Source organism: Thalia democratica, chromosome 8, assembly GCF_965202585.1.
Source record: "Thalia democratica chromosome 8, ktThaDemo2.hap1.1, whole genome shotgun sequence".
Taxonomy (NCBI): domain Eukaryota; kingdom Metazoa; phylum Chordata; class Thaliacea; order Salpida; family Salpidae; genus Thalia; species Thalia democratica.
The window spans coordinates 45,782,623-45,926,801 of NC_139172.1; the positions used below are offsets into that span (position 1 = coordinate 45,782,623).

The window sequence follows — 144,179 nt, forward strand, 5'->3', positions numbered from 1 at the left end:
GGCTGATAAATTAAAGTTCATCTCAAACTAGCTAAAGCTTAACCTCAAAACAATAGCTAAAGTTTAAAAGGTTATATAGGTTACTTATTTTTTTTATTTGTAGCATAACTTTGAGATCAAAGCAAAGTATTTGTATGTTCAAAAAGACTATATTCCGTAAGATATTTGAACTAAAATGGTAGAACTGTTTCTGGTTATAAGCCTCTAAAAATTTGAACTGTAAACATTTAAGTTTTTTTATAAAAGGTTAGATAACTTAAATTTTCATCGTACTGTTATCAGAACATGTAAAATAAAAGTTTTTCATGTGATTTAGTTTTTACAGCCTACACTAAAGAAAACTTACAAACTCAAAACACAGTAAAGTGAAAGTATGTGTTTTAAAATTAAAGGTTAAATTAAATAATAAAATTTTAAATACACATCTAAGCTTAAACTTCAATTAACTATTTTTTATAAAATTGTTTTGTTCGTTTATAGTTTTCTAAAACTTTATGATACAAGATCAAGTTCAGAATGCCTTTATCACTCACTTTGAACAAAAATTACACTTGCATAACTTAAATAAAAAAGATAACAAAGCATAAGACTGTCAAAAAATATCAATGTAGTAAAAGAGAGTAGATGCACCTGAAGCAACAGATATAATTTTTATCGGCTTGTCAGCACAATATAAAAAAGGTTGACAACTCAAGCGTTTGAAACTTTTTATTATCTTTAATTCAGGTTAACTAGGTTATTTTACAAGCTTATTGATAACAGATTTAAGATTATTTAAATTGCACAACAGGTAAACTATAAACTTAAATACTGTGTTGTATTTTTTTAATTACACTTTTGATTGTTTTAAAGATATTGATAAACAAGATATTGAGGATTTTGATCAGCTTAAGTTAAAAGTCTTAAATGAAATGTTTGGGCTAAATGTTATATTAAATACTACTAGTGTCTAGATGTAAACAGTATAACCAGTAATTTAATTTTAATTAAACCACTCCTAGAAAATACTTTCACAACCAGGTAAAAAAATCGTTAGGAAAGTTTTGTTTGTTATATAACATATTGTTGGTAGTTACAGTGAAATATTAGGCTTAAAAATTTCTAAAAAGGTTATATATTAGTTCGTAAAATTAGTGCTAATTATTAATCATCAATAAGCAAATCAAAATCATTATTAGCCTTCTAAAACTTACGAATGAATTTGAAGAAAATAAATTCCATTTAAACTTCACACCAGCCTATATTTAGAAACAAAATCACGAGAAATAAAAAGGAATTAGTTCAATTTCACCTAAATAGCGTCACGCTTGCAAGAGTATGCAAAACTTTTATGAATACGTGAGAGATTATTTAGAATAAATAAGACGTCCTTTTCTCACACCTTTGTGACGTAACAATGCCATAAAAATTTCGCGCTGAGCTTTGAGGGATTACTGAATAAAGTTTAAGCATTTTTTGTCAAATTCTATTTAATGGGCGTAGCTTTTTTGTTGTAGTAATTGGAATTACTATGAGGTAGTAAGGAGTGACTTTTGTGCCGTAAATTTGAACTTTAAAGTTCTGCTTGCAAGTGTTTTAAAGAAGTTTCACTCAAGATTTGTTGTTTGCACACACTAAAATATTATTTCGCACTTACTCTGTTTGTTTGTTAACATCTATAGATAGCTTACTTCATAATCTTAAAAGACTAGGGTAAAATGTTTTGGTCTTTTAAATATCTGTTAATTGGTGTATGAATACAATACACATTTTTGTGGTTTTACTATCTAAAGAGCACAATTTCTCAAGTAACAGCTTGAGTATTTGCTTCATTGCAGCAGTGGATTAGCAAAAAATGTTTTAATTGAAGCAATTGTTGCACTACTCACAAAATTATGAATGAACATAGCACTAAATACATTAACCACATTTACAAGGTTAGAACTAAATCTTGAAAATCAGTTAAATAAAAAACTGAATTGGTTAGAAAATGTTTATGACACTTTATTAAACGACCGTAAAATTAAATCAATTGTTGCTGTTATATAGAAAAAAAATTGAACTAAACATTTCTCGCTTGTTTTAGTTTACTTATTTTACAACAAATCAATTCCAACATATCACTGTATATTGTGTTCTTCAATCTTATAATAGTTCTTTATCTTACTTTACAACAAACTAACTGAGAGATTCGGAATCTGCCGTAGAAAGTATGAAGGAAGATATTAGACTTCCGATGATTGAGTTCAGTTGGAAGAAGAAGAAAAATATGCCAAAGAACTGGTTGATTATCTGATCTGTGTCCTTGTTCTGCAGTTTTGCTAATCTGTGTGATTTTTTATTAAATAAAATATTCTTACTATGTGTTTTCACAAAACTTTAGTCTTATTGTGAAGAATAAATGTACTATATATATACTCGATAAACGTTGCCAGTCTTTATTGTCATAGCTAAAATTGTAACTTAAATCTAAAACCATTAAAAGCATGAGGTCAAATACAATTAAACAAGGATCTAAATCAAGGAGAGATATTATTAAACAAATTTGAAAATCAAGAGTTGTATACTTTAGTTTGACTAAAATTCACTCTGTCTGATTTGAAACATTAAAATTTAAACGCTCGAATTTAAATGCAACAAAAATCTCGAAGCGAATGTAGTTTGTAAAATTTAATAATAATAATTTAATATATTGTAAAAAAAAATACTCTATTCTTACCTTGAAGCGATAGTGGTGAGATAGGTGCACTTAGAGGCCCACAAGGGGGCGGCAGAGACACCCACGATTACGCAAGCAGGGACCATTGTGTACCAGCTGGGAGCGAAGTTGGCCAGGGAGTAGGTGACGTAACCGATTATGCTCCACGTGATCGTCCATTTGCAACCGAAACGTTTGATACCTGAAATTTAAATTAATAATAAATGTTCAAAAATTCAAGTTAATCTGTTGCTAAAAAAGGTCCCAGCAAAGAAAGTTCACTGGAATATTTATAAGAAGTTATCTTTACTCTTTCTTTATTAAACTCTCTCTGAGTTCGTATACGTAATCAATTATACCCTAGGTGATCGTCCATTTACATCCGAATCTTTTGATGCCTGGATATTTTAAAAGTTATTTTTTAATTAATTTTAGTTGCAAACAAATTGCTTCATGCCTGAAAAATTATTTCATAACTCGTCAGTATGTAACCAAACACTAGACTCTTTGTAATCATTATATATTATTTTATTTTACTTTAACTGCCTTTTTGTAACTTGTTAGTAAAAAAAACGTTTAAACCAAGTATTTAGTTGAATTTTCCTATAACTTTCTAAAACATAGTATTTGCGTATATTTTATCACTTTTTACGGTACAAAACATATTAAGTTGTACTTATAAAGCTTAATTTTAATTCTGCTGCTATAAAAGTAAATACAATTTTGAGAAAAGAGTTTGTTTTGTAAATAAATTTCTAGATTTCATTAAAATAAAAGCACTAACTTATACAAGGTTTACTTTTAATGTTAAGTTCCTACTAAAACGTATTACTTTTTAGTCAGAAAATAAAGTTTGAGTTCGAAAAAAAATGTTTTGTTGTTTTTATAACAAACTTAAAGTAAGCCAAGCTTAACTGAATAGCCTTAATTAAAGCAAGAATGAGCTCTTCACACATATTTGAGACTTATGAATTGTTGATGATGCATTAACTTCAGTAGTGAAGGTATTAAGTGGGAAAACTAAAGTTTTGACAGGTAGATACCCAACTAAGATAACTATATAGACATCATAGTAATATAAGATAAAACAACACAACAATTTACACATATTTTGAACTTGTGATTAAAACTAACTTAACGAAGTTCACTGAGTGTTACGTAGTTTTTTTTCTAATAAAAGAACTTCTCTATAACAAAAAGGTAAAGCTCAAGAAGTTTAAGATATGCTATAGTATTTTCATAGTATCATAGTGAGTAGCTCACAAGTTATTTTGGTTTATAGAAGACAATCTATGTTAAGTATTCTATGGTAACTATCTAACATACTGATAAATCGCTCTAAAATAGACTGTTTATATTAAAAAATTAAAACTAACGATAACTAGGGGCAGACGATATCAATCTTCTGAATATGATAGTAATGGTATAACAAAGTAAAGTTGAAGATAAAGAATAAATAACTTTATTTTTGCTATTAATAGTTGTTTAACTAACAATAAGTAGGGGCGAAACAGGCAGATAGTATCAGCGTCCCGTATATGATGGCCACGCATCCGGTACCAAGACCTTCCTGTGGATTTAAAGAAGATTGCAAGTTGGATGCTCCCCCGAACGCAGTGAAGTTCAATGTGAACGCGAAGCAGATCAGAATCAGGTTCCTGTATATCCTGAACGTTTCAGCCCTGTTGAAATAGTTTTTTTTTTAACGTAAAACAAAAATGAGAATATTTCTAACTATTCGAAATGTTTCATTTTTATAAAAATGCATTGACAGTTATATATTTTATTTAACTACTTTATTTTAACTGTTATCATACAAAACTATTTACAGTATAGTGTCTTAACAAAATAAACTTGTACATATGCAACTGTTTAAACTGTGTAAAAGTACATAGATTAATTTTTAGACGATTTATTTTTTACTACCTTAAATAAAGCAATTAAAATTAAAAACACAATTTGTAAATATTACTTTTTTAGCTCTGATAAAACAAGTTTTGAACTTTAACTTCATATAGTGCAATTGTTTCTATAAATAAGTAATATACTACTTTAAACTTATATTTGAAATTAGAAAGAAAGATTAATTGATGTGACTTTAAATAATTAATCATCTTATTTTTTTGTTTAGTTGTACTGAAAAAAGTAAATTTACATGACTTATTTACGTGAATAAAATTTGTTTGATATCTAGTACTCATCTATATATTTAATATATCAGAAAAATTAAATTCGTGATAATATTTAAAGGCAAGTTATTTTGTATGTGCGCTATTTTTTTTGTTCTTTTATTTACCTAAACTTATCTTACAGTGGATATGGCTTTCACAGTCAGATTTATTCTTAAAGCACACACTTATTAGTTCTAAATACTTATGTACAAAGATAAATATTGTGCATGCCTTTGAATAACTACTACGTTTTTTTTTGCGTTTTTAAAGTTCAATTAATATCAAAACTACTCTTATAGACCTCTTTATTCAAACTAAACTTGCTTCTAAATTTATCTTTTATACATTTTCCTTTTAACTTGCAAACAAGCAATTTTATTACCGATTTAGATTAAACACAGATTTTCTAACCTTTCAGAAAGGATCTTCTTATACATTTTCAATTGCAGTTCTTGTTAGTAAATGTCATTTAAACTCAAACTCAAAGTAAACAATGATAGTTAAACTGACAAAATAGCGGGGAAATTTGTCAAATAAAACTACAAATCTTTTATTACGTCATAATAAATTTGAGCTCGTATGATGGAAATAAAAATTGTGAATTAAGCCACTTTCCAGCCAGCTTCTTAAACTTCGAATGTTTTATAACTTTACAGTCTAATAACAGGAAAAGGAACTCTTAAAATACTACTTATAGATTTGAATGGTTATAAAGTTGAGAGAAAAGCTAACTTAGATGCAAATGTATAAAGTTATTAAGCAATGGTAGATGAACTATAGTGCACTAATTCTAAGTTAGAGTTAGTAGTTTTATATATTTAAAACGAAAGCTAATTACTAATTAGTCTTAACTTTTTCAAATCTGACATCTCGTATGTATAACAGAACTTGCAGTAGAACTTGACACATATCAGTATTTTACCATAAATAAACCGACTAATAAATTAATTTTAAACTCTTACAATTCTAACATCTCTTGATGGAATACCAGAAGTTTCAGTTGACGGTGACACATATCCTACTTTTAATTAAAAAATAAACAATAATATTAAATAAAAGTTAATTAACCTGACATCCCTAGGTGGAATACCGGAAGCTTCAGTGGAACTTAATACGTATCCGTCTCTTATTGTAAAATATTAACTAATTAAAACATTTACACAAACCTGACATCCCTGGGTGGAATACCGGAAGCTTCAGTGGAACTTGATACGTATCCGTCTTTCCTGACGATACCAGCCTCCTCGTCTTTTCTCATGGTGAATTATTTAAATACTTGCTGAAAAAATACATGTGTAAATTGTGTAGCAGTAATAAAACAAATATTGGTTTCACTATTTGCTAGTCGCAAACAACGTTTATAGTTTATAAAGCATTTTACATTAAGATTTAAATCACATATGCTTCTTAACTAAGTTTTCAGTTTTTAAAGGATTAATGTTTTTAAACGATAGTTACAACGAAAGGAAAACTGAAAGCAACACGGTTGTTTGAAATCTGATACCTATAAAACAATTAACATAAACGTAACATTGGCTGTCATCGAACTTTGTAAGGACTTACATATCAAGTAACTTGTTTTTAAAGTGACCTATGTTACTTAATTTACATAAGGTGGAAAAACTTAAAAGTTTTATTTTTTGTTGTCTATATATACCGAATTTAAGATAGAAAACAGGATAATGTAGTCATGCATAAGAAGTAAGAACTTTTCATATTTATCACAAAGTTGTAATTCACGCATAAAGCCTTAGAAGGTTTTAAAATAAGAAAAAAACGAACAGCTTTTTCTTTACTGGTCAATAGAATTTTATAAAACTGCTTCTAAATTGTTAATTTTTTATCGAAAAAACAAATTCGTATATACTAAAATAAGCTTTCATTATTAGTTTTAGCTTTACTTAAACAGAAAACAACTTTATTACGTTACTTTTTAAAGCTTTTATGTTTTATTGATATAAGCTAAACTATTCTAAAAGTACTGATAAATATAAAAAAAATTGTTACAATTGTGTTGTACAAAAGTTTAAAGTTTCAATCTATCACAAATTTGCTTATTTTTTACAAGGTATTATATTTTGTAACAAAAAATGTTGCACTCTAATTCTTTTTAATGTCGATAATTTAAAAATATCATACATACCTTAGGTAAATTTTGTCAGATAAGTAATTATGCGTGTCAAAATCTAAAATTATTATTTGTATAAATTAAACAAAAGTGTAAACCTTTTTTTTGGTCTAAAACCTATGTTCGAAAAAATATATTCTTAAACGAAACTAAATTGAAAACAAAACATAAAAAATTAATGTGAAAAATTAAGTCTTATCAAAAAAATAAAGTGTCTACCCATTTAACTGCATTTGCAACTCTTAAAACCTAACAAGAACATAACTGTAGACTAATAAACTAGCAAAAAAACATTATACGTGGCAATCTAAGCTTTTATATTGCTGCTTTTTTTTTTCTTATTGTAAAGTTTGTTTGTACAACGAACAAAAAGAAACCTTGTGACTTTTTTCAAGTGCAAAAAAAAGGTGTTTGCATTAAAAAATGTGAGAACTAAAATACAAAAAAAAAATGTATGTTACAAAAAACTGTTTAAAAATAGTAAAAGTTGTGTTTAAATTTAAGCCTAATTAAGAAATACTCTAGTTTAATTATCAAATAAGTGTAAATTAAAAGAAATAGGTTTTACTCTTCAAAAGCTAATTTTGCTAAACTTTATACAAAATTAAAGACAATTAACGCAAATTTAAGGCAAAAACTAACAAAAAGTTACAAAATTATCGCTTATAACTTAAATGAGAAAGAAATATTTTCTTAAAACAGTTTATTACATTTAAGAAACAAAACATTTTTAATTAATATCAAAAACTTCTAATTAAATGCAAAAACTAAAAAAAAAAGTTTCTAATTCATTGCTTGCAGTTAGTTTATAAACAACTAAAACACAAAATAAACTGAACAATAAAGCATTGTTATTTAAGCTAAAACCTTAAAAAGCAACTTCACAAAGTGTTAATAGTATAGAAAAGTGTCTGTAACTATAATCAATGTAATAAAATTCCATGAGATTAAACAACAACAAAAAGTTACTCAAACTTAAGATTAGTACAAAAGCCAAGCCTTTTTTAAGCTAAACATTTAAACTGAATGAACAGTAGCACAAAAACCAAGCTAATAGTAAACAAAGTATAAACTAATAGTAAACAGAAATGACTAAACTACTGTTCATTAATAAACTTTTAAACAGTGAACAAAATTGTCTACTAAGCTTTGCACAAGTGAGTTTGATAAGTAAATCGGAAATACCATGAATAAGCTTGAAAAAAATTCTTTAAAAATGTCTGTTTTTTAAAATAAATACTCTCTTTTGCTTTGTTTTTTAATTCAAAACTGTTTATAAACATGCTTGATTTTCAAAGTTTGAACACACCAAAATTTTCCATAAGTATAAAAGTATCGAAACTAAAAGACAAACAGTGAACTAGTCACTAACAACTACAAACAAGTATAGTATTTTGCAAGAATAAGCTAAAAACTACTTTTTAAATTAAAATTTACATAGAATACTACAAAACTAATGAAGCTTGATTTCTTTTTACTACACAACTTTTAAATTAGATTTTATGAATGCACTAGAATGCTACTACTTTGTGTGGGCTTAAACTTCCCCTATAAGTGGAAAAATTTACAACTGGAAAACTGAGTGGTTTGTTACTGGAATTTTTAATTCAAAAAGTTCTTTACAAGTATTACAATCGTAAAAAGTAATAATAAAAACTATTTATAAAACAAACATGAAACAAGGCTTTAAGTTAAAAAACTAAAAAGATTTCGAAATAAGAAAGATTAACTTACGAATAAAAAAACTGATAGTTTTGCCAATTAAACAGAGTAGCTTCTGTATGCTTAAATAAGGAATTAGAAATAAAAATACTATACAAAAAATTATACAACATTTTAAATAGTTGCATCAAAAATTGTATGATTTTAAAGTTCAACTAAAAAGGACATAATTTTTGATATAACCGGAAAAAATCGTTCTAAGTTTTTAAAATAAACTTTTTAATACTTATAAAAGTTATAAAATGTTTAATTTATAGTAGCTACTACTATCTAGTTGTAATTTTACTTGCTTTGTGTGGTGAGTCACTTCCTAACTAAACGGAGAAATAATCAAACTTAAGATAAACTTGTTTAATTTGCGGTTTTAGTTTACAAACTTAAAGTTATATTTTTAGTAACTCTTTTTCTCTCTCAATTAAACTAAATTTTTGTAAGTAGTGTATGGTATAAAAAAGCTATTATTTTATGAAGTTAATTTGATTTTTATTGGTGTTTAAATATCTTTGTTAAGATCATAATAAACAAAGTCGCTATACTTTTATTGGTAATAAAAGCTGTCAAACACCTAAATACAACTTAAAATCTTTTCTAAATTAACTTAACTATTTTACTTTGTACACGATAAACTCAAGACAGTTTAAATAAAAATCAAAAAGTCACTTGTGGTCAGAGAAATTTGAGTTACGCAAGTTAAATGCAGCATTAGACAACTGCAGATTAAAACGCTTCAAATTGTTCATAAATACGCTAAATTACCTGACCTTTTTATCATCCCTAAAATATATCTTCACTACATCAGTGGTTTATAAACCATTTAATTTGTGGACAAAATTTCGAATAATAAGTTAAAGTTTTTGCTTCTAATTAATCATGTTTTTAAACGCTTAACTAAAATAGTTGTAGAATAAACTTAAAAAGTGATGATGGTTATGATAAGATAATTTATTTTGAATAAATCTGAACTTGTTTTATGTGATCACAATTTTTAATTTCAATTAAGTATAAATATTTTTTTTTTTTTTTCAACATTTTAATTTTATGGAAATCTTTGTTTAACAGTTTTGTTTATTGTGACTTATTACTTTAAGTAAAGGAAAGTATGTACAGTTACGGAAATGTTTTTTTGTAGTTTAATAACTAGCTTTATTGTTTTTTGTGATTAATAATTTTTAGTTTTTTTTTAATGGTTAAGAAATATAGTGTAGTTATAAATTTTTATATTTTTTCTACAACATTTATTAAAACTGCTTTTTTTTTATTTAAAAGTTTTGGTACGACTTGAGTTTAAAAATAGTTTAAAAATCCTAAAGTTAACAAAGATAAGTATTAGAAAATATTTAATAAAATTGTAGATTATAACGCTTAGAGATAAGTTCAAGATAAAATAAATTTCTAAGAAAAGCTAGCTGGTTGATAAATTAGAGTTATGCAAGTTTAAGATTTTCAAGAACGCTTATAAAACATAAAACTAACATGTTCTATAAATATTTTGACGGTCCTAACTTTTTTAGTCAAATTGTTGATATTTTATCTCTTTCTTACATTTTTATCTCTTTTCTGTTATATACCTACATTACATCAGCAATTCACAAACAAAAATTAGAAAAAGTTCTAAGGATCAAGTTAAAGTCTGAGCAATATCATTTTCGAGGCTTTAAAATGTTTTCAAAAAGAAGTTTATTTAGCAACTAGAAATTAAATAATACACTTTTAACTTGAAATTTACCAACTACCATGTTTTGCCCTAGGCACTAATGTGACGACTGAAATTTGTAATTTTCTAGTGAAAGCGATTAAGAATAATTATTGTATTGTGTTTGATATGTCGTAACTTGATACGTTTTTTTACATTTTAATTGTTTTCAGGGTAGTTAAAAGTCTTATACTTACTTATATATGTATGTACTATGCATATTAAACAATTCGTTTCAATACTAAAACATATCTTTTCAGCCGTTTTAGTTTTGAGTTTAAGATTATAACTAAGTAATAGATAAAAGCTCAAAGTTTAATTTTTGTACAAAACAAGGCTAAAACAAGTATAACTTATATACCTCGCGAATATTTTTAAACAACAATTAACAAAAGTTATATAACGTTTATCTTGAAATTTACTTAACTTTAAATAAATAATAAGTTTTGATTATGTTAATCTCGAAAGCATCTTTACATGCATCATTAAAATTAACTTTTTTTTAATTTTCTTCCTTCTTTTTCAATATAGTTTACTAAAACAAAGTTAAAAAGTTAAAATTTCTCTGGATCAAATATTTTTGAGTTCATTTAAACGTTTTATATCTGTCAACATACAGTCTGTAACTAATCTTTCCATAAGCTTGGAAAGCTATACTTGTACTGTTTGGAAAAAAATAATGTTAGAACAAAACTTTGATAATATTATGAAATTATTAAATTTAAGTTTTTATTGAAAACTATTTAAATGTATACTGAAAAAGTGGAAAAACAGTAATAATATTGAGTTTCATGTAGCTAAATAAACGTTAAGTGTTTGATTAAAGTTTTTTATAAACAATAAATCTATTACATAGAAATACACAACTTTGACCAAAATTTACATTTCAACAAAAGTTTCTACTCAGTTTACACCTTTTAAACCAATGAACTAACATTTTCAGCTAAGAGTAAATTAATTACTAGTTAATTGCTTTTTTCAAATCATTAGCTTTAAAATGTTCTTTTAAATAAACTAAGCTTTTAAATAGCTGATATATAACAACAAAACTATCAAGTAAAAACTATCAAAAAGTAATAGTTAAAAAATGAATTTTAAAACACTGACACTTGAAAATAACAACAAAACTGAAAAAAAAAACTGGCAGCCATGAAATTTACAAATAAACTTCAACTTTAACTTACACGCTCAGATAGAACAAAAAACTTTTTCTTTCGAGGTTATCACCTTTCTTTATCTGCTACGCTCGAGTAACTTCGTCGAAGATAATTTGTTGAGCTCGGAATAGAAAAAGGTTTTTTGAGTATGAAAAAGTAAAAGAGTATAGGAAGATATATAACAAAAGAAGAGTTCAGCTGCTTAACTTATATCTAATGATATTTTTTCAGTTTTTAATGTATTTATTGGTTATTAAAACAGATAATAAAATTGTGAAAAATAAAAATCTAATCTGAAAAAAAAAATAATGCTATTCCATATGTACAACATTTTAATATGATATATATGACAAGTAAAAGTTTCAAATAAAGCATTTATATTTTTTTCCTACTTAAAGCAAATGATACAATGCATTGCAGATAAATTACTAATCGCAACCGTTGAACCATGATAAAGCGTTACTATGGTGATTTATACATTGTATTAGTATCTTAGTTACGGATCTTATATTATCTTGTAAGTCGAAATATTACTGATAATAAAGAACAATCAAGATTATGGTTGTTTGTTTTAAAATAAGATTGTTTTTTATGATACTGTTACTATATTTTCTAAATTGCCTAAGTTTAATAGCACTTAATTTAAATTTATTGATAAAAGTTAAAATAACGTTTTTAGTGCAAATTAAAATAATAGCATTTGTTGAAGTTCTACATTAAAACAGTTACCATAACAAAACTTATTATTTTGTAATAAATCGTTAATGTAGTATAAAAAAAATAACTTTTGAATGAAACAATGTACAAGTTCTTAAAAATATATCTAAAGTGATTTTTTTTCATTTATTCAATATTATCAAAAAATGTTTGACCTACATAACACACTAAAATGGGTTTAGTGTTTTTATAATACCTTAACTTTCAAAAATAATTCAACTTTAAGTTAATATTGTTTTACTTGCTTAACCTAGAGCAAACTGTCTGTTTCGTACAAATCTTGACACAAACATGTATAATTTTTTTTTCAGTTGTAGTAAATTTAAAAACAAAACTCAAAATATAAACCAAATAAGCTAAAACACTATTACCAGATGTTTTTTAACAACAAAAACAGCATTTTGAACTACTTTTGACTGTTTACATAAAACAACTTGAAAAATGAAAGTACTTTTATTCGAATTATACTCGAAATATCTGAACTGATTGTTCAGCAGTGAAAATAGTAATAAATAAGTGTTTTTTATAGTCGATAGAATTCTAGTTAAACATGATTTTTTCATTTAGTTTACTCATAAACTTTTTAAAGTGTAATACCTTTTTTTTTTAATTTTACGCTTTTTTAAGCTTTTTTTTTTAAGGAAGTTCGTTTTAAATGCTTTCTAGTCAAATTTGTTAGGAAGGTAAGATGCTTTAGTATTATAGTTAAAATAATTTTTAAATAAAAGTTATTCGAAAAGTTGTTTTAATCATTTCTTATTTTCTTTACAAAAAACTGTCTACAATACCACTTACTTTGTATCAAATTAATAACTTTAGCTAGTATAATTTTAAGATTACAATTGATTTAAAAATAATATAGTTGATAACTGAGTAAACATACTTACACAAAAATTAATTATTATATAGTTATTAATTACTAAATAGACCATTTAAATTTTATTTTATTAAATGACGAACTTCACCACACGACCAACATCAATAGCATCTGAGACAATCTGCGACCGGTTTTGTCTTTATTAGGATTCATTAGGCAGGCTTAGTCGCGAGAAATCGCTGTTAGTATAAGTAGCGTAAAATACTTACTAGATATTGAAGCAATCTAAACTGAGCTTAATTAACTTATTCAATAACGACCATACAAAATGAAAGTTATTATAAATAGTTTATTTAAACAATGTAAAACATCCCATTAGGACTTTTTTAAATTTTATTAGTTGAATTTTCTTTAAAGAAAACATATTACACTTTTACATAAAATCTTTAAGAAAGCTCTGGTCCTTCAAGTCATAATGTTTATTAGTGTACAGTTTATAACTAATAATAAGCTGGATATTTAAGTTTTATACTAAGTGTTTGTGGGAAAAATAGTTTTTAGAATATCTTATTAAGTAGTTTTACGTTTTTTTAACAGCAATCACAAATAACAGCATAAAAATCAAAATTAAACTTATATATAGAAATACATAAGTCATAAAATTATTTTTTTTCTATTAATTATTATTTTCTTGACTTTTCCAAGTCAAAACTATGCAAGTAAGTTAAATTGAAATTTAAGCATAAAAGGTGACTATACAAAATTAAATTACGATGATAGTCTTTGCTAAATTAATAAAACAGATAAAGAATTTGCTGAACTAAAGTTTGCCGTGTTTTAAGTTTAAAACTCTTTTTTTTTTTTTTTTGCAAAGTTTAAGCATATATCAACATCTTGTATTTAAAATTTTAATAAAAACTGGATTTTGAATTAATTAATAAACGGTTTTTATTCTTTTTTCGGTTGAATTTAATTCTTATATATAATACTTTTTAGCTAAAAGTTTAGTGAGTAAACATGTTTGATTTAAAAGAAACCTTTAGAGAATGTATTTAAGTTCTTACTCTATCTTTTATACATAAACCATTTATGTATATGGTATTTTAATTTGTCATCTTTGTGAAAAGAAGACAAAAAACAATATTTTGACATTGTCATAAGATTTTAAGTGAAATTAGTTTTCGAGTAATACAAAAATTGCAACAGAGCTTTCTTAGCATACTTTAAGCTTGCGTTGTGACGTAACAAATGAACTGAACACACAAGGAAAATATACTTTTATATAACAAAAATATTTGGTTGCCCGTCAAGTTATTAGTAGTTTCTGAAAATTTAGTTTTATTTGAAAAACCTGCATTAACTTGAATAAATAAAATTATGAAGCAAATAGGTATAAATAGTATTAATATGAAAAAAGAAATTTTTGATAAAAAAACAAATGAAAAATGTAAAAGTTGTTTGCTCTATTGATTAAAAGTTTACTAATTTATTTTTATATATGAAACGCAAAATAAAACTACAAAACTGTATAAGCAACAGTAACAACTGTTAAGTTATAAATGCGAACAGTTATTATAGTTTAAAAATTAAATTAGATAAGATTAAGCCCAGTAATCCTTTTACAGAAAAAAAAAATTGTTAAAGCTCTTTTTTATGGTAATAACGAGTTAATGAAACGTTTATAACTCTATACATGTTATTTCACTAAAAATAAAATAGGTATACTATGTTTTGTGAAAATATAAACTAATACGTTATCTATGTGTGCACTTTTTACCCAAATTAAAATTATCGTTCCACGTAGTTTACGTCTTTGAACCAGTAAGCTTTATACTTGAAAACAAATTTTTTTTTGCAGGGCTAGCAATAACTTTAAAACATCTTCGCTATGTTCTTTTTATTCAAAAGTCAACTTAAACTTTGTTTTATAGTAATGCACTTAAACTTTGCTACAAATAAAAGAAAAGGAAGAAACTGCAATTAACACAAACAAACGTTGTAAAAATAAAACTTAGGCTAACTAATTTATATGAAACAAATGAAAACTTTGACGCATTAACTTTGACAACATTGTATCAAAAATGCATCAACTAATATTGACTTTAGCTTTTTTGCAGCTGAAGATTTTTAATAACACTAACTTGTAACATTATAAACAAATAACATGTTGCAACAAGCAGTTGTTTAATGTTTTAAAATAACAAACGAATAATTGTTAACGAACATATAAGTTAATTTAAAGTTATATATTTTCTGATGTTACGGATGTAAGACAACACGTTTTTTATCACGTAAGAAAAAAAAAACATAAAGATTTGTTTATATCAGCCAATAGAATATGTTTACTATAGTACCATTAAGATTTTTTAAATGTAAACAGTTTGTAATATCCAAACTATAAACAAAAATTAGCATTTACTCTGTAATTACTCTAATTTCGTAGAGTATTGAACTTACATTTACTTAAAATAACAAGTATATTAAAAATTGTTTGAAAATCCTTTTTTAACAACAACTTTCATATTTAAATTAAATACAAAAACTAAAAAAAATAGTTATCAAAGTATTTAAAACTACGTAAAAGTAAGTTTGATGATTATTACACGAGTAAACGACATAAAAGCAAAAACAGAATTGAACTCATTAAATTCACTACACGAAGTTTTTATTGTGACGTAACTATTGTAATTTGAAGCAAACCATTTTATTCAAACTTGTTTAAATTTTTCTTTTTTAAGTTATCAAATAACGTAGCATCCATTTCATTTTCTTAAGTGCTTATTTTAAAAACCAAATATAATATGGTTAAAAAATCTCATCAATAAACTGAATTAAACTGTTTTAGATTTCATTATTTCCATTTATATTTTTGAAAACTAAAATTTTAAGTTTTCTTATAAAAATTAAGTAGCTTAAGATATTATAACTAATTAAAGTTTGAAAAATAAAATTAATTAATCAAACGACTTTGAAACAAAAAAATGCTTATTATTTTTTAACTTTTTCTTTAGAATAAAGTTTCCGACTTTAAAAATGTTTTTACAAATAGCTAAAAAAGACTAGAAGTTTGTTGTTTTATTCAAGTAAAAAAAGTTGAATGAATTCTGAAAAAAAAACTGTAATTTTTATTTACTGAGTTTAGCTTAAAAATAAATGCGTAAAACAATCTTATATTAACCAGGTATAGTCTACTTACCCTAATACTTAACATAGATTAAAATTAAGGTGAATAGAATAAATCAACGAATGAAAATAAAAATTTATAGTTTTTAATTTAATTAGTTTATTTTTATACGTAAAAATCGAATTAGCTAGAAAAATTTTAACTAATTAAGTAACAGATTTTTCTCTATTGTTTGATGTAAGCTTGATATTTTTATTCTATGCCAACCTAAACGTGGTTTGACATATATTGATAAGCAAAAGCTTCTTGTTATTCCTACTTAAATAATACTTTTTTTATTTTCAACAGTTTCTTCTGTAAAATGTAAACTCATTTAATTGTTCGGTTTTATAGTTTATCGTTGTTTATAGAAATTAAAAACATATATCTGAATAAAAAATTAGACAGATTACTTAATTATTAACTATATAAATAACGCAAAGTTACACAGTGCTTTGTAAAGTATTGATAGTAAATAACAAAATGAATAGTTATACACTTGATAATCCATTAAGAATAATTAATTTGTTTTTTTGAGTCGCTATAAGCAGCTGATAATGTTGCGTGAAATTCAAGTTGTGACGTCAACGACTGGAAAGCAGTATAGAAAAATGCTACTCTCAATTTAAAAATAGGCTTCACTTTAGTTTTGAAATAGCTTCCGAACGATTGACTGTATATTTTAACTTAGTTAAAATAATATGTAACTTTAAACATTAAAAGCTGTTGTTTAAGTAGTTTTAATTATTAACAATTATTCGTCACTCCACAACTGTTTTAACTTTACTGATTTTGAAAGTAATTAAGGAGCGTGTTGATAAAAAAAAAATTCGACTAAAATAGTTTCTTATTTCAAAGGTAAGCTTTTAATTAGTTTTAGTAGTATAGATTATTTTTGGGTTGTAATTACCTTAAAAACCGAAACAAACTTAGCTTAATGAAAACTATATTTAGAAGAATTATAAGCTGCTATTTTTCTAGTGAGTAGTTTTAAATGTTACAGAAAAAAGAATTACTCTCAAGCATTTTTCAAAAAAAAAGTAAAGAACTCTATGATACTATAAATAAAAGTATTATATACTAATTTTACTAAAACTATCATGTTACTTTATACAAATGTGAAAAAGCCTTTTTTATAGTTTTTAAAACGCTTATGGCAACTTAAAAAAGATTAGTTGTTTTAAAAATTGTTTGACTTTATTTATTTTTAGATGATTAAAAAAACGAAACATTGTTTAGCACTAACTTCATCTATTCCCTGTGAACTATTTTTTTAATCTTAAAACAACAACTACATGTGAATTTGTAAAAAATATTTTATTATAATTTTTGACAAAACTACTTAATAAATAAAGTTCAGTTCAGTATACGGTTTTACTTTAGCAATCTTAAGATACTAAGTAAACTTTTTGATAGTGATAAGTCACTAAGTAACTATATAAAAAATAGTTAAGGTAATTTAAAACTTTTTAAAAGAAAATTTTGGACGAAAAAATACATGCTTTGAAATTAAAAAAAAAAGAAATTTGCTTTGTAACGAAATCGTTTTGTTTCAATAAAAAAATACTTTCATTTTTTAAATAAAATAGTCTTAACTTGGTTAAAAAAAAATAAAACTTTAATTAGCTAGTATTGTAGTTTTGTAAAACTAGTTTTGACTTTGATTTAAAAAAACATTGAAGAAACTTTTATAGCAATAAAATATTTAAAGTTGAGCTAAAACTAAAATTACTGAACGAAGTTTGTAATGTAACAATATAAATTTGTAGCAAAGAATTTGTTGAAGATATTTGTTCAAATTACTAAATAAACCCTTCTCTGCGTGTAAGAACTTAAGAACATGTGACTCCAACCAACAGTGCGGTATATAAACATATTGAAAATTGTGTATTTTATACTAATTGTAAAAACATTTACAATTTTTTTGAAGTTAATAATACGTGCAGTTCGTATAATGAATTGTTATCTTTAGAAGCTCTACTAATTAAAAAACTCTAGCCAAATTTAAATAATCAGCTTGGTCCTGATAAAGGATCAAGAGTAACTATTAATATATTTAAAAAATCAATTTTGTCTTAATTGTTTATAAAACCCCATTTTTGTTAATTACTTCTCGTTTTAATTAGTTGTGTTTATTACAAACAATATAATTTCACTCTATTTATATTGTGTTTGTTTAACTAGGGAGTGTATAGCATTTTGATAAGGGAATTTGGATATTCCGAAAGCGCTTAAGTTTTTAATAAAGTTTATAATGAAAAAATTTGTTTGTCTTGTAGTAAAATGGTACTTGATTACATTAAAAGGTCTAAATGTATCTGAATTATACAAGAAAACTTGTTTATATAAAATTGTTATAAGTATGAGCTATGGTTTAGTTGAAGTAGTTATTGAATTAAAATAGAAATAGCTTTACAAACTTTATTTAAGCAAATAAATAGTAAAAAATATTTAAAAGAATTAGAAAATCAAAAAAAAAGTTTGTCAACTCGTATAAAAACAAAGTAACTTGAACCAATTTTATAAGATTACTAAATTAATAAAAATCTCGGTTTTTAACAAATAAAGATAAAAGATTAACAAATTTTTCTTTTACAAGCAGATGTTATCTAACCATGCAAACTATAAAACTTTTTTAAAGATAACATATTATTAAAAATCTAGTATAAAATATGATAATAAATGAATAAAGATTTAAAACTTCAGTAACTAATTAATTCATTTAGGCTAAATATATCATATATACTACAATAAATTTTATGACCACAAACACTGCAAAGGAAAAATCGATGGCTCATAAACTTGCGGTAGACTTACATTGTGACGTAACATTTGAAAACTGAATGGAGATAAAAAATCAATTCGTTCGAAATTTAAACTATTTATTATGTTCTCGTTTCCGTTACAAATGTTTTTTCTTCTTAATTTTAAAAACTATCCGTATGTTTTATTTTTAGTAACAAAACTCGTTCATGATTTATAATTAATATTGTTAAAATTTTTTAGTTAACTTTAGTTGCTTTCGTCAAAAGCTTCTTAATTTGTGAAACTTTGACGAAAAAAATGATGATTATAAAAAAACTAATATTCTATTGATTACAACAGATACTTTTGGTTTAGATCGTGTGTTTTTATTTAGTTTTTGCGTAAATTGTTTAAAATTAGATAAACTAGCGGGCCAGTATTTTTGTGTAATACTTGTGAACTTTTTTAAAATATAACTTATTTAAACATGTAAACTTTTAAGCTTTGTACTGTTAAGTTTGTTAAAATATTCTTAACGTTTTTATTAGTTAGATAAATTATTACGCTACAAAAAAGCTGATTATGGTCTTTATTCTAAATAATATAATAGTTTGAATGTTTCTTATAACGGTTAAAATTGGAATAGTTTTAAAAAGCAAGACTAAAACTATTAGACTAAACCTAGGCAAGCAGTAAGTCTATAAGTAGTGCAAGTTACGTTAAATTAACAAGTTTTGCATTAAAGTAGCATTGTGGCATAGTTGATATTCGAATGCAGTAAAAACTTTATATAATTACAAATACACTTTAACTTAGATTGATTTTCACTCCAAATTCAATTTTCTCAATGTAAAATTTGAATTATTTAAAATAAGCTAAATAGGTCAAAAACAAAAACAAAATTATTTTGTCAACAATTTTAAACTATCGAAGACTAACTATTTTTCGCAAGTGTATTTGTAGATTTAAAAATAAGCAATGTAACATTACTGTAAGCTTTCACTTTAATTAGTTCGAAATTTATTTCAAATATTTATGTCTTTTAGTGGTTGTAGTTTTGATTTTTAAAAACAGGTTTTAAATTGGTTTGAAAATGCAAAGAAATAGTATAAAACTTATAATACAATATTATAATTTGTTAGGTATTTTGATTATAAAGCTAAAAATCAAAAGTTAATCTTATTTGTTATTTCAACACCATTGCTTATCTTACTTTCAGAATAATAGTTATTTAAGTTAAAATAGAAATTATAAAAAGTATATTTTTAATATTTAATTACTTATTAAATTTTGTTTAGCATGTAATTTATTTGATAATAATTGTCTATACCTCAGTACAACTTAAAAGATAAATAAGTTAATAATGCTTATTATATATATAACTAAACAATTTACACTTGTCTAGTTATAAAGTTATAAGATAGCAAACTTTAAAAAACAGAAATATTAAGCCACATTATATCAACTCATTAAATTTTCTTGAAACTCGAATTGTGACGTATCATGTGAGGCTCGTACGCAGTTGACAAATTAATTTTATTTAATTATAAATTATTGACTTTTTCATAACCGTCTGTCTACGTTTTTCCTATTCAACTTCTTCAATTTAAAAACCAATCTCACCTTGGTCTAATTTTTATCAAAATACTTCTTAACGTAATAGTAATCATGAAAAATTTATAAACAAAATTTTGAAATGAATTGAAGTCTTTAAGTTAACCATACCAATATCTTAAAGTTTTTAGAAGCAGCTCATAATAGTTGAGGGTAGCTTGTCGTGTGACGTAATAATCAAGTACAGTATAATATGTATTCGATTCAACTATAAAGTCTTTTGTTTTGTTAAATAAAAGTATATTGTATTTAAAAATTAGTATATGTTCATTGTTTATTATTCACAAAATACTTCAAAATTTGATATTTTAAACTTTACGTTTCAAAAAATTTATCATACTTTTTAATTAGTTAATTTTTTTTAAGTAGAAGGTATAATTTAAATTCAAAACAGTTTTATCGCAGGTTGTTTTCAAAATAAAATATGTATTATTTACTATTTACAATCGCAGTTTACTAATTTATTATACTTTAAAAGTTCGTATCTTTTGCCACCTGGTAATAAATAAAATATTCAAATTGCACAATTTTTTTTATTTTTGAAATATAAAAACTAATGAAAATCGGTTTCTTAACAAGCAAGCAAATTACACCTCGTTCAAAATGTGTTCTGTACATTTTTTTTGAAGTATTTGAAAAGTTAGTGATTTCGTACTTTAAATTATATTTATGCTACAAAATTGTGGAATATTCTGTAAAAGTTAGTTGTACTAAAAACACTTTTTTTTTATAATTTATAAAAAAACAGATAGTTGAACACAATAAACTGAAAACTGAAAGTACTAATAAAGAAATATTTAAAACTCGCAAAAACTATTTACAATTTAAAAGCATGATTAAAGTTTATTATTTAAGTTGCAGCTTTTAAAAGTTGAATAAGAAAATATAAGCTCAATACTTAAGTATACAATGTTAAAGTATTTAAAATACTTTATGATTAAAGTAAATTTTAATGGTATGAAAAAGAATAGAGGATTGGTTTTTAGCATTGTTCTATTTTGTAAACAAAGTAAGTTTATTAAGTTCAATTCTTTAATTTGTTTCATTAAATATCAAAAAGTTTATTAACAGTGCCACAAGTTCTAAAAATTTATCCAAAAGTTAAATTGAGTCGCATAATATATTCATGTATAAAACCAATAAAATATTTAAATTTTAGCCTTATTAACCAAAGTAAAGTAGCTGATATTACTACGGAAAGTGGTTTAAGTTTTGATCTTAAAAACGTAAAAAAATTATAATCAAAATTTAATCTAATTTGATTAATTTCTCCTTAAAATTATAAATTTCGTACTAAATCAAAAGCTCTAAGCTGTGTTCAGTCTTGTTTAGTTTTTGTCTTTTACATAATTCATATACTTAGATTGTGTCTCATACTTATTAGTTACACAATTATTTGAAACTGAACAAAAAAAAAACCTTTTCGACTGAAAACTTTAATTTTTACTTCTAAAGATTTTTTTTCTAAATTATTAAATTAGTTTAGTAAAAGCCACTAAACACTGCCTACAATAATGTTTATTAAAAACTTTTTAATTTTTATAATACGAGGTTTGTACTTAACAGCAAATAGAAAATTGGTTAAAAATTTCAAACAAGTTTAAGCATAAAATTGCATTAAATTTCTATTTGACTTTCAGTTGAAACTTACTCTTAGTGACAAAATTATCTTTTAGAGTTAACGTAACTATTCCATTGTTCTAACTTTACATTTACAAAATTAACTTTTAATTAAAACTTAATAATCAAAATAGTGAAGTTGCCTTTTTTTTTTATTGATTGTTTAATTTTTTTTACATGTGCTCTTTTTATTTAAATGACTAAATAACCAATAATAAATATGAAAAAAAATGTAAGTCTATCTCTAACAAGTTTTATTAATTTTTTAACTGTATACTTCCTGATGAAACCTAAAACTGCTTACTCAAAATTTAATACAAATTTTAGTTGCTAACAGAAGTAATTAATAAGGGTAAGGTAAAATATATCTTACATGTGTTTGTTCAATAAAACGACTTTGATAGAACTGTGTCAAAAGTTTTTCAAGTAAATTTTGATATACGTAAAAGTTATTCTTTGAAATTTGTTTACCTTAAAATATTTGAGCACATAGACAATCTTTCTAGAAATGATCCAAAAAAGAAACATTTTATAAAAATTAAGTTGCTCATTTTTGCTACCCATTTAGTAGCACACAAACACTTTTTTGTAGAAAACTATAAAACATGTTTTAAATATACTAATGAACAATTTTTTGATAGTCTTTCAAATCTTTTTTGATAGTCGCTTGATTTTTGGGTTAATATTTAATATTTTTACTTTATAGCTTTTAGTTAACAACTGTCCTATAGATTGAAATATACATTTACTAAAAATACAAACTTTACTGTTTGGTATCATTAACTAAAGTAGTTTTATTTAAGATTTGTTTAACTAAGCATCGCTATCATATATTTTTTATATTAAAATTTTTCTTAACGAAAATCTTTGCAGTCCATTATACTGAAAACTCAAATTAGTTAGTTTATGAAAAAATTTAAGTGACAAAACATTTTTAAAGACATTTATATATACAAAGTAAAATATTGTAACCAAATGCAACAGTAGTTTTTACAAAATAGTTAATGAAATATAGTTTTTCAAATGTACAGTTTTAAGTATCATGGTTTAGTAATACCATATAAAAATATAAAATCGAGTCACATCTGCGATAATTTTACGTGAGACTTGCTTTGTGACGTCAAAAATTTAGTTTAAACGTGGAGAAAAAGTTTATCGATTCAAATGTAAGTTGTTTTGTATTTGAATATTATCACTCTACTCGAAATTTTCATAGTTAATTTTTAAATCCAATCTAACTTGGTTGAAAAAATCAATTTGTTGTGGTTTTTTTTAATTATATTTATATATTAAACCTTAATGTTTAATTTTTTATTGAACTAAAATAGTTTGGTTATTTTTTAAAGCCTATTACAAATTTATTACAAACTTTATCATACTTTTAGCAATAAAGTTTAAAAATTATTATTAATCTTACTTTTTTTAAGTAGAAAAATAATTTGGTTTTTGAACTGTATTACCTTTATTCTCAGGTATACGAACAAGTAGATAAATTTCACTACAAAGCTTACTGTTGAATAAGTTTTATACTTCAAATAAAACTAATTTATGTAAGCATATAAAGCAGTATAAAGTATGTCTTATGTTAGTTTTTCAATAAGTATTTAAACTTTGTTTTAAGGAAGTGCTTAAGGTTTCTTAACATGAAAGTTAAAACTTATGGTTAAATTTTTTTTTAGAAAAGACTTCAGCTTAAAAAGCACAAATTAAACTCAAGTTTGACATATAAAGGATACATAAAAACTAAAGTTTTCAAGTTTTTGATTACATTTAGTAGCTAACATTTTTTATCGTAGGCTAACATATTTTAATAGCTTTTATTTTTATTTTAATATTCAAAAATGTCTTTCATCAATAATGCTTGTTTTTTGTACATGAATATTATAAGCTCACTTTACTGTACTGTTTTTAATAATCTTTTATTTAGTAGGTAATTTTCTTATTTTTAAAATTTTAGTATTTGTTCAACTCCTTTTCAAATGAAAATAATTTATTCTTATTAAAAAAATTATCCGTATAAACAAAACTATGAGTAAAAACATTTAAACTCATATCAAATATTTATAAATGAAACATAAGTCAATATATATGTTGTTGTACAATATTTGCTTAAACTTAAGTATTCTTAAGTTAATGAACACAACTTATTTTAGTAGTTAGTGAATGATAAATGAGGTATAATAAATGAAGTTTGCTTACTATATCATTGACAAGAAGTAAAAAGTTCTTGTCATGTATCTGATCAAATTACAGGAAAACCCTATTGTGACGTAACAACTTAAAATCGAGTGAAGTGTATTTTTATTTCTAATTCAACAGTAAATGTATATGTTTGTTTTTTAGTTTGAAGCAAACAACCACTTTTTTTTTAACCAAACCTAGCTTGGTTTATGGTCAGTATATCATTTTAATCAATCATACTTTTTGTTCTAAATCGTATAAATCTTGTATGTTTTATAATACTATCATTTCAAAGCGTAAAAAGATTTCAAACTATTTTAAGTATGTTTTAATAAATAAATATATATTGTTATTACATGAACATTTCTATTTTTTTATTACTCATTTAGTTTATAATTAAGTTTTGCAAAATTTTCAGTTTCATTTTTTTCATGGACTTAAAAACTGACATAATTATTTTGAAAGAATTAAACAAGGGTATTATCTTCATAAAAATTCAAGTAAGTATACAACGTGACCAAATGCCAGCGTACTGGGCTAGCATTTTTGTGGGATACTGGTAAGGGTTTTTCATAAAACGTTTTAAACGTTTGGTCTCATAAAACATGCAATTTTTGAGCTTTTTAAAGTATTTAAAGTATAATTTGATAAATAACTGTACTCTACAAACTTGTTTACGGTATCTTTTAGTAAATCAATATGAAAACTTAGCTGTTCTTAAATTGATAAAGTTGATAAATGTAACTTGGATTGAATTATCATATGTTTTAAAATTAATTACAGTCAATTTTAAAAAATCTAAAAAATATATTTAGCCTGTAAAGTTATTTTATTAAGATCTATTCAAATATTGATAAATTAGATTTTGCTTAAAATGCATTTGTAACTTTCACTACAACAGCAAGTTTATTTAATTTAAAATATTGTCAAAAATAGTTCGAAATTTAAAAGCATTACATTGAAAACAATGTGTACTTTTGGATGTTACGTTTTAGCAATTTACAAAAATGTTACGTAATAGAATTAGCAAAACCACAAAAACCTTATTCAAGTTTTAAATCACACAACTTGCACGAAGCCTACAGCCTTAACAACTAAAACTTGATTGTAAAACTTTATCTTCTTTTTTGTAAAAGCGTATGACGTTTTTGATTAATGCATTTCTAGGGTTTTGTAAACCAACAATTTCTTGTTTTCTACAAACAAAAGCTTGAAACTTCCTTGCTGTTCGTTAATAATAAATGATTTTTTAAAGAATGTGTTTTTTTTAATTTAGTAATTAAAGTTTAGTATATAATTTATAGTAGAAGGTTTTTGAATAAATTATTACTTCTCTATTTGTGATAAAACAGCTATTTAGGGCGATTATATTTAAGAAATTGAAAATTTTAATTTTTGTAAATGTTTTCGATATTTGTAGATTTTTGTTACAAAAGTTAAAATCGTAATAAATTTAGTATTTTTATTTTTCATCGCTAAAAAAGTTTAAACGACTTACAAAAAAATAGATATTTTTTTTTTCTTTAAATCAAATATATGAGAATCAAAACTTGTTATACTTTAAATAAGATTTAATGTATAGCTTAAACTACAGTTAAATTGTTTTAAGAAGTTACACAAGTTTTGATTTTATTTTGCAACTATTTTTTACTTTAGTTAAAAATTCAAGTATTTATAAAGAATTAATAATATAACTGTAAACCTTCTTAATAAGTACTATTTGTTAAAAGAATAAGTTTTAATTTAAATTTATGTTAAAACTCTAGTCTTTTAGAAACCATAAATAAAAAGTTTAATAAAAACTTAAATCTTAATATATTTAAGATATGCATTCAGATTTCAAAAAATTTAAATACTACACTTAAAATAATAAAACCACAAGTTAAACACTGAAAACTTATAAAGTGGCGCGAAAGTTGTTTAGTGACGTAACAATTGAAAAGTGAATACGATTGAAAAAATATTTAGTTTAAGAATTAACTATTTTGGCAAATCTCCTTTTAAGTAAATCCATACCTATAATTCCAAAGAAACTGCTAAAACCGATTTTTAATCGGTTCAAATAAAACTATTAACAAAGTGCAGTTTAAAACTTTTGTTAGCTTTGATTAAGTTTATATCAAAAACTTTTTTCTTTTTTTCCTTATATTATTAAAGTTTTAATCATAAAATAAATGAAAATCTAAATTTGACTAAGACAAAAAATTACATTTATATATTTTACACTTTTGTTGAAAACAGACTTAAGAACTTATACACTTACATAACAAAAGTCTTACAGCATTAATTCACTATAAACCCTCACGAGCTTGAGTCATAATATTTCGTCAGAGATTAAATAAGCTTACGACTGTAATTAAAGAGTGTGTTGTATCCATTAGTTGTTTTGGTAAAAGCAAATTTTTAGAGTACATTATAAAATAACAAGATACTATAAGTACTTTTATATTTATATAAAACAACAATGTACTATTCGTGTTGTTGGTAGTCGATATGAATTAAATAAAATGAGCTTTTGACTAAAAAATTAACTTTGTGCAGAATGTAAGATATTTTCTTTGTTTTATTCATTTCAGTATGTGTATCAGATACTATATAATTTGAAAATTACCCTAAAACTTAGGGATAGGTAGACGTTCAAAAAGTAAGTTAGATATTAAAATTCTTTTAATAACAAAAAACAGTTTGGTGCTAAATTTCAACATCAATTGCATCAAACTTGTAATGTGAAGTAACAAATCAAAATAGCATTTATAATATAATACGATGAAAGAAAATAGAAATATTCATTAAAACTTAAACTTTTGTTTTACTTTTAATGTCCAGTTTAGTTTTACAAAAACCATTTTAAACTTTTTATACGTTTAATATTTTGCTTTATACCAAACAAATTAATTTAGTTAGAAAAATTGTTTCACATTAACAAGAAGCTATTATTTAATAATAGAATACAAAGTCACATTTAAGCAACTCACAAAGTTGCTTTTAACTCGCATTCTGACGTGACTATTAAAAATTGAATGCAGCAGGGACGTAGCTAGCTCGAAAAAGTTACGAATCTGCAAAAAAAAATCAAGTGTAACGTGTGATGACGTCATAACGGGAATAGAGTAGTTTTAACTACCTTTAATTTTATATGAAATGAAAGTGTGCAGTTTTCTTAAAAATTAAAAAATAAATTGAATGTTGAAGTATAATGAGTAACTGAATACAAAGCAATTTGTACTGCTCTTGACCCCCTATAATTCTTTATTTGTTGAGACTTTTATGAACCTATAAAACCTTTAACTTAAAATAAAAATAATTATTAAGAATGTAACTTTAATAGTAGCTAATAGTTCTCAGATATGTAAACTTGAAAATAGTTTCTCCTATTTAGAAATCATTTGCAAAAATTGTAGTTTTTATTAGATAAAAATCATAAATTTTAGGAGTTGTATGAAAAACAAAATAATATAAAATTAAAAAGTTCAAAACATTAAATAAAAGTCAGATACACAATTGTTTAATTTCGTCAAAAATTATTCATAAAGTAAGGAAGAGTACACGTCTATATAAATGTTATTACTAGCTTTGGTAGCAAAAAGATTTAAGCTGTAAAAAATAATAAAACATTTTCATACTATATAAAAAAATTGTTAAACAAAAGCTGTAAAAAAGAGTCAAACTTTTTTTTTACGAAACAAACTTGTTAAATAAATCAACTTAGTAAAGTAACCACAAACTTTGAATATTAAACATCAATAGTTTTCAGATACAATGTAAAACATAAATAAATGCAAACATAAAGATTTTTAAACATAAAATATATTAATTTTTTTTTTGTTGTTACGAATTAATAAAACAACTATACACTTTTAAAAATAAATATTATTAACTTATTCTTTTTAATGTTAGATTGAAAAAGTTACATTAAACTTTTTTTAAAACAACAGATACAATTCATATTCTTGATACATTTAAAGAAAATATAAAATACAAAAGTCTATATATTGTAAACAACAATGCTTGTAAAAAAAAAATTATAGTAATATTTAAAAACAAGTTGAAACAAACTTTATATTTTACATAGTTGTCTGAAAACATCATTCAAAGAGCTTTTTCTTGAAGTACTTATCTGGAACTTTTTGTAACAAACTGAACTTCAGATTCATTCACTTTGTTAATAGCTCTGAGTTTCAATGGTACCAAGTAGGTGGTTTTACTTTTAAATTATACTTGCATAATTTTAACCTTGGAAAACTTAACTTTTAAACTTAGTTTTAAAAATCTGTAAAACAACTAAATTTGTTAAAATCGACACATAGTGTACCAAGTTTACAGTAGTACTACAAGTAAAACTTAAAAACTTTTTTTTTAAATGTAAAGCTAAGTAGAAAATACAAATGTACTAATTTATTTTTTTGTTATTTTGTACACTACTTAAAACTTGTTTTTATAAAGATGAAAAAAACAGAGGTAATGAAACCCTTTGAAAGTTAGGAATAAAACCAAAAACTCTGAAAAAATCTTCATATAATAAAACACTCTGCATAGAAAACAAACTCATTGTAAACAAATTATATAAAAATACAAGTAAAATAAGTATTTACAACAGCTCTACCCTATGACTAACACCAATTCCAGGATTTTTTGCTGAATTTTTCTTAAATAAAAACTAGCACTTAGCTCACTAAAACAAAAAAAGGAATAAAAAAAAATTACAAGACAGTATTTTTTCCACCAAAATAAGTTAAAATTAAAAAATAAAGTTCTAAAATACAATGATAAAACTATAATTTGTTTATATTAATCTTGAAAAAATAAAAATTTTAACTAACCTAAGCATCAAAAAAATCTTTAAAACAAGTTTCAATTAAAAAACATGGTTGTAAAATACAATGATAAAACTATAATTTGGTTATATTAATCTTGAAAAAATAAATCTTTAACTAACCTAAGCATTAATAAAATCTTTAAAACAAGTTTTAATTAAAAAATACGGTTCTAAAAAACAAAAATAAACTATAATTTGTTTAAATTATTCTTTAAAAAATATTATACTATTGAGTTTTTTAGTTTGTCTTTTTTTTTGCAAGCTATTTGTATTACTGTGTTATTTTTTCTGATTTAATAGATTCTTTCTAATTTTCATGATAAAACTTCAGGAAATGATATTGTCATCACTTATTCAAAAGTTTTTCATTTTTGTATATTTGTCAACCACAGAGATTTTATCTTAAAATATTCAACTCAAAGAGTCAATTTGATTTAAAACAAAAGTTAATTTTTCATGTTAGTTTATTTTGAGAATCATCTACTTTAAAATTCATCATGTTATATATCTTCTACCTGTATTTGCTCTTTTGAAACACAAAAAAATGTAAATTTCAAAAAATGTTAAGTTCTCTTCGACTCACCACAAACATTTCAATAGTACAATATCCTCTCTCACACTTACTTTTTTTATTTTCCCAAATCATTTAAAACAAATCTACAGCTTCCAAATTGATTCATTTACAATAGTTTGCTATTTAATAACAGGAATCTACACGATCCTATTTGTATAAAATTTAGATGTATTCAATTTGTTAGATATTTATGACACTAAAAGTGCTAGTAAGTACGTAAATTTTTAAAAATTATCTCTAAGGAGTGCAAAACTAAGTATAAACGAATACTTCAAGCTATTAAAACAAGGACTAAAAAGCTGAATAATCGGAAAAAAGCAAGTTTTTTCGCACAATTGTTTACGTTTCTGTAGATTCGCAATAACCTACCAAGCTATGTGCCTGGAATGCAGTAAAAATAAACTTGTTTAACCTAAAAACTTTTTATTTAAATCTTGTTACTACGTAAATTTTTTAAGTCTTAGTTTAAAAAAACAACATTAACTTGGTTTCAAATATAAAAGAAATATTAATAACAATAAATTTAGAGATTTACTATTCTGTAAGTTTTTTTGGGCAACTTAAAATTATTTCCTTGCTTTTTCTTAAAAGCTTACCAAAATTAAAAAATAGTATTTACTATAAACAATTAATATTTTACTGTTTTTAGATTTTTATAAAGATAATAGGTTTTGTTTTAGTATGTAATTAGCTTTTTTTTAAAATCAGTTAAGAATTAATTTTCGAAACTTTTCTTGTGGAGTAAGTATTAAAATTTGAGAGCTTTAGAATTTTTTTTTATTTGTGTTTAAAAGTTTCAATGTACTATACACAAAATACATTACACTACTGTCATTATTTATATTGTGTTAAAACTAATTTAAACTTGGTTTGCAATTTCATGGTAATTTTATTGATTATCAGATTATATATTAGATGATTTAAATACTCAATTCACTTTCACAATTAATATAAGGCTTAACAGTGCTAAATTTTAATACTTTTTTTTAGTTTACTATTGCTTCGTAGTTCAGCTAACAAAATAAGTTATTTTTGCAACTTATTCAACTTTTCTAAGAAATCATTTTATAATTATTCACACTACAAACCATATTAAAGAAGCTCAAAAAACTGCGCAAAATTCGAATTCTGACGTAACTATTGGAACCCGAACGCAGTAATCAAGACGTTTGGTTTAAATTTCGACTATTCCTTTCGTTTCGTTTAAAAAAATAAAGTATAAAATCATTATTATTACTGATTTTTTGAAACCAACTACAACTTGGTTTCAATATTTCGAACAGTTTCTAGAATTTTATAGTATGTAAGATTTTTTTTTAAGTTACTATTTAATACTAAAGTTTTTGAGTTTATCGTACCATAAGCTGAAAGAATAAAAATAAGTCTTGTTATTATGTTGTTGATTCAAATTTTATTAACTCTTACACACTTAAATTTTTTTTTTCTAAGAAACTTAATTTAATTCGGTAACGGTTTTCTAGAAGTTTTTTTTATGAAAATTAAAGATTTAACTTTTTTTAGAAAGTTTAAAGACATATTTAATTAGTTTTATGGTTTGAAGGTCAACCATGAAAACAGACATAAATAAAAACAAATAAAAAAAGTAACAAACAATGCTGAACTTGGGCAATAAAATTTGAGAAAAAATTATGAACTAAATACACTAAAACGTTTGAACTATTTAAATATCAAACTAAACATTTTTATTGTTAGTAATCTACATGTATTAAACTATAATGTTAAATGAAAAGTAGTGATGATTTATTAAAAAAACAATAACATTAAAGTTCTGGAACATAACATGAGTAATTTAGCTCCTAAGTTGTTGAAAAAAAACTTAAAAAACCATTTTTGTTAAAAAAGTGAGATTTTTTCTAAAGTTTATTAGAACGTTATAAAGCTTATTAATAAGTTAAAATTAGGACAATTACTTTTATGAAATAGATCTAAAAATTATATAAATCTAAAAACTTTAATAGCAGGTTTAAAATAATAAAAGTGTTAAAAAAAATTTAAACGCTCACAAATTTAAAACTAAACATTTAATAAACAAGTCAAATACGTAGTTATGAGTTCACTGTGAAAAATGAAACATTCTATTATCGAATTCAAATTATTTAGCAGCTGATGAAATTGCGCGAAACTTGAGATGTTACGTAACAATTAAATTTTGAGAGTAACTAATAGTTTTTTTTGTTGAAATTTAGATAGTTTACTTTGTCGATCATCCTGCGTTCAAGTTAATCAATTCCTTTTTTAAAAACCAACCTAAACTTGGTTTAAATATGTGTATCTATAAAATTAAGCAAAATTATTTTTTTTCATGTTTGTTTTTTTATTTTTTAAGCCAATCTTTAAGTTAAATATTAATTACAAACTTTAACTATTTTTTAGCAGAATATTAGATTTATCCCGTTTTCACTAAGTTTATTATCATCTTTCTCTTTAATAGTTGAAAATTAAAACAATTTACAGTTTGTTTGTTTTGAATTAAATGAAATAAAGTAATTAAGAAGTAAAAAAATAGGTTAACAAGATTAGTTATAATTGACAAAACAAAAAATATAATCTTAACTCAGAATTATTTTTACTTCGATATGAAGCTTTTTATAGTTAAGAACTTCTCTCCTATTCAGACGTTGATTAGTAAAACAATTATTAAAATTTTAAAAATTAATCAAAATATTTTTTTAAGCCATAGTTTCTTTAATGCTTGAAAAGTTAGTACAAACGGTAAAGTAAAAGCAATAATGTTTAAAGTTGTATCAAAACTTTACTCGTATAATAAAGTGCAGTATGTAAGTCATCAACACTTATTTTGTAAATTGTGGTAAAAAAATTAGTAAAATTTTAGTAGTATTTTAAAATAAAAAAACGTTCTTTAACTTTTTCAAGGTTTTATAAGTAATTAACTAACCAAAAATAAAATATGCAGCAAATTTAACTGCGCGAACGTAGCAATTGAAATTTAAATGCAGTAAAACTTATCTAGATTTAAATCAAAACCTTTTATTTATACTGTAGCTATTTTTAAAGTGAAATTAGAATATAATTAACGAAAAAATCAATGTCAACTAGGTTTTATGAAAATAAAACAAAAACTTAAATTTTGTTTTTTTGTCATATTTTTATAAAATAATGTAACAAAATTTTATAAAAGTTTAATTTTTTTTTCACAATTATAAGTTTATACGTAAGGGGTAAAAGCGGTTTTGATTGTTATTTATCTTAAACGTTTAAAAGTTAGTACAAAATTAAAGTAAAAACAGCAGTTTTTAAAGTTATATGAAAATGGTTGTAAATAGAAAACAAACACTTGTTATTGAAATTGTGGTAAAGCTTCAAATACAATTTTATTCAAACTTCTTTAACTTTATTGAAAGACCTTGTTTATTAAATTCAAAGTTCAAAAGCATATTCTAATTTTGTAATAATTAAATTTAATTAACTTTTAATGATAGTTCTAAAACTAAAATATATTTTATTCTCTAAAATTTACTAAACCAACAACTTTCTAGTGTTAAAACATTAAAAGCAAAAATTAACTTTATTATTATTTAAAAGTAAATCATATAATTATTAAAGTATTTAATCTTTTTATTGATTTTATTATTTGTACAGCATATTCTAGTTGTTGAAATTGCATAATAAATTAAACTTATTTATGTAATTAATCATATAGCTAGGTAGTTTGTATCAAACTTACAGTAAATCAATCTAAGCTTAATAGGAAATTAATAAAAATGCGCACGATTCGCATGGTGACGTAACTATTGAGGTTTGAATGTTAAGGAAATAATCAGTCTAATTTAAACTGAAAAACTACGTTTGTTCTTATAAGGACTTATATATTTTCTTTTTGAAAAACCAATCTAAACTTGGCTAAAATATCTTAAAATATTCAAAAATTTAATAAACGTCTAACACTTACTTACCACTTTTAAGATTTTAAAACATTTACTTTAAAGTTTTTATTTATCAGTATTTGTTTCAAAACTTTATTACAAATCAGTGTTCGATTTGTTTTATTTTGATATAAAATATATAATAAATGTTGTAAAGTATCAATATTTTTTTATTCTAACTAACGCTTAGTTTTAAACCAGTAAAAGCTTTTCAAAAGTTGCCCGTTTTTAAAAGTAAGACACTTAATTTTTTCTAAATCAAGTTTATTAATTTATAGTTTAGCTATTTTGTCGAAAATAACAATAAAAATCATATAAAGTTACTATGAAACTTATAAAAAAGTATTGTTTATGAAAGCATAAATTGCTAAAGTTTTATAAAAAAAAGTTACTATAAACAAAAAGAAAGCTAAATAAAACTTATTAAAATTTAAAAACATTTACAATTGTCTAACCTTTTAAATACCTTTCAAGTTATTAAATGATGTTTTTTAACTTCTGTACATCTGAAGAATAACCTATTCTAAAAAATCAAACATAAAAATTACTAAATAAAAAAACAAAGCAAAAAATAAAATTTTAATAAAATTACTAATTTTAAACTCATAGAGTATGTAAATAACTAGATTTTAGGTATTAAAATCAAATATTAAGATTATATTTAAAAAACGTTTTATATCATCAAATACTATTACAGTATATCTATACAGTAGGATAGTTTAATACTTGCTAAAACATATACAAGTTTAAACTATTACAAAACAAACTAGCAGCTTATAAAATCACAGGAAAACCGCATTGTCACGTAACAATTCAATATTGAAAGTAATATAAAATGTTTTAGTTTAGTTCATATCTCTTTGGATGTTGAACATGGAAACCATCAATAAGTTGACTCTCATTTAAACCCAATCTAAAGTTGTTTTTATATTTAGATATTTCATAAGTCTACAGTTATGTAGGTTTAAAATTTTCTAATGCACATTTACAAGGAATAAATATAAAGAATCATTTTTTTTTGTACAAAGTATAACGATATAAAAACTAAAAACTATAATTTTGGATAAAAAATATTTATTTTAATATTTGTCAATATATTTGCTACAAGTATTCAAATACTTTATCTTATAGTTGTTGGTAGTTGTTGTTGGTAGTTAAAAAATATTTAAATAATTTCAAGAAACTAATAACACTAAATACGTAATTATATTTAACCAGTTTCTCGAAAAATCGACATGCAACTAATCGAGCTTATAATTAAAATTAAGATTGATTAACGTTTAGTCATTACTTTGTAAAAGTATAAATCTGATAACTTTGATTGAAGTAAAAAAGTATTATAAATGTATAGCTCATTTGTGGGTTAAAATTTAATACATTTTAGCGTTACCGAATATCTGCAAAACTTGTTTTTCTGCGTTACAATAAAAATTAAAAACAATAAAAGATAAATAATATTAAGTTATATTATATTTCCTTATGATTTTTAACTAATACAATTTAAAAATTCAGTGATTGTTTAAAAACCTGTAGTTTGCTTTAAATTTTTAAACAGTTATAAAACAAATAGTTTTTAAGAAACAATTGTTTCTATAATTTTAAAAACATTTAGGCTATTTAAACTATCAGCCAAGTTTTACGAAGTCCTGTAACAATTTTGATCGGATCTTAACTAAACTAATCATATATTTTTTATCTAAATGTTTGTCTTTTTCAGTTAAACTTTGTTTCGTATTAGTTGTTACTTTGTAATAAAATCAACTTGTAAGTTTCAATTTTGGTTAAACAGTAGAACAGAATTTAAGTTGTTTATATATCTAGCTTTGATAAAATAATTTAATTTAATAATTAGAAAAACTAAGTTTTTATTTCGCAAAATGTAAATGTACCAAACAAATTAGTTTTGTTAGGAAAATTGTTTCACATTGACAATAAGCTTGTATTTTTTAAATAGTAGACTACAGAGTCACATTTAAACAACTTATAAAGTTGCTTGTGACTCGCACTATGACGTAACTCTTGAAAGTTGAATGCAGTAAAAATAAATTTATCTATGTGTGGACTATTAAATTATGCATTGTAAACGACATAAAATGTTTAAGTCTTAATTTGAAAAACCAATATCAACTTGGTTTTAAATAATAAAAATAGTATTTTTTAAAATAAACCTAAAGATTTATGTATTTTTTGGGTTAAGTTTTTTGGGTTAAAGTTTTTCTTTATTTTTATCAAAAGCCTGTTATGTCATATAAGCTTAACAAAACTAAAATATAGTATTTACCAGGGGCGTCGCGTGGGGTGTTACACTGCCGCAACTGCACCACCTTGAAATTTTGTAAGAAAGAAATAAGTATCTATAACGTTTTCGTTATTTTTTTGAACGAAATCTCTTTTAAAACTTCAGTTTTGAAAACGACCATTTTGCCCATTTCACTGTCGCAAACTTTTAGCTGACTGCCGCAAATGAACTCAAAAAAGCGAAATTTCTTCAAGAATTACCGCAAAATCAATATCTTGCGGTAAGTAAGCTAAGTTGAAAATTCCCTAAAACAGGACTGCTTAAGTATCATCTACAAGCTATTGTAAACATAAAATAAAAACAAAGCTAAGCTACTGCGAAGGATTAAACTTGAGTTTATGAACCCACATGATTTTTTAAATTTAACAGATCACTTCTATTAAAAGATTTGTCATAAATTGCATATTTTGAAAAAAAGATAAAAACCCTAAATCACCAAAGTCTTAAAAATTTGATTTTTTATTTTAATCTGCATACATAAACTTAACTATAACTGATTATTGTTATCATAAAGTTAATAAAATAAATAATAAAATTTAAGTTCTGAAAAAAAGAATTAAGAAGTTTTTTTTAAACTTCTAGTTCACTCTTACAGAAAAATATTTTAGGTTTATATTAAATAACAAATAGTAGTATTTAAACAATCACATATTTAAATAAAGTAAATAGCCTTAACTTAGAAACTTTGATTACTTAGAGTAGTTTAACATTTTAGGAAAATTTAGTCTACCTCTACTTTATATGACTTTTGGTTTAATTTTTTCATAAACAAAGCAAAAAATTTAGATAAAATTGTTGAAACATGGTTGCCTTGCCTCATAATCAGGATAACTTAGAAATGTTAAAAACTCAAGATGACCCAAGATAAATTAAAACAGACCAAATTAGAAAAATTTTCAGGCTGACTAAAGCAGTTTTAATTTTTACTCAGAAAATAACAAGCTTATTTAAAATTAAAAAATAAGTGTTTTACTCCTATGGCCACATGAAAACTAACTAACCAAATTTTTACTTCTATAATGGTTACATATTTATAAGTTATCTTTAAAATTCATAAAAAGTTCAACAGCCTCACAACTAAACTTAAAAAAGTTGAGCTCCTGACAAAAATACTGTCATCAAAATGAAAAACAAATTAAAGTTATGTAAAGAAAAGATACCCTTAAAAAACTATTGAAATTTAAATCTCCAACAAAAAACATTAAAATTAGAAAAAAAATTTATAAAAACTTTAATGTTTGTAAAAAAATGTGCAAATTAGTGCAGGGTAAGGGGGGAGGGTGTATAGGCACTTTTTTACATGTTGTTCTTATTTTAACTTTTTCAGAAAGCTAATAGTTACTCTTTAATAAACTTGAAATTTCCAATTAAACTTTTAGTTACAACCAGTCAAAGCCAGAGAGTACAATGATTTATTATACAAGGAGCAAACCAAAACAGCAAAAAATACAATTTTACTGTAAACCTATATTCTCCATCATTTTTAAAACAATTTTTAATTAAACTTTTTCATCCTAATTTTTATAAAATTTTATACTTTTGTTGAAGAGAAGTTTTAAATTTTTAAGTATCAATATATATTTTTATATATACAATACAAAAAAAAAACTTTTGTTATAACTTTTTTTTTTGGTGTTTTAAATATCTAATTTAGCAATTTTTTTTTGTTTTATAAAAGAAACATCTAAAGATTTTGAGGCCAACTTATAAAAAAAAAGATATAATTTTAGTAATTTGATTTATTTGTTGTTTGAGTTTATATTATAAAAATAAGGATTCATTTGTACCTCTGACTGTGAATTACCATATCTCAAAAATTTTTATGAGTTTTTAATATTGATAAAAGATGACTTGTAGTTAAATTAAAACTGTATAAAGTAATTTCAATAAAATAATTCTAAAGTGGAGGAGGGGGGGTTAAAACATTTTTTTAAACACTGTTTTAGTTTGTGCCTCCCATTATGAACCTTTTGTTGCCTTTGACTTTGACCGGCTATATCTTAAAACATGTACTGAATTTTTAAAATCTGTAAAAAGCATCTTGTAGCTTAGTAAAAACTACATAAAATAAGATCAAATTGTGAAAAAAGTGTTTTATCTCCCCTATGCCCTTAAAAGCAAAGCTTATCTTCAGGTGTAGCAAAAGTTCAGTTGTTTTCAAACTTGACAGTAAAAATATATTTTTATTAAAATAATTGATTCTCTTTTTAATTCTGCACCACCTAAAAAAAATACCACGCGACGCCACTGGTATTTACTATAAACAATCAATATTTTACTGATTTTAGTTTTTTATACAGATAATAGGTTTTATTTTAGTACGTAATTAACACTTTTAATTTTTTTTCACCCGATAAGCTAGTTTTAGTTTCTTTAAGAACTTTAGGTTTTTTAAAAGTTGGCTTCGTTTTTTTTATAGTTGAACCCCTATTACAACTTATTATAAACTTTTAATAATTAATAATAATGTTAAATTTATATGAAGTTAGTTTAAACTTTTTTTAACGTAGATAAATTAAATTCATGATTAAATCTATCCATTAAACACATCTAAAGTTTAATAAGCATTCTCTGACCTAAATGAATATTAAAACCGATTTGAAAAAAAAAACATTACTAACTTTTTTTATAATGCATTGTAGTTAATTTAAACTAAAAAACATAAGTATTTGAAATGAGTATGATAATTCTTTTAAGCAACTCAAAAACAATTACTTAGTTTCAATAACTTAACCAGATATAAATAAAGCAATTGTTTAAGTTTTTGTCAAAAACTTTTTGTTTAAAAACTGTTTCTAGTAGTTTTGATGGTTGGTGAAGTTTGTAATATTTTTACTTAATTAAAATATAACTTTTTATTTTATTTAGTTTTAAATAAATTGAGTTTAAATAAAGTTGTATTTTGCTTCAAGGTGAACATATATATAATGACTTACATAAATTTTTTTATTAAATTTAGTTTTTTTTAGTAAAAATAACTTTAAATAAAAACTACAACCTAAAAAAAATGGTTGAGAAATTCAGTTTTACAAAGTATATATAACAAAATAAAATTACTTTAATCGATTTACCATTTCCTTGTTTATAATAAGTAAATTAACTTTGCACAGACTAAAAGAAACGTAAACACGATTTTTTAGTTTGGTCAATAATAGACAAACTTGTTTAAATGCTTACTATTAGACCACAGTAAAATTTGTAATCACACTTGGTTTTAAACTAGTTTAAAAGTTTACTTAAATTTCTAAGTGTGACGTAATAGTTGAAACTAGATTGAAGTAATATATTTCACCAGCTCAAATGAATTTTTTACTCGAGACTTTACTACAACTCCAGCTTTAATCAAACTTTACTTCAACCAATTTAATTTATAACAAATTTTGATTTGGTTAAAAAATAGAATTCATGCTTATACAACTTATTTTTGAAACTTTAATCTCAAACAATGAAATTTTTTGTATAGACTAAGAAAAACCTATACAACTAAATATAAACAACTTAGTTTAATGTAATTAGTTCATCTAGTTATCAACTTTATTGCATATTTGCTGTAGAAGAAAACACTTTTGAATGTAGTCAAAATTAAGCAACTCATTTAGTTGCACGAAATAAAAGGCGTCAACTTGTCGTGTGACGTAACAACTAAAACTGGATTCGCTAAAAGCATATATAAATTAAAATATTTTTTATATGCTTTGCTAGTTTTGGGTTCTATAATATACTATTTTGTTTTTGAGCAACACTCTAATTAAAAAAAAATTTTGATTCTTTAAAAACTTTAACTTATAATTTGTAGCATCAAAACATTTATAATTTAACAAGTCTTTATTTATGTTGTTTATTGTGACTTTAGAAAACTAATGAAATGTTTAAAGATCTAATTACACTTTGGGTTTTAATGGAACTGTTTATTAATTTAGTAATCTTAATTTTACTTATCTTAATTTTAAATTGTTATTGAACAATATTATTTCAGACAAAGTATTTATTTATATAATTTAAATAATCGAATTTATTAGAAATAGCATAATAATAAGAACATTTCAATTAATTCTCTTTTTTGAGATTTTTGGATATGACTAAAGACCTCTAAACAGTATAATTCGTTAATTTAAGTTTAGTATTAAATTATTTTACGTTTAATTGCTTTTAGTTTTTAAACTATTATTATTCGAACTTATGCATAGCTAAGAGTTACTTAGAGTAAATAATTAATGATCTAGTTAACTATCAATTCGCAAAATTGTAACGTATGTATTAGTGTTTGTATGAATAGTTATAAAAAATTACAAACTGAAACTGAGGTGTTAGTTGTTATACATTTATCAAGTTTAAGTTTAAAGAGGATGACTTAACTTTATAGTACTTAAATTAAAATGTTAGTGAAGGTAGTATAAACCGTTTTCACTTCTAAAGATATTCAAAAAATCATTTTTTAAAGATTTAATAAATATAGACAAGGTTATATTAATTATTTATTTGGTAAAGTTTTTTGTTAGTATAGCATTTACCATTAAACATATCTATTTTTTTATTGTCTGCTATCAAATAATCAAACATAATTTATACTACATGTAAGCTATTGAATTTAAAATAATTTTTTATTTGAAAATGAGAACAAATTAGAATATAAATATAGAACAAGTAAACTTATTTAAATTCGTCAAATTGCTTAAATTTTTTTAATCATAACCGTTCATAACAAGTAAATACCTCGTTACAATTTAGCGACTTATAAAAGTGCCCGAAATGCGCTTAGTGACCAAACTATTGAAATTTGTATGCAATAAAAAATGTTTTTAAATTAATTTCAGTTAACTCAAAGTTGTTTAGAGAGATTAGGTTTCATCATCTTTGAATTTAATGTATAAATATCATCTTGTTCAAAGTGTTATAAATATTTTTAAAACTAATGAAAAAATATATAATTAACATTCAACAAATTACTTTTAAAGATTATAAAGGTGAGTTTATATAAACTTTTCTATTTTTGACAATATAGGCAAAACCTTTGTAAATAAATTCATAACCCAAGTAAAATGTTCTACACTAGTATGAGTCAAATAATAATTAGCACGTTACAATTAAGAACCTTTCAAAAATGCGTTAAACTCTCAATGTGACGTACATTGTCACAAAAAAATATTTTAGTTCAACTTACACTATAAAACATTATGTCGTGATTTCTATGATTAAATCTATGAATTTTTAAAATTTAACTCGATGAATTTAAATGTTTCAAAGATTTTTAAAGTTTAATAGTTTTATGTAATGTTTTATATTACTTAATTTAACACTCTTTAAACAACTGCTCTGAAATTCTAAAGTTTTGAATTCTATAGTGCAAAAAGCACAAGAATAAAATTAATTTCATTATTAGATTATGAATTGAAAAACTTAACAGATAATATTAGAAAACATATTTATCTGAAGATTAATTTTAAAATGTAAATGTATTTTTAAAGCTTCCTTTTTTGAAAGTGAAATGTCTAATTTTTTTAAATTAATCTTTTTTAAATAAAATTCAGCTAAAATTTCTAATAAAAAATACACTTTTAAATCAAAAATACTTAATTGATATTTTTTATCTAGTTTAATTCAATGATTTGAAACTTAATATACATCCTTTAAATAAATAAAATTGAATTGAGACAAATATGAGAAATAAAAAAAAAGGTAAACAATGTTTACTAATACTAAAAAATAAATTAATTTCTACAGAATTTTAACTTTTTGAAGCAACAGGCATGTTAGTAACAAATTTTAGCAGTTTAAGAACTTTGATTAATTATTTTTGAAATAATTCAAAGCAGTTGACATAAATGAGCATAAAAATGCAATAGTAGAAAAAGTGTTCTAGAATTAAAAAGTTTTTGTACGAGTACCTTAAACTTATTTTTTAATTCAGCTAAATAACATATCTTTAAGTTACTTTTATATAATATTCTCACATTAAATGCTTTTGTGTTATACTACTTTATGTAACTTAGAAGTCTTTTATATAATAATCAACAACATATATTAAAAACTGATGGTCAATCATCAGTTAAGAATGTAGATAATCTTTAAAGTCAACAAAAACCCCGGTTACCTGTTAAACATTACAGAACATATACTTCAAACTTGTTCCAAAGATTTATTAGTTCAAAAGAGAATTTCTAAATATTAAATCAACACAATTTTTTTTAGTTAAATCAAACACTTCATATAAAAAATAAAATTTTTATTAATTGCTGTGGTATAATCACGTAAAAGTAAGTTATGTAGTTCAAAATGATGTTGTGCCAGATAAGGTTTAGCTACAATTAAAATTCTTTAAGTAAGTTTGTATTGTGACGTAAGAAAAGCAAAAATTTTATTTTGTTTGTTTAAACTTCTTTGTTAAATTTAAAAATAAATGCATCTTAAAATAAAACTCAATAAAAACTTAAGGTTTGTTATTTCAGTATTTCATATTGTCGTAACTTTAAAAGTAATAAAAATAAAAATCAAATTAAAAAAATAATAATAAATTTAAATATGTTTTGAAATGTTTAAGTTAAAATAAAACAATCTTTATTGAATCTTTTACCGTCGTTTTGTCCATAATATAGAAAAAAACTGTAATTGGATAAAAATCCTTTTATGCCCTTTAAACTTTTATGTAAAAAAAAGGTTCTCCAACTTCATTCAAATTTGTTACAAAAGTAAAATATAATTTATTTATTATATAACTACAGCTAGAAATAATCGAAATAGCGTGTAAGGTTTAAATGTTAAATGTTGATTAAAAGTTCAATATACTGTGACTTCTTAAAACTTTATAATATTTTTAGTATTTCGTTGTTTGTTTAAATTTTGTTTTATAAAACCAATCTTAATTTGGCTCGACAAAATATAAAAAATAAGTTTAACTTAAGTACTTATTTAATTTCACTTTTAAGTTGTTATTGTTTAAACAAGTGAGTAGAATTTATAAACACACGTTTAATTTCTTTTTTTCTTAGTTTACTGCAAGTAAAACAAAAATGTTACAAGTTATTGAATAAAAATCTAAAAATGGTTAATATAATGTACAAAAAAGTTTAATAAAACAAATTTTTAGAGCTTGTTAAGAATGTAGTATCGATCTCAATGTTTAATTTACGAAAAAGGTAAATAGGATGAACAACATCGTTGAGCGAAATTTAAATTGTGACGTAACAAAAAAAATGATAATTTATTAAAATATTTTTTTAATTAAATGTAGACTTTTTTGTATAATTTTAATCTTGTACATGTAATTTATCCAACGATTTAAAATACCAAAGCAAACTTGGTTAAATTAAATGAATAACTTTTAAACTCTAAGTTGTTGGTGATTTTGTCCGTAGTTTTATGTTTTAGTAATAATTAAAATGTAAACAAAATATTTACAATGCATTATCTTATATGTTGCTAATTAAATATAAAACAGCTTCTTAATAAATAGCTTTAAAACATTATACTCTTCGAAATAGAAGTAAATTACACTTTCTTAATGAAACTAAACTTTCATTTATTTATTAAAGATTTAAGTTACTATTAACTAACTAGGAATATTATTAATATTTAAAAAGCATTTAAATTTTTACGTAATTCGTATTTCGACGTAACAGTTTAAATTATAAAGCAGTAAAATAATAGTTAATTATTTATTTATTTTAGGAATGATAATTATAGCTTGAAGTAAACTTTAATTTCTCAGTATCACTTCAACTAAATATTACAAAAATTACTATATATAATTTTATGTATTGTTAGCTGTTGACTTTTTTGATAATATTTTCAAAACATTTATTATATTTACATCAAAGAATTTTTTTAGAGAAATAAAAGAAATAAAAATGTTTTGTTACTTTAAACTAACGTTTTTAGATAACTATTTAAATACTGTATGGTCTTTTTTACTTTTATAAAAGTTATTAAAATGTTATAAAAGGGTTCCCTACTTTTCTTTTATATATGAATAATATTCTAAAAAATCGGATGAAATGGTTGTTATATGATTTTTTTAATTAGTTTTGTAAATAATAATGCTTTAAAAGATTAAAATTATATTACTTAATAAATTTTATCAAGTAGGTCATAAATAACCTTTTTTTACGTAACAATTGAAAAAAAAAGTCAAATAATAAAACTTTTCAATTCAAATGTAGGCTTAATAGTTTTATTAGGCAGAGGAAAGTGTTTAATTTAAAAAACAAAAGTAAACCACTTTTCAAATAGGTTAATAATTGTCATACTTCTAACACTTAGTTTTTTGTACACAGCAGTTTACAAAATAAAAATTTAAAGACAGACTTCTTTATTAGTTTTTCTAGCTTAATTGATGATATTAAAATAAGTTCACAAAAGATGTTAATCTTAACTAATTAAAAAAAAAAGTTTACAACACTTCAATTTATGAAATAGTTTATCAAATAATTATTTTAATAAAATAATCATGTTAATATAAATTACTTATTCAAAAACATTTTTTCCATACATTTGAAAGTCTTTAACAATAAAAATAAAAATTTTTCTTTAAAAAATAATGTAAGCTACTTCAAAGAGTTATCTTATAGTTTTAAAGTATTTACTGTTAATAAATTGTAAACGAGATACTTTTATAGTTGTTTTCAGGAGTTAATATTAAATATAATTTTGTACATAAGTTGCTTGTATTACTTAAAATTACTTAACTCTTATAGTGATTATAGCAAGGTAGCTTCATGTATGAATGATTAAGTAGTCTAAGATGTTTATCGAATTTCAAGAAAAAAAAAAACATATGTTTAAACAAATAAAAAATAATAAAACTTGCATCGGGATCAGCAAATTATTTTATTTTCATATTTATATAACTTTCATTTTATAAATTAAAAAGTCTAAGCCAGATTTTTAAAAACTGCAATAGTTTGGGCACTTATAAACTGCTAGTGTAGTTAAAAACTAAAATAAAAATAATTTTTCAAGCGTTTAAGATGCAATTTCTAACTCACTTGATAGCACACTCTGTAAAAATTAAAATTAGTAAGTTGTACTGAAATTTAATTTTTCTACCTTAAAAAAACAGAAAGTTAAACAGACTAAACTAGTTAAAATAAATAAAAGTTTAATTATTTAAGTTAAGTCTCAGTTTAATTCAATGATATAAAACTTTAAGTACAATCTTTTCAAAATTAAACTTGATTTAAGACCAACATGTGAAATTAACACAGTAACTGAAGAAAAAACGACATAAATGTAAAATCTAGCTAAAAAATGTTTACTTAAACTATATAAAAAAAAAATTATTCTTACAGAACTTTAATTATGTAAGCAAAAGGCATGTTAGTAACAAATTTTTGCAGTTTAAGAACTTTCATTAATTATTTTTGTATTAACGCAAAGCAGTTGATATAAATAGCATAAAAAAGCAATAGTAGAAATATTGCTTAAGAAGTAAAAAGTTATTGTAAGAGTACCTTAAACGTAATTTTTATTTTGCTACATAACATATTTTTAAGTCACTTCTATACATCATTTCGTCATTAAAAATTATTTTTTTATACTACTTTATGTAACTTAGAAGTTTTTTATACAATAACCAACAACATATATTAAATATTATGTTTAATTATCTGTTGATAATCTTAAAAGAAATTTCGGTTACCTGTTAAACATTACAATTTAAGTATTCATTTAAGAAGGTAAGACAGTTAATTTTTTCTTGACCAAGTTTATATATTTATAGTTTAGCTTATTTGTCTAAAATAACAATAAAAAAACAAATAAAGATACTATGAAACTCATTAAAAAGTATTGTAATCAAAGCATTAGTTAATTAAGTCTTATAACAAAGTTACTAAAACAAAAATAAAGCAGAATCAAAATTATTAAAATTTAAAACTAATTCACAGTTTTCTAACCTTTTAAATACCTTTGAAGTTATTAATTGATCTTTTTTATCTTCTGTACATCTGACAAATAACCTTATTTAAGAAAACAAGCATAAAGTAAATTAAAATACAAACCAATGAAAAAAATTAAAAATTTGACAAAACTATTAAAAAATTAAAATTAATTAAACTTGTAGAGTATGTAAACAACTATATTTTAGGTTTTGAAATTAAACATTGACTTTATACTTAAGTAAACGTTTTATATTATTAAATATTAATACAGTATACTCTTACAGTAAATTAGTTTAATATTTGCTACAAGATTTAATTATTAAAAAAATAACTAGCAGCTCATAAAATCACAGGAAAACCGCATTGTCAAGTAACAATTCAATATTGAAAGTAATATAAAATGTTTCAAGTTTTATACTTATCTCTTTAGATGTTGAACATGAGACCATCAATGAGTTGACTCGTATTTAAAATCTAACCAAAGGTAGTTTTTATATTTAAAACTTTTTTAAAAATTACATTTAGGCAGATTTAAAGTTTTTAACAGCACATTTACGAGGAATATTGTAAAGAAACAGTTGTTTTTGGTAGATAACTAAAAGATATAAAAAATAAAAATTATAATCGTTGAATAAACAAAAAAAAAGTTATATTTATTAATATACTTGTTACATTTATTCAAATACTTTATCTTATTATTGTCAGTGGTTGTTGTTAGTAGTTAAACAAAAATACTTAAATCAAAATCCAACAATAACTTGATTTAACATCCGTATGTATTTTATAAGATAACAAAAGTCGTTGGCGATATTTTAATACTTAAAAAATTGTATTTTCTTAGTTAACTTTAGTTCCTTATGTCAAAAGCTTTCTTTTTTGTGGAACTTTGTCAAAACAAATAAATATTATAAACAATTTAATGTTTTATTGATTTCAATAGATATTTTTTGTATGAATCGTATATTTTTGTGTAGTTTTGCGTAAATTGTTTTAAATTGGATAAACAAGCAGGCCAGTATTTCTGTGTAATACTTGTGATTGTTTGTAGTTTTTTTTTCCATATAAATTATTTAAACATGCAAACTTTTAAGCTTTGTACTGTTAAGTTTGTTATAATATTGTTAACGTTTTTATTAGTTAGTAAAATTGGTATGCTACAAAAAAGTTGACTACGGTCTTTATTCTAAATAATTTGATATTTGAATGTTTTTTATAAGGATAAATTTAAGGACAGTTTTAAAATCAAGACTAAAACTATTAGACTCAACCTAGGCAATCAGTAAAACTGTAAGTAGATCAAGTTACCTAAAATTAACAAATTTTGTATTTAAGTAGCATTGTGACATAGTTGATATTCGAATGCAGTAAAAACTTTGTATAACTACAAATACACTTTAACTTAGATTGATTTTTACTCTAAATTCAATTTTTTGAATGTAAAATTTGAATTATTTGAAATAAGTTAAATAGGTCAAAAACAAAAACAAAATTATATTGTCAAAATTTTAAACTATCGAAGACTTATTATTTATTCGCAAGTGTATTGTTTATAGATTTAAAAAAAAGCAATGTAACATCACTGTAAGCTTTCACTTTAAGTAGTTAGAAATTTATTTCAAATATTTAATTTTTTAGTAGGTGTAGTTTTGGTTTTTAAAAACAGGTTTAAAATTTGTTTGAAATGTTGCAAAGAAATAGTATAAGAGCTATGACAAAATATTATAATTTGTTAGGTATTTTGATTATAAAGCAAAAAAAATCAAAAGTTAAACTTGTTTGTTATTTGAACAGCATTGCTTATCTTACTTTGAATAATAGTTATTTAAGTTAAAACAAAATAGATAAAAAACAAACACTAAACATTTAATTACTTATTAAAGTTTGTTAAGTATGTATTTTATTTGATAATGATTGTTTATTCAGTACAACTTAGAAAGTTAATAATAAAATACTAATAACATATATATTAATTAAACAATTTACACTTATGGAGTTATTTAGGTTTAAATGGCAAACTTTAAAAATAGAAAATCAAACAAGATTACATTTACATAAATTTTCCCGAAACTCGAATTGTGACGTAACAAGTAAGTCTCGTATGCAGTTGACAAATTAATTTAATTTAATTTTGAAATTATTGTCTTATTCATAACCGTCTGTCTACGTTTTTCCTATTCAGTTCTCTTAAATTTAAAAACCAATCTCAACTTGGTCTAAATTTTCTTCAAAAATCTATAAAATAAAACTATAATTAGTTCGCTTATGAAATAGTTAAAGTGACAAAACATTTTAAAAGAATTTTATATATAAAAAGTAAAAGATACTAACAAAATCTAACAGTAGGTTTTAACATAACAGTTTATGAAATATAGTTTTTAATTGTATAATTTTCAGAATCATGGTTTAGTAAAGCCATATATAAGTTAATAAAAATCGAGTCACACATGCGATTCTTTTGCGTGAGACTTGCTTTGTTACGTAACTATTTTAGTTTAAACGTGGAGATAAAGTTTATCGAATTAAATGTAAGTTTGTTTTTAACTTAATATTGTTATTCTAGTCGAAATTTTCATAGCTAATTTTTAAAAACAATCTAACTTGTTTGAAAAAATCTGTATGTTTTTATTTTGTTTTGAAAAATTTAACTTTATTTATATATCAAACCTTAAAGATTAAATTTTTTATTGAACTAAAAATTGTTTGGATATTTTTTAAAGACTATAACAAATTTCTTAAAACCTTTATCATACATTTAGCAATAAAGTTTAAAAATTATTATTAATCTTACTTTTTTTTAAATATAAAAATAATTTTGATGTTCAAACTGTATTATCTTTATGATCAGGTATACGAACAAGTAAATAAATTTTACTACTAAGATTACTGCTGAAAAATTTTCAAATTTTAAATATAATTGATCTATTTAAGCATATAAAGCAATTAAAAGTATGTCTTCTGTAAGTTTTTGAACAAGTTTTTAAACTTTGTTTTAAGAAAGTACTTAAAGTTTATAAACATAAAAATTAAAACTTCTGGTTTAATTATTTTTGAGAAAATACTTTAGCTTAAAAAGGCAAATTAAACTCAAGTTTTAGATATAGAGGATACATAAAAATTGAAATTTTCAAATAATTGATTTAGTAGCTAACATTTATTTATTATAAACTAGCATATTTTTTATGCTTTAATGTTTTTTAATATTCAACAAATGTCTTATACCAATAATGCACATTTTTTGTACAGTAATATTAAAAGAACACTTTACTCTACTGTTTTAAATAATCTTTTATTTCGAAAGTAGTTTTCTTATTTTTAAAATTTGAGTGTTTGTTCAACTCTTTTTCAAATGAACAATTAATTTTGTTCAAGAAAGGTACTATAGGTTTCCCTATAAACAAAACTATAAATAGAAACATTTAAACTTATATTAAATATTTGTCAATGAAATATAGGTCAGTATATATGTTATTGTACAACATTTGCTTAAAGTTCAATATTTTTAAGTTAATGAACACACCTCCTTGTAGTAGTTAGTGAATGATAAATGAGGTTTAATAAATGAAGTTTGCCTATTACATCATTGACAAGTAGTAAAAAGTTTTAGGAGGTTTTTGCATCTGATCAAACTGCAGGAAGTTCCTATTGTGACGTAACAACTTAAAAGCGAGTGAAGTGTAGACTTTTTTCTAATTTAGCAGTGAGTTTATACGTTTGTATATTTAGTTTGAAGCAAACAACCACTTTCTTGTTTTAAAACCAACCCTAGCTTGGTTTATGCTTAAAATGTTTTTTTAATGCACTCGTATATTCTGTTCTTAGTTCAATTAAAGATACATTCTATACTTAAAAAATTCACTAATACAATTCTATAAAAAAACGTTATACTAAGCTCAGCTAAATATATTTTTTTTACTACCAACTCAGAATTAAGTCTAACTATATTTTTGAACATAAAGTGAAAAGTATCACATAGTCATATTTTGATTATGTCAACAATCTTTAACACTTTTAAACAAACTTAACACTTATTATAAATTGTTTAGATAATATTTTACCGTAATTATTATTAACAGGTGTTTTGATAAATCAAATTTGTAGTTTTTGATGTATGTAGTTGGTATTTTTTTCACTGTTAAAAAACTTTAAAAGCTATAAAGAGTTATGTTACTTTTAGTATTGCAATGAGTTTCGAAAAACGCTTTTAAGTTGATCGATATTATACGTGCAAAACCTTAAAATGTATTATATATGAATTTGTGAAATAATAATTTTTACAAAGATTGAGTTTTCGATGTAACTTAGCTTAAACAAAATTAAGTTTCAAAAAGACCAAATTAAGATTACAGAGAGGTAATATTATTTCATATGCAGCATACTTATTCTGACTTTTAACCCAAAAACGTCAATATATTTTAATAAGGATAAACACAAAAAGTAACATTTTTTCTCAGAACTATTTGTAGTTAACTAATATACCCGCTTTGAATCAGTAATAATTTGGTTTTAAATATACATAAGTTAAAACAAAAATCGAAGTATCCAAAACTAATTTAGTTTTCATCGAAAGTTACACCATATTACTAGTTGACATCTAAAAATTAACTATATAAAAATAAAACGAGTGTTCTTATATATTTGACTATAAAGTAAACTTTTAAGTATAGTTGTAAACTCGAAAAAAGAATTTTCAAAAGTTTACTAGTCTTTGAAATTTTTAAAACTTTGTTATTTTGTCAATAGTAAAACAAACTTCAAATATACAACAATAAGTTATGTAGGAAATCTTAATACTTTCCTAACTTAATTTTTTTTTAAGTTTAACAAATAAAATAATTATTTTTTAGTTAAGTGAAGTGTTTTTGAGATAAATATGTTCCCATAGTTTCTTTTTAATTTTTTTCGGAGGAACTATAAAAGCGATATTTTTAAATTTATTTCATTATTATAACATATTTCAAGCTATTAAAGCCTTCTTTATAAAAGTGTTTTAAAATGTTCGGGCCTCCATTAAAAACCAATTTAGTAACAGTTATAAATTATAACATATACTAGTTTAAAAAAAGAGGTTTAGAAAGCAAAATGATTCAAATTCAAAATAGAAAATATTTGCTGAAGTTAAACTAGAGTTAGTTTGAAATATGTACAAACATTGTTAGGCGATAACTTTATACTTAGTTTCAAACTGATATTTATTTGCAAGTATTTGATGCCGTTAAAACTTATTTTAAAACTATGCATATACTATTATCAGTTATCCCATAAAAAATTTTTTGAGTTAGGTTGACTTAATTCTAAATTTTCTTAAGAATTTAGTTTAACTATGCAGTGGTATTTTATAACTTATTATTTAAAACTGTAGACCTAGTTTAAAAACTTCAATACGACCCTAGAATTTTGTTTTGGATGCTTTTTAGAAATTTCGGAAATTATTCTTTTTTAAATTGAGTTCCATTTTTAAAATTCTGAATTCGTTATACAACTAGAATTGTTGGTAAAAATGTGATGATGTAAAACTGTGAAAAATGTTTGCTTTTTTGATTAAAAGTTTACTGATTTGTTTTTTATACGGGAAACGCAAAATAAAACTATAAAAGTGTATGAGCAACAGTAACAATTACTAAGTTATAAATGTAAAGATTAAGCTAAATTTGATTGATCCGAGCAATCCTTTTACAGAGAAACAGGTGTTAAAACTTTTTCTAATGGTAATTAAGAGCTAATAAAACGTTTATAATTCTAGACATGTTCTTTCTTAGCATAAATAAGGTATACTAAGTTTTGTGAAAATGTGAACTAATAAATTACATAGGTGTATCTTTTTACTCTTATAACTTAATTTCTAACTATCGTTTCAATAAGATGTTTAAGAATTATTGATAAATAACCTTAAATCAACGTTTATAAAATAAAACTGAAAGTTTTCAAGTCAAATAAAAAGTAAATTCATCATTAAAGAAATTATGTTCAAACGCAAAACAAGACTAACTACACTTTAAAGCTTGCACAAGAATAATTTTATGACGTAACGACTTAGTTTTTGCTGGTAATAAATATCATCTCGAAAATAATAAAATGTTAGATTCAAATACATAAGGCTATGTTTTCTACTTTCGAGCTTCAGTATGTTTAAAGATGTACAAAAGCTCCTTACCAATGTTTATTAGTTGTATTTTTAGGTTTTGAAATTCAAAAGTAAATAGTAAGAGTAAATAAAAGTACTTAGAATTGATGCTTTTTCTTAAACTAAATATTATTATACATAAAGTCTGTCCACATTTAAAAAAAGTTAACATTGTTCAAGTAGTTACATGTTCTTAAATGTAACAGTAGTCAATAAAATTTCTCAACATAATACTAAATAAAACAACATAAAAAACGATCTATACTAAAAAAACGAAATTTACACCAAAAAATCAACGGAATTAACATTTTTAAGATATCTTTACAAAATGCATCTTGACGTACAATATAAAAAAACCTTATAAAGTTTTTTTTGATAAAACTTAAAAAAAATGTGACGATGTATTCTAAGTACATTGTCGTGAACTAGTGGTTTAAAGAGCTTTGAGCTATTCCTTTTAACCAAATGATTACTTATTACTTTTAAACAAGAATAAAAAAAAACTATTTGACAAAAGATAAGTAAGAGAAACATAAAATATACTAACAAAAATTGCATTATTAAAGTTTAAATTTGCAATAACAACTTAATAAACTGAAAAAAAATCTTAAAAACTCACATTATTAACGAGTATAAAATAAAAATTGTATGCTCTTAGTATTTTTCACGTGAAACAAAACTTTATTTATGTAATTTTTGTTAGTATATTTTATGTTATCACTTCTAAACAAAAATAAAAAAATAAAAACTATTTTACAAAAAATTAGTAAAAGAAACATAAAATATACTAACAAAAATTACATAATTAAAGTTTTGTTTCACGTGAAAAAAACTAAGAGCATACAATTTTTATTTTATACTCGATAATAATGTGAGTTTTTAAGATTTTTTTCAGTTTATTAGGTTGTTATTGCAAATTTAAACAAACGAGAACTTCGTTTTATATATTACATCTCTAGTGTTTTGTGACATACAAATATAAAATAAAAAATTCCGAAACTTCACCGTGTAATAAATAAAATTTGTGATAGTGTTGCTATTTTGCTTTGGCTTCCATGCACCAAACATAATTTTACGAGTTTGAAATGCTAGTATATATTTAAATTTTAATGTGATGCTTAAACTAAATAAGATACGATAATTAAATAGTTAATTTATTTTTAATTTATTAAACTTTGTGAATTAATTTTTATTTTGCTTATTTATGTTATATAACTAACCATTTTGTAATATAATTTTAAAACTGGCAAAAATTTTATAATTTTTCTAATTAACTATCGTAAAGAAAAATTTAATTTTAGAGTTTTATGAGCTACTGTATAAATAATTTAAGTTATTTAAAGTAATGGAATATTGATGATGCTCAGTTCTAAAAAGATTACAATTTTAAAAAAAAGTTAAAATTTTTCTAGTTATGTTTGTTAATTTTATGTCTGAAAACAAAAACTTTCAATTATGTTGTTTTATATCTAAAAAATTAATGAAGCATTTTATTACTATTATCATTATTAGAATTTAATTTTTATGTTAGTTTGTTTACTAGATGGCTATTCAGTTAGTAAATTTTAGAAACCTAAGAAACTTAATAAAGTGGCTTTTTAATACTAATTTCTCTAAATATTTTCTACCATCAATTATGTTACTTAAGAAGAATATCAAACTAAAATTTATAATTGTCGAATTTATTAAAAAACAAAACTAATTTATTTTAACGATCAAATCTTTGTCAAAGTATGTTCTAATAATTTTGCACTACAAGAAAAATACTATTAATTCTGAATATTCAAGAAACGCTTTCTATTATCTTTTTAAAATACTACAAAAAATTACTTATTTTATAGTACTATAATAAAAGCAACTCATTTTAAATAACCATCAAATAAATATTACGATATAAACATACATGTTTTAACAAAGTATATCTAAAATTGTTCGTGTACGAGAAAAGAGAAGAAAGAAAAACTTTACATCTTGCATTTAAACTGTATTGTGACGTAACATTGTACGTTTTAAAGATGATGCGTTTAGAACTTTATTATTTGAGAGTGTTGTGTGCAAGATAGACTTTGTAGTGTTCGATGATATGGTTGGATTTACTATTTAGAGAGCTAATTTAGCTTAATGAACTTAATAAAACTAAGTAACTGATAATTTTAAAAGTAGGATGAAGTACTATTTAATAAAAAATATTGTTTACAAGCAATATATATCATAGAATCTAAAAAGTTTTGCACATGAATTGTTTTATTGCATCACCTAGTAGTGTTCACGTGTAAAGAATAACAACTTATGTAAAAGATTTCTTTACTTATCTCTAAAAATTGTTTGCGTTTGACAGTGTTGATATATTCTAAACATTTGATTTGCTGAAATAGCTTTATGTCACTGTAATTAAAAATTTCTTAATAGTTTTAGAATGCTTAAAACATTTAAAGTCTGTATTAATGTACAAGAATTTTAAGCAATAATAATTTAACATTTATCTGAACTGAAACCTAGTTTTTGTTTTAAGCACTTTATAATTTAATTTTTGCGTTATCTATCTTTTAAAACTTAATAATTGTAATTGCGTTAGCTTCAGTTGTAAAGTTTTTGAAGTTTTTACAATTAACAGTATCATGCAAACGAAATAAAGTCATAATACAACGGTATATAAAAAATATCTAAACCTATCCCTAACACATTTTACAAAAAGTTTTAAGTTATATTAATTTAACCAAATTTATCCTAGTAATTAAAAATATTTTTAAAAATAAAAACGTTGTAGTTTTTAGAACTTAAAAGAATCATATGTAAAATTTTTGTAAATCAGAATCGTGTACAATTAAAATATGTTTACTTGACATCATAAGCTTTGAGAAGCCTCGTTTAAATTACAAACTGTATCAAATTTTGTTAATTTATTAATTTGAAACTGTGTTTATCGAACGTTTAAAAAAACTGGTTCAAACTTATTATAAAAAAAAATAATATATGTGTAACGCTATTACAAGTTTCACTTGAAATCCGTTTTGTTTCTAAAAGAAAATTAAGAGTTATTGCACTTAAAATTCTTGCCCGGGCAAAGTCTGAAGTGAGAAAGAGAATAAAGAGAATAAGAGCGCATTTCACTTTTATGAAACTGATAATGCAACGAATCATTACAGTAACCTCTCGCTTATTTACGCACATTGTGTCCACAGAAAAATTGCGTTAAAATACGAAATATCGTAAAGATACGAGAGGTACCAAATATACTTACAATAATAGCTGTTTTTTAATTATTGCTTCTACTTAAAAGCAGACTGGAGACTTTGCCACTTTTAACAACTTGTTTACTTTAATTATAAATATGAAAATAAACGATAAAACTATACATACATTAAAAATAAAGAACTTAAGTTTATATAAAACAATAATACTAGTAGAAAAGTTTTAACAAATTTTAATAATAATAATAATAATAATAATAAATTGAGATTTGTATTAATTTTAAGTTCTATATTTATTAAGTATCGCTGCTACTTTTTGCAAGGAAGATTAATTACATTTCTTTTTTAGATGTTTATTTATATAAAGGGTTTTAGTGCTGTATATTCTATTTTGGTTTTAAACTCTCATTATTTCATTATACTTTCATTATTTTTTACAATCATATTTCTTTAATAATTTTAGTTTAATCTCTTATTGTTAATAAAATTTCAGATATTCTTAGATATAATTAAATGTTTATAAATTAGTCAAGAAACATAAGTTTACAAAGTCTAAATATACAGAGAGGTGAATTAGCATTTAAAAACATACAGTAAACCCATTTGGTGCAATAATAAAAAAAATAAATTTTTTGTTTTTAGAATTTTTTAGAATTCTCAAATGCGTAACTAAATGAGAGTGCGTAACGTCACGAGTACGTAAAGATTCGAGAAGTTACTGTATATGTTTTTGGTCTCAAGTTGAAAAGCTAACAGTCAAGACTGAGTTATGTGTTGAACCGCCAGAAGCTGCAGAGACTGTTTACAAGAAAGACACTTGAATATATTGGTATTTAGTTGTTTTATAAGGTTTTAGTATATATAATTATAATTTTGTTTGTTAGATTTAAAAATTGTTATTTAAACTAAGTTTAGTAATTCTCTTATTGTACATTTTTATAGCTCTTTTGATTTTTAACAAGTGATTTATTAAAAGCATTTTTAACAGTGGTTAAATATAAAGCATTTTTCACATAAGTGACATACTTTTGTAGTTCTTGTATTTTTCAACACTTGGTTTTGCATTTAATATTAAGTATTTCTTAAAATACTATCGAGTTTTTTAAAGTGGTTATTATACAGTATTTTAGTACACAAAATACATATTTAATAGTTTTTGTGATTTTTACAATTGTTTTTGTGTTTATTGAAGTTCGTTTAATAGAGAAAACCACTCAATTGTTGTACCTTATTTTTATTTAGTAATACTAAGTCTAGGGTAAAACAATAATTATATCAAGTCCCAATAGTGAAGTCACACTCAGATTAAGCCCTAAGTGTAAACGTTCTAGGGTAAATGAACCTTTGGATGTTGGGCCACCAACTCCCACTGGTTTCATATGTTATTCATTCTAGTACTTAAAAACTTTGTTCTTTTTTCTTTAACCAAAAGTATTGTCTCAGAACTACTTAAAATATTTTATATCTAAGAAGTTTTTAAGTTCTCCTTATGGATGTTTAAAATTGACTTTGAATAAATTTATTTTTAACTAACTTTTAAATTATATAAACTATATTGTATTCATTTAACTTGAATAATTTCGTCAACATGTTAGTTGAAAATTAGTTTTAAGTTTAAACAAACTATTCAAATAAACTTAATAAGTAATAATCTAATTACATTTTTTTAATAATGGGCTTTGCTAGTATACCAATGTTACGATGAGTAATCAGACTTAATATATTTTAACGAGCTAAAATTCTGACGCAAAATCACTAAGTTTAATATAAGTTATATTTTTTAAGCCTTCAGAATGTTAAATTTTACCTTCTTGTTTAAAATAAATTTCCCCGTTTTTTCTTAAATTTTTGCTGCTTGGTATATATTGTTATTGTTAATTCTAAGGTCTCTAGTTTAGCATATAAATATTTCGATTAGAAGTATATCTATTCTTATGTTTATAACTGATTTAAACTTGTAGAAGAGAATTTTATAATAAGAATAATACATTATGAAATAATGAAGTATAAATTATTAAAGTATTTAAAAAAACTGTAATCATTTTTATTATAAAAAAATGCAAGTTAGAATAAATGGTGAAATGCTTTCTAATGTTAAAAGTTCTTATAATAAAAAATAATATATGCTTATGTACAGAACAAAAAAAGCTGTAAAAATATTAGTTAAAGCTTCTTAATCTGTTTGTGAGATAACATTCAGTTTTTTTACACGAAAAATTTACAAGTTCAATAATTAATGAGCATCGTTAAAATAATCTTAGTTTAGTTGACTTAACAATATAATTTGTCAACTATTTGAAAAGCGAAAATTATCTATATGCGTGTAAAATTTAAACAAAAAGATTCACCAGTTTTTAGTCTTTTTGCTTGAGTGTTTTACAGTTTGATTTTTTTTTGCTTTTGTTTGTTTAAATAATGATATACTATATCTTAAATAGTATAAAGTTTTGTATTTTGTTTAGCTGAATGAAACTATTCTAGTGATAAAATAGATAAATACTGTTTAAGAACTGTTTAGTCAACTATTTAGTAAGTTAGAATAGTTTCATTATGTTTTTTTATTTATTTCAGTCGCTATTTGTTTCAAATTCGGTAAGAAACAAAAAAACTTATTTTTTCTTGTGTAATTAAATTGTTAGTTCAAATGAGTTATGAGTTTATTAAAGAAAGCAACAATTTAGCTACTTTCTTGTGAGGTTTAGGTATATAAGTTATATGCTTTGAATTTGTTGGTATTCCAAACTAAAAGCTTGTAGATAATTTAATTTTATGACAAATGTCATTTATCAAAAAAAAAGGACTATTTTGTTTCTATTTATTGAAAAATAGTTTAGCAACTATCTAAAACAAAAGAGCAACTTGCAATTTTAAGCTTGCACCACCACTGTCTGGTGACGTAACGTGATAGTTTTTACAGTTTTAGTTTTAAAATGTGTATAAATTGCGCTAATGTTTACAATAAATTTGAATACCACGGCAAATATAATGATCATTTTTTTCACGAGCTGCTCAATGCTCGTAAAATGTCAAAAAATTCTCAATAAAAACGTATTCATTAACATGTTTACTTAAAATTACAATTTTTGTTCTGCCTACTAACCAGTTAGAACTTTCAGTTTTTAAGTTAATTTTTCAAAATTAAAATATTTAAGCAATTTTATTATGTTTAACTTTCACTTTTACTGTTGAAAAAACATGCATATATATGTTTTTTCTGAAAGCATTTATCACAACCATCACAAACAAATCTGACATGTTTCGCGCAAAAATAAGCTTTAGTAGTTTTATTTTGATATAAATCTTAACAATTAAATTAAGTTTATTCAGCCAGAAAATTAAAAAGCACTAACTAATGCTTATCAAGGTTTAACTTTTTAACAGTTTTGATTTTAAAGAAAAGTATTATGTTAAAATTGTGTCCATGTGAAACAATTTTGAAATTTTTACTGCATGTTTAATAAATAAATTTTTTAAAAGATTTTAAGTTTATTTAAACTTGATATATAATTTAATTAGAATGATAAACCAAAATTTTATATTTAATATATGGTATAAAAAATTCTAAATTAACTAATAAAAAATTTCACAAAAAAAAAAGTGTTTGTATGCAAAACAAAACTCATACATTTTTTTTTAAATTTATAAATGGAATAGTTTTGTGACGTGACATTACAGTTCATTCAATTTATTTTTATTCAGTTTGTTCTGTCAACTAACTGAACAGCTAAAAACTCCTTATGTGAATATACACAAGAAAGAGTTAATAACATTATTTTCTTGCATAAAATTGTTTTAATTGTAAACCTTTGTTTTATGTATTTACACTTATTTCTTGAAGCTTTAGTTTATGATTTAGATAAATGTTTTTTTTTATACAGAAGTAAAACAAGTGTGCTAATAAAATGAACAAATTACGATCTTACATTTCTTAATAAATACATTAAAAATACTTTCAAGTCTTTGGTTTATGTTAAGATCGTTTTGGTATTGTTACTTGTAGAACTTATTTTTATTTAAATTATTTGAGTTGGAAATTCGTATAGTTTAACGCATTTACATTGATTATAGCAATGTATTTATACTAAATTTACACTACATGTGAAAATTTTAGTCGTTAATTCATACATCATAAGTAATAGTAAAACTGTTTAACGCTAATTACATCTATAAACTTTATAAAATAAAATTTTTTGTAGCATTTTGATGCTTCAAAAAATATACGATACTGAACAACGAGAATGATAAAAATTTTCAACCAGGCATGTTAGTTGATTTCTTACGTACCATAATAGTTTAACACAAAATAAATTAATGTGCTGTTTAAGTATTCAGTATACTTAACTGCATTGGAATCATCTCCATGTTTTAAACACAATAAAAGCCTTTTGTATAATATTTTCTTTTTTCTAGTTTTCTTAAAACTTTCCACATATATGCTAAACACACCAGTAAGTAAAATATTCTTCTTTGTGTAATTTCAATACTGAATCCAAAAACAGTATGGTTCGAAAGCTTTTTTACTTTACAGTTAATTACTTTTTGTGGTACGATTAAAGTCTATAACCATTTATATAAGAGTTAAACATTATTTAACTTTTTAAGTTGTGTAACAATTTTCTGCTAATGAAATTTTAGATATATCGACAATTCAACGCACTCATAATGTTTTGCAACACTATGAAATCAGATTTTGGAAGCGTAATAGCTTCATCCATGCTTTATTAAACTACATATTTTTAGTTAATTTAAAAAATTAGTGTAGTCTTTGTAGAAATTTAAGCATAAAATAAAACTCTTATAAACTAAAGTTAAGCTTGTTTTACATACGTTCTGAAGTTTAATCATACACATTAAATTATGTTTTTAATTATTTAAAATTTATTACTTTTTTGTTTCATTAAACCAAATGACATAATTTCGAAAATTAAAAAAAAAGAAGAAATGGACGTCATAAATCCATTGTGTTACAACGAGTGTTGATTAATATTCTTAGTTTAAATTAACAAAATGCCAGCACATAACTAGAAAACAAAACGCTCGCATACAAAAACTATATAAGAGTTTACAACCTTTACAAATTTTAGCTTGCCAAATCTAAACTACTAATTTATTAATGTTGTTTTTTTAAAGTCTAGACTCTAGAGCTTTAGTTTTCAAAGTAATTTTTTAAGTAAGGCTATTTTTACTCGGGTTAAAAACTACAACTTTACTATTGAAATGTTAAAATAATTAAAGGTTATTTAAGAGTTTTTTTATAATGTAAGTTAAAACATTTTCCTTAAGTTTTCCATATTTCTTGATTAGTATTTGTTTTCAAAATAACTGATTTAAACGTTTTTTTACGTACTTTATAGTTGTAGTAAACTTTAAGTTATTTGAAAAAAATAAAATCTTTTTAATTTTCCTGATAAGTTATTCTATAGTATCTAATAGGTTTAGATATTTTTTTTAATTTTTTTTGGTTTTAAATGACCAAATATTAGTATAAAATTAAAAAAAAATTTTTTTTTAATTTATTACTGCTAATTGTTTGAATCTAAGTCTAATTATATAATTATAGAACTAGTGAAAGTATATAAATAAAATGTGCTATTTAAAAAACATAAATCAAGTGCACAAAAAATCTTTTTTTTTACATATATCTATATATCAAAAATAGACAATTAATTAAATATCATAAAAGCAATATTAAAATCTTTATCTTTCGTAAACTTATTTTCGACTAGTTTTAGCTAAAATAGATACTTTAAACATATTGAATTATTTAAAATTCCATAGTTTAACTTATTTAATAAAATCAAAATTTTATTAAGTTGAATTTAGTCATATGTGCTAACTAAAAACTGTTTTTTTTTTTCTTAAAACTATAATTAACTATATTAAACTATTTTTTTAAGTTTAAGCAGCATGTTATAAAGCTTTTAATGCAAATAAAAAATAGAATATATTTATTATTGCATGTTTACATATTAATCGTTTAAATAACTTTATTCTCGAGTATTTTTTTTAATGGTTAGTTTGAGCACAGAAAGCTTAGCTGTATGGCTTATAAAAACGAAGACTAGACTAAAAACAAAAAAAAGTTCAGAAAACTTTCAAAATTTACACGTGAATATTTTTGTGACGTAACATCATAGATTTTATTGGTAATAAATCTAAACTTAAATACTTAATTGTGTTAGGACTTGATCTTTTTCATTATGAAAATCTTATTGATAGCTATTTGAAGGGTTTCGACAGCTCTACGCAGTAATAATTAAAAGGTTGTTTAATGCTAAAGTTTATTTGCATTAAATTGTTCTTATATATTCTATTTGACATTTTGTTAAACAGTTTTAATTGAAAACTTTTTAAAACAGAATTTAAATCAAATTTTTATTTAAAGTTTTTAAACTTAAAATTACTTTATATTTAAATAATAAAAGTGTTTATATTTCTAAAATATAATATTTAGTAGATACATCGAATTCTGAACTACTTTCTACTTTTCTTTTTTTCTACTTTTTACGCTGTTAGAATGTTATTTTTAGAAGTAAAGCATTCAAACTTATTATTTAAAACAAGATAAAGTAAAGCAAAACTTGAAAGCATAACTTTTAACTCCTCTTTTAAACTCAAAGTATTTTTTAGACATTTCAATAATAAAGTTCTGTTAATTGAATAGAAAAATTATACAGTTGAGATTTAATCGTTGGTTTTTTTTTAATTATGTTTCAGTATATTAAAACAAATACTCAATATCAACATATAAGTTCACAAATAAAAACTTAAATTTATTTAAATAATATATTTGCACACGTTTTCCACGTAGTAATTAATTATAAAAAGTTCAAATGTTCGAAACAATGTCTAGCTTTTTAAATTTATTTTAAAAGAAGCGAAAAATGTAAACTTTACTCCTTGGTTTAAAGCTTAAAAATATTTTAGTGTTTACAAATTTATATGTTATTAAATTGTGTTGTTTTATTAGGTAGATAATAAAACATACTTTAGTTGAGATCTAAACTTCATTTAAACAAGCTTAATATTTGAAGATACTGTAGTTAAAGATAGTTAAATAATCTTTAAGTGTGTTTTTTGTATTTTATTTTACAAACACTTATTCTATTTTTGACTATTTTTTCCAATAATCAAACTAGTTATACCAGAGTCAAAAAACTAAAATGACTGCATTGCACAGAGTTTAAAAACCTTGCGAAGTTTAAATAATTTAAGGGTATTAATCTAAAATGCAAATAATTTTTCTTAAACTCAATAACTCATTTAGTTTTTTTTAAGAAATTACCCACTAAAAAAATTAAAGTCCTAACGTCTTACAACCTTCTACCAAAAGAAATCTACTATTTAAGTTTTGTTTAGTTCCAATATTTTAATGTATGGAACAAAAACAAATTAAAAAAATGAGTCTTGTATTAATCAACACTTCTTTAATTGTACTTGTTATGCTTACTGGTTTAAGTATATTAACAAATGCTATGAATCTATTGCTAATAGGATTTTTAAAATTGCGCTTATTTAATTTTACAAAAATTTGTACTAAATTTCTAAACAATTTTAAGTAAGTGAAACGAATGCTTTATTTTTTTTCAATTTAAGTTTACTTTGGTTTTTTGTATGAGTAATAAAGTATTGGTACGCTATAATTATTGTAATTGTCAATACAAAGTTTTGCATCACAGTTGTCTTGTGACGACACGATATAAATTTCACAGATAAAAAAAATAAACTTTTGTACATAAAATTGTTGTGCCTTTGTATAATTTTGTATATTTGTATAACTAATTGTATATTTTCTTAGCTTCATCTAGTTATTTGGAGAGCTAAATTAGATCTATGCACAGATTAAATACCGATCAACTTGTTAATTGTTTTGCTAGAAAAACAACATTAATAATGTTTGTGCGTTTGCTTTATACTTAAAATAATTTTGATTATTTTATAAGCTTTTAACACACTTTTAACTACAATATAAAAATTGTTTCTGATTCTATTTTTTGTTGTTTGTATTGTATGCTTATATTATCTTATTTGTAAAGTAAGATATTTTTTTCAATATTTAAATCAAGTTTAGCTTAATTTAAAAATTTTTTAATAATATTAGTTGTTATACAATTATAGTATCATGTTATTTAATGGTATTGGAAGTTTTTTTCTTTAATATACAACAAAGAAAACACTTAAAAAGCTTATTTTCTATGATGCTGGTCTTAATGTATTTTTAACACTGCATTCTTGTGTAAAATCTCAGTTTAGATCATAATGAAACCAGAGATAATTTGCAGCTGCAGCCCAATAGTCTACTAATTAGTTTAACGAGTTTATTTTTCTAACACATTGGAGTAAACTTACTGTTTGTTTTATGTTTTTTCTCTACTTAAACATGCATAAAACTTTTTTTACAACAGAAAAACGAGTTAGTAAATAAAATTTTATTTAGTCAATAAATTTTTTTTAATACGGTTTAATTCTTATGTTCTTTAAATAAATACTTTTAAAATACTTATTGTTATCTAGTATCTATTTTCTATTTATCTTAGGGTGTTATTTGATTTTCTTTTGTTTGAAAAAGTTTGTGCTAACTAATATGTAAAAGTTGCTTTGTACATTTAGTTTTGATTTAAAAAAAGATATAATTGAAAACTGGTTTAACAATTAACATAACAAAGTTTGTTTGTTGCTAAATAACAAATGAACTTAAATTACCTTGTTCATTTAAGATAGCTTTATGCGAGCATTTTGGCTCTTATAGATTAAGGTAGAAAACAAAATTGTAACTATTAAACTAACTGATACTAATTAACCAGTTAGACTAAAACTAAAGTTTTATAAATTTCTTTTTGTATTATTTAAAGTTTTATTTTAACAGTTACTAGTTCTCAAACACAAACATGAAATACTACCAATAGTTCATGAATTTTAAAAGAATTTGATTTTTAAAAAACTTATAATGTTGTCAACAATTTAAATGTATTTTAATTAATGATGTTTGAGTGACTATAAACTTATTTGCATAACTTTATAATTGAAGTAGTATAATTAGTTAATTACATGTGTTTGTATTGTGCATATAATTTATTTTTACAAAAGTTTTTAAATTATCTTAGCAACCAAAAAAACCCAGTAATAATATAAGTTTAGCAAAGATTTTATAAATATATTGTTTTTCTAGTTTATATTTTCACACCTTTTTATTTAATTCAATTAAATTTTTTAGCAGTTACTTTAATTTCATCTGCATATCTTTTAACAAGTTATCTATAACTTGTTTTATGCAATAATTTATAAACTTACTACATTAGAATATTCAGAAAAACTTTCTAAAAAATAAAATTTTTATGGTTTTCACAAAAGAAAGAAAACTTTTTTTTTCAAGACAAATTTTCTTCTTTGTTATAAAACGTTAAGTCTGAGAATTTTTATAATATTTTTTGATAAAATAAGCATTTAAATTTCACTTAGTTAAAAATTAAAGTTAAGTTACTTTATTGTTAATATACTATAAATAATTTTTTTTTATATAAGTTAGATGTTAGATGATTAAGTAAAAAGTCTATTAATTTTATAACATTTGTAAATGCTTTGTAGAGGTAAATAAAACTATGTTCATATTATTCAGTTTTTAAATTGAGCTTTTTTATAATTATTATAAATAAGTCTTAATTCAAATTGTTAAAAAAAAATTTTTTACATTGACTTAATACTTAAAATATTTATTTAATTGTAAAAAAATTACTTATTTACTAAAGCCAAAACAAATTCATATACCGATTAAAAAAGAAAAAAACCTTAAATTGTTCATGTGCGAAACAAGAGAAGTAAGAAAAACTTGAAATTTTGCATTTGTACTGCATTGTGACGTAACATTCAACGCTTTACTAATGATGCATTTAGCATTTTAGTATGTGAAAGTATTGTGTTCAAGGTAAACTAAGTAATATCTAATTATATTTTCATGCTTCAACTATTTAAAGAGCTAATTAGGCTCTATGCATACATGAAATTACCACTAACCTACTATTTTTTAGTGAAATTTATTATTGACTACTTAATGATTTTTATTTTAGGATTCATTTTAGTTTAATTTAATTTATTTATTTTTATTTTGTTTTTTAATTTGTAATCTAATATTATGTTTATTAAAAACAAAACAAATAATAAGTTAGGTTTGTTTTCAAATTTAAGTTTTGTTTGATTTAGGATAAGTTACAACAACTTAGTAAGTGGTTGCATACCAATTAAATTAACAAAATCAATTAAATTATAAATTAGTTTAATAAAATATGCCTACATTCCTAACACATTGTTATGTATTAAATTTTGTATTTTCTTAAACTAAAAATAAACTTTTTTAATTCTAAAACTCTTTTTTAAATACAAAGATTAATACTTATGTTTTTTGAATGGGTAGAAAAGTAAATTTCTGCTTCAGGTGTTTTTATATTTTTGTAGCCGAAAACTACAATTCTGCATAATAGCTTTCTTGTGACGTAACGATAAAGTTAAGTAGATAGAAATTCAAATTCAAGTTACTTATGGTCAAGTACTTTTGAATGTTATAAGGAAATTCGGTACATTTTTTAAATAACAGTCAACTAGTTATTTAAACTATAAGAAAACTATTTTTAAATTGTTTGTTTTACTTACTTTTGTGGCAAAGGTGTCATAATATATTGGGAATATAATTTTTCTAAGCTTAAACAAAGTATTAGGCAGATGTGTACTAAATATTATGTCTTCTCAAACTTTTTTTAGTTTTGAATCAATATGGTTTAAACTAACCTCTTAGTTGTATTGAGATTTTATAATATAATTCATGGTAAATGAAATGCAGATAAGATTTTAAAAATAAATGTGATTAGTACAATATTAAACTTTATAAAATGTCAGCTTTACATCGCTAAAATAGAAGAGTTTGGTGATAAGTTTAAAAAAATGCTTTTTTTTTGTAAACATAAAAAATAAGTTAACATAATTTCTTTGGTATTCATCTTTTACTTATATGTTATATCAACTGTTTATATGGAAGAGTTTATTGTGTATATGCTTCTGAATAGATTCTAAAATACAGTTTAGTTTCACAGCATATTTCTTTCGTAAACAGTTTTTTATACATTTACAACATTTTCAAAAAGCAAAAAAATAAGCATCTTTAAAAAGTAAAACCTTTATTACGTTAGTATTGCTTGTTAGAAAACTAATTTGACTATGATAAATTAAGATAACTTAAATTGAAATAACTTCATATCAAAATAGTAAAACAGTTAAAGAATGCTTATAGCTTTTTATCTTTTTAAGTTTGGTAAGTTAAGATTTTCACTTCAATTATTTCTTTCACTTGTTTTAAAAGTTGATAACTTAAATTATTGCTAAAAACTTTATGTAATCCAAGGTTGAAAACATTTTTTGATATGTGTGAACTTATTGTTAGCTTAATTAAGTTGCAAAAAAACATTAGGGCTATTTCAAGGTTTTATATATCTTTTAAAATGTTAGACTTTAAACTTGTATATTTAAAAAAGAATTGATTTTTTTATTGAAACTAAAAACAATAGGCTTTGCTGTATGTAATAAAAAAAAACGTTTACGTTTGTTTTGTTTAGAAGCTTTTAAATACATTTCAACAATATAGCTTAAAGATGTTTAAGAAAAAATTACAAAAAATTAGTAATGTTTAAAATAACTTTAACATAAACGACTAAATATACCATTATAAGTTGAAAATGTATTCATATAGATAAAAACTCATTTAACTTTGAAGCTATGCGCGTAAGTAGTTTTGTGACGTAATATTGTTGTTTTGAGCGTAATTAAATCAAAACTTAAACACATTATGGTGCGACGTTAAAATATAAACTTCCTTTGTATTTCACGATATTAAAATCGTCAAAGTATTTTAAGGGCTACTAAAGCCCCAAGCAATTGTTAACAAGGCAAACTTTTTATAAGTCTTATCTTACGTTAACATTCCACATATACTATAGTTCACTAATTTGTTAAACGATAGATTTTTATAAAATATTCTGAAAAGCTAAATCTTAAAAAGCAATAAAATTAAAGTACTGTTTATTTAAAATAGTTAAGTATTTAAAGATTTTTTAAATGTATAAACTTGAATGTTTGTATACTTATTACTTAAAGCACAGTTTAAAATGTCAACATGTCATATATAACAATTACCTACAGCATGTTTAGTTTATTTAAAAAATTAGAACACTCAACAAAAATACAGGATATTTTGCAAATAAATTGTTAGATTTTATATTTGTTGTTGCCGAGTAAGCTTAACTGTGTTTTAAAAAAAAACTTGTATTAAATATAGTTATAAATTTTATGTCAACAAATGTAGATCAATATTTTTTCAGTTCGTTGTACTCTTAATATGTAGTTTATTTATTATACTCGGGTACAATTTATTTTTGAATAATAGTTTAAAAAGGTTGTTAAATAAAGAATCAAATAATACTTTTGTCAAACTAAAATTAAGTTTTGTAATTTGATGTTGTTTTATTTGAGTCGTAAAAAGTAGTCTCTATTCTTGAACATTTTATTGTTTATACAATACTTACCAAACTTTATTGTCATCGATACTTTTAGTTAAAAACTCTTTAAATAGAAAATGAAATAAATCAAAATTTATTATTAGCTCAATTGAGTTCAAATTTATAAAATTAATTTGATGTTATTATAATTTATTTCATGTTATATAGTTAATCTTTAAGCATGTTACAATGTTCTCACATAAGTTCAAAGGCTTGTCAAAAAAGTTAATCATTGTGATTAAAAGAAGCTAAGATTTTACAACCACTTAATGTGAAATTTATTATTACAATTAGTTTTTATGAAGTTGAAATATAATTAGTACAATATAGTACTGTTTAAAATTTGTAACAAACTTTTTAATGAAGTTAAGACACTAGCTTTATTGCTATTTAATTGTTTTCGGTAAGTTAAGTAGTAGCGTTTGTACTTAACCTAGTAAAAAAAAAATTGTTGTCATTTTTGTAGCAGTCAAGGATTATTTATTACATAATCTAGTTTATAATTTGAAGTTTTCAAAGTTTATTTAAGTAGTACTACTTATTTTAAATTTCTAAAACAAAAATATAGTGTTTATTTAAGTCTAATATGTATATTTTAAACTCAAAAAAAAGTAACGTAACAAATACGACTATTTATTTTTTTACTTTCGCAATACACTTCCTAAAACTTATTAACAGAACAAAATAAAGAAACTGTTTAGTTTTTGAAAAATTTTGGTTTTTAAGCACATTTTTACAAATACTACAATATTTTGTTTTATACAGCATGATTTGTAATATAATTGAATTCTTTATAAAATTTTTTATATACTTTTTCAATCAAATTTATTGGTATCGTTTTATCAATATTAAAAATGTTTATTCAATATTATACGATTTCCGAAATCTATGTAAAATACTTTCTTTGAGTTATAGTATTTTTAATACTAAATATTTATTGTAGCTAAATAAATCTAATACTAAATGTTTATTGTGATTTCTAGTTATTATTTTTTCAATTTCTTACTGAAAGTAAGTAAAACACAGTTATAAAAGTATTTAATTATTAGATATTTCATTATCGTATATTTACGTATTTTTAGCATGTACCATATAGTTTTCTTATTTCGTTTCCTTTTAATAAAACCGACAACAAAACTATTAAGTCAGGCGATAACATTCGCTAAAATTATTGTTGGTACCAATGTGAAAATCTGTATTATAAAAACTCACATTATAAATTCTAGCATTTAAAATTTTTAATTTAAAGAACTTATTACGCTTGCAAATGATTTTAAAGTTTTATCTGAATGTAATTGTATTTTCAAAGAAACACGTTGCTAGTATTGAACAAACTAGGTTTTGTAAGGTTATTGTCTTAGTTGAATTTTTAATTGTGGAGCTCATATGAATTTACTTTTTTAATATAGTTTATAAGACGTATTCACTTTTTAAATGATTTTACCATGTAAAGTTTAATACAAAAGTTTGATATCTTGACTATTTTTTAAATTTTTGCATTAATGTTTTTAATTTATTAAATTTTACAGTTAAAATCTTGTTAAAAAGATTGTTTTAAACAGTTATTTATGTAACAAAAAAATTTATTAAGGTAATCTAATAACTTTTTATATAAACTTATTTCGCTAGAGCTTTTTTTGACTTTTAATTATTTTTTAAAATGTTTTTATGAAAAATGATACAGTTTAAGCTAATCTATGTTATAATTATAAAAACAATTTATCTGAGCATTAATGTTTAAACGTGTAAGCTTTATATGTATCAAAAAAATTATTTATTTTTGTCTTAGTTTACTGAACAATAAACTTAAACTTTATAATTTGAATAAATAAAACTATACTAACTAAAATATTAAAGCACAAACATTTACCTACAGTTTAACTAAACTGTGTAAAACTTATGTTATCAACAACTAAAACCAGAGTATAATTTAGTTTTTAGTTCTGTTTAGTGTTAAGCCATTTGTAGTTTACCTTTTTTAATTTTAATTATTACAAAATGTAATCTTTTTTAAATAGGCATTTAAGTTTTTATTTTAATATAACAAAAATAAATCAAATAAGTTTTTCTATAAAGTAATATAATTTTATTATAAATCAAATTTTTCTTGAAATGTTTGTAGCTTTATTTAAGATAACTTAACTTTTATGCTTATTTCTTTTTTCTTAACTTCCTAGTGAACAAAAATTGATTTTGAACTGAATTTACCAATAAATAATTTATCAAACTATGTTACCAAGAAATATAAATGTATAGTATATTTAATGTTATTTATATTTCAATATTAAATGCACTATAGTTAATTCATTTTATAACTGTATAAACTTTTTGTTAATTTGAATCGACACAAGAAAGTTTTATAATTTAACGTGTTAGATGATTTGAAAATAATTTCGTACGCTTTATATAAATTTTTGTAATATTGATAAAAGATACTAATAAAAGAAATCTTTTATTTTCAACGGTCTTAAAGGATCGCAATCAATTACAACTTATATACAACTACAAATATTTAAACTTGCTTACTCAAACTAATTATCGGAAAGTTTATTAGTATTATAATTGTTTTTTAATTTGTTGTTTTAATTACAAATTTAAAAACTTAATTAATAAATTACAAAAATTACAATTTGTTTTCGCTTTTGTTTAATGTTAAGATAAATAAGGTTTTTACGATAGTTTTTAAGATTTTTCAGATGAAACTAAAACAAGATAAGTATATTAATAAAAAAGAATTAAATGTACTTAAAATTCTTAAAATGATAAGCCTCTTGAACTAGACCAAACGTTCTTAAACTTGAAGATTTAAGTTTTAAATTTTACAGCGAAGTTAGTTAGCTGAAGAACTTATCACCAATGTGTTTAGCCGTTTTATTATCGTGTTAAGTAACTACATTCTTGAACATTTTTACGAGCTAAGTACTCGTATAAAATCAGAAAGGTTTAGTTGAAGAAGTATTATATAATAAACCTTAAATTTACCAAAGTTTTGTTCTGCAACAATATTTTCGCATGACTACAAGAAATTTATCCTAAATTTCATGTACTAAACATTATTAACACTAATTCTACGCTATAATCATTTTTGAAAAAGTCGAACAGTTGATATAATTATCAAAATTATTAAAAAAAAAAGTCTACAACTAAAGCATTTTTTTACCAAAGACAGAACATAAATACGTATTAAAACAATGTTTTTGTTACAATAAGATAAAATATACATTAACTGAACTTAACCGCTAACAGTTTTGTTTAGAGTTTTTATTTGTTTAAAAGGTTATTTTAGAAATAAGTGACAGAAAATAGTGTAGAAAAAACATTTAAATTTAAAACCATGCCCTTGAACTGCTTTTTGACGTAACATAGAGCTTTCGCTTACAACAAATTTAACAGTTGAATAATGAATAAGTTTCATTACGATTGGGTCAAGTATCGATTATTCGACAAATGTTAGGATGAATTTTAAAGAGCTAAAAAGCTCTAACATTAACATAAATAAAGTACGATATGAAAATATTTTACTCTTGAAGTATGTGTTCGTTAGGTTTATGATTTTCCTTAATTAGTTTTTTTTGTGTAAACTTAAATTAATTTAATACTTCATTGAATGTATAACTAATACTGTTTAAGTTTGCATTAAAAATTATCTAAGTTTCTGAACTTTAAATATGAAACAAACAGTTTTAAAACACTCATTTAAAAAACAAATACCTTTCTATATAAAAGCATTTATCTTTAAAATCTTATAGCATTTTCTTAATAACAATAAATACGTCTTTATTTAAACATTTTTATCAGTCTTTTGAAATCGTATCTCTGTAAAAAAAGTATAGTACAGTAAAATAAAAAAATTTAAAACTGATTATAAACGATAATTTGTTTAAATAACAAACAAAACCATAAACACATTGTAAGAGACGTAACAATAAATTTTCGCCGGCAGTGAATTTAAATTTTATAATACTATATTGTTGTGCTTATATAAATTTATATTTATAATTTGCTTACGGTCATTATTTTACGAGCTTAAAACTCTCATTAGCTACAAGTTTTCGGAAACCTTAAGTATTTGATCACTTATTATAATATGTAAAAGTTCGTTAAATATACTAGGTAGACTTATTTTTTTTATTGCTTAGATTTATATCTAGGTTGCGTTCATATAAAAAAATAAAAATAGAGTTTTTTTAAAGTAAGTTTTAATAAAGATTTTTTTAGTACTATTTTATATATAGTATTTGTGGTAATAAACTAAAATTATTTCTTGCTTTAACATTTTTATAATATATTAGTATTAACTATAAACTATATAATAACGTCTTTTTATATTTTTTTTACTTGGAAACGTTTTTAATACAGAATTTGTCTTTTTAAAATATTTCACAAGATACGGTTTTTAATAAATCTAGGTCGAAAGAACAAAATTAATAATGAAATGTATTTTATTATGTTTTAAAAAAATTGATTTAAATTTCATTAACTTAAAAACAGAAAATTTATAAAAATATTTAATATTAAAAAAAGTTTTATTTTTATTTACCTTTCATAATAAAAGCTTTTACGTAAGTATTTAGCAAAGATTTCTACTTATTTAAAACTTTAGTACAGCTAAAGAGCTAGAGTAGATTTAAATATTAACTTATAATTAATTTATGTTATATAATTTACTTTTAAATTACTAGTCAGTAAAAAATTTATATCAGTAAACAATTAACTTTGTTTACTTTTTAACTAATCTGATTGGCATAAATTTAATAAAATCTGTAATCCTTACAAAGAAAGGATGCCATATGTTACTATTAGAAATGACTATTAAAAAATTTGTAACACGTTTTTAATATGTTTAGATATAAGTATTTTGTGTGCGTACGAAAAGTGAATAAGCTACATTTGTTCAGGGAACAGTTTGAAAACCTCTTTCCTTTTCTATCGATGAAACATAACTATAGTTATAGATACATGTTTAGTAATAAAACTTAGTAGACTGGCATTTTTATTTAAAGCTTAAACTCTTTTTTGTAGTGTATTTTAGCTGACCTTACACAAAAAACATTCACTTTCCTAAATTTCAATTTAGTTTTCCTAAATAATCTAAACTTTTTTTTATAAACGAGAATCTTCGCTCTTAGTTTATAGCACAATGTAGATTTAACACATCTAGTTTAAAACCTAGTTTTAATTTTGTTTATAAATACTTTTAATAAAAATGCTTTTAGTTTTTAAATAATTCATAGTTATTTTGTAACATTTTGTACATGGCTTAAAAATATTATTTTACAGTTTATTATTATTTTTTAAAATTTAGTTTTGTTTATGTTGTTATATTTTTGGAATGAATTATTATATTGCAACTATAAATAAGTCTTTGAATTTCAAAAATTATAAAAAAAATTTCATAAAGTTTTTTTAATACATGCAACTTAGTAATGTTTTATTAAAGTTGTAATAATAATAAATTATTCAAAACATTACTAATAATGCTTATAACTGTAAATAAGTTCAGTTTCTGAAAAAAATATTTTTTGTCTATAAACGAAACAAGAAAAAACTTAAAAAAAAAGATAACTTAAACAGTATTGTGACGTATTATTCAACTGCCTACTGATAAGACTTACAAAGTATATTATATTTGTTCTGCTAAAATATTAACATTTCTTGAAAGAAACGACGTTTCGGTGATTTATATTTTTAAAGAGCTTTAAAAGCTCTTTAATATTTTATTAAAAAAAAACATGTTATTTACAAAAAAATTCTTATAAAAGTTTGTCTAGCTTACATATCTTATTTAAGTTTTGAGTTTGTTTAAAAAGGAATTTTAGTTTAAAAAACAATTTAGCTATGACTTGTTTTACTTTGTGCTTAAATCTAAAATGCGGTGAATTATAAAACATACAAACAAATAATTTGTGGTTAGCTCTTTTATTTTTAACACTTTTATTAACTAATCGTTTTAGTACTTAACTGCTAATGTTACTTCAACGTACATTTTTATGAAAAATGTAAATAAAAAAACGATTCTAAAAAACTTTGTACAAGTGTCTATTTGTTTTTTAGTGAATTAAAAACAATGCATACAAAATGTCTTTCTAATAAGGCTAGATAAGAATAAACTAGAAAGTTTTTAGAGTTCTATAAAAAATTATTTATATGCAACAGTAGATAATTTTGTTTAGCAAACTGTGGAAGGATGTGAAGGGTTATACTTATATGGGTGTAATATATTTTTAATGATATCAAACAATATTTTAATAAAAATTAGAATTTTAAATCCTTGTTTTTGTGTTAATCCTTATTATTTATATGATTTATTATTAACACTATAAAAACATAGAAAGAAACTTGATTAACAATTATTGATGATTTTATAAATAATTACTTAAAATAAAAACAATATATTTTAAAACTTAGAAAGGCTTGATTATTATTTAAATTATGTTTTTAGACTTAATTTGAATTCAAGTTGTCAATTGGTTAAAAAATAGTGCTTTTTCGAAAATTCTTAACATTAAAAGAAAAAGTGGCACTGCAGAAAAAAATTTAATAATTTTTAAAATATATACTTTCTATTTTTGGTTTAAATTTTAAAGTTTATGCATTTTAATTAAATGTGTAGCTTTCACCAAACATACAATATAATCATATTTTTTTTGAACTTGATTTACTTTTTAATCTTACATATGCAGCTAAAAGTGACTTAAAGTTCCAACAGTCTAAAGTTTCAATGCAAAGCTTTTACGTGTGATATATGCGAGTATTTTTTATAAAAACAACAAAAATTTAATTAAACATTAAATTAGTTTTAAACTTCTTAGAAAATATTAATGCAATTGTATGTAATAAAAGTTCTACATCATTCAATGCAAATGAATTATTAATGGTTCTTATTAAATAAGTGTAGTAAATATAATAATACCACTTAAAACTTATACTGCCTTTTGCAGTGGCAACATAGTTTCATGTGAATTTAGACTAGTACTTTTTTTTCTAAAACTAAAAGATGAAAAGTTCCTAGTTCAGGTAATTTTATAAAGACTTTATTACATGAGTAACAAACATAATTAAATATCATGAAAAAAAACTTAGAAATTACATTAAAGTGCTTTTTTTAATCTTTAAGTGATACTCGTCTTATAAAATTCAATTAAGTTTAACATTATGTCATAATAATTAGGTGATTAGATTTAATTTGAATTATATTGATGAAAACTGTTGTTTTACTATTAAAAAAGCCAAATGACGTAAAATAAAAGAAACATCACCAATTATATTTGAAATGTATCAATTAAATACCAATAAAATTAAGTGTTTTAAATTTAAAGAACTAAATAATACCTTTATCTTTTATAAGTCAACTGTAAATAAAACTTTCTAAAGTGCGCCTAAGTTTATATATTTAAATTTTAGATTAAACTAAAAAACTAAACAAAAGTTATGTTTGTAAGCTTGCATCAAAAATATGGTGTGACGCAATGCGATAATTTTCATATTTTTGTGTTCGACATATCATATAGTAGGTCGTGTTGTACTTGTATTGATAATTAAAAGTCTAAAAACCAAATATTGTTTGAGCGAGTTTTATACTCGTTTTTAAATATAATGCTTAAACTTATAAAAATAAATTGATATCTATTACTAGCTATACTTTGTTTTGCTTGTAGCTTTCTACAAAAATCAACAGTTTTCTTAAGTAAATAATTTATAGTTTACTAATATTGAACTTAAGTTTTAAAGATTCATAACAAATTGCTAATTCAGATATCTCTTGTAATTGTACATAAGTATTTAAAAGCTTACAAATACAGTATTTATATAAAAACTGTACACTGCTTAACTTTTTCAAATTTATATTTATAATTGGGTAGTTTATGTTATAATTACAAAAAGATAAAAAATTTTTAACAAAAAAAATAAGCCAAATAAAAAAGTAAAAGACACTCTAACTATAAGTTTTTTTAAAATATAATAGTTTAGTTTTTCTGTAAATTTTTTTGTATTGTTTTTTTTTTTTTGTTGCTATTTTTTTTGTTAATACTGTATTCATTGTTAGTAAGCTAGTTTATTGTCTATAAAACACGATTATTAATATGACCAGTCGCTGTAGAACTATTTTTTTTTCAAGTTTATTCTTCAGAAGGTAAAATATTTAATTGTATTGTAGTGTAAAAAATGTAAATGATTGCAATTTATAAAACTATTTACAGAAAACTTGTTAATTTTATTCAATATAAATTAGTTAGCTTAAAACATGTAATACAGTATTTCATCAAAATAAAAGTTAGTTTATAATGTAACTGTCACATTTGTAGATAAAAAATGGTTTAAACACTTATAAAAGTATTTAAAAAACACATAATTTTTTCTCCTTTATAAGTCGTTATACTTTATCTTCCCAATTTACTTCAAATTTTAGTTATTAATACACAGTAAATGATAAATAAGTAATTTAATGTTAAAAGTTTTCATTCTTTTTAAAAACTTTAAATAAGCCTTAGTGTTGTTTTGCAATATAACGTAGTAAACTTTGTATTAACAAGCTTATATGTATAAAAGCTGCGATTTAATGATAGGTTTATTCAAAAAAATATCAATTGACTTGAAGTAAAAGCATAATAAACTTTTTAAAGTATTGATTACAAACTAATAAAAGTAAATATAATAGAAAGTAAAGTTTTGTGCATTACATGCTTTATTGCGTTGGTTTTAAGATAATTACAGGGAAGTGAGTTAGGTGAAATACTCACCAGCAATGAGTTGTTATCGTGATAAGTAACAACGTTTTTAAATATTTTTATGAGCAAAAATACTCATTAAAATTAAAAAAGATAAAGGTTAGTTGTATAAGTAATATGGAAGCAGCAATATAATGAAACTTAAACATACCAAAATTATGTACTTTGATAATTTTTTCACACGACAACATGAAAGGTATCGTAAAGTTCAACTTTAAAAAGTTTCAAAAGTTGGTATGATTGTTAAAATAAAAAAATAACAGTCATCAACTATATAATTTTTTAACAAAATATAGAACATAAAAACCTATCAAAACAATTTCATTGTTACAATAAGATAAAAATAAGTATAAACTTAACTATATTGCTAATAATTGTATTTAGTACTTTTATTTGTTTTAATATTCTTACGAAAATAACTGTCAAAAAATTATGTAGAAAACACAACTAAATATCAAAAAATTTATACCATGGGTCTGAACTGCTTTCTGACCTAACACAGAGCATGCGCTTACAAAAACTTTAATATTCGAATGATGAACAAGTTTCTTTGCGGTCGGGTAGAAAATTGTTTATTCGACAAATGTAAGGATGAATTTTAAAGAGCTAGAAAGCTCTACATGAATATATAAACTACGTCGTGACAATGTTTTAGTCTTAGAGTATTTATTCTGCAGGCTTATAATTTTTTGTGTGAAAACTTAAGTTAATGTAGTACTTTATTGAATGTATATCTTTTACTTTTGAAGCTTTTACATGTAAAATTATCTAAATTTTATACTTTAAATACCAAACGAACAATTTTAAAACTCTAATTTAAATAACAAAATCATATCTAAAATAAAAGCAAATATTTTTTGATATTTTATTGATTTTTAATAATACTAATAAAAAATACGTTTTAGTTTAAACATATTTTATCAGTATTTTAAAATCGTATTTGTGAAAAAATGAAATACTAAAAACTAGAAACTTAAAACAAAATAACTGCATAGATGATTATAAACAATAAATCGTTTAAGTTTGATCAAAAGTAATATCAATAATAACCAACAATTTTTGAAACAGACCTAACACTTACATTCTCATTTATAATAAATTAAAGTTTTAATATACTATAGTGTTGTGCTTATATTAATTTATATTTACATTTTTCTTACGGTCATTATTTTACGAGCTGAGAACTCTTATTAGCATTTTACGTTATATTTTAATCTTAACAGTATAATAAAATAAATACTACAAACTATTATTAAATATTGTGAGGCTTTTTAATAGCTTTTTTAAGTTGGTAAATAAAAGTTTAATAAAATATTATGTTGTTTACTAGACTCTAATTTGTAGTCCTCAAAGAAATTATAGAACTTATACAAAATGTAAAAGTAATTAAACTAATTTAAAAAAAAAACATTTTTACTTTTAATCATTTTAGAAACCACCTTATGCAGTTTAAGTATTTTTAAATAGACTAAAATTACATCCAAAAAAAAAGTACGTGATGTGCTAACATCAGAAATTTTTACGAATTTAGCTCTAATAACGACAAAAAGGCTTTTTGAAAAAAAAAACTTAAGGATTATTGTTTAACTTTAAGTATATAGTAATGTAAATCTGAAGTTTTAATATACTAAATGCTTAGTTGCAACTAACATGAATAAAGAAGATCAAATATTTACTTAGCTAACTATTAAGTGTTCCATAGTTTCTAAGCTATTTAAGTTACTAAACAAGATTGTTAGTTACTTCAAATTTTTTTTAAAGCTTTTAAAAGTAAAACTTAAATTTTATTTAAATTTGTGTTTATTCATTTTATATAACTTTAGATTCAATTTTTCAAATAGCTTTAAGAGCATATGCAATTTTAAACATAAAAAATACAATAATAATAGTATTGTTTACTCAAAAATTCAAAATTACTACCAAGATTATATAAATCTCTAGTAGTATATACAGATTGTACAGTTCATAACCAGAAAACGTTTTAACACTAGATCAATAAACTAAAATCATAACAGAGTTTATAACAACCATTTATAGTTTAGATTATTTATAATAATTCAAACTTTATCGTTGTTATAAATCTTTTTTTGTTAATAATAATGACTTAGAAAGTTATAGAAATAAGTTTGACTGGAAAATGTTCAAGTTTTTATAAAAAGAAACTTTTTAAAATTCTTTTTCTGAGTAAGATCTGTTAAAACTTTTTTATTAATTAAAATTTGTTTTAAAACTGAGTAAATAAAGTAATAAAAAAGCAGGTTTCATAATATATAACTAGTTTTAAGAAAAATAATATCTGTTACAAAATAGTGGATTATGAATTTTAGAAATTAACGCATTATATGTTGTGGCTTCAAGCTTACAGTTTATGTGTTTTAGTGAAATTTGTTTTTTCTTAAACGTAATATAGTTATGTAAAATATTTAAGTTAACTTTTAAGCTTACATCTTAAGTGCTTAATGACGTAACGTAAACAAAATGTTTTTTTTTTTTAAGCGGAAGAGAATTTATAATTGTATGTAAAGCTCATGTTTGTGCTCACAAGTTAACAGTTCAAACTTATTATTTTAGCTAGCTTTTCGTTCGTATCTAACATTAGTTATAAATATTAAGTATTTTTATTTTAGAATTAATTTACAAATAAATTTACCGGCTTTTTTGCTATATTTAAACTATATAATTTATATTATATTATTATTATTACTAATTATTATTATTAACTTATATAATTTGTATTTATATAGTTAGTGATATAGAATATATCAAATTTCAATTTAAAAAAAAAAACTATATTTTAATTTTTCGTGTATTTTTAAAAGTTTAAAACTTAAACTTCGTCAAAACAGAAAACGTAAAAAACTTTAAAAGACTTACAACCAACACCAATTACGAACCTTGTGTAAAACTTAATAAGTAAAATATGTTTTTAGTAAACAAAACTAACTTAAAAAAAAATTGCGATAAACACTCAATAAACGACAATTGTCTAAATTAAAGTTTTGTTGGAGTTTTAAACATATCTAAGTTTTACTCAATTACATTTATTTGATCTATAAATTTCTAATTTAGATTATTATTGTTGAATTTTAAACAGTTTGTTACATTTTTTGTTACCAAAAGACTGAATATCATACAATATTGAAATAATTTAGTTTTTTTATAAATTTAATGAAATATTATTTTAGTTCAATAAAAAATTAAATGAGTTAAAGTACAATGCTTGAACATAGTTTCATAATGCATTTGTAGTTGTAAACATACCATAGTTTTTAACGTTACTGCTTTTATTTTATAAGTTGTTTCGTTTAGTTAGTTCGTCTCAAACTTTGATTGCTTATTATATATTGCTGTAATTTCGCCTGTCATCATTTTAATTATTAATTTTTTGTTAAAACATATCATTGACTTTTTAGTTGTAGTTTTTTTCTCAATTTTTTTCGTTAATATAAAAATAATGATAACTTTTTTTAGTAAATAACTAGTCTAATAATTATTATGTTTTCATTTAAAAAATGAGTTTACAATAAAATTTAGTTTAAATTATAAGTTTATAAACATTATTTTAGAGTTTTTATAAATATTTTTAAAGTTTTTGAACATTGAAAGTTACTAAACTTAGACATTATATTTTGTTGCTAGATTTTCAACATAAATTTAAGTAAAACTTACAAATACACATTTATGTTATTGTTTTTGAGAATAATAATATTTTTGAAATTTTTATGTTGATATTTAAATTGCTAATTTAATAAAATAGCATACCGTCATAATAATATAAGTTTGTTAATTTAAGTTTATGGTTTGTCTTATTTTATTGTTTTAGTAAATTTGATAACCATAACTGTTTAAACTTACTTATTTACCTTTTTTTTTAATAAAGTTTGGTATTATGTATATAATATATATACTATTATATTATGTTAATTGACGTAAAGTAAACATCTAATAAACAACGCTTTCTATCTAGTAATTAGAATTGTTTTTTTTATTTTAAAAGCTAAAAAATTTTTAAAATCTATTTTACATTCGACTATCAATGTTCCTCAAGGGAATTTTGCAGCATTTGAAGCTGAGTGTGTGATAAAAATTAAGTTTTTAAACTTTTCCTCACACAGTTTATTTTTAGAAGACTGAAATTTTTAATTGTTAGCTATATAGACTGTTTTGTTCAGTACTAATTAATAGTTTTAAAAAAGATATTTAGAATTTTGTTTAAGTTGACAAAAATATATTAAGTTATAAAAAAAATAAATATTTCAAAAATATAGTAAAATATATATTTTAACAAAGAAATGATACTGTTTATTATTGAATATTTCGATACCAAAGTTTTTTTAAAGTTTAATAAATTATAAAACGTTTTAAATTGTATCATATATAGATGTGTATTGTTTTTCGCGTTTATCTATATAAAAATAGTTAAAACTTAAATGATACTAGTTGCTAGCGTACTACAAATAAACATTTTTGTATAAAATTAAACTAAAACTTACAATACGTGATAAATATCTAAAAATCTTTAATGTATTTAAACAACAAACAAGTTAATGTTATCTGATTTCATTCATGGGTTTTAAGGCAAGATTTATTCTTTGTTACCGTTTGTCAATTTATAAAACTTCCAAACTGTTAACAAACTTCGTCCTGCAGAAGACGTTAAACTGATTCTAAGTTGTGTAATAATCGACGACCGAATGACTTTTTTGTACACATTTTAAAAAGACCAATTATTTTGAGCAATGTTTTGTCTTTCAATAAACCTTACTTCTTTCAAAAATAACTTATCTTTTAGGTTTATATAATATTAATAATTTTAAAAATAACAAAAAAATAAAACAGTATAATATATCTATACATATAACTAAACTACTTGCAACCATGACTTGAATTTAAAAATTTTTTGACCCTTTTCAGAAAAAAATATTTCATATATTACTGAAATCGTTTATTATCTCTAAAGTTTTCTTACCTATAGTTAGTCTTGAAGAAATAAAGGAATTTAAAGTACTTTTAAGCTAAATTAGGGTTTAATAAGTAAGAAAAAGATTTTAACTTTTAAAGACTTTGGTTAACACAACGTTATAAATAACGATTTTATATTTTAATAAGTTTAGTTTAACAACCTAAAGTTGTAAAGTAAATCCTTTATAAATTATTATCTTGTAAGTTCAAAATAAACAATAAACGTAGTTTTTAACCAACAAAACGTTTAAATGCAACTAACATGAATGAATACTTAACAAATATCCAACACTATGTTAAATTTGTACTCGATAATTTTGATAAAAAAATTAAAAAAATATTTTTTTTACTAAAAGGATTTTTTTTTGTATATATAATGGTTGAACCATAATTTTTGTAATCATAACAAAACATATGTTTAGCTAATGAATGTATTTATATTTTTGTTAAGTTTTTACAAAAGTCTTTAAAAAATCTTGAAGAAAAACTTTTTGTATTTTTTTAAATAGTTTAAATTACTATTTTATTCCTGTAAAAAAAAACTCTCTCTAAGTTTGATATCAAACTACAAAAATCTTTATAAATTAATCTTTTTATGCAAGTATATAGAGAAAAAAAAGACTTTGCACATGAACTTTTTTGTGACGTATTTTTATTTAAACCTACGAAGAAAAACATTTAATCAAAATTATAAAAAGAGATGCATTTTTGTCAATAAATTTAATGATATTTAGATAGATGCAATTTTTGAACGATCTAAAGTACTCGCACATATTTACAATAATTGAATTAATGTTTGTAAGCACAAACGTAAATTTAAACTTTTACTCTTTATTCTCTGAATGTTGCTTATTATTAAATTACTTTATTATTATTAGCTTATTGTTTTAAATTGTGATTAGTTTTGATTTTTTTGTTTTAAATTGATAAGTATTTCATTTGAAAGTTATTTAAATTATTGTATTTTGAATTTTTAAATTTCAGTTTTTTAGTTTAAATTCAGATAAAACCGGCTTTTAAGAGTATTACAAAACTTAACAAAATTAGTATTAAAAACATTTTACCGTAGCTTAATCGTGACGTAACGCTATGAACTTTCACAGTTTATTAGCTTAAATATATAATATAGTTATTTACGTTTTACTTTACAAAAATTTCAGAGTAATATAGTTAAATATTTTTTAAACGAGTTTAATGCTCGTAGTTAAATATCGAAATATAAGTTATAATAACTTTTTATTGGCTATATAAACTTGTAACTTTAGTATTTTTTTAATATTTTAACAACTTTCAATTTCATTTTTCTAACTATAAGTTTTTTGAAATATAATTTCGACTATTCTTTTATATCAAATTTAAATACTTATTTTTAAAGTTTAAAATTTGTTTTAAAATATTTTAATTTAAGAAATTATGTAAATATGTCTAGCTTAATTTTTAACTCCCTCACTTTGAATTTAAAAAAAAATTAATAAAATAAAGTTAGCATTTTATTATTTATTAAGATTAGAATATCATGTATATGAAATTTGTTTTACATGTAAACAATATTCAAGTTTTTCTACTGAATACACTGATAAATATGCTGTACTGAAATCTAAATTATTATAGTTTTTTAGGTAATCAACTTAATTTTTTAATGCTTTTCAAGCTTTACATAAAAGTGCGTTAAAACTAATAAGGGGTAAATAGACTATCACTAAACTTAAAAACATAGCACATAAACGTTTAGAAACATTTTTTTATGCAAAAAATATCGATTTAACAAAACTTTTAACTTTGCGCAAGAATTGTTTAATGACGTAATTTAAAAAGTTTCAAGCAAAAAGATAGATAAAGTGTTTATAAGCAACCTGTTAATGAATTAAAGTTGTCATGGTAGGATAATATGGTTTTAATATTTAAACGAGCTAAAATGCTCGCTGAAAAACATAAAAATCAAGTTTTACAATATATTATAACACAAAGCATAATTGTACTAATTTTATATTTGTTTAGGGGGCAATCCTTTTAACGATTATTTTTATATAAACTTTTTCACTATTGTTTTTCTATGAACAAAAGTATTAAAACAAATACTCATCATCAAAATACAAGTTCACATATAAAAGTATAATTTTATTTAAGTAATACATTTGCACAGAGTTTCCTTAAGTAGTAGTTATTTATGTAAAGTTCAAGTGTTCGTACCAATGTTCAGCTTCTTAAATTTTTTAAATTTATATCAAATGAAATTAAACTTTTAAACTTTACTCCTCTGCTTTGGAGCTTGAAAATCTTTTAGAATTTATAGATTTATTTGTTATAAAAGTGTGTTGTTTTATTTGGTAGATAATAAAATATACTTTATTCCAGATCTAGTCTTCATTTAAACAAGCTTAATATTTGAAGATATTGTAGTTTAAGATAGTTTTAAAACATTTAAGCGTGCTGTTTGTAGTGTTTTTTAACAAAAACTTGTTGTCTTTTAGACTTTTTTTTGCACGAACCAAACTATTTATTCCAAAGTGAAAAAGCTAAAATTTTTGCATTGCATAGAGTTTGAAAACCTTGCGAAGTTCAAAGGTTTGAAAGCTATTAATCTAAAATATAAATTATTTTCCTAAAACTCAATAAATTTATTCAGTTTTTTTCAACAACTTAGCCACTGAAAAAAATTAAACTCATAACGTTTTACAACCTGCAAACAAAAGAAAACTTACTATTTAAGCTTATTTTAGTTCCAATATTTTGTTGTATGGACCAAAATTAAATTTAAAAAATTAGTCCTGCAATAATCAACACTTCTTAAACTCTACTTGTTATGTGTATTGCTTTAAGTATATTAACAATTGTTATTAATACATTGTTAATACATTTTAAGAATTGCGTTTACTTTAGTGTTACAAAAGTTTTTACTAAATTTTTAAAATTTTTAATTTAGTTAAAACGAATTCTTTATAATTTTTTCAATTTAAGTTTACATTGGTTTTTTGCATGAGTAATACGCTTTAAATATTTTAATTGGCAATACAAAACAATCTTCAGAAACGTTTTAAGTTTTGTATCACAGTTGTCTTGTGACGACATAATATAAATTTTAGAATTAAGAAAGTAAACATTAGTAGATAAAATTTTTGTACGAATTTTGAATTTACGGCGAGCCTTAATTGCTTCAATTTATTATTTTTAGAGCTAAATTAGCTCTATGCAAAGATAAAATACCGATCAAATTGTTAATTATTGTGCTAGAAAAACAACATTAGTAATATTTGTGCGTTTGCTTTATACCTAAAATAAATTTTGTCATTTTATAAATTTATAACACACTTTTAACTACAATATAAAAATCGTTTCTGATTTTATATTTTGCTGTTTGTATTGAATGCTTATATTATGTTCTTATGGTATAGAAATCAATTTTAGGTTTATTAAAAAATTTATTTATTTTTTTATAGTGTAAATGTTTTATACAGTTATAGTATCGTATTAGTTGTATGCTATTAGATTTTTTTTTTGTTTTTAAATACACAACAAAAAAAACTGTCAAAAAAATAATTTTCCATTATTTTTCTATTAATGTTTTTAACAGTGCATTCTTGTATTAAATCTCAGTTTAGATCATACCGAAACCAGAAGAAATTTGCAGCCGCAGCCTAATTGTTTTCTAATTGGTCTAACTAGTTTATTTTTTAACACATTGAGTAAACTTGCACTTTGTCTTATGTTTTTCTGTACTTAAATTTGCATAAAATTTTTACTACTACAGAAAAGCGAGTTAGTAATTAAACTTTTATTTAGTTAATACATTTTTTTTAATACTGTTTAACTCTTATGTTCTTTAAATAAATACTATAAAAACAACTTATTGTAATATAGTTATCTATTTTCTTTTTAGCTCAGAGTGTTATTTGATTTTCTTTTGTTAAAAAAAGTTTTATGCTAATTAATATGTATAAGTTGCTTTGTACATTTAGTTGTGACTTAAAACAGGTTATAATTGAAAAATAGTTTAACAATTAACATAATATGATAAAGTTTGTTTTTTGCTAAATAACAACTGAATTTAAATTACTTTGTTCATTTAGGATAGCTTTATGCGAGCATTTCGGCTCTTTTAGAAAGGTAGAAAACAAAACTGTAATTATTAAACTAACTGTTACTAATTAACCAGTTAGACTAAAACTAAAGTTTTATAAATATCTTTTTGTATTATTTAAAGTTTTATTTTAACAATTACTAGTTCTAAAACACAAACAAGAAAAACTACCAATAATTCATGAATTTTAAAAGAATTTGATTTTTGAAAAACTTATAATGTAGTCAAAAATTTAAATGTATAGTAATTAATGATGTTTGAGTGACTTTAAACTTCTTTGCATAACTTTATAATTGAAGTAGTATATTAAGTTAATTACAAGTTTTTCTATTGTGCATATAATTTAATTTTACAAAAAGTTTTTAAATTGTCCTAGTAACCAAAAAAGTTCCCAGTAATAATATAAGTTTAGCAAAGATTTTATCAATATATTGTTTCTCTAGTTTATATTTAAAAACCTTTTTATTTAATTCAATTAAATTTTGCAGCAGTTACTTTAATTACATCTTCATATCTATTAACAAGTTATCTATAACTTGTTTTTTGCAATAATAACTTTATGCAATATTAACTTACTACATTAAAATTTTAGAAAAACTTTCCATAAAATAAAATTTTAATGGTTTTCACAAAAGAAAGTAAACTTTTTTTTCTAAGACAAATTATCATCTTTGTTATAAAACGTTAAGTCTGAGAATTTTTATCATATTTTTTAATAAAAAAAGCATTTAAATTTTATTTAATTAAAAATTAATTTTAAGTTACTTTATTGTTAATATACTATAAATAAAAAAATTTGTTTAGATAAGTTAGATGTTAGATGATTAAGTAAAAAGTGTGTTAATTTTATAAAATTTGTAAATGCTTTGTAGAGGTAAATAAATTGTGTTTATTTAATCCAGTTATTAGATTGAGCTTTTTTATAATTATTAAAAATAATTCTTAATTCAAATTATATTAAAACATTCTTTTTTACATTTACTTAATACTTAAAATATTTTTTATTGTAAAAAAAAATTACTTATTTACTAAAGCCAAAACAAAATGCATATAACGATTATAAAAAAACTTTAAATTGTTCATGTGCGAAACAAGAAGGAGTAAGAAAAACTTGAAATTTAGCATTTGTACCGCAAGTTGACGTAACATTCAACGCTTTACTAATGATGCATTTAGCTTTTTAGTATGTGAAAGTATTGTGTTCAAGTTAAACTTAGTTATATCTAATTATATTTTCATGCTTCAACTATTTAAAGAGCTAATTAGGCCCTATGCATACATAAAATTACCACTAACCTACTATTTTTAAGTGAGATTTATTATTGACCACTTAATAATTTTAATTTTCGATTCATTTTAGTTTAATTGTATTTATTTATTTTTATTTTGTTTTTTAATTTGTAATCAATATTATGTTTATTAAAAACAAAACAAACCATTAATAAAACATTTCAGTTAAAAATTATTTAATTAAGACACTTATTTTGTAGCGCAAAACAATCTTTTCAAATGTTCAATTTTTTAAGTTTTTTGTAACAAAAAAATGTTTAAGTTTTGTTGTAACGTATCAATTTAAATTTTAAAGTTTTTACTGGCATAAATTATACCTTTATTTTTTGCTATAAAATACTGTGCATCCATCTATCTTTGATGACTTTTTAATTTTAGCGTTAAAAAAGTGTAGAAAAATATATGAAAATTAGATAAAATTGTATTGGCTTTTAGTTTTGCTTAGTTGCTTAATATTGTTTCTAATAACTTTATGTAGTCCTAGGTTGAAAACACTTTTTTGATATGTGTGAAATTATTGTTAGCTTTAATAAGTTACAAAAATATATTAGGGTCATTTCAAGGTTTTATTTATCTTTTAAAATGTTAAACTTTAAACTTGTGAATTAAAAAAGGATTTTTTTTTTTGAAACTAAAAACAATAGGCTTTGCTGCATGTAATAAATAAAAAAACGTTTACGTTTGTTTTGTTTAAAAGGTTTAAAAAAATTTTAACACCATAGGTTAACAAAATTTAATATGATATTTACGAAAATTAAGTAATGTTTAAAAAAATCTTTAACATGAACGACTAAATATACTATTGAAAGTAAAAAGTGTGTTTATACAAACAAAAACTCATTAAACTTTAAAACTATGCACGTAAGTTGTTTTGTGACGTAACATTGTTGCTTTAAGCGTAAATAAATCAAAATTAAACACATTATGATGCGACGTTAAAATATAAACTATTTTTGTATTCGACTGTCAGAATTTGACGAAATATTTTAAGGGCTACAAAAGCCCCATATAATTGCGAACAAGAAGTATTTTTTTACGTTAATGTTCCACATATAATATAATTTACTAATTTGTTAAACGATACATCTTTATAGACTATTTTGAAAAGCTAAATCTCAAAAGACTATAAGTTAAAGTAATGTTTGTTTAAAGTAACTACGTATTTAAAATAAAAAGTTTTTTTAATGTATAAACTAAAATGTTTATTATTAAAAGCACTGCATTAAATGCCAACATATCATGTATAACGATTATCTATAACAAATTTAGTAAAATCAATCAAGAAATATTGAAGATATTTTGCTAATCTATTGTTAGATTTTTTTTTTATTATTGCCTAGTAAACACAACTGCGTTTAAAAAAAACATAATAGATATTATAACTCTGTAATCAACAAATGTAAATCAATAGTTTTTTTGCAGTTCGTTGTATTCTTGATATGTAGTTAATTTTTTTTTACTCGTATACAACTTTTTGTTAAATAATAGTTTATTAACCTTGTTTAAAAACGAAACAAATAGTTTTTTTTTTTCAAATTTAAATTAAGTCCTGTAACTTAATGTTGTTTTATTTGAGTCGTAAAAAGTAGTCTCGATTCTTGAAAATTTTATTGTTTTCATCTATGACAGTACATTACAAACTTTATTGTCATCAGTACTTTTAGTTAGAAACTTTAAAAAGAAAAAAAAATAAGTCACAAAATAATTATTAGCTCGTCTAAGTTCAAATTATAAAAGCATTTTGATGTTAATATATACTTATGTCATGTTATTCAGTTAATCTTTAAGCTAGTTCCAATGTTCTCACATAAGTTCAAAGGGATATCTAAAAAATAATCATTATAATCAAAATAAGTTTTAATTTCACTACCACTCAACGTGAGATATTTATTATTACAATTCGTTTAAATGAAACTGAAATACTATTTGTCCAATATAATACTGCTAAAGATTTATGTTAACTTTTTTAGTTGAGTTTTTAAACTAGTTCTATAACTATTTAATTGTTTCCTGTAAAATAATGTTTCCACATCGCCAAGTAAAAAATTTGTTCGTTGTCATTTTTGTAGCACACAATGAAAATTTATCACGTAATCTATTTTACAATTTGAAATATACACTATTAAGTTAAGTAGTACTTAATATTAGTTTTCTAAAAAAAAAAATAATGAAATATATTTTAGTCTACTATGTATGTCTTAAATTTAAAAAAATGTAACGTAACAAACACAACTATTTAATTTTACTTACGCAATACACTTCATGAAACTGAAACTTATTAGTATAAAAAATTTATGAAACTCTTTAGTTTTTGAAATTTTTCGTTTTCTAAGCAAATATTGTCTACTACTATATTTTGTTTTATACAGCATATACTATAATATACTTGAATTTCTTAAAAAAGTTCCGATATGTTTTTCATAATCAAATTTATTTGTACTGTTTTATACATAGTAAAAAATATACTCTTTTATATAATTTTTGAAATTTATTTAAAATAGTTTATTTAAGTTAAAATATTTTTAAGTATTAAATATTTTTTGTAGATTTTGTAATCAAAACATAAGTTTTGTTAATAACAATTTGATTAATGTGAAGCTTCTAAACCACCAAAAGCTTTACTTTTTAAAACTAATGCTTTTAAATATTATTAATTTATTTATATTTTAGTCTGTTAGTTTAAAAGTAAAATTGTTAAACAATTTAAACTACATAAACTAAAACAAAGCGTCTAAGTTGTGCTGTGACGCAACAATGGAATTTAATCTGGTAATTTATCTCAGCTAATATAAATTATAGCGTTTAATGGAAAGTACACAAGATTGTAGGAGTTATTTCATAATTAAATATTTAGAGGGCTTTATCAGCTCTATGCACTAATAAACAAAATGTATGTTGTAGAAAGTATTTTGAGTACTGTTTATTTTAATCTTACTTATTTTAATTATTTTTGTTAGAAATAATTAAAATAGTATTATAACTTTTTTTTTGTATAAAACAACTAAATATTAAGTTAGTTAGTTTATTTATTATTTTGTTTGATTAGTTTATGATAAATCTGTTTTAAAGTTAAAGTTCTACTCGTTGAAATTTATACAGATCAAATACAGATAGAAGATATATTAAAAGATAAATTTTAGAATAGATGAACCTCAAAGTAAAGTAACATAAAGAATTAACTTCTATTTTAAATCAAATTGACTTTCTCAGTTGAATGTTTTAAGATTAAATCCCTGTGGTTGACAAATATAGAAAAATAAAAAATTTTGAAACTGTGATAAATTTCTCATTTTCTTAAGTTTTATCAAGAAAATTAGAATCTATTAAATCAGAAAAAATAACACAATCAGACAATTAGCTTGCAATAAGAAGAAAAATTGAAAAACTCAATAATATAAACATTTTTTTAAGACTAATATAAACAAATTATTTTTTCTTATAATTTAAGTAAAATCATTTCCGTGTACTGTTTGGCTTAATAAAATTATATTTTAGCTAAAACAAATCAAAAAACCGAAAAAAACAGTATTTCATTCTAAATAAAAATAAAGGATGTTGTATATAAAAGGTACTAAACATTAAGTATCTTTCCAAATCCTGCCTAAGTATTAAAAGTTTTGTTTAACATGTGGCAAAAAATAAAACTATTTCTAAAAGTTAACTTATTTTTAAAACAAACTAGCTCTTCTAAAAGTTTAACCTAGAAGTAGTTCTTTAACATAACACCGTTACGTTTTTATATGTTTTTAAAATAAAAATAACACCAAATAATGTTAATTTGGTCCAGAGCTTAAAAATGATTTTAAGCTCTAACTTTGTACATTTGATATTTTAAAACTTTTATTTATAAAAATAACAAGACTTGCATTTATTAAAAAGATTTATTAATTTTAGCATCGAAATTTAATAATTTTAATTTTTATGTTCTAAGTCTATAATTAGAGCATTATATAGACAGTAGTTTATTCTTTCAACTTAAAATATTTTGTCAACATGTTACTTAAAAGTTAAATAAGTTTTAGGCTTTGATAAACTTTTTAAATAAATCTAAAAATAAAGTGTTACTGTTTTATTTTATTTGAAAAATCTTTAACTAACCATGCTTTTAAATAAACTGACACATAACTCAACAAAAAAAAACTAGATTTTATGCACAGAAGTACGGAAATTATAAGACAGTTAAAATTTGCATTAAAACTGTTATGTGACGTAGTGCTTAAACTTAAGGAAGAAATATAATTAAAATTCTTACTAATTGTGCACATTGCTAAAATACCAACATTACGATAGGTACCTAGACTTAGAATATTTTAACGAGCTAAAATGCTCGCGCAAAATCACAAAGTTTAAATTAAGTTTAATTATTTAAGCCTTCAGAATGTTTAATTTAACCTTCTTTTTTAAAATTCTTTTCCCTGATATTAGTTATTTTTTTCTTAAATTTTAGCCACTTGATATACATTGTTATTGTTTTGTCTTAAGTCTCTAGTTTAGTATATTAATATTTCACATCTTAGTAAAACTATTTTTATATTAATAAATTATTTAAGCTCGTAGAAGAAAATTTTCTATTAAGAATGATACATTTTGAAATAATGAAGCACAAATAATTGAAGTGTTTAAATAAAAAAACTATAATCATTTGTATTATAAAAAAATGCAAGTTAGAATATATGGTGAAATGCTTTCTAACATTGAAAGTTCTTATAATAAAAAATAATATATGCTTATGTACAGAACAAAAATAGCTGTAAAAATATTTGTTAAAGTTCTTAATCTGTTTGTGAGATAACATTCGGTTTTTGTACCCGAAAAAAATACAAATTCATTAATAAATCAGCATTGTTAAAATGATCTTAGTTGAGTTGACTCAACTATATAATTAGGTCAACTATTTGAAAAGCTAAAATTTACTCTATGCGTGTAAAACATAAACAACAAGATTTACAAGTTTTTAGTCTTTTTGCTTGAACGTTTAACAGCAGTTTGATGTTTGTTTTTGCTGTTGTTTGTTTAAATGATGACATACTATACCGTGACTAATTTAAAGTTTTGTACTTTATTCGGCTAAATGAAACTATTCTTGTGATAAAATAGATAAATACTGTTTAATCGACTATTTAGTAAGTTAAAATATATTTTCAAATCGTTTTTTTATTTATCTCGGTTGCTACTTGTTTTAAACTTGGTAAAAAACTAAAAAGCTTATATTTTTATTATAACTAAATTTTTAGTTAAAATATTTTTTAATTTTTTTGATGAAAGCAACAATTTAGCTTTTTTCTCGTGAGGTTTATGTATGAAAGTTTTATGCTTCTTTGTTATTCCAAATTAAATGCATGTAGATAATGTAATTATGTTACATTTGTCATAATCAAAACAAAAAAAAAGGACTTTTGTGTTTATATTATTAAAAAAATGGTTTAGCACCTATTCAAAACAAAGGAGAAACTTGCAATTTTAAGCTTGCACCACCACTGTCTGGTGACGTAACGTGATAGTTTTTACAATTTTAGTTTCACAATCTGTTTAAATTGCGCTAATGTTTACATTTAATTTGAATACCACGGCAAATATAATGATAATTTTTTTCACGAGCTGCTCAATGCTCGTAAAATATAAAAAAATTCTTAAATAAAAACGTAAACGTTAACTGAATTACTTAATAAAAGTTTTGTTATGCTTACTAACCAGTTAGAACTTTCAGTTTTAAAGTTAAATTTTCAAAATTAAATTATTTAACCAAATTAATTTTTATTAACTTCCATTATTACTGTTAAAAAAACATATATGTATTTTTTATTTGGAAATATTTACCACAACCATCATAAACAAATCTGACATATTTTACGCAAAAATAAGTTTCAGTTGTTATATTTAGATATAAATATACAACTATAAAACTAAGTTTATTCAGCCAGAAAATTGAAACGCACTAACTAATGCTTATCAAAGCTTAACTTTTTAATAGTTTTGACTTTAAAGAAAAGAATAGTGTTGAAATTGTGTCAACGTAAAACAATTTTAAAGTTTTTACTGTATATCGAATATATATTTTTTTTAAAGATTTTAAATTTATTAATACTTAATAAATAGTTTAAATAAAAAGACATTAAAATTTTAGATTTAATTTATGATATAAATAATTATAAATTAACTAGTAAAAACTTTAAACTTCTTTTCCATAGCGTATACATTTATAATTCTTACGTTTGCACAGTTTTCAAAAAAAAAAATTTATTTTAAATGCACAGTGTTTTTAGTTTGTAAACATTGATTCACTACATTTTTAATTTGTTTGTTTCTAAAATAAATTTTTGATATAAGGTTATTTTTTATAGAACTATAATTGACAAGTGGTTTAAATAACTTTTTGTCAATATTTTACTTAAAAAATAAGTTTTCAAGTTAAACTAAATAAAACGAGGACAACAAAGTAAATAATAATTTTACCAAAAGTAACGCTAATCAGCAATTTTATTAAATTTTCAAAACAGTTTCAAGAAAAAAAAAATTTTAGTTAAAGTATAAACGTTATATATTTTGTGAATTTTTACTTAAAATTTCCTAAATTTTATGTTTTTATTTTTGCTTGATTAGTTTATTTTATTTAAACTAAATCTGAAAACTTGTCTAACTTGATGAGAAATTTCAGTTACGTGTAATAAAAAATCTTGAGTTTTATTTCTACGAAGCTTAATATCTTAGTTAAACTTTCTTTTTTATATAAACGACTTACGAGTGATTTAAGTTTGTTTCAAAACTACAGTTTCACAGTGGTAAGACTACCAGTGATCATCATTTACAACATTATATCTTAAATTATTTCATCTTAAACTTACGCAAAGTTTTATTTGTAGTTATTGAATAACGATACCTTTGTTTTATAAAATAAGACGAGATAAGTATATTCACCCTAAAATTTATACGTTCTTATGTTTTTTATACTTATAAATTTTTGAGATTTGCAGTAGATTTTAAGTAATTTTGTTTTTTTTTTATTTTCGTAATTTTATATATTACCTCAGCAAAAATTAAATTAACGGTTATAGAATAAAATTGAAATTTTTTAAACCAAACAAATATTAAGTTCATCATAATGGAAAATGTGTTTAAACGCAAAATAAAACTAACAACACTTTAAAAATAGCACGTGAATAGTTTTATGACGTAAAGACTTAGTTTTCGCTTGTAAAAAATACCAACTTGAAAATATTAAAAAGTTAGATTTGCAAATCCATTGCGGTGATAAAGTTTGAGAATTAAGTATATTTAAAGAGCTACAAAAGCTCCTTGCAATTGTTTGATAGTTTTAATTTCCGATTTTGGAATCTAAAAGTATATTTTAAATACTTAGTAGTGATAATTCTGCTAATACAAAGTAACATTCTAAATAAAAGTTGTCCACATTTTAAACGAGTTATAACATTTTATACAGTTTATAAAGATGTTTTTAAAATAACAGTATTTTCTGTTAGATATAATTTCTATATACTTTTAGCTTAACCTAGAACTTAAACCGCTTAACATGTATATAGTATCATTACAAGTTCAATTGTTACTAAAGATAGTAATAAACTATTACGTGGCCATTATTTTAGATTAAAACTCTTCGATTTAATATTTAAATATTTTAATTACTCGAAGTTGTTTGAATAAAGTAGTATAAAAAACTTGATTTCAAATAAATAAACACTCGAAAAATATCAAACGTTTACTAATTAAGAATACAAACCATTAAAAAAGGTTTTGATAAAAAAAATATTCAACTGAATGAGACTTTTTACTGAGAAAAAAAATATTTTAATACTCTAATAAATAAATTTCAATTTATTAAACTTAATATAATTACAACTAATTTGCTGAAGTTACGCACTAATTAAGGCTAATGAATTGCTAACGAGGTTGTAATTTACCTTTGCTTTAATATAGAAACCAAGTTTTAGCTTTTTTCTCATATCAACATTTAAAATGACAGTTACAAATTTTTATTGTAAGTTTTTTGCTTTTTTTGGTACTATAACTTAATTAAAACTTTTTTAATGTTTTAATAGCTATAATATCGTGTCTATAAAGTTCCTTTACTTTTAAAAAAATTCAGTATTTTAAAGAGAAAAACAATTTTAATAGTTAGAATTGTATAGTTATACTTTTTATTCTTTTTTTAGCCATTTAATTTTATTTGAGCTAGTTTTATGTGTAGTTGTCATGTAAATTTTTATTTATCGCTTATCTTCTTAACTAATACCAATAGTTAATGTTCAAATTTGTATTACTAGCTGATATATACGTACTATCTATATGACATTTTTGATTATAAAAAAATTAAAAATTAAAGTCATTTTATCATAATTATCGTTCAGATATGAGTATGGTAAATGAACTATAATACTTAACAACATTATAACATCTTATACTGTTAAAAAACAATTATTAAAAGCTATTATTAAAAGCTATTGTATATATTATGTTTTATATAGTAAAATCTGGTTAATTTAGACTTATTGTTTTTTTTATTTGTTTGCAAATGTCTGATAATCAAAGCAAAACTTGAAAGATAACGTTTAGTATTTGTGATAAATTACGTTTTAGAATTAAGTTTAAAATTACATAGTAAAAACCATGAAGTTTTTTTTTTTTTTTGATTCGGATAATAACATTTACCAATTTTTTATAATAACATTGGTAAAATTAATTTTTCATGTTCACAGTATTTTAATGTGTTGTATGTATTATACTCTGGTATTTTTTCGTTCAACTAATTCAGACAACAATTGTTTTAACAATTGTCATACAGTGATAATTTCAGTAAAAATACTAATAAAATTGTGTAGCATTTTATAACTTTCATTGTCTATGAAAATTGTCCTTATTTTGACGAGCATAAATGCTTGCATACAACAGTTATTAAATCTGTTCTTTATGATAAATTTTCTAAAAATTTTTTATCGGAAAAATATTTCAAAACAAATACTTTGCTTAGTTATACGTGCATAAAGATTTTTTTTTTATTTAATAAATGAGCAAGCTTTTTATTGCTAGTAATCCACTGATTTGAAATGCAAAATATTTTGTGAAACGAAAGCAATGTTATACTTATTTATTAATATTAAGTTAACACCTAATTAAATGAGTTTTAATTACAAATGAACTTCAATGAACTAATATTGAAAAATTTTTCTGACGTAAGGTTATAGTTAAAAAGAAAAAATAAACTTAAGTTAAGTAAATATAAATCCTATTTTTTACTGTAAATAAAGTCAGCATTTAATTTTAATGAACAGAATGCTCGAAATGAACAAAAATGAATAATGTTTTTTTTATGACATTCGATTGGTAATTAATTTAATTATGTTTTTATAATAAAAATTTAATTATATTATGTTTTTTATGTGAATAAAATAAATAAAAAACTTAGTTTATTTAATAAGTAATATTATTAAAGTTAAGAAAGGGTTTTAATCCTTTTAAATTTTAACTTTAAAGTGTTTTTGTCAAAGCCATATAAAAAAAAAGTTTTGCTATAATGCGACTATGTTTTTTTTTAATTTGTACACAAATAGAAAATCTTTACTATGTTTTCTTTTTTTAACTTCATTTAGTTTGTATAAAAACTATAAAGGAACAAAAAAACATTGAAATTAAACTTAATAGATCTTAAGAAAACGATAGATTATAAGAAACAAAAACGGTAATAATAAAACATTAGAATTTTGCAGCTAAACCGTCTTGTGACGTAGCCTTAAAATACTCACAGAAAAAAGTGTTAGTTGATGTAAATTAAGTAATGCGTTACACTAAACAAATTGGAGTGATACTTCATAATATTTTCTTATTTTTTGATCAAGCTAAAATGCTTGCAATTAGTAATTTATCTTATCATATAATGTTAAGTTGGTGAAGTTTTTTTTTTAACACCATGACATTGATAAGTTGGTTTATTAACTTAGCTAATCTTATTAAAAGTTAATTGTTACGTTTTTAAGTTGACTTTACAATAAACTCCTGTTTAAAATACGACTCATTCAAGTTTTATAATTTCAAAAACTTACCCAATTACCATATTTACACATTAAACTTTAATTTAAAATTCTGAAAAATCAAATTCAATAAAAATGCTTAACAAAACGTATACTACAAAACAATCTATATTCAAAAAACGAAATTTATTGAAAAAATATACGGAATTAACATTTTTTAAGTTATCTTTACGAACTGCATCGTAACAAAAAATATAAAAAATTCTGTTTTTTATATGGTATATTATCAATTCTAACCTTGGATCATTTTTAACCCGATCATTTCTAAACCAATAATTTTGATTCAGTTCATTTCTAACCCGATCATATCTAACCCGACCATTTCTAACACGATCACTTTTAACCCGATTATTTCTAACCCGATTGTTGCTTACCCGATCAGTAAATAATTCTTATTTCTTAATTCATTTTACTCAATGTTTATATTTCAAACCAATATAATGTTAACAAATCGTTGTTGTATCAGATATAGTTTATATTGTTATAACAAAAAATTAAAGTTTATATAGTTTTAATTGGAACAAATTTTCAATAAAAATTTTGTTTTAACTTTTCTTTTCATTTCAAATTCTTTTCTTTATTTTAATTTTTTTCATATCAACCTGTTTAAGTCAAAGTTTTCATAGATTAAATAATATTAACTAGATTGTTTTTTTTCTCACAATGATTATGCTTTGTTAAACTCTTAAAGTAAGCTTTTTTTGATGCAAACGTTGTGAAGTAGTTGACTATTTAGTTACCATTTTATAGTCGCTAAGTGTCCACTTTAAGCTTTAGAACTTGCACAAATCGTTATACAACCTGCAAAGACCTGTTTAGCTGATAGAATTAAAACAATCTTTAAACGATTTATAAGACTTTTGTTTAGCTTAGATGAAAAACATAACTTATAGATATAACTACTTAACAGATTTATTTATTAGTGGAACAAACCTTAAGGTTATTAATTCTCGTCTAGTCCATCTTTAAAAAAATAATTAATTAAGGTTATGTGGTATCTAAAATATTTTAATTACTACTCGAACTAGTACTTTAGTTGACATTTTTTTTTCTACAATTACATTTACTTTATATAAATGTGTTTTTAGTTGTTTTTAGTGTTAACTATAACTTTAGTTATAGTACACAGATATTTTTTTAAATAGTAAGTATAAAAACGATTAAAGAGAAAAAATAGAAACTTAACACGATAGGTCTTAGAAAAAAATGTTTATACGAACAATAGTATAGAAATATATAAATTTTAGTTTATGCAGATAACCTGTTTCGTGACGTATCGTTTAAAATATTAACAGAAAATAAAAGTCAGTTAAAGTTGTAATCATTGATGGGTTTAGCTCATTTAAATTTAGTAATTTTGAATTTTGTTTACATGTTTTGACTAGCTAAAGTTCTCGCACAATGTTGCAACTAATAATCTTTGTTTTTATATGTAGACATGAAATAATACTTAATCTAATTGTTTTTTTTTTTCTTTATTTTAATAAATATGATAAGTAAACAAAAAGAATGAATCTCCTAATATATTTTCATTGTTATATTTACTACCTAACGTATTTAAAACTTTTAGCTTCAAACTTAAATGATTAAAGATAAAGTTTATAACTTTTTATTATTATGAAAGCTACCGTGCTTTAACCTAAAATAAATTAAACTAAATGAACGTAATTTAATATCTAAAATTAAGTTATAATTAGACTTCTGCATAGCTTTTGCTTTATTTTAAGATTAGTGATTAATATTATTAATGATTATTACTTGAACAACTTATACCGTTGAATTAAGATGTGTTTATTCTATAACATATTTATTATGAGCACAATATTGAAAAACACAAAACTGTATTTTTTATATACAGTTGTTTATAAAAAATTAATTACGCAAGTAATTTTTTATTTATTTAGCGTTGTAGATTATACCAATAATAAGTATCAATTTTATTACAGTATTGATTAATTGTATATTAGCGTAAATTTCACAATATATGTATACTTATAGTTTTGATAGGAATTAAAAACCTAAGTAAGGTTATTAAATTGTAAAATAAAAAACCGTTTCATAGAATTTAATTTAACATATATTAAAAGTTAATTTCAGTTTAAAGATGTTTAATGTTTTGATTATATATTTATTTAATAAGTTAAAACATTATTAGTTTTGCTAATAGTAGTTGTTTCAGTAAAAAGATTTGCTTTTAATAAATGTTTTTTTAAATAGGGAAATAAAAAAAGGAAGTTAAAATACAAACAAGTTTAATTTCTTTGTAGTAAATTATACTATAAAACACTCAATTTTTACAAAACGATATTTTTTGTTTTTCAGTTCACAAAAAGAACATCTTACAAGTTGCATAGAAAGTAGTTTAAAAAAAAAAACAACAAGTTATTTAATTAGTAGTCTTTATTTTTTTAGTAAGAATATTTTTAACTTCATTTGTTTATCATTTAGCAATAAATAGAAATTGTTAAGATAATTTTTTGATGATTGAAAGTAATTACTAAAAACTTAAAGCAGATTTATGTACGAAACAAAACTAATTATTAAGAACCTAAACTAAGCGTCTGAACTGTTTTATGACATAATATGCAACTTTCTTAGACAAAAGTTCTAAAATTTAAATAGTTAATAATCCTATGTTAAATCTTGCTAGATAATCTACGTATGAGTATTTTAGATTCACTATTTGAAGAGCTAAAAAGCATTATATTATTATTACAAAATAAAAATTTATAACAATTACAGTCGTTAAATATTTTTTTATATGTGCTTAAATTTCCATTTAAAGTTCTTTCTATTAAAGAAATTTTTATTTCAAGTTAATGAAATTATAAAAAGTAATAAAAAATATCTAAAATTTATCGTCAAAAATTTAAAGCTTATTGTATTTTAAAGCTTGAGTGAAAAAAACTGTTTAAAATATAAAAATTTGATAAATACAAACTACAAATTTATAAAGTAAATTAACATTACAATATTTTTTTTTGAGTTTAAAAATCAACATTAACATTAATAAATTAAAACAGCATTAAATCATTATCAACTAGAATATTTTTCTACTAAAACTAAAAAAAGTAGTTCGCCTACTAGGTTGCATGTTGACGTAAATTTTAATTTAGAGAAAAAAGTTTTACAAGTTTTATATATTAAATGCTACTAATCATTATTTGACCTAATTTTTAATCAAAAGTTTAAACAAGCTTAAACGCTCGCTTGTATTAATATTTTACAACCTTAAAATCTTATAAAATTTTTAATTGCTAAACTCAACACTATAAAATTGCTTAGAAAACTTACTGTTCATATGTTAAACATTTTTTAAACTACGAAAAAATATAGTTAGGATATTTGTAGAAAGTTTTTATCAGTCTTAAAACTTTTTATACTTTTTTAAGCGACTTAAACCTTTGTTTTGTGTATTTACGCTTATTTCTTGAAGCTTTAGTTAATGATTTAGATAATTGTTTTCTCACACACAGAAATAAAACAAGCGTACTAATAAATTAAACAAATTACGATCTTAAATTTCTTTTGTACACATAAAAAATATTTTTAACCATTTAATTTAATTAAAAATACTTTTGGTTTTGTTATTTGTAGAACTTGTTTTTAAATTAAATGTTTAAATTGCGAATTGTTGTATTTAAACGCATGTATATTGCTTATAGCAATATAATTGTTCTGTAGCTAAACCTCATGTGAAATTTTTAGTTGTTAATTCTTGCATTTTAAGTAATAACGAGACAGTTTAAATTTGATTTCATCTACTGTAAATTTAAAACATAAAATGTTTTTAAATACTTTAATGTTTGCAAAAAACTACGATAAGCGTTTAGTTTGCATAAAACTTGCAGAACACACTAGCTTTATTCATGAACTATATTATAATTAATGTAAAAGTTTATAAAATGTACATTAAGTTTTAAATAATGCGATGAGACAACTTGAAGAACATTTTAAAGTAGTTAAAACTAATATATGTATTAATAGCTACTGTTAGTTACTAGTAGTTTTTTGCATTAAAAAAACTATTTAATTAAACATACAAGTTTTGCAATAATTACTTGTAATATTTTTTTTTACTTGTTTTTTACATCTAAAGCGATTTGTGACTGGGTAACTTAATTTTGTGAATATAAAATAGTTTAATATATATTAAAATTAATTTATTATACAATTACTTCTATCAAAATTTTGTTAATTCAAAGGAGCTATAGAGTTACTAAAATTAAAGTTTAAAAATTAAAGGACATTTTTACGTTTTTTATTAGGTTTGACAACTAAATTTTATCTACTTATACAATTTTGTAATAACTTTGTGGTAGTAAAATCATAATAAGTTTAATAAAACTTACTAAAAAATGTTTTACACTAGTACCATACAAAAAAAAGTTTGTTGAATTGTATAAAACAAAATTATTTAAGTAAAAAATATAATTAAATCATTTTAGTATAAAAAATAGAGAACAAAGCTCTATATAGAAATAAAGCCAAACACCTGAGTTATATAATTAATTTACTATGACATGTTTATGTGTTTATGATTAATAAATATTTTTAGTAAAGATTTTTATTTATTGTTGTTTGATGGTTTATGCAGACAAAAAATCAATTAACCTAAAAGTTTTAAATAAAAAAAAATAATTAAAGAAAATGTATTTATGTAAAAAACGAAACTCATAAAACTCTCTACGTTTGAATGTAAATTTTTTTGTGACGTAACAATACAGTTCCTACTGTTAAAAAATCACAAGTTTATAATAAAAACGTGGTTTATTTTAAGTAGTTACGTACACCTAAAGTACGTACCACTGAATTTACTTAAAGGGTTTTAATAGCTTTATTCAAAAAAACAATAAGAAACCAATTTTACTTAACTGGCTCAAAATTTTGTTTTGTTATTTAAACTCACATGTTTGTTACTTAGTTTTATTGTAGTTTAACTGAATTAAAAATACTGTTAAGTTCCTAGTTCTGTTAAGATAAGATACTTTACACTCAACAATTTAGATTGTTTTTATTGCTTTAAACTTAATACTTTCTATATCGAAAAACTAAAGCTATACTTTTTAATTTAATATATTACAGCTTGTTTGACGCAATATAATTAATAAGAAAAAGTCATCAAATATTTGCTTGTTTATTAATTTATTTGTTGTTTATTAATATAAATTGTTAGTCTGATTTGATTAGTTTTATTAGATTAAAACTATTAGTTTTCTTTTAAAGTGAAAGTAGTAATAAATTTAGTTATTAATGTACACTAATTAATTTACATTTGCATATGGTTTATTAATTTATTTTTATTAAGTTTGCGTGTTTTATTTTTGGACGTACTGTTTGATTATATTTTTGTTCAAATGAATGAAAATTAGAGTTGGGTGATTATTTTTATTAAAAAATATTTATGTTATTTTGATATATTTGTTTAATGTTTTTTACTATGGACTACCAAAATAGTTAAAAATTTAAAATCAAATACTCTAGAAAAAATCTAAAATTTTCAGTTTCATTCTCAGAAATTTAACTTTCTTTAGTTAAATTATTTTTTTAAAGCTAAGCTGCATATAAGTTGCTAGTAGTCAAATAATTGACTTTATAAAACTGTGTTCTACTGTTATAAATGGAGAATAATTTAGTTAATTGTATGACTTATTTTATAAATAAAGATTAACTAAGTTTAACTTGACTTTACCAAAAATAATGAAATCCAGAAAATATGTATCTATTTTCAAAGTCTTTTTTTTAACTTGCATTTTGTAAACAGTTTAGATAAAGTTATTCAGATATTTTTTTTTGTGTGTTTTTACTTTAGTCATAATAAATTCCATATATACTTTTTGCTATCAAGATTTGAATACTCTTAACTTTGAATAATTTATTTATAATCCAAAAATATGTATAATCTTTTATTTTGTTTAAAACCTTAATAAGCTTAGTTTGTTGTTTTACAATTATTTTTAAATATTATTTAGTTATAAACATATGAAAAAAAAAATTAATTTTAAGTTAGTTTGTGAATAACGTAGTATCTAAATCTACTCGAAAAATGTAACGTTTAACTTCTATAACAAGAACAGTGTTTATAAAATGACAGTCTATTATTTTATTACTTAAACTATTAAAATTTAATATTGTGTAGTTTAATAATTATAAAAAATTTATTACTGAAACTTTTTGAGAATGATACAAAACAATTGAAAAGCTCATAGTTTTTTAAGTATTTACATTATGTTTACGTTTTGAAGTTGTGATAACTGTTTTGATAAATAAAAGTACTAAAATTTACTTAGTTAAGCTTTAATCTTTGTTAGATCAAGTTTAGTATTTTAACTTTGTTGAAACATTTTTCAAGTGTACTAAGTACTTTTCTTAATGTACAAAAATAATGTTTAGCAGGTAGTTACTTTTTAATCGTGGTTTTGTTCTATATAACATTTATTATTGCATAAACTGAAGTGTTTATAGAAACAATTATTTAGTACTAAATGTCTGCAACAACATAATGCTTTCCAAAATAATATATATGAACAAATACTTTAAAATAGAGTCATTTATTCTTAAATTCTTAAACTATTGATTAAAACTGATAAATAGAAACTCAGCGCTATTTTACTCAACAAATTAATTTCAAAACAATATCCTTATGACTTGTTAAATTACTTTGCTTAACTAAAAAAAGTTTTTTTAACAAGCAAAATCCTAGCATGCAACTAATATGAATAAATTTTAAATTTAAATCATTTTATTAAATTGCACTTATGTTTAATTTTTAGATACTTTTTATCCATAAAATTACCTCTTTAGTATTAAACTTTTTTTTTAAAAGAAACTTAACCAAGCAAAACTTCAAATAATAGCATGAAAACATAAAAAAATTCTACTTAACGGTACACAAATTTGATCTTATGGTCGACAAAATTGTACATATTTTTATTTTAGGAAACCACTGTTTTTTAACTCAAAGTATTTTCTAAGAGACAAGAATTTCATCCAAAAAAAATTTGCGGTATAATTCTATACAAAATATTTTGTTACGTAGGCTATAATAACAATAAACTAAGCTTTAAAACAAAAGTATATATCCATTGAGTATCTTACATCAAAACAATGGTGATAAAGGCACGAAATTTTAACGAGCGAATTGCTCGCATGTATCAAGTATAAATAACTTTTTTTATCTATTAAGTAATCATTTTTTATAAACAACAATCTAAGTTACTAAACAAATTAATTACTAAAATATATTTAATTCTTTCCATAAAACTTATAAAAGTTAAAAAAAAAAATTAATTAACAAAACACTATCACAATTTTGTTTGTCTAGTGAATGAGGTTTTTTAAAAGATAATAAATAATAATAAAAAAGTTTCACAGTTTTTGTTTTACAGAGTTATAACATAAAGATTTCAAAAGTTTAAGATAAACATTCAGTCAGTTATTAAATTTACTAACGTGAAATATAAACTCATTAAAACCTAAACAATTATTACTTGTATTTTTTGGTAAATTTTATAAAATACAGTAAAATTATATCAGAAATTTATGTTTTGTAACCAATAAGTAACCTTTGAATGTTTCGCGTGATGAATAACACTTTTTTACTACCAGTTAGATTTAAATAATAATATAATAATAAATATAATTATCCTAAAAGTAAACAACTAAATTATTGCGCGTTCATTGTATTTAAAATATATATTAGGGTAGTTATCTAAACTTGGATATCTATTCGATGTTCAATAAGGTCTTTAATAGGTTTGTTTGGTGACGTCACATTAGAATTCCCGTTAAAATTCTTTCAAAGTTTTGTATTAATTTGATTAAAATTGTTGATTACTACTTCAAACACAACTATTGCAAATTTTAACGAGTCAAAAAGCTTACCTACAAATAATAAAATTTTCTTGGGTTTTCTTGTAATAAAATGACTTAAAATCTTAATTAATGTTTGTTTTAAATTTTTTGAAGTCGCTTATGACTAGCATTATTTTATATATAATACAAAAACCTAATTTATTTGAAAAATATGTTTTGACTTTTTATGTATTTTTTTAAGTTTTATTAAGCTTGTTTTCAAATATCTGTATAATATTTTTAATAACAAACTATTTTATTAAATTAGCTTTAATCAACAGTTAATCTTAACTTGTTTTTGGTTGATATATGTTATATTTAAAAACTTTATGTTTTAGTTGTGTATTTTAAGTAGCTTTAAAATGATCTTTATAATATTTAATTTTGATAAATTTACCAATATAAAAAAATAAACATTAAATGTGCCTACTACTTTTCAATTTAAAGTTCAAACAAGCTTAATCTTGTTTAAATTTTAAAAAATATTTATGGTTGTCTAACTTGTTATTAAAAATGATTTAACATCCTGGTTTGGCAAAACTTATTTCGAAGTTTGTTTTTATTTGGTATTTTATTTTAGTGTAATATGTTTTTGTTACTAATTTGAATATAAGTCAAAGTCTTAAAAAAAAACGTTTTTATACAACTGATAGTTAAAACTTAAAGTTTAGACTTTAAACAATGCAAAATATTTATAATAATAGTTTTAAAATAAATACTTTAAACATTTTTAAAACAAGATTTCATTACTATAAACATCCAATTGTTTTAAAATTATCTACTTACATTGAACAAACTTTTTATGTAATTATGTTAAGTGCCTACTTATAACTTGACTACTCATAGTTTTAAAAACAAAATTTATAATTATCCTAACAAAACGAACAAAAAGTCGACTATTTTAAACGTTTTTATAAATACGTTGAATTTATTAAATACCATTGTTATATGGTTTTAATATTTTTAATTCAAAAACTGACAAAATACGTTATCGTTTCAAACCATATGTAGGTATCAACTGTTTATTTTAGGTAGTTTATCGGGATTTTTTCTTTTTTTTTTTGAGTCATTAAAATATTTGATAAAACGTTCAGTTTTTTCTTTAATTAGTATGAACAAAATATTTATGGTAAAATTTTAATATATCGTAATCCAAATAGCAACGTCGGAGCCTATATTTTATAAAGGTATATTTTTGAAATGTACCATTTTTTTGTTTGATCTATACGAGCTATTTCCTTGTTTTTACTAAATTATTTAAATTTAATATATCTATTTTTTTAATACATATTGTGTTTTTATTTTAAATTAAGTTGTATACAAAAGCATTGTTTCTTTTAAGATTTTCTCAATTAAACACTAAGGAAGAAGATTATAAGTTTTTCTAATGAGTTATCCTTGCACTAACTAAACGTAGAAAGTGTTAATGCCTTAAAAGTAAAATCTTTAAATAAAAAGTATATTAAAGTTACTCATTATTTTCATGTCTGTTTGTATTTAATCGATATATTTACATTTTCAAGGTTCTGAAACGTTAAAAATTTTCTTCACAACTTAAAGTTTTATATGTAAATTTTTTTTAATTAGTTAAAAGAAAAGAAAAAGCTATGGATTAGTTAAAACTATTTTTATTACAAGGTAAATTTTTTATTTTCTATTTAAATTAGAATATAAAACTTTGGGATAGTTTAAAAAAAAGCTAAAATATCTTAGTTCAAAATATTCGACATACTTTGTCAGTAACGTTTATTAGTATGGATTTCAATTAAGTTTGTTAGAAATCTATTTTTGTATAAATTACATTTACTTAATATTTACTATAAAGTGTCACAAATCAGTTTGGAAGTTTAAAGTCAATCTATTTTTTTGACATGGTCTTTATCTTTACAATTAAGTTTAATTTTTATTACAGATAATTCAACTATTATCAAATTTTAATAAATCGAAACATTTATATGAATTATTTTAGAAAACCTTTGATTTTGCCCAGTAGCGGAATATAAACTTTTACTAAATTTATTAAAAAATTTTTTTTTTAAACTAACAGCTTTGTTAGCATTTTACATTAGTATAAACATAAAAAAAAAAAAAACTAAAACAAACTGTAAACAAATATTTTTTATAAATACAAATACTTTCTGCAAAATAAATATTAGTTTATAGCATATGTTACTTTAAAGTTTAAACTTCACTTTATTTTATCTAAACAATTTTGTATAGGTTAAACTATACCTCTTAATAGTATTCTGTGTTAACAATGTTAATGTGTTTACATTGATAGCATAAATTGATAAGAAAACTTAAACTAGAACATTTTTAGACTAAACTATAGAAAAAGAAAACGATACACAAAAGATATACACTGTTAAAAAAATGTTGTATACAATTATTAAGAAAGTTTTTATAACTTTTTTCGTTAAATTTTGCTGATGTTTCCTCTGTTGTTTATTTTAAACTGTATCATTTTATGACGGCCAAAAAACTGAAAGTATAAGTTTAACAAGTTTTTCAAACTTAAATGCATAGTATTAATTAAAAAAAAATTATGAAATAAAACTAAAAACTTATAATAATAGAAAATATAAAATTTTTATTTTTACATTCCTCCATATAAAACAAAGAAATTAACCTATAGTTTTTATTTACAACTTATATTATCCTAAACAAATAAACATTAATTTATTTTAAAGTCTTTAACTAACCATTAAATAAATTTCAAAACTTTCTAAAGTGTTTAAATAACTTATGAAACAAAATTTTTTAGATTAGAGTTTAAATAAAAAATATGTACTTACGAAAGAAATAAATGTGAAAAACTTAAACTTTGCATCTAAATTGTTTTGTGACGTAAAATACAGTTTTCGCGAATAAAAGAATCTTATATTCAGAAATTTAAAAGTTTTACAAGTTTTTCAAAATAAAAAGAGCTCAAATATGTTTTTATATTTTTGATAGAGCTAAATACTTGAAAATCTAAAAGCTCTATGGTAAAGTGTATTTTATGGTAATTTAGTATATTTCTTCGCTTTTTTAAATTTACAAAACTATTTTTACAATAAGTATAAAAACTTATGAAAAGTTTCTGGGTTTATTTTTTTCTTTTACTTTTGATAGTTTTTGCAATAAAAAAGACAACTCAATAAAAGGTCTAGTTAAAACTGAGCTGTATCTATTCAGTTTATATCTAGTTTTATATTAGTTTAAGTTTTTATTTTTTGAATACATCTTATTTAAAATTCGGTAAAATATAAGAAAAAGGGTTATTTTGTAAACTATATATCAACTATTTTTTCTTTCTAGTGTTTACTATCGATAGAAAACTTTGTATAGAATTAAAAAAATAAACGGAGTTTATATGAAAATCATAATAAATACAAACTCACTATTATCTATTTTAAATTATAGTTTTAATATATAAACTTTAACGTTAGAAAATTAGTTTAAATTTATCACAAAAGAATTTAGTGTTTGTATTACTGTTAAATAATGTGTATAAAATAAAACAAATTGGCGTTTTGATAAACAATCTAAAAAGTTTTATGACGTAACATTATGAATTTGGCTGTTTTTGAACTTTTCATCAAATAATACATTAAAGTTTTTAACAATACATTCTCCAAACTTGTATAATAGAAGTTGTAAAATATTTCAACGAGTTTAAATTCTCGTATACTGTAAATACTTAAATTAATATTGTATTCCAAAAAGTTTATATTTTTACGAAAACATAGACAACTTACTTTATTATTTCATAGTTTTAGTTATTAAAGTACTCATTTACAAAAATAAAATATTTGTTATTTGAAATAATGGACTTAGTGTTTTTGTTGTCAACATTACCTAAAGTAAAATTTATATACAAAACTTCAGATCAAATTGTATAGTATTATCTAAAAAAGTACATTGTTTTTTACAAATTTAGAAATTTAAAAGATAACTCTAAATCTAAAGCTTTCTTGCTACTGTAAATTAGTAACCTTAAGTTTAAGATTATTTTTATTTACTTTAATAGTGAGTTGATGTATGCAAATAAAAGCTAAACCATAGAACTAATAGTGTATGTTTATCTATAAAGCATTGCTTTAAAAGTAAAAAATGAGTACTTATTATATTAAAATCATAGAAAAGGTTCTTTTTGAAAAAAAGTTTATTATATTATTCATATTAAATTATTAAATATAATTGTGTTTATGCAAATATATTTTAAACGTAACAATAGGTAGAATTGTTACTAATTGTCAAAAGCATCAACAACTCATTTTAAGTAGTAAATAATTTCTAAACAAAAATTTTGTACATAGCTAAAACTTATAAAAACTTTGAAAAAGTTTTTGACAAACTTTGTTAAACGATCGACAAATAAAAGCACTCAATGTGTCCTGAGACCTAGTGCCAAAAAAATAACGTTCCAGTTATCGAGTCGCACACCACTTGGATACATTTTAACGTCTTGTTCAAGACATTTAAATAGTTTGTTTTAAGTTTTGGTTATTGTCCTAGAGATGACTTTAAACTGTATTCTGTTGGATGACTCGATAACTGAAAGGTCTTTTCGTACACCAGATCCTAGGAACACGTATTTGAGCGCTTTATTTTTTCGTTCAATAAACAATATTAATTTCCTAATTTAAGATATCAAGTTGTAGGTGTATTTTGGTTCAATTAGTGAACTACTGACACACAAAACAAACTCCTTGAAATTTACGGTTTGCATCACAGCTGTCTTTTAACGTAACAATATAACTTTTACTTAACTTTTTTTTATAGTTTTACTACTATAGTTTCGAAAAATTACAATATGGCTCATTTTAGTAATTTTATTATGTATCAGTTTTTAAAAAGCTATAAAGCTATCCAAATTGGTAAAAAAAACATAAAATTTCAGTTTTATTTATTTAAAAATAAAATTTATTATTGATCGTTTTGTTTAAAACTTACTTTAACATATGGTTTAATTTATACCTTTAATGTGTTCGTGTTTTTCATTAGATTATGTCATTATTTATTTTGAGAACAATTTTGTTTTTGAAAAAGTTATAAATAGAATATATCATTTTGAAAATTATATAATTTTTAATTTGTTTTAAATTTTTGGGTAGTTAGTTATGTTTAATTTTTTTTTACTAGAAATCAGCATATTTAATGGAATATAATCTTAAATAGGATCAATAGCTTACACACTTTCTAAAGGTATATCGTTTGATACGTACTCATTTATACTATAGTGTTTTCGTGTTTTATAACCTTATTTGTAAAACATCTTTATCTAACTTGACATCGAAAACAACACAATAACACATTCTAAGACAACATTAAATAATAAACAGAAAAGATTTATAAAAACTTTATCTTTGTAAATAATTTTAGTTAATTGTGCATTTATAAAAACAATAGTGTTTATATAATTTTAAAATTAAATTAGTTACACTCGTTACGGTTTACTATATTTTCAACGAGACAAAATGTATATTAAAATAACAGAATAATAAAAACAATCATAGAAAAATAATAATAAAATTAAACATGAACAATCGTGTATTTTTATTAAACTCGTATTGGCTATTAGTTTGTGAAACTGTTTAATTTTTCTAATCTTAATATCATTTATATCAAAAAACATTGAGTAAAGGGAATTAAATGTATTATATTTTCAACTTTTTTCTTGACAAATATCATGTGGTTCTTTGCCATGTAGTTATCAAATAAATAAATTTTTTTTTCAGATTTGCTTCATATTGTATGGTAAGAAATAAAAAATTCATAGTTAAACAGTTGTTTTCCTATGGTTAAGTTATTTGAATAGCTAATTAAGCTTTAAACATTTAAACAACTAAGACTAGCTAAATATCTAATTAAAACATCTGTCACAAAACATACTGTATCATTACTAGTAAAATTTAGAACTTTATTATACAAAAGTTTCAAAAAATAATTTTCGACTGATTTTTATGTGTTTGTGTATTAATTGTGCTATAGAAATTTTCACAAAAGTTGTTTATATTCATTACTTTAATTGTAAAGGCCTAGAGTGAGAATTTGACTGTATATGGTGCATAAGTTGAAGTTTTCTTGTATGGTGATATTTATTTGAAACTATTAATCTTTTTTTTTTTTAATGAATAAAATAACACTCAAATTTTTTCATTCCAATATATTTCGTCGAGTTCTCTTCAGGGAAACTACAATTGAAACAATATAATAAAACACAACACGTATATATACAAAATAATATTTTTTACAAACTAATTAACTGATCAATTAAGTAAACATAAATGTAATCAACGAAAATGTAATCAACAAAGCTTTAAAAATCAACACAAAGTGGTCTTAACTAAAAAAGGCTAGGGTGTAATCAAATTCTTTCTTTTTGCATAAATTTGGTTTGTTGAAGTGTATTAAAATGGCTTTAAGTCTGATTAATTCCAATGTATTTGAACATTGTCGCATTACACTGAAATTAGATAATGCAAACTTTTTTCCACAACTTGGATTAATCTTTTTTTTTAAATTTGTTAAATGTTTTGTTGTCTTTGAGATATATAGATACGTTAGTACAACTTGAGTTGTTCAGTTTTAGTTTTATACAAGACTTTTACTTATCTTTCCTAAAGTAATAAAATAGGTGCAATACTTTAGTACAGGGGTCGGCAGGCAGTTGGTGGTCGCGGGCCAAATTTCAAGTTTCCAAAGTCTTCGCGGGCCGCAGTTTTAGTTTTAGTGACATTTGAATAATCTTATGGTTTTAGTTTTAGTCACACTAGAGAAAAGTTTTACTTTTATTCACCTTATTATTGAATTGACTTTTAGCTATACATAGAATGCCTATTCAAATTAATATTCAATAGATTATGATTTACATTAACAAATATACTTTAATAAATATGTACTAATACTGTTAATAAAATATGTACTTTCATAAGCACTTAACAAGTTAAACTTAATACTTTTTTAATTTTACTTACAACCTAACTCTCTATAAAAACCTAACTTAAAAGACAATTTATGGGTTACTTTTATACATTTGTTATATCATCAACACTTTTTCATATTTCTAAGAATATTTACTTCGAAAAAAGTTTTTGCGAGTTAAATAATTTACCCTCATTAAAAAATTTAGTAATTAGTTAACATAATAAAATTAATACCTGTTTGTATTCCAGAAAGCTAAAACAAATGATTTAACATAATTAATTCTCAATACCTAATAAAATATTTTATTAGTAATTAGACTTTTACATGGTTGCCACTAAAAAGCAAAAATGTTTGAGATGTATCAAACCAGCTTAAATTTATAAAAATTTGAAAAAGCTAATAAATAGTTGTTAATCAAATTTAGATACCTAGTTAAAATATCATAATTATCAAAAAGTACACAAAATGTAAGAAAACAAAAAAAAATGCAATTAGTAAACTACACAACAGTCATAAAAACTATTCTGAGATTTGAAAGATTTCTTGAAATTGTTTGAAATAAAAGCTTCACACACACCTGAGTTTTCAAGCTTACAAAATAGCCTGTTTGTGTAGCAATCCAGTTAATATAAAGTTCACTTCATAAAAAACAACAAAGGTTATTAACAGTAAATAAATTACAAGCCATAAATATATAAGTCAGCCGGAATGGACAATTGAGTTTCTTAAACAAGTTAAACAAATCTGTAAAATTTTATTGAGTCATTAGCAAAGTAGAATTTTTTTTTATTAAGCATGATAGCAATTTTTTATTTGCAATAAGAATATTGCATTTAAAAATATTAATTGCAAACTATAAGACGAGCTACAAGAATAAAAAAAGCGTTAGTTAGGAGTTATTGCGAGAAACAATAAAAAATCACCAAAGTCATTTCCGACAAAGCACATTATTATCTTCAGTAACTACAGAATAATTAGAAAAAATTGTTAAGGCAAGTAATAAAGTAGCAAAATTTATTACCTAAAATGACTTATCGTTTATAATTGAAAACTTTTATAAAGATTTGATGTTGGCGGTAATGAAAAACTTTTGTTTATTTCTTCAACGACAACATGAAGTCGTGTTTAGGAAATGCATTAATGTTATAAAGTCGGATAAATCAAATTAGGACTTTAATCAAACTGTTAACATGAGAGCACTGATAGAAAAACTATTTCTCATCTGAGAATTTTTATTGAGATGTTTTTACTAACTTTGACATTTTAGTAGAATTTCTTGGTTTAGTTCCAACGCGAAGCACAATAATCGGTGAAATTTTTCGAGTAAAGGTGCAATGTACTAATACGGAGTTTTTTGAAGTATAATTCCTTCTTTTATTTTTAGTATAAAGTTTAATTAAAGTTTAAAAAAAATGTCTTAAAACATTTATCAATATCAAAAAATACTGTTATGGTACTATAATATATTTTTTATTAAAAAAACATTTATTTGGTAATTTTTTTTGAGTCAAATCGAAATTTCATTACTTTAAATGTAAAGATTGTTTGAAATTCCAAGTTTTTTCAAAAATTCTCAAATTCAAGTTTTTTTCTAAAATTTCTAACCGTAAATTCACAAATTCAAAGCTTTTCCGGGATTCAATTTTTTCGCAACACTGATTGTTCATTCTTTAATGTACATAATAATATAAATAATATTTTGAATTATATCAGCTGCAAGACTTAAAATTTAACATATATTAAAACTCAAACTACCACTGTGGATTGAGCAAAACATACATCATAAGTTTAATTTGCCACTCTTTCAAGCAAAAAAGCCAGCCTGAGTCAACAAAAACATTCCTGATATTTTTGTATACAAAAAGCAATTCCAGCGAAAAACTTAAAAAATGGCTTAGTTGGCCTGAGATTTGAAGTCTTCAAATAGTGATAGTCTAAGTGTTTAGCAATGTTTAGTTGTTTATTTGCTTGAATTTGAACTATTTTGATTAACAATGTACAAACTTTATAAATTTACCATCCCTATATCTAGTTTATATCAAATAGGTAGCTCGAAAAACCAGCAGTTGTGTGTATTGATATGCAAGGCATAAAAATTAACTTAGCTTGAAAAAAACAATGTTCGAAAAATGGAATGTATACCTAACAAAAACTATATTAACTTATGTCATATATATTGTTTTAAGTGTGTCTGTACAAATTTAGATATGACATGTATAAATAAGAATGTTAGAAAAGTATGCATAAACTAAACTTAAACTAACTAAAGTATTAGATAAAAAGTGGTTTAAAATATGAGCGTTTTTTTTAAGTAGGTGTGCATAGAAAACTTATAAAAAATTAAAATATGTCAAAATAAAAATCAAATGAACCTTATTTCTTATTACTATGTTATTTTAAATGTACTCACACTAAAATATAACATTTACAAATAAAAAAATTATAAAAGAAACTGAGGTATAAAAAATATTGAAAAAGAATATTTAAGCTATAAAGAAATGACACTTTAGTTAACTACTGTGCATTACTTTTGTACAACATGGAAAATATTTGCATTTACTTTATTTAATAAATAGGTATTATAAAACCAACTTATTAAATCCAAGCACTCTTGACACTCTTTGTTCAGATGATTATTACTGTTGTAAAAAAGAAGTAATTATGAAACTGAGAAACATATCCCGTTAAAACGCTAATCTGTCTTTTTTACATTTTTAAACTAAATCAATAATTACTTGAAATTTTTTTAAAATGTTATAGAGAGACTTTAAATAAAACTAATCAAATTAAGTCGAGTTACCGAAAAAATTTAACTAGAAATAAAATTTTGCTCAGCGGGCCACATTTACATGCTCGCGGGCCACAAAATTTTCTTTCGCGGACCGCATTCCATTCAAAAAAATAACATGCTCGCGGGCCGCAGATTTACCCTTCGCGGGCCGCAATTGACCCGCGGGCCGCAGTTTGCCGACCCCTGCTTTAGTAACTACTTTCTTGATTTTTTACTCATTGTTAAAATAAATATATATGTTTTAAAATTAATTCTGCAGTATAAAAAAATCAGGAAATTCTTCATTAATTATAAATATATTGACTTTCTTTAAAAAATTTTTAAAAGTGTTTGTAAACAATATTTTTTTAATCCAAAAAACAATCTCAGCTAACTGTAGCAGACTTAGCTTTATTATTGAAGTTTCGGAAGTTTTTACAAATATAGTATTATGAAAATGAAGTAAATTCATAATACAGCAGTATATCAAAGACTTCTAAACTCTATCTCTATATTTATATATTATCCAAAATTAAAGCTCTATTTCAAACCGTACTTATCCTAATGTTTGATAAGTAAATCAAAAATTGAAAAGTTAAGTACAGTTGTTAAACTAAAAGCGAACATAAAAGAAGTTTTAGCAAACCAGAGTAACCTATAATATTTAATAAGTTTACTTGACATAAAAATCTTTGAAAAGCCTCATTTTATTTACAAACTGTATTAAACTTGGTTAATCAATTTTTAAAAACGGTGTTTCTAAAACGATATTTATAAAAAAAAATGCCTAAAACTTATTAAAAACTTAAAAATAATTTAAATATTACATTAAAATCTTTGAATTTTTTTTTTCACCAAAAATATTGTTTAAGTATTTCTTAAAATATTTTATGTATAACACTTTTGTAAGTTCTCCTTCAAATTTTTTCAAATTTGAGTTCAATTTTTTTATAACTAAATTTTTTATTAGGCACTTCAAAAGCAGTTATCAGCTTTTACACTTTATTTAATTAAAACTCTAAATTGTTTGGAGTTTTTTTTATCAAATGGTTTTGGTTTTATCACGGTGTGCCAATTGTTATTAACTTTAAAGTACCATATAGCATAATATTCATTTTATTTAATTGTAGGAATATAGTATTTAACCTTTAAAGTTTCTTTTTAAATATTAGAATCGTGTTTTGCGTATTTATGTTTTAGATTTATATAAAGATTTAGGCTTACACTCTATTTCATTTGTGTGTTATAAGACAAATATACTAGTTTTTTTAAGTAAGTCTATAACTTAATTTTTTTGGTTCAGTAACTTTATTCATTTTTATCTTTTATTGATTTTGCTAAGTTAAAATCTTGATAACTAAAAAATAACATTAGTTGTTTTGAGATTGTAGATTTATGAGGATTATGACTCGATAGCCTGAAAATTTTTTCGTAAAATTAGTTCTTAGAACTATTTTGTCGTCGTTGAATAAACAATAACTGGTTTAATATAAATTTATTTATTCTATACTAATTAACTATATTTTTATACATATTTAACTTATATGTTATAATACAAAAATAACAAAACATATAAGTTAATACATTACTTTTTATTAAATTTATTGAAAAAAACTCTGGTATACTACGAGAACAAACATTAGAGCATTAAAATATGTTTTACGATAAAATTATCATGTTTAGTTTACCATACAACAATTGATGTTAATGTTAATTAATTTGGATTTTTTGTAAGGCAAAAAATTTAATTTATTAATTGTTGTTTTGAAAGTTATACATAAGCCTTATATTCATTCAACTTGTAATATTTCTTCAACATGCTATTTGAAAAATTAATAAGTTTTAAGTTTTAATAAGTTTTTTTAAAAAATTTAAAAACATCTAACAGATTTAATATTATTGTGTTTTACTTAAAGCAGTTTAAAATAAGCTATTCTTTTAATAAACTTACATATAACTCAAAAGGTTACAAAATCATTTAAAAACGGGATTTTTATACATAGAAGTATGATAATTTTAAAACAATTAAGCTTTTCATAAAAACTGTTTTATGACGAAATGTTAAAATTCAATAAAGAAAAAAACAGTTAAAATAATATCAGTGATCCGGTTTGCTAATATATCATCATTACGATGAATACCTTGGACATTTTAACAATCTAGAATGCTCGAGAAAAATCATTAAAATAAAAATTAAGTTTAACTAGTTAAGTCTTAAAAAAAATTAAATTTATCTTCTTATTTTGAAATAAAATTTCCAGACATAAATTAGTTTAGCTTAAATTTTAGATACTTGATATGAATTGCTATTGTTAAGTCTAGGGTCTGTAGTTTATCGTATGAATACTTCGAATAATAAAGTAACTATATTGAATTTAAAACTTATTTAAACTAGTAAAAGAAAACTTTAAAATAAGACTAATATATTATGAAATAGTTTATTATAAATTATTAAAAAATTGTCATTGTTTATATCATGAAATAATGCAAGTTAGAATATAGGATGAGATGCTTTCCAACATTAAAAGACTGAAAATAAAGAAAAATAAATGTTTACGTGAAAAAAAAAACTAGCTTTAAAAATATTAATTTAAAGTCAAAATGGGTTTGTGACATAACATTCGGATTTTTAGAGGAAAAAATATCCAAGTTCGATAAAAAATGAGCATCGTTTAAAAATTTTTAGTTTGGTTGACTCAACAGCAGGGACGTGTTTTGACTGGTTTCCTGTTTCCTGTGAACCCCTTGAAAAAATGAAGAAAAAAAAGAAAAAAAGATTCTTAGAATATCACTGAAAACGTTGTTTATTGACTTTGTTTTGGTTATTTGATAAACTTTGAAAAATGAATGTTGAAGTTATAAAACTGAAAGATAAAAAAGTTTCCTTAACAAAAAATGCTCTTTTTTGCCCAGCTGAAATAGATTTTAATTAAAATTTCAGTTGTGACGTCATAATAGGTAAAAGTTTTAAAGTAGCATTTTCTTTCCAGGAAACTTTTTACTAAGATGCTCTTAGTTCCCACTTAAATAGTTACTTAGTGAAAATAAATTTTAATACAGTATTGTTTTTGAACTAGTAAGTACCATTTTACTTAAAAAATATCCAATATAATCACTAGAACTTTATTTTACTTATTTGGTTGTATATGATAATGTTGTGTGAAGCTTTTATACTTTGAAATTTATATTTTTTGTTTTTGTGTCAACCAACTGGGTTTAAACCTTGAAAAGTGCAATTTAGAGAGTTTTCAAAATTATCTTTAGACCAATACACAACCTGCCAATTAATTCTTTTATCATTTAATGGTATTTCAATATTTTTTTATTTAAGTTGTCTTATTTTTGTATATCTGTTAGCCACAAATTTTGTCCTTTATTGTTTGAAATTATTAACTCAAAAAGATTTCAAAATTATTAGAATTCCTGCACCATCAGGCAAACTTTTAATTATAATTCAAAGATATTTTAATTAAGTTGTAAAAGTCTAAACATTTTTTTGGTAATTGCCTAGGATGATGTCGCACCAATATCAAGCTGAAATTATATTGTGTTTAATATCTTTTTGAACCATAATTTTAGGCTTAAAATCAATATTTTAAGCCTTGTATGATTGATCTAAAGTTTTAAACAAGCTATATAAATACATAATTAGAATTAAATTTATTTGTTATAAACTAAAATACTTAATTGATTTTATTTTACAGTATAGTAATGTATATAAGTTATTGTAACACTTGCTTTGTTTTAAAATAAGAAGGAATTACATACTCAAGTTTTATTGGTTTATAATATATAAGTTTTATTTGTGTATTTATAATTATTAAGATTTATGCCTATAACTATGGTAAAAAACAACATTGAATTTAATATAATTTTAGCTTAATGTTGGTGCGACATCATCCTAGGCAATTAACCATTTTTTTAGTGAAATTTAGGTTTTTAAAGATTTATTTACTTAAAAAAATGTTTTTGTTATAAATATATTTTTTTCCGGCTCTTTTAGTTTAAATTTATCTAAATTTATTACAGTATAATAAATAAATATATATATATAATATCTTCCTCTTACTACTTAAATATTTTTCTTATTTCTAAGCAGAAAAAAGCATTTTAAACACAGAACTTTTCGAATAAATATTGCGTACTTAACTGGCAGTGCATACCTAAAACATGCGTACTTAAGCGGGAAATTAAGAGAAAAAAAAAAGTGAACCCCCTTAGAAAAAAGTCTAGACACGCCCCTGCTCAACAGTTTAATTTGTCAACTATTTGAAAAGCTATAATTATCTACATGGGTGCAAAAAATAAACAACAAGATTTACCAGTTTTTAATCTTTTTGCTTGAATGTTTTACAACAACTTGATTTTTGTTTATGCTATTCTTTATTTAAATGATAATGTACTATACCTTAAATAGTATAAAGTTTTGTATTTTAGTTAGCTGAATAATACTATTTTAATGATAAAATAGATAAACACTGTTTAATAACTGTTTAGTCGACTATTTAGTAAGTTAGAATATTTTCAATATGTTTTTTATTTATCTCGGTAGCTACTTGTTTTAATAGGTAAGAAATTAAAAAGCTTTTTGTTTCTTGTATAACTAATATTTTAGTTCAAATAAGTTATAATTTTTTTAAAGAAAGCAACAACTTAGGTAATTTCTTGTGAGGTTTATGTATAAAAGTTTTATGCTTGGAGTTTTTGTTATTCCAAACTAAATGCTTGTAGATAATATTATTATATTACATTTGTCATGATCAAATAAGAAAAAGACTTTTGTGCTTATATTTTTTAAAAAATGGTTTAGCACCTATTTAAATCAAAAGAGAAACTTGCAATTTCAAGGTCGCACCACCACTGTGTGGTGACGTAACGTGATAGTTTTTACAGTTTTAGTTTCACAATCTGTATAAATCGCGCTAATTTTTACGTTTAATTTGAACACCAAGGCAAATAGAATAATCATTTTTTTCACGAGCTGCTCAATGCTCGTTAAATATAAAAAAATTCTTAAATAAAAACGTAAACATTAACTGAATTACTTATAATTACAATTTTTGTTGTGCTCACAAACCAATTAGAACTTTCAGTTTTTAGGTTGACTTTTCAAAACAAAAGTATTCAAGCAAATTAGTTTTATTTAGCTTTCACTTTTTCTGATAACATAACATATTTATATATGTTTTTTTTTTCTGAAAGCATTTATCACAACCATCATAAACAAATCAGACATGTTTCGCGCAAAAATAAGCTTTAGTAGTTTTATCTTGATCTAAATATTAACAATTAAACTAAGTTTATTCGGCAAGAAAATAAATAAGCACTAACTAATGTTTATCAAGGTTTAACTTTTTAATAGTTTTGTTTTAAAGAAAAGTATTATGTTGAAATTGTTTCCATGTGAAACAAATTTGAAATTTTTACTGCATGTTAATAAATAATTTTTCTAAAGACTTTAAGTTCATTTAAACTTGGTATATAATTTAATTAGAATAACAAATTAAAATTTTAGATTTAATTTATAATATACACAATAACAAATTAAATAATAAAAACTTTCACAGAAAAAAAGTGTTTGTATGCAAAACAAAACTCATACAATTGTTTTTAAAATTATAAATGGAATAGTTTTATGACGTGACATTTTTATTCACTTCAAACTATTTTTATTAAGTTTTTCTGTCAACTAATTGAACAGCTAAAAAACTCCTATGTCAATATAAACAAGAAAGAGTTAATACCATTATTTTCTTGCATAAAATTGTTCGTGTACAATTAAAAAAATAATTTTTTGTTCAGTTTTCATTGTTTAATTAAATAAATTATTCAAAAATAAAGTAAAGTTTCATATAGTTTTAAGTTAAATATATTTTATGTAAAAATTTCACACTATATCTTTTTATACTTTATGTTTTATTATAATTTAAAATAAATAAGTGATGTTAACTGTGCTAGTCTACAACTCTAATTCAAAATATAAGATAACTTTAAGTACTTTTTTTATTTTTATTTATACCTTATAATTTTATCTTTCGCTATGTTTTTTTCTTAATCTATAATTATACTATTATAGAGAATTTGAGTTAATTTTTTATTAACAAGCGTTCAACTTAATATAATAAATTTAATAGTCTTATAAAATAAACAATACAAACTATTACTAGTTCTTATGAGGTATTTTAATAACTTAAATTAGTTGGTAAATAAAATTTTTTTAAAAAAATATATTCACTATGTTGCTTATTAGTCTTAGTGTAGTCTTTAAAAATAATTACTTAATTTTCGGAAAAAACAAAATCTATAATACGAGTTTGAAAACATAAACAATATTTTTAATTTGCTGTTCATTAACACAGAAATTTGACCTTATAGTCGTCAAAGCACACATTTTTTGTTTTAAGAATCCAAACCTTAAAAATGCAAAGTATTTTATAACAAACAAGAACTTCATCGGAAAAAATGGTGCGATATAATACTACTCAAAACTTTTGTGACATAGGCTGAAATAGTAATAACTAAAAGTTGATAAACAAAGATATTTATACAAGCAGAGTGTTTAACTTCAAACCAAGAGTGATGAATGGATTGATTTTAACGAGTAACATTTTCGCATAAAACTCACAAGTATAAAGTTAAAATAATTGTTATTTTATAATTTTTCAGTATTTGATAATTTAATTAACTGTTTAAAGTACTAAACAAAACTTATTAAAAGAAATCTAAACTTTTTCAATGAATTAGTTTAAATAAACCTTTATTTTATGAAAAAAAAAGATTTTGTTTATTAAACTAGTACTTTTATTTAACTTTAAATTAGAGAATTAATATTGTTAAAAAGATGTTTTTTAATTTATTTATTTTACACGGTTTTAGTATAATAATATAAAAAAATATTATAAAAATTGAATTAAACAAAAACTAACAAACTTTAAGTTTAAACTAATAAAAACTTAGTTTTTGTCAAATATATACAAAGTAATAAAACATTTAGCTTTTAAATGAATTAAGTTTTGATGTCATGTTTGCATTTTAAAAATAAAAGTAGTATTAAGTTTTTATCACCGATAAAATTGTAGAAATATAAATTGTGATATTTTATTTTGTGTAACTTAGACAAGCTAAAATGCTGATATATAGCTGCAAGTGATAATTTAAGGTTTTGTTTGTAAATATATCAATGTATTCTATGTTTTTGCCGTTAAGTGTTATAAAAAGATATTTTGAATCTAAAGATCGATAAATTTTTGTAAAAAGTGATTTTTTGTATTATTATAAAAAATATTGCCTTAACTGTTAGATTTAAGTAGTAATATAAACTTTTATATAATACATGATACTTTTAGTATTTTAGATATAATAAGTTATTCTATTGTAACTTTTTTTTTGTATATCATTTAAATAATATTTTGTATGAAATTGATCATTAGGACTTTTAAAGTTTAACTTAGAATGTGTACTATAATGGTTTTTCGCAGTTTTTTAATATTATAGGAAATTATTCTTTTGATTATACTATCTCTAAATGTAAAACTAAAGAACAAAAACATTTTGAAACCACAGTCTATATCCCAGAAATATGAATTGATAAAATATTTAAGCTTTTTGAGTATTATTTCTTATTAAAATAGGATTTTAAATTTTTCAACTCACACAGCTAGTCAAAGCTTTTATAAATCATAGCTGGAATAACATACTAGTTTTATCGGAAGCTTTGCTTTCAAATGTATGTCATTAAATTAAACTTAAAAATAACAATGTTTAATATAAATTTTTACTAGTTATTTACTGTAAACTACAAGTTTATTATGTATTACTACATTCTACTAAATGAGGCTAAAATTCTTTTTTCTAATACTTTTGTTATTATTAAAATTTGAATAAATTCAGTAAATAAACAACTTTTGTAATGCAATTTTAAAATAATAAGTAGAATAAAAATTTCTTCAATGTTTAGCGAAAACTTATAAAATTTAATGTTAAGAGTATTTTATTTTCTTAGCTTTAGTAAAATTTTTATCAGATCTTATAGTAGGTATTTTAATATTGTTATACATAATCATAATAACCTGTTGTTTACAAAGTACTGTTAAACATAAAAATCAAATAAACTACTATAATACTTCAAACAATATAAACTTTAGAACTTATAAAAAACACAAAATATATACAAGAAATTATAAAATTAAACTTTTGTTTTACAGACTAAATTGTTTTTATTTAATTCTTGTTGAAAAGATGAGTTATTAAGTTGACTTCTTTTAACTCATTTAACTGTTAAAGCAAAACAAAACCAATGGTAGTCTTGTTTAAAATATTGCATGTGAAATGTTTTGTGACGTTTTGAGATAAAACTAACCTATCTAGTTTTTATCAGATAAAACTGTAAAAGACATGTTTTGTACGACAATCGGTTATTAGAACATAGTAATATTATTAACGAGTATTGTATGGTTGTACATGAATACTACATGAGGTTATATATCATTTACTACAAAAACACTTTAATTAATTTCTTGTTAATACTAAATACTTATCCAATCTAATGAGTTACTATAAATTGTTCCCATATGTCTTTTAGAACTTATCTTTGTTAAAATATAACTCTGATTACTGCAAAAAAAAAACAATTTTTATGATTTTTAAGAATGTAGAAGAAAAAATGATACGTTATACATAAACAATTAAGTTTTGAAAATATTTTGTTTTCAAAAAAAAATATCTTAATTAAAATGTTAATATACTAAATTTGTTTGAAAAACTTATTTTTACGCATGTAAACTTTAGTATTGTTTTATTTTTTTTTATACCATGTATTTTTTGTTTAAGTTAGTTTATTACGTAGATTGTTATCTAGTTGGTAAGTTTTAAAAGCTTTGAAAACTAAATATATTTCATAATCTAATATACTATATTTATAAACAAAACTCAATAACTTTCCATTAAAAACAGTAGAAAAAATGTAATTTTTGAAGTATTTTTCTTATCTAAATTAAACACTAAATCTTTTATTTTTCAATTGATAGTTAAACTATTTTCATTTACCTAAACCTCACGCTTACAGACTATTAATTTACGTTTATTAGTTTTGTACAAATGAGATATATCTTATAAACAATGCTTTTGTAAGTTCATCTATTTGGTTTAACTTTCTTATGGAAGTGAATTTACTATTATATTTTTGTATGTGCTAAGTTATCGCCTTTTAAATTAAAAATAAGTTTAAACTTATTAAAGAGGTTTTTTTTTATTTTATTTTGATTTGTACTAATATTTGTTTTTATCTTACATTAGTGAAAAAAAAATTAATTATTTTTTTTTTTTGAGTCCTATTGAAGTAGCTTAGGTTTTAATGCCTAAGTCCAACATTGCAAAATATAAAATATAACAATAACAATAATAGTTACTATCGTTGTATAAATCAAATGAAAAACAAAAAAATTTTAGCTAAAATATATGTAATTGCGTATGGTTATGTTAGTTCAGAAAACATTTTTTTAAAATTTTTTATTGAATAGTTTATTTCTTATTATTTACTACAAGTTTTTTACTTAATGGCTGGTGTCTAGTGCTTTCAGTATTTAAAAATTTATAAATTCTCAAGTTGTGTTGTTTTATTTAGTAGATAATAAAATATACTTCGGTTGAGATCTAACTTTTAAAGCAAACAAGCTTAATATTTTAAGATAATGTAGTATAAGATAGTTAAAACATATTTAAGCGTTCTTTTTTGTAGTTTTTTTTTCAACAAATACTTATTGTCTTTTTAACTGTTTTTATTGCGCGAACCATACTAGATATACAAAAGTGAAAAAGCTAAAATGTCTGCGTTGCACAGAGTTTATAAACCTTGCGAAGTTCAAATTGTTGAAAGCTAATAGTCTAAAATGCAATTCATTTTCCTAAAACTCAACACCTCTTTTTTTTTTTTGCATTTTACACACTAAAAAATTAAATTTGTAACGTCTTACAACCTTCTATCAAACAAAAACTTACTATTTATCTCTATATAGTTCCACTATATTAATGTATTGAAACACAACAACAAATTTAAAGAATGAGTCCTGTAATAATCAAACACTTCTTAAACTGTACTTGTATTGCTTTAAGTATATAACAGCAGCAATTAATCTATTGTAAAATTGCGTTTATTTTAGTGTTACAAAAGTTTGAACTAAATGTTTCAACAATTGCAAAATAAGTGAAAATCAATGCTTTTTAGTTTTTTAATTTAAGTTTATTTTGGTTTTTTGTATGAGTAATAAAGTATTGGTACGCTATAAATACTTTAATTGGTAATACAAAACCATCTTTCGAAACTGTTTAAGTTTCACAGTTGACTTGTGACGACACGATATAAATTTAACAGATAGAAAAGTAATCTTTTGTATATAAAATTGTTGTGCCGTATTATACAACTGACTTTCTTAGCTTCATCTAATTATTATTAAAGCTAAATTGGCTCTATACACAGATTAAATACCAATCAACTTGTTTAATATTTTGCAAAAAAACATTAGAAATATTTTTGCGTTTGCATTATACTTAAAATACATTTGGTTACTTTATAAACTTATAAAATACTTTTAACTAAAACTAAAAGTTTGATCACGAAATACCTACATACCTAACTATTCATCAAAACGATTTAAACGACTTGGTTTTTTAAAGAGCTTAATGCTTTTGTAAACGACTCGAATTTCAAATTAAAATGTAAAAAATTGAACAGTAAAACCATAGTTTCAAGAGAAATCGAAATCGAATTCTTGAGAAATTTTTTTCGTCTGTATACTTTACTAAACTAGGTTTAAATTGAATAGCTTAATTAGTTTTCACTGATGCGTTTTCTTAATTTAGCGTCGTTATAATGTGCCTTAAAACACTACAATGATCTTAAATGCTGCACAAATTTTTGGAGGTAAATTTTAAACTTAAGTAGCTAAAGTACAAAAAGTTTTTATACATCGTTTTTATTTCTTAACAATATATTTTTTTGACTTATTAAACTTAACTTAAGTTTAAGCTAATTTTTATATCCTGTAAATATTACTAACTTAATTGTTCTAGTGAAAGAAAAAAAAAATATTTTATTCTATTACGTATTTTGTAAATAAGTTGTTTTGTTTTATTTGAATAACTAAATGATCAAACAAGAACTTGAACAGATTCAAATAAGTTTTTAACTTTTATAGACATATATGTTAGGAGTATCAAGAATTCATAATTATAAACATTTATAAGATTACTTTAAATGTTTTGCAAAACTTTTGTCATCTTTATGTTTATTAATGTGGCTTAAATCATATATACTACTGTGTTATATCAAAAATTTATTCTAACATATTTATTAATATAATAAGTTCTTAATAGACAACCTTAGTTTTACTTTAAAAAACCAAAACAAAAAAGAAAAGCTTTAACTGTGCACGCAAACAGTTTTATGACGTAACAATGTATTTTTAACTGCTGTTAAACCTAAATTTAAATACATTATAAACTGTTTTATGACTAATATTAGTTTTCTTCTTCCTAACGTTTCTTTCGTTTAGAGAGCTATATAAGCTCTTTTGTATATAATTGTTTTAAATTTCATAACATTATCATTAGAACTTTTTGGTTAGAATATAAATTATAAAACAAAAACTACTTTTATTAAAAGAAATACATGATTTAAATTTATAAGAAATACACTAGACTTTTAAAAACGTTGTTTATGAGCAATAAAATAAAAGCAATTTCCTTTTTTTTTAAATTCACATACAAATTGTCATGTTACGTAGCTTTTAAAGTTTAATAAACAACTTTGAAATTTCTGTTAATAAACAGTGCATGTTATTAAATGGTTTTATGGTGATGTTTTTAAAAAATTATATGCAACAATTTACTTTAGTTGCAGTTAGTGAGACGAAGCTCTATCGTTTAGTTGTAAATTAGTTTAAGACTTAATGTATACTTTCTAAAACTTTAATAAAAGTATAATGTATACATTATAAAGATAAACTTGCTTACTGAAGTTACAGCTGATATTAAAAAATTAATTAAAAAATGAAATTAAACTTTTTTAATTTAAACTTTCAAAGTTACTCATAGTTGATTTAATTCTAAGTAGATTTAGAAAATGAATGTAAAAGAGTTCTTTTACGTTTGATTTTTAATTTAAAAACTTTTTGTTTAAGATGAGATGCATGACAGTTATGTTTTTTTTTTAAGTTAAATAAGTTTGACACTCTCAACATACAAGGTTTTAGTAATGGACAAGATATCGAAAAAAAATGAGTTGCATTAACAATTTAAAAAAATGTATATTTATAGTTTAAAAAATATCTTATAACAACTTTTAGATGTAAGCAAAAAAAAAGTATATACTAAAAAAGAAAACTTAAATATAATACCCACTAACTGTATAAATTATTTTAAAGTAAGTGTGTTTAAGAACAAGACAAAACTCGTAAAACTATTAATATTCGCGCCTTAGTATTTGGTTAAGTAACATTGTATTTTTTACTATAAATTAATCACAAGTTAATTAAAACATAGTGCTTTGTTCAGAAATGACACTCTTTAACTAACTACTCTAAAGCTCAACACCAGAATCTTTAAAAACGCTGGTATTAAAAAAAATATGTTAAACACGTGCGGGTTTCAGTTTTTAAAGCCTAGCAACAATACAATATGGACAGTATGTACTTTTTTTTTATATATACTAACTTGCATATAAACTTTTAAACACAGCTCACTGATCCGTTAAACGCTTTCTAATGTTTTATTTGAAAGTGAATCGAAAGAAATTTAGTTTTTATTAGTGTCAATTGTTAACTACTTACATTATTGTTTAATCACAATGCATTATGTATTGTGTACAGTTAAGTACTTTTATACCAACAAACAAGGTCTTATACTAAACACAAATATATTTATTAATTTTTCTCATGGTATTAGTGTGAGTAGTGTCCCGATCTTTTAATTTTGCCGTTTGCAGGTGAATACCGCCTAAAATTGAAATAAACATAAAGAATTTAAGGGAATAAGTATAACGTGCTGCCAAACCAAGAGTTATATTTAAATCAAGTTCGGTTTTAAGTCCCAAGGGTAAGGACCTCATATCTAACAAACGCAAAAGATGCGTGGTTTAATCGTCTGAATGCTGTTGTTTGAACAAATATATCGGTCAAACCTCTAGGCACCCTGAAACCGGAAATAAAGGACACAATTTTGAGTGTGTAAGTGATCATATTAGCACTTAACCAAAAAAAATTAGTATAGTAACTTCAAATGCAATAAAAAGAACCTCAATACCAGAAAATTTAATAAAAAATCCTAATTATGTGAAAAGTTACGATGAAATGAAATTTAAAATATTTTAAACTTTAAAAAGTATTTATGATCTGATCAAAATGGAAGCCATATACATTCACTTAAGTAAACCAAAGTTGTGCAAGCAGAGAGATTTTGGTTATTTATTATCGTTGTTTAGTTAATTAGATTTCTTATATTGTGTTTAATTTGTTTACTTATAATTTTGTTTTCTTTTTGTTTTATGTTTTATTAATTAATTTCTGATGTAATTATAATGTTGTTAGGTTAATTTTTTTTTTTAATTTTTTAACAATTGTAAAACACCAAAACAATTGTTTAAATATATTTCTGTTTAGTAAAAGACTTAGTTGGTTTTTATAAAGTAAAATAGCAGACAAATGTTGAATATTTTAAAAGTATTTATATATTATTTTAAACTTTTCTGTCATAATTTATTAAGTGTATTGTTATGATAAAGGTAATTAAAACAACATAATATTTTATAAAATGTTACGAAGCTTTATTCTGATTTTTTAAATAATCTTTGCATATTAAGGTTAATTTTAATTTTGTTTATGTAATATTAAAAAAACAAAATTTTCAATGTATCCCATGAGTATAAATAGGTGGTTAGTATGTAAAGTGTTTGTTCTACTCAATAATATTTTATAAAAAGTTTATTTTTCCGTTCTTTCAAATTTTTGTTTAATTAAACCGACAACTGAATTTATTAATGACGTCACATAATAAATTTTTATAAAATATTTACATTTTTTTTATAAATTTGTTTTAGGTTTTAAATTTTATTGAAAATAAACCAAGTCAACAATTTTTACGACCAGAAAGTCGAATGTAACTGGAATTTGTAAACTTGTACATAGTACTCTATTAGGTTTCAGATTTTATAGATATATTTTAAACTGCGACCTACGAGCCAAATTTGCAGCTATGAGAAACTTTTTATTTAATAACAAAGGATTTTTGATGATCAAAACAAAGTGATAATTTTGAAATATATTACTATCATAGTACTCTTTAAGCAATTGCTAACTACTATAATACTTGTTGTTGATGTTGTTTCTTATAAAAGAAATATACTTCGAACACTTAAATTAAGAAAATCAGTTTGAGAAGATTTTATTTTACATTGAAGAAGTAGAGCTTTAATTATATTTTTAATTAATTTTTACGAATACAAGATGTTTAGTTTAAAAAGTAAAACAAAAGTTATGTCTTAAGTAAACATTTGAAAAGTAATAAAATAATTAGAAATATTGTAAAAGATTTGTATATAATACTAAGACAAATTTATTTAGACTTATGTAAATAAAATACAGCTTTGTTTTAAAAATAGTTTATTTTCTTTTGAAACTTAATAACAACTTCCACTTTTACAGAAAGAAAATTAGCTATATGCAACCATAAAAACGCTGCAAATATTTTATCAACCTAAATATCTAGTTTCTTTTTTTACGATTGAATAAAAATAAAACTTATGTAACAAAAATACTATACATACTTCTTAACAACTTAGTATATATTGTATAACTATCACATAATAGTTATGACGTAAATTATTTAAGTTTACATCTGATGTGCTTATGCCCTTAGTAGCGTAAAAACTTTTTATTTATTAAACACAGTTTAATACTAATGCAGGTTTTTTAAACGTATAAAAAGTGCAAAGTTTTGTCAAAAAATATAAAAACTTAAAAAATTAACTTTTGGTTTGTAACTTTATATTTACTATTCCAAAGCAAGTGTAAATTTGTTAGTAGTTAATAAACTTTCTATTTAATATGAAAAAGCCAAGTTGTAATGCCTTATCATTACTGTTATTTTCACAAATCAAAACATGTGTAAATAGAAATATGAAAATATATAAGTTCTAATTAATAACTTATTAGTTTTCTACTACCTTAAGTAAAATTATAGAACGTTTAAAATGTATAGATTTTATTTTTTTTTTAGTAGATATGACACCTTAGATTTAGAAGCAAAATAAAACGTTTTTTAGATTGTTTTAAAATTTTATGTATTATATAAATATATTTGCTAATATTGGTTTTTAAAAGGTTAAGTTTTTTATTGTAACTTCTACTGTTCGATTAAAAATTTATAAGTTTTTTTTTAATTTCTCACAGTTTATTAAACATTTATACACATTTTTATATTTTCTTTATGTTATAACATTAAGTCATAAAAAGCTTTTTTTCAGAAAAGTAAATCATTTGTTATAAATATATTATTATAACTATTATAACTTTAGTGGGGACTATGTCCCTTATAATTCATACAGTCCAATGAGACAAAAACTAAATCTAATCAGTTGCCTTACATATAGAGCAATGAAAATTTGTTCTGAAAAATATTTAGAAACAGAATTATCAAATGTGGAAAGAATCTTTGCGACTTTAGGTTACCCCCTAGACATAATAAAGAACACAATACAAAAAACAAAGACAAGGTTTCAGTCAATAAAATTTGGTCCAAAAAAGTGTCCAGTATACCTTAAGTTGCCATTCAATCAGAATACAGTTTTGCATAATAATTTGAAGAAAATAGTAGAAAATGGCTATAGATCTGTTAATTTACGAATAGTATACTCAACCAATAAACTGTTTCAGGTTAAAAATAAAGATAAATTACCCACCCTAAACACCAGCAATGTAATTTACAAATTTGTATGTTTATGTAAAAAAACATACGTGGGTAGAACGAGTAACAATTTGATTTCAAGAATTAACCAACATATACCAGAAAACCTTTTAAACAAGATAAAGTCATGTAACGAGGAAAAGAAATTTGATGATTTAAAAAAACTAAATAGTAGTTCAGCGATTGGACAACACCTGATTACTAATCCTAAGTGTGTCGAAAACTATAAAGTGGAAAACTTCAAAATAATATCAGTTGCTCGTAATGAATTTCACCTAAAAACTTTAGAAGCTATATACATTTTAAGCTTAAAGCCGGATCTCTGTAAACAAAAGAAATTTGTTTATTCGACCATTTTGTTTAATTCGTTGAACTTAAATTAGTTGATTAGTAAAGTTGTGTTACATTTATATTATTTCTGATTAAACGATTGCCTTAATTTGTTAATTATTACTATTGTGTTAAATTTAATTTGTTTTCTTAAATACTTAGTTCTATTAGTTTATATCAGTACATCATTATTTCAGCTTGTTTTGACACGAAAAAATACTGAAGAGCGTGTCCGAAAAGTACTTCTATTTGTATTTTGTTTTCAATCAATATATTATTGTACTATACTGTTTTTTTAAAAAGTTTTATTGTTAGAAACGTAATAGTTTAAGGTGTTGACACTTTTTAGATTATAGCTTTATCATATAAAATTTAAATAGTACAATGATTTTAATTTTATTCACATTAACACTTAGTTTTGATTACCAAAATCCTTGATTATAAAATAAAAAAGTTTCTCAGAGCTGCAGGTTTTGCCTGAAGGCCGCAGTTTAAAATGTATCCATAAAATCCGAAAATTTATAAAGTTAGTAATGAATACAAGTTAGAAGTTATAGTAAACTTATTTTAACCACCACCTAAATCGTTACACGACGTGTTTGATGACGATTTATTAAATGGAAATTAAGTTACGAAATTAATTTAATTATACAAGTTTGTAAACTTAACGTTACAAGCAAATAAGTTTCGAAAGTTTTGTTATTAATTCACAAACAAAAAATAAACTTTCTTATAATACACAATTATTATTTATTTAGAAAGTATAAAAAAATCAAGTAAACAAAATAAAGCTAAAATTAAAAGAAAATTATAACTGTAAAGTTAAACAAAATGAGAAAATTCGTTTAAATGCGGAACAAAAGTAATTGCACTTAAAAGCTATACACAGACGTATTAAAATACTTTCAAAAGATAAATGCTTTCAACTGGAGTATAATAGTGTGAATATTTTTAACATTCTTCAGCTTAGATGTTATAATATTTAATTAAAAATTTTAATAGCTGAAAAGCTCTATGCGACTGCAAATAAGTAAAAACGTAGCTTAATTTTAAACTTTAAATATATATATATATAACTAGCTAATTTGTTGAGCGAAGTTAGTTATATTTTTTTTCGAACTAAACTGAAAGTTATAATCAGTTTTTAAGCAAAGCACTGTTTGCTATAAAACATTTTGTACTTCTGAATTGTAGTGCCTATAATGTCTAATTTATTACATTTTTTATAATAGTAAACTAGAGTATTAAAGATTGTGTTTAAATCACAACACGTATTTTTTCAATACTTTATACGGTGTTATAAATTTAAGATAAAACTTAAAACCCTCATAAAAACTTTTAAAATAATTTTTTTTCTAAATATAGTTTATAACATTTCAACTAATGAAATATAGAATCAGCTTATATATAAGATTATGTTATAAAATTTTTATGATGTTTCAAATATGTAGTGAGGTGAATTATTTTAATTAGTTATCATTTTTTGCTTAGTTAAACAAATTCCTGAATTCTTTCATGACGCCACGTGATAATTCGTTGAGATATTTGTGTGTCAAACTTTGCTACAAAAAAAAATAATAAAGTAAAATAATTCTGAAAAAACAAAATATAGCTGATCATAAAGAAATGTGTTTTTATATAAACAAAACTAAACGTTACAAAAACAAATCAAACCAAACTCTATACCACTAGTCGTCGGTGTTAATTCAATAGTAACAAAACTTTCCATTTTAAACAACTCATGATCGTTTAGAACAAATTTTTATAATTTTGTTTCAAATATGTACCACTATTGTATGTTTGTTTTACTAAAAATTTAAAAACTAAAAATTATATCGCAGCATTTACAGTTGTCTATGACGTGGTAATAAAGTTCTAAACATTTTAAACTCTAGTTATTCAAAGTGTTACGTTCAAATCGTAAAAAAGTGTTCAAAGTTGTTTATCGTTATGATTTTGTCTGTTAATAAATAAGTTAGTGTATTTAAAGGGGTAAATAAAGCTCTACGCATTTATTAACTACCGCTTTTAGTTTCGGTATAACATTTGAAGTTCTCAACTTGGGTATTTGATGAAGGTAAAAACACAAAGTTAACAAATCAGAATGTTATTACAGTACATACAATGTTTTATTTTATTTTTATCGTCAGTATTAATATTTCTTGCTTTAAAAATATTAAGTTACGATTTAATTCTATTTTGAGAAAAAAGTATGATATTTGAAAAATTCGATAGAAAGAAATATTTTTTTTTATAGGTTATTTGATAATTGTATTTATAAAAAACGGTTGACTAAAAATGCACAAAAGTTTTTGTAAGTTTATTCTTTATTTACTTAAAGTATACGTATAGCTTTTCAAACAGCTTGTTTTTGATGGAAAAAAATATAATCAACAACAAAAGAAGTTTCATGTAAAATAAAAACTCATTAAAAGACTATTTCCTCTGACCATTGGTTTTATTTTGTTTAAAATTCTTTAAAATGGTTCTCATTATTTACGTATATTTCAAAAACGTTTTGCCTGCATTTAAATTTCAATGTGACAAAACACACAACTTTTTTCCAAACTTTAAACCACCGTAGATTGTTCATACCGTAATAAAACAGCAACGGTTTAATATAAAATTTGTTTTTTAGAACCATGAAAATAATAGGCAAACTTGTACTTAAAAGTTACTCGCATAATCACTATAATAGACTGTTATTAGTCTATAGAATAATTAAAATTATTATATAGTTTTATAACAGTCGGATTTAATATTAAGTCATTTACCTATGATTAACTATTAACCTCTAAAAATTTGTAGAAGTTATTTTTATTTTAATAAACACATGTATATACCTACTTTAGTTTCTATTCTTTTAGTACAGTATTTATTTTTTTACAGAACCCATTCGAATTGTGTTAATCCCTTAACACACAAAAAAACATGTTGATACAATATTAGAAGATTACTGGATAATTTGGTTTTATGTAGTTTTCATATCTAAAGCAAACAAAATTTAAATTTTTAATGTATGGTTTTTAATAGTAATTCTTTTTTTTTTCTTCAGAAGATTGTTGATTAATTTCTTAACATGAAAGAATAAGAAATAGATGAATATAATTAAAGTAAAACTCTAAACGTTTATACCCTAAATGCAATTAAGCTTATTATAATAAATAAATAAATTAAAATGCAAAACTTTTTAAGTTTTTAAAGCAATGCACGCGAATAGTTTTGTGGCGTTATATTGCAGTTTTTACTGATAATAAATTAAAAGCTCTCTGTAGTAAAATTTAAGTATAATATATTTTTTCAAGTTTTAGTTTCTTTAAAACTTTTCATACATACTTAACTTCACCTATGTTTTATTCGTTTTTAACTGTTCATTCATATAAAAAAAAACTACATAGTTTTGTATACTGTAATGTCAAGGTTAATTTGTACTAAAACAATTCGATTCATTTTTTCTAAACTTGCATAGTATAATAAACAATAAAACTTACTTTTTAGTAGTACAAACATCAAACTACAACTTACTGTCTAGAGTAAAAATATGTATTATAACATTTAAAATTATCTCATAATGTATGTGAGTGTTTTTCTGATAACTTTAATTTTAAAACTTGTTATAGAATGCTAAGTGAGTATAACTTTTATTTAAGCTAAAAGAAATAAATAATTCTTTATGTATACTTGGAATTTATTTTATTTAATATGTTTGTTTTTTTATAGTAGATTAAATTCACTTAGGTCTTTTTTAAGTAAATTAAAACGAATACAGAATTCTTCACTTGATAATACCCGCTAAAATTGTTAATATTAGTTGAGTACAAATGTTTACCTTAAGTGATTAATAGCTTAATATCACAGTAGTCTTACTTAAAAAGTAGTCGTTAATTAATTTTTTGAAACTGGTTTATTTTTAGTGTTTTTTATATATTTATTGTACTTAATTACTTTAGATTTACTTATTTTTACAGTTTTCATATTTTCCTATTAATTTCGGTAATAATAAAGTATATTTAATTCGTTATAATTCTTTTCTTTTGTTTTGTATTTAGATACTTCGTTTAAACGTTTACTATAAAAACTAAAAAAAAACTAGTAAACTATTACATAACAATCAAACAAAAGTTGTTCTAAATATTTAATAAAAATTGTAAAATTAGAAGCTTTATATTTGTTTTTAAATTAATTTCAAACCTTATCAAACTTATTAAACTAAAGTATAAAATAAAGTTCTTCCGCAGTTAAAGTATAACGTTCTATATATTAAAATATTTTTTATCTAGGTTTAGGTATCTAAAATAGTTTAATTTAAAGAATTTTAAAACAACAATTTTTATGCTTTAATCCCAGTTTAATTTGTATTTGAAGCATTTGTAAATTACTTATAGTGTTCTTGATTATATAAGTAAGCAAAACCTTTTATGTAATATATAGTTGTTGCAAAGTAAACACAAATATGTACTTGATGTTCTCTGTTATTGTATTTTCCAACAAGTCTCCATACTTATCGATTTATTTTAAAATAAAATCTTTGCTTAGTTATGAATCTTAGTTATGTGTTTCTAAAGATTTAAATTTAATAAATTAGCATACTTTTTATTGGTTATAATCTTTTGATTTAAAATGCAAAGTAGTTTGCTAAATGACAGTAATATTATATATGTAGATAACTAAAACCTCATTAAATGAATTTCGATTTCCAATGAATTTTAACTACTAATATTTAATATTGATTAAGATTTTTGTTACGCAAATTATAGTTGAATACAAAAAAAAGATAAGTAGTTGTAATTTGTAATTTGTACGTTTTGATATGATTAAATACAGCCTTGAGAGTTCTTACTTTAACGAGAAGAGTGCTCGTAAAGAATTAAATTAATTAGATGTTTTTTGGCATTTTTTAAGCATTTAGTGTTTTTTATGTGAATAAAATTAATAAAAAACTTATGTTTTAAGTTGTATTACTAAAGCACAGAGGATAGCCTAATCCTTATAAAAGTTTTACCTTAAAGTGTTTATGTCATAAAATATAAAAAAATGTTATGCTTATAAGCAACTTTGCTTTATTTTAATTTGTACAGAAATACAAAATGTTTACTATGTTTCCTTTTTTTAATTCATTAAATTTGAAAACTCTCAATTTAAAATATATAAAGGAACAAAAAAGCTGTTAGCATTAAACTTACAAAGGATATACTTTTTAAATAATTTTTTTAAAATTAACTATTAACAGCTTATAACTTAATAAAATATTTACGTTAATATATCATTAAAAAAAATGGAACAAAAAAAATCTATTAGTTCAGCGGTTTTTTACTCAAAAATATTTTAAGTAAATATAGCAGAATTTTAGTTATTAAATAAGTTGTTTTATAATCTAATTGATTCATTTTGTTATAGAAACAAACTAAAGTTACATAAAATTCTATGCAAACCAGCATGTATTATAAATTGATAAGAAAATATAGGCACTACAACTTAAAAGTACAAAATAATTTAACAAAACTGAACAGCACTTTTAATTTAGTTTGAAATAAAAAAATAACTAACTTCGCCTAACAAATTAGCTAGCAATATATACATGTAGTGTTTTAAATTTATTAACGTTTTCACTGATTTACATATCTGTATGGGATATTTAAGTTAAACAGCCGACTACTAACTTACCAATAAATTATTTTAATAATTGTTAAATACAATAAATATTTAATTTAAGTCATTCTAATTTTATGTATGTCGCTGTAAATTAATTATCGGTCAGTACATTGTAAGCTCAATAACAATTTTGTTATTTTTGTGTTTAGTTTTTTCATAAAGTTTAATTTTTTTATTTTTGATTGTTACATTTAAACTAAATCTTCTTCCTAATTGTATATAACTTTGATTCAATCACTAAAAACATACAATATAAAATATACATTATACATCGAGTTTCTGTGACTTTTATTGCCTTCACCGTTGTTATGATCTATTAAATTTTATTGATACACTCACTAATGGTTAATGTTTTATTTTTGTTCAAAATAGATTACAATCATAAATACTTAATCAATATACTTTGCAATACAAATTAAATAGTTGAAAAAAGCTCATTTATATTGTGACGTAATTATTGGTTGTAATTAATGTATTTTTTTATTTGTTAGCAACATTAAAATTTGAATCAGTTATCTTTCTTATTAACGTGAGTTTTTTGTTTTACTAAGACTAACTAATCACAAATATCATATAGTTTTATAACAGTCGGATTTAATATTAAGTATTTTACCTAATATTAACTACTATCTGTAGAAAATATTTTATTTTAATGAAAACATGTATACACCTACTTTATTCTATGATTCTATTCTCTCATTACAGTAATTATTTATTTACAGAACCCAGTTGAAGTGTGTTGATTCGTTAACACACAGAAACATATGTTGGTACAATAAAGGAAGATTACTCACCAATTTGTTTTTATTTATATTCGAGTGAAGTTACTTCACTAGGATCTTTTGTTAGCAAACGATTAAAACTATATTTTTGAACAGTTATAATTTATATATTTGTATATTTTAAACAATGAAATATTTTTTGATACATAATACAACTTAAGTTTACTTTTTATGTACAACTAAATCTTTTTTTTTAAATTAGTTGTTTGCTAGGTCTATAATATGAAGTTTTTTTTTCTTAATTGTCACAAAGTTATCTAAAAACAACTTAATTAAGCTTTTTATTGTAAAACGTTTTAAAATTATTTCAATTAGATTAATACATTATTATGTACATATAATACGCTTATGTACAATAATTACAACATATACAAGTCAATTTTTAAAAAAAAGTACTTAATTTATATTTTTCTACTTAATAATTAAAAATATGTACTATAAATTGACCAATAAAAACTTTTCAATTATAGTAGGTACAATGTTTTCTTGTGTAAAATCGTATTTTTAAATTTAAAAAGATTTTCAATAAACATATTAAGTAAAAAAATTAAACTATTTCTTAAATACTAAAGATATGCTATATAATACATATAATAAGATAACAAGGGTGAATTTAGTAACAAAAAACAAAAAATTTCCCTACAGTTCGTTTAATAGGCTACATTGAAATGTAGATTTGCTGCTTACGTTTACATATTTACAACAAAAGTATCCTATATTTCAACAAAACTTTTGTTAAATCCTTACACGTTTTTGTAGAAAAACATTAGTTATACACAAGCAGTATAACTCGTTTTAATAAATGCACAACAAGCCGAAAATTGCTTTTTTCCAACGTTTTTTAAATGCGATTCCTTTTTGTATAGAATTGAAGAGAAAAAGGATAAAATATTCAGCTGTTACATAATTAAGTAGTGCAGATGTGTAACTTTGTTAAAAAATAAACCTTTTTTTTTGTTAAAGGCTTAAACTGTAAATATCTTTTGAACCTTTGTTTAGTAAATTTTAATATTTAATCTGCTTTTAGGTATGTATGTACATGTATATATGTATATATGTTTAGTCATTTTGATTTGCTTATAAATAAAATTATTTATAAAAACAAGTTGTTGTTGCTCACCTTGATTTCTAAAATAGTGTTTAAACATCTTTTATTTCTATCGACAAAAGTTATTTAAATATTTTTAGTTACAAACAAAAACTTTAAACTACTGTAAATGCAGCCTTAATCAGCTTTCTAAGCAGCCTACTTAAAATTTCTTATAGTTTGTAGCAATCGAAAAGTAAAAGAATGTCTTAATAATTTTTTTTATTGCGAATGTTATTTTCTAAGTTGTTTATATTACAATCGTTAAGTATTTACAGGCTAGTTAACAACAACTACATGTAATCAATGGAATAAAAATCTTAAACTTATACATAGTGAGGTAGGAAACGATTAAATTTTTTAACAAAAAAAGTAATAAAGCCTTTCATTCTATTCAATAAAAGTCAAAACAAAAATATAAATTTTTATTACGGAAAAATGAAGTTGTTTTTGTTTAAATTACAACTTCAGCAAGAACGCTATAACTGTTTTATGTTAAGGGTGAAATTAATTAGTCAAACAAATAAATATTTAAAGATAAAAGAAGCTTTGTTTTTTATTTTTACGTAGAAAAACAATGTAAAAAACTTAGGTTTATAAAGTAAATATAATGCAATAAAAACAAAATTTTTACTAAACTAGTTAAAGAAAACTTACTACCTAGTATAAGATAGTAAAGTCATAATCTAAGTAAAATAATCATACGATACATAAAACAGTTTTCTTTTTAAACTCATTCAAAGTTGTATAAAGCAAAATTAGTTTCGTAAAGCAGTATTCAAAATGAGAGAAAAAAGTAAAGAGGTATTTTTACATAAATGAACCTCTATTATAGCCAAGTGTTGAACTTTTACAAACTCTATCAATTATTTATAAATGTGCGGCTTAAAAAGGTTTAAGTTTAATATTTCCAAAATCTATTTATAGATCTATTAAGAAAATACTTTAATCTAATTTTATAAATAGCTTTATACAAACAAAAACCGAAAATATATCAATCAAATGACTTTAATTTTTATTTTTAAAACTTGAGAAACTTATAAGTTCCTATAAAAAATTTCAAATCTTATATAATAACACTTAAGTTGTCAACAACAAACTTAAATAAATTCATTAGCATCTTTTCTAAGTTTTAATAAAAACTTAAACATTTATAAAGTAGATTAATCCTTGAATAAACTCAAAATGATTTTTGTTAAAATAAACTGTCTGAAACTATGTTAAAACTAGTAAAATTGCAATAACTCTCTATATTTTATTTTTATCTAAGCTCTACAAGTACGCAATACTTTTCTTTATTTTAAGTTTTAATGTAACAACTTCTGATTTATAAAGGCAAATAGTTTTACAAATCAAATTATTTAGAATTACTAGCCAGTTAATAAAAATTTTTGAATAAAAGATCAAGTAGAATTTATTCAAATTATTTTTTTATAAATTCGGAAGCTTAAACAACTTTTAGCTAAGACAATACAATGTATGCGTTTAAACAATGAGACTTGAAAGGATTTTATTTTCACATAGTTCTGCTAACAAAAAAGCATTGTGATAAACTGATATGAAAATTATATAAAATAGTTTTAAAGACGTATTATAACTGATTTTTTTTTAATTTAATACAATTTGACTTAAATAAGTAAATAAATATAATTTGATATATTATTACACTTCTTTAAATTTTAAAACTAGTTTAAAATGATTCCATTTTAATTAAAGAGTTTAAGCAACTGATAAATACGAGCTCTAAACTCGTTTAAATAATGTAAAATCTGCAAGAACTGGCTAGTAGCTACGCGTATTTCTTGAATGATAAACTGAAAAATAAAAGCAAAATGACGAGCGGTTTTAGTTAGTTACGTCACTAAGCAACACTGAAGATAAGCGTTTTGTTAATTTTGTAGAGAAAATTCTATACCATTTATTATTTATACTTTAAAACTAAAGTTAATAAAAAAGTTATTTATATTTCTTAAAATTGTTTTTAACAAAACACAAACAGAATAAGTTCTATTAAATAAATTTTGTTTAAATTATATATTAAAAACTATGTCTTGGTCTGAAACTTGTGTAAATTAGTTTACTTAAAAGTTTACGTTTAAAGAAATATCGCATAAGAAGTTGATAAAAAATTTCTTTCAACCTACTTTACTTTAAAATTAGAAAGATTGTTTAAAATTTAAAAAAATAATAATTTTACTTGAGTTATAAATACAAGTTTTACTTTTTTATTGTTATATATAATTAGTTAAAATATTGCGCAAACTTCACAAAAAATTTTGAGTTTTTGTTAGTAGGTTATGTAAAAGTTAAACAAAAAATAATATTGTTAATCAAAAGTGTAGAGAGCTTTTAGTTTGTTACGTCACTATGCATCTCTAATGTGTTAATCGTATACGTTAACTTCTTTTTGTTTTACTTTGAACTTTAAATGCTTCAAAACATTTTTGTACTTGAAGATATTTAAATACAGCTAATAGACAGTTAACAGTATTGTATACTTAATAACAAAATGTTTAACTATATTGTAGCTAAGTGATATCAGATATTTTGAATTTTACCAATACTTTACGAGCTTGTAGCTCGTTTTATTCAAAGATTTGAAACAAAACTGCAATGAAAACGACAAGTATTTAACTTATTTATTTAACACTAGAAAAAATTATTTTAATTACTATATTATTATTTTATATAAAACTATTCTATATTAAAATTTTTCAATAAACATTTACATTAACTTACAATTTTAAATTGTAAACTTATTAATTTAGTTTTTGAAACATAAAGCTTAAATTTCTAAAATAATATCTCAAATAGCACTTTAATTAAACTATCATAAAATAATAAAATTAAAAAAAAAATATCTAAAAAAAGTACTAACTCAACAAATGTATTTTTAACTCCTATCTATAGTTTATATTTTAGTTCTCTTTTTTAACTTTCAGAAAAACTAATAAAGGTTAAAAAACAATTTAATTATATTAATCATAATCCTAAACTGAATTAATCAAAATAAAAAAGAAATATGTTTTGAAATATGTTTAACTACTTTATTTTTAACGTGGATTATATTTAGTTTGAAGTATAGTAAATTTGTTAATATATACTATTGTTTGAAAAAAATTCTCGCCAAATTACTCATATCGCTGTAAATGACTCTCTTTGTGACGTTATAAATAAATTTTTCTCAGTTTAGGCGTAATTGTAGTTTTAATACTTTTAGTTAACTATTTTTAAATCAAATACATTTTAGTATACAAACTTAAATTTATTTAAAAGATATATTCGACGTGATGAAGCAAACTAAACAAAACCGCTTTTTATGTAAATATGTTTAATTCCTGGCGTTTGTTGTACATCATATAATTCTATAATGTTTTATAACGTTCAAAAATAAACACTAAGTAATCCGATTTAAAAATTAAATTTTAAATACATCTATGCATATTTATGGTTTAACAAAAAGTAATTACATATGTTTTGGACACAAAGCTTTGTTTTTCAATTTTCTTCAGTCTGAAGTCATCATAAACTTTTTTTTTATATATTAAGATATTGAAATAAATTTGTATTACTAAACATTTGTTTAATCATCGAGCTGTGTTTATCAAACATAGCATGACGTTGTATGCTCGTTATATCAAAATAGTTATATGCGCGTATTTATTATCAAATTCTGTTATATATAGTGTAAAAGATAATTGACGACATTTAATCTTCTTTAATTTTTACTGTTTAGTGAATATAGAAATATTTTTAAGAATTTAGTTCAATTTAAAACTCTTTTTCTACGTTTTTCAGTGATAAATATTCTCTAAAATGCCATTTACATTCGATACACGTTTTTTCAATAAATCCAATTCAATAGTTTCAGACAAAAAGCAAACAATATTTTGTGACTTCAGGTTTAAGTTTGACAATTAAAAGTTTTGAATTAAAATCGTTAATAACAGAATTATACACTTTCACGTAAAATCATAGTAATAATTCTATAAAAAAAAAACTCATGCCACTAAGATGTTAAATTAAAATTAATGCTTGTTGTGATACCATTTAAGTATTCGATGATTTTCGTATACAATTTTACTTAATAAACAAGTAAGTTATCTTATACATACAAGTACTAGTATTTTAACATCTAACAAATTTGACTTAAATATTGTGAATATAAAAACATGTCGTTGAAATTGAACAATTTAAACTTTTTTCGAACTTGTAAATTAATCTTTAATTCCAAATTAATTTTTTTGTACATTTAAATTAAAAAAAAACGATTAAAGTTTAAACTTGGTAATAAACTGTAAATTAACTGGTAGTTAAAAAATAACTTTAATAAAAAACTGCCTATATTTAATAAAATATTCAAATTTATGTTTGCATAGAGTTTTATATTTTAATCATTGATTTCGTTTAAAATGTTTAAAATTTCACAGTATTCTTTAAAATTATAACAACTTATCAAATATAATTTTTAAATGCTTTTACGTCTAAAATGTTTTGTGACGCATGTTTGTAAATTAGCAAATAAATTTTTTCATTCAAAATTTATATTTAATATTGTGTATAGCATTTACTTTTGTTACAAGCGATTCAGTTTTAACGGGCAAAATGCTCGCATGCAGCAAACTTTAAGTTGATGTTTTAGCTATTTTATAAGTAGTATTCCTCAAAATTGCACATATAATATATTAATGAAAGCTAATCATACCTACTTGAAGTTAATGGACTAATAATCTTTGGAAGACTATAAACTATTGGTATAAAATTTCATATTACATATTTTACTGATTACAGTGTTTTGTTAGTTAGCAAAAGTTGTTTAGTTATAAAATCCGTTTTTATATTTCAAAACGTATAACGGTGGCCCTAGAAGTGAACGGCGATCGCGCCCCTTAAAAATTATAACAATAGAACGGGTGGAACCTGTACATTACGGCATGAGCCGATTACACTAATCCATTGCGTACTTCAGCTATTAAAAAAACTTTAAGTACCGCTTCAACGCTAATATGTAGATAATATATACTGTAAACAAATATTTATATAAAACAATTGAGATTCTGAAGTTGGTACGTTACGTCATTGATTTTAAAATTCTTTAAATTTAATACAATATTATCAATCACTAAATCGCTCTCAGCAACTTTGACAAGACATTTTTTATGTTAAATTTTGGTAATTTATTTTATAACCGTTAATCACTTTTATCTTGTAAAGCTTCGAACACATCTTCGTTTAAAATATGAATACACTTTATCGAACTTTATCACTTTGAACCATGATAAATGTGGAAATTAATAAAAAAATAGTTATGTTATATAAAATATATGTAAACATACATGTAAATTTTAAATTTTATTGACAAAAAACTTCGGTTATTTATATATTGTTTGTTTTTTAAATGGTGGCTTAATCAAAACAAAATATAAAGTTAATTTCTAGTTTTTTTAGTAAATTATTTTTCGATGATTGGTTATTTTAATACTATTTTTACTAGAAGTACTAATAAGTATATTTACTAAGTTATGAAATAAGTTTGATATAATTTACTAGTTTAACAAACATCCACATTGTTTTAAACATGTAGTATGTTCTTACTCAGGCATCATATTTTTACTAAACAAAATCGAACTACAGTTATGTTGTGACGTAACGGTATAATTTTGTAAAGGAAAAAATTAAATTTTATATAAATCTGTGTATTAATACTAAACTTACGACATTCTAAAAATATTCCTATTTATAACGAGCCAAAACGTTCGCATACAAATTCAGATTTTAATTTACCTCAGGAGTTTGCTGTATTTTAAATGTTTTGGTCTTGTGCGTGTAAAAGCTAGGTTGCAAGTAAGAAAGTAACTGGATGCAACTATAATGAATAAAATTTAAGTGGTTTTTTTTTTTTGTTTTTTATGTTTGATTACTTTTAAGTTAAATTATTCCTATACTTTTCCAGAAAACAACAGCATTGGTATTAAACTTTATTTATGAAGTGAAGACCTTTTCAGATAAAACTT

The 144,179-nt window shown here is 22.5% G+C and overlaps 1 protein-coding gene across 1 annotated transcript in view; it reads right to left on the minus strand.

Annotated features, from left to right (window-relative positions):
• LOC145842075 (protein unc-93 homolog A-like) overlaps positions 1-6,129 on the minus strand; it is a 19,789-nt gene extending 13,660 nt beyond the window's left edge. The window contains exons 1-4 of the mRNA XM_082949449.1: positions 6,015-6,129; positions 4,172-4,359; positions 2,699-2,879; positions 2,163-2,305 (exon numbers count right to left, since the gene is read on the minus strand). Of these exons, the coding sequence (XP_082805575.1) occupies positions 2,163-2,305; positions 2,699-2,879; positions 4,172-4,359; positions 6,015-6,106 (604 nt within the window). The 5' untranslated portion in view covers positions 6,107-6,129. The remainder of the gene's footprint in view (positions 1-2,162; positions 2,306-2,698; positions 2,880-4,171; positions 4,360-6,014) is intronic.
• Positions 6,130-144,179: the final 138,050 nt, after the last annotated feature.